At 38.4% G+C, this 127,804-nt stretch overlaps 11 protein-coding genes and 2 long non-coding RNA genes across 16 annotated transcripts; 5 read left to right on the plus strand and 8 right to left on the minus strand.

Moving 5' to 3' along the window:
- Nucleotides 1-6,990: 6,990 nt before the first annotated feature.
- LOC133745937 (nudix hydrolase 18, mitochondrial-like) lies at nucleotides 6,991-9,193 on the minus strand. 2 transcript variants are annotated; one of them, XR_009863869.1, is made up of 6 exons: nucleotides 8,677-9,193; nucleotides 8,375-8,483; nucleotides 8,196-8,279; nucleotides 7,981-8,109; nucleotides 7,539-7,862; nucleotides 6,991-7,414 (listed from the first exon to the last, which is right to left on the minus strand). XR_009863869.1 is itself a non-coding variant. In XM_062174098.1 (5 exons), the coding sequence occupies exons 1-5, from the start codon at nucleotides 8,847-8,849 to the stop codon at nucleotides 7,722-7,724; spliced, it is 636 nt and encodes a 211-aa protein (XP_062030082.1). In that variant the 5' UTR covers nucleotides 8,850-9,193; the 3' UTR covers nucleotides 7,443-7,721. The 2 variants fall into 2 exon arrangements, 1 of the variants encoding a protein (XP_062030082.1); XM_062174098.1 differs by lacking the exon at nucleotides 6,991-7,414 and having other exon boundaries at nucleotides 7,443-7,862.
- Nucleotides 9,194-31,427: 22,234 nt separating this feature from the next.
- LOC133745718 (glutamine synthetase cytosolic isozyme 2-like) lies at nucleotides 31,428-33,821 on the minus strand. Its single transcript, XM_062173838.1, has 9 exons — nucleotides 33,641-33,821; nucleotides 33,455-33,494; nucleotides 33,259-33,362; nucleotides 33,117-33,165; nucleotides 32,910-33,016; nucleotides 32,701-32,788; nucleotides 32,429-32,557; nucleotides 32,017-32,343; nucleotides 31,428-31,925 (listed from the first exon to the last, which is right to left on the minus strand). The coding sequence occupies exons 1-9, from the start codon at nucleotides 33,712-33,714 to the stop codon at nucleotides 31,773-31,775; spliced, it is 1,071 nt and encodes a 356-aa protein (XP_062029822.1). The 5' UTR covers nucleotides 33,715-33,821; the 3' UTR covers nucleotides 31,428-31,772.
- Nucleotides 33,822-35,107: 1,286 nt separating this feature from the next.
- Nucleotides 35,108-44,746, plus strand: LOC133745122 (NF-X1-type zinc finger protein NFXL1). 2 transcript variants are annotated; one of them, XM_062173114.1, is made up of 11 exons: nucleotides 35,594-39,264; nucleotides 40,299-40,355; nucleotides 40,868-41,054; nucleotides 41,139-41,381; nucleotides 41,484-41,537; nucleotides 41,642-41,692; nucleotides 42,000-42,260; nucleotides 42,375-42,427; nucleotides 42,515-42,632; nucleotides 42,722-42,976; nucleotides 43,153-44,746. In XM_062173114.1, exons 1-11 carry the CDS (start codon nucleotides 35,617-35,619, stop codon nucleotides 44,223-44,225), a joined length of 6,000 nt encoding a protein of 1,999 aa, XP_062029098.1. In that variant the 5' UTR covers nucleotides 35,594-35,616; the 3' UTR covers nucleotides 44,226-44,746. The 2 variants fall into 2 exon arrangements, with proteins under 2 accessions (XP_062029097.1, XP_062029098.1); XM_062173113.1 differs by lacking the exons at nucleotides 40,299-40,355; nucleotides 40,868-41,054; nucleotides 41,139-41,381; ... (5 more) ...; nucleotides 42,722-42,976; nucleotides 43,153-44,746 and adding an exon at nucleotides 35,108-35,334 and having other exon boundaries at nucleotides 35,528-39,657.
- A 5,431-nt stretch (nucleotides 44,747-50,177) lies between these two features.
- Nucleotides 50,178-51,264, minus strand: LOC133706617 (uncharacterized). Its single transcript, XR_009844634.1, has 2 exons — nucleotides 50,906-51,264; nucleotides 50,178-50,785 (listed from the first exon to the last, which is right to left on the minus strand). It is a non-coding gene; the product is annotated as an uncharacterized LOC133706617 (long non-coding RNA).
- Nucleotides 51,265-55,401: 4,137 nt separating this feature from the next.
- Nucleotides 55,402-57,452, plus strand: LOC133706953 (homeobox protein knotted-1-like 1). Its single transcript, XM_062132502.1, has 4 exons — nucleotides 55,402-55,783; nucleotides 56,174-56,287; nucleotides 56,839-57,013; nucleotides 57,136-57,452. The coding sequence occupies exons 1-4, from the start codon at nucleotides 55,640-55,642 to the stop codon at nucleotides 57,180-57,182; spliced, it is 480 nt and encodes a 159-aa protein (XP_061988486.1). The 5' UTR covers nucleotides 55,402-55,639; the 3' UTR covers nucleotides 57,183-57,452.
- An 8,455-nt stretch (nucleotides 57,453-65,907) lies between these two features.
- Nucleotides 65,908-69,214, minus strand: LOC133746420 (dihydropyrimidine dehydrogenase (NADP(+)), chloroplastic). The gene is made up of 7 exons (XM_062174608.1): nucleotides 68,701-69,214; nucleotides 67,829-68,092; nucleotides 67,585-67,755; nucleotides 67,338-67,450; nucleotides 67,065-67,251; nucleotides 66,320-66,429; nucleotides 65,908-66,225 (listed from the first exon to the last, which is right to left on the minus strand). The coding sequence occupies exons 1-7, from the start codon at nucleotides 68,980-68,982 to the stop codon at nucleotides 66,069-66,071; spliced, it is 1,284 nt and encodes a 427-aa protein (XP_062030592.1). The 5' UTR covers nucleotides 68,983-69,214; the 3' UTR covers nucleotides 65,908-66,068.
- A 7,222-nt stretch (nucleotides 69,215-76,436) lies between these two features.
- On the minus strand, nucleotides 76,437-77,645 carry LOC133743197 (mitogen-activated protein kinase kinase 9). The gene has a single exon (XM_062171048.1). The coding sequence runs from the start codon at nucleotides 77,583-77,585 to the stop codon at nucleotides 76,620-76,622; it is 966 nt and encodes a 321-aa protein (XP_062027032.1). The 5' UTR covers nucleotides 77,586-77,645; the 3' UTR covers nucleotides 76,437-76,619.
- A 1,851-nt stretch (nucleotides 77,646-79,496) lies between these two features.
- Nucleotides 79,497-81,716, plus strand: LOC133746134 (uncharacterized). The gene is made up of 3 exons (XR_009863972.1): nucleotides 79,497-80,331; nucleotides 80,798-80,837; nucleotides 81,190-81,716. It is a non-coding gene; the product is annotated as an uncharacterized LOC133746134 (long non-coding RNA).
- A 1,995-nt stretch (nucleotides 81,717-83,711) lies between these two features.
- On the plus strand, nucleotides 83,712-88,755 carry LOC133745853 (potassium channel SKOR-like). The gene is made up of 11 exons (XM_062174019.1): nucleotides 83,712-84,147; nucleotides 84,527-84,815; nucleotides 85,222-85,561; nucleotides 85,644-85,939; nucleotides 86,178-86,258; nucleotides 86,398-86,496; nucleotides 86,847-87,071; nucleotides 87,166-87,354; nucleotides 87,444-87,519; nucleotides 87,641-87,935; nucleotides 88,260-88,755. Exons 1-11 carry the CDS (start codon nucleotides 83,873-83,875, stop codon nucleotides 88,381-88,383), a joined length of 2,289 nt encoding a protein of 762 aa, XP_062030003.1. The 5' UTR covers nucleotides 83,712-83,872; the 3' UTR covers nucleotides 88,384-88,755.
- A 974-nt stretch (nucleotides 88,756-89,729) lies between these two features.
- LOC133707220 (transcription factor bHLH19-like) lies at nucleotides 89,730-92,761 on the minus strand. The gene is made up of 4 exons (XM_062132773.1): nucleotides 92,626-92,761; nucleotides 90,737-91,291; nucleotides 90,137-90,514; nucleotides 89,730-90,041 (listed from the first exon to the last, which is right to left on the minus strand). Exons 2-4 carry the CDS (start codon nucleotides 91,286-91,288, stop codon nucleotides 89,967-89,969), a joined length of 1,005 nt encoding a protein of 334 aa, XP_061988757.1. The 5' UTR covers nucleotides 91,289-91,291; nucleotides 92,626-92,761; the 3' UTR covers nucleotides 89,730-89,966.
- Nucleotides 92,762-108,074: 15,313 nt separating this feature from the next.
- On the plus strand, nucleotides 108,075-109,953 carry LOC133742314 (uncharacterized). Its single transcript, XM_062169981.1, has 4 exons — nucleotides 108,075-108,330; nucleotides 108,468-108,550; nucleotides 109,477-109,532; nucleotides 109,642-109,953. The coding sequence occupies exons 1-4, from the start codon at nucleotides 108,159-108,161 to the stop codon at nucleotides 109,718-109,720; spliced, it is 390 nt and encodes a 129-aa protein (XP_062025965.1). The 5' UTR covers nucleotides 108,075-108,158; the 3' UTR covers nucleotides 109,721-109,953.
- LOC133742313 (uncharacterized) lies at nucleotides 109,638-111,440 on the minus strand. The gene is made up of 4 exons (XM_062169980.1): nucleotides 111,387-111,440; nucleotides 111,092-111,193; nucleotides 110,647-111,017; nucleotides 109,638-110,562 (listed from the first exon to the last, which is right to left on the minus strand). Exons 2-4 carry the CDS (start codon nucleotides 111,147-111,149, stop codon nucleotides 110,398-110,400), a joined length of 594 nt encoding a protein of 197 aa, XP_062025964.1. The 5' UTR covers nucleotides 111,150-111,193; nucleotides 111,387-111,440; the 3' UTR covers nucleotides 109,638-110,397.
- Nucleotides 111,441-114,267: 2,827 nt separating this feature from the next.
- LOC133742312 (separase-like) lies at nucleotides 114,268-121,697 on the minus strand. Of its 2 annotated transcripts, none has more exons than XM_062169978.1 (13): nucleotides 121,063-121,697; nucleotides 120,824-120,950; nucleotides 120,200-120,729; nucleotides 119,699-119,964; nucleotides 119,030-119,132; nucleotides 117,468-117,653; nucleotides 117,114-117,151; nucleotides 116,798-117,024; nucleotides 116,481-116,709; nucleotides 115,937-116,315; nucleotides 115,405-115,596; nucleotides 115,164-115,251; nucleotides 114,268-115,044 (listed from the first exon to the last, which is right to left on the minus strand). In XM_062169978.1, exons 4-13 carry the CDS (start codon nucleotides 119,848-119,850, stop codon nucleotides 114,785-114,787), a joined length of 1,854 nt encoding a protein of 617 aa, XP_062025962.1. In that variant the 5' UTR covers nucleotides 119,851-119,964; nucleotides 120,200-120,729; nucleotides 120,824-120,950; nucleotides 121,063-121,697; the 3' UTR covers nucleotides 114,268-114,784. The 2 variants fall into 2 exon arrangements, with proteins under 2 accessions (XP_062025962.1, XP_062025963.1); XM_062169979.1 differs by having other exon boundaries at nucleotides 116,481-116,703; nucleotides 121,063-121,690.
- Between the last annotated feature and the right edge of the window lie 6,107 nt (nucleotides 121,698-127,804).

Genomic DNA, 127,804 nt, shown 5'->3' on the forward strand with positions numbered 1-127,804 from the left:
CCTTGCTTGGCTGGTTCCGTAACCGTTGTGGTCGCGGTACTACAGTCGGCTCCTGAGGAGACTAGGACCGAAGCACTTTGACAGAGGGTTTGGTGGCACTGAAAGTCGGCTTCCGAGAAGACTAGGACTAGGAGTGTGATCACCGATAAGAGAAAGAGAATGAGAGGAGTTGCTCTTAGAGAGGTTTGCTCTAGAGAGAACTTAGATCATCTTAGAGATGTTTTGATGTATGAATTGGTCTTTTGTGGTGTTTTTTGGTCGTGGTACTACAATCGGCTCCCAAGGAGACTAGGACCGAAGTACGTTGACAGAGGGTTTGGTGGTACTAATAGTCGGCTCCAAAGGAGACTAGGACTTAGAGTGTGATCACCAATAAGAGAAGGAGAAAGAGAGGAGTTGCTCTTAGAGAGGTTTGCTCTAGAGAGAACTTAGATCATCTTAGAGATGTTTTGATGTATGAATTGGTCTTTTGTGATGTTTTTTGGTCGTGGTACTACAATCGGCTCCCAAGGAGACTAGGACCGAAGTACGTTGACAGAGGGTTTGGTGGCACTAATAGTCGGCTCCAAAGGAGACTAGGACTTAGAGTGTGATCACCGATAAGAGAAGGAGAAAGAGAGGAGTTGCTCTTAGAGAGGTTTGCTCTAGAGAGAACTTAGATCATCTTAGAGATGTTTTGATGGATGAATTGGTCTTTTGTGGTGTTTTTGGTCGTGGTACTACAATCGGCTCCCAAGGAGACTAGGACCGAAGTACGTTGACAGAGGGTTTGGTGGCACTAATAGTCGGCTCCAAAGGAGACTAGGACTTAGAGTGTGATCACCGATAAGAGAAGGAGAAAGAGAGGAGTTGCTCTTAGAAAGGTTGCTCTAGAGAGAACTTAGATCATCTTAGAGATGTTTGTTGAATTGTGTTGTTGTTTTTTGGTCGCGGCACTACCGTCGGCTCCCGAGGAGACTAGGACCGAAGCACGTTGACAGAGGGTTTGGTGGCACTGAAAGTCGGCTTCTGAGAAGACTAGGACTAGGAGTGTGATCACCGGTAAGAGAAAGAGAAGAAGAGGAGTTGCTCTTAGAGAGGTTTGCTCTAGAGAGAACTTAGATCATCTTAGAGATGTTTGTAGAGTGAATTGTGTTGTTTTGTTCTATGTTGTAGCCTCTATTTATAGGCTACCAAGCAACACTATTTGGCCTTAAACAACTCATAATGGGTTAGGTTTTAGCACTTAAACATTAATGGAATGTTAGGTTTGAATACTTAAACACTTAATGGAATTTGTTAGGTTTAAGTCATTTTCTGCTCCCTTATCCCTCAATTTTTATCTCCACTAAGAACTCAGATTCAACCTTCTATTTCTTCATATGAAATGATCCACCCTGAATGTAGATTATTGTGGTAAAATTTCAGAATTTATTTCCATGTGGTTGGGCCAGAAATGCTGCTGGACCTCTTACAGGTCCAGTTTCCAAGTTTTGCTTCTGCAGAAAATTGGACTGTTTGTTTGAAGGTTTTCCACTCCGAACGAGCTTTGGCACTCTTCATAAGAAACGATCAATGGGATGTCTAGAATTAATCTGGAAAGTTTCAACTCATTTGGAGTTCTGATGGTTAGTCCGCCATCCCTCATTTCTTGTCTAGCTCGTTTTCTCCTAGCCGAAGTAGGAAAATGTGCTAAAGTTAATTTTTCATTTCCATGTTTGGTAGGCCTTATTTAGCCTCTTAATAATATATTTTTGAACTTATCGAAAATATATATGTGAGCCACTGATATTGGCTCAATTTCTCCAAGACACGCTTTGTCAAACCAAAATGCTCATTTTGGGTCCAAACATTGCCCCCCAGACCTCGAAGTCAAAGGTCTTCATCTTGACTGAAGAGGTCTTGAATCAGCACTGCTCTTATAATGTTGTTGCTCCAAAAGCCACTTGTATTGGCTTGACTATTTCCATATAGGCCTCTAAATAGGCCATAAAGCTTGAATGCCACAATCTGGATTGTCTTTGTCATGCCCCGTGGCACCTCTTCCATCTCCTACATCTACAGAGCATCTGCAAGGTCCTATCATTCTAATAACGATCTCTGATGACGACTCCTCGGAGGATGAACTGACGCATCCTTTGCCAACTTTATTGCCCCCCATGGATCTGGCGAAACTTGGGCAGGTTGTAGGAGATCAGAACTTTAGCGTGCCCCCCATGCGAATGAGACTGCTTTTGATCGCGAATGAGGATCCTTCTCTTCCTTGGTGGTAGCTTCGCCATGTGTATAGCAACAAGTATCTGCCTTGTTCGCTAGCTCTCTGTTGAGAATGCGACTGCTGCAGAAGAAGTCCAACTCGATGAACATTTGGCTGCTTTTGAAGAAATGGGCCGCAACCTGGCCCGTGTCAGAGAACGGGCCACTCAGGCCGAAGCTGGTGCCATTGTGGCGGACCTCCGCGTGGAGGAACTTTGCTTGAAATTGAGCTTTGTGAGCCAATCTCTGTAGGCCCCCTCGAAAAAACCGTTCGGTCTCCTCACATGCTATTAATCCTCTCTTTTCCGAGATTTAAGACATTAATCACTCGTTGAAAAACAACGGTCATGAAAAAATAATCTCGTGAATAGAACAGTTACCTCCTCGAAAACCGTTCGGTCTCCTCACATGCTACCTCTCTTTTCCGAGATTTAAGGCATTAATCACTCGTTGAAAAACAACGGTCGTGAAAAAATAATCTCGTGAATAGAATAGTTACCTTCTTGGAAACCGTTCTCGATTTACTGACATCGGTTTTGAAATTGAGCTTCATCCAAGGGTAGGGATTTGTCTGAAGTCCCTATAAATAGTTGTATTTAGGGAAGGGAATACTCACAACAACTTTTCTGGAATATTCAAGAAATGGTCTTTCAGTCCATGCTTCTTTTTCTCCTTCTTCACAAATCTTCCCCTCATGAAATGACCTTTAGCCTCTAAATTTTAGGCTTTATGGCGTAATCTTAAGCCTGGGTTAGGCCTTATGGCGTAATCTTAGGCAACCCCTTGTTTCTCCTTCTGGAATCCTGCAACAACAATGCCAGGCTTCAGATTGGTTTAGGAACGCGAGGGGGCTCCGAGTGTGGGATCCACGATCATGCGAGATCATCTTTGTCATAATCCTACACGCGGAGTGAAACGGAGAAAGGGAGGATGGCCACTCTGAGGTTCGTCTTTCCTCCTCTGTTTTCTTCCTTCTGGACCCGGCCCGTGTTGTGCCCTCCAGATGGAAGGGGCTTTGGTTCTCACCTCCTTCTCCCCCTTTCTCTTCTTGATAGAATCTTGGAGGGATGAGAAGGGATGGACTCTTTGAAGGAATGGGTTCAAGCCACAGAATGGCTGTTCCTATACTTCACGTCCAACTAATGGTGATTACCATGGCTAGAGGGGGTGCAGAGACTCAAGTTGATATTCGGTTCCTTCACTCTCTGCCCCTCCAGGAGATAATGGCGCGGCTTAACCCGGCGTTGGATTCCATAGTTGCTTCCAATTGAGGGGGCTCAGGGGCTTCATTTTCTTTCACTGGAGTCTCCCCTTCTCATGGATAATGGCGTTGGCCAAGCCTATGTTGTATTCCTCTACCGCTTCCATGTAAATGGGCCCGGGGGCTCCGTTACTCCTCTTTTTCCTTCCCTGAAGTCTGCTCCTCCTTGAGATAATGGCGCGGCTCAACCCGACATTGGATTCCATAGCTGCTTCCACTTGAGAAAAGATTCAGAAGATATCCAAAGATTTCTGTTTTGTATTGTAGCCACTTTTGGCTTTGTAATGAATGTACTGCTTTTGGCCGCAAAGCCACTTTATGAATACAATAATATTTTCTTATCCAAATATCCGTGAGAAGCCAATAATTGTGTCTCGCAAGGCCCCAAATATAGGCCCCTATAGTTGTATATTGAAAATAATATGAACTTTTTTAAAATATGTTCCGCGTCAAAAAGAGCCTCGCGGTGAGGGTTTTGAGAAAATATGTTTTTTTTTTTTTAATATAGTAGCTGAATTCAATAAGACAAGGTGAATCAATGTTTAGACATGTGGCCCAAGTATAGTCGCCTAGACACAAATTTTCTTTCAAATCCTTTGGGCAACCTTACTGAAATGGCCAGGTGGGGGAGGGCGAACAAGAGAGGCAGAATCCATTTTGGCATGAGCTACTCCCACATAGTGGTTTAGGCCCATTTGTACGCACTTCTGGATTCAAGAACCTGTCATGAACGTTGTCCCCTTTCTAGACACCATTTCACATAGGCTATACTTACTAAGATGAGAAATGTCATAAGTGTGAAGACAGTTCAACAAGTGTTAATAAAAGCCGCCCTTAACCTTAAGAGACCTGAACTAGGCATCAATAAGGAGTTTAGGCCAATATTAACAAAAGAGACTTCACCTATTCCGTTATGATTCACAACCCCTTACCAAATTCAACTTTTTTTTTTTTTTTTATTTATAAATGACGAAAATAAAAGTAAAAAACTGAAAATTGACAAGAAATTAAAAAAAACAAAGAAAGGAGCTAGCAGCACCTTGTTTGGCTAACTTCTAGAAGACCACGGGGGAGGCCATCTATGCTTCACTCCAAGCTCCGATGTATCAAAATTTGTAGGGTAAAAATCCCTCCTGTGAGAGCTTGTAGGAAAAGAACAAAGATACTTTGCGTCGAAGAATTGGAAGCAATTTGGCTCGTAGGAGGAGTAATCTTGCCCCCCAAGTATCTTTGTTGGTTGACGAAGCATGATCTTCATTTGCAATTCGGGAGATGACGGTGTCCCAAGATCGGCTTTGTCGCCAACTATCGCCATCTTCTCTTGATCAAAGGGATGATCATGGGTCATATCTTGCCCCCCATGCATCTGATCAGTAGCCACGTATTTGGCTTGATCAGTGGAGAAATTAGATATTTGTTCAAAGACAATTGTATTGTCAGAAGAACAACCTTGTTGATGACCTTTTCCATGCACAGCCTCTGTGTAAGGCTGTGACTCACCAGTGAGACCCTTAGGTTGATTGCCACCTATAGGCAAGTTAGTCTCAGAAACAACCTCTTCGCGTGCAGATTTTTGACGTTCGAATTCGCCTTGATGCGAATTAGCCAAGGTAGAACCTTCCTCGCGTAAGGTCGTGAACTCAGATGTGATGTTCGCGGCAGGTTGGGCAGTCTGTTTGTCGCTGCTCAAGAAAGGCTTATGGAATTGTTCTCTAGCTTCTTGAGCGTTCTGCTCCATTCGCTGCTCCAACTCGCGAATTCGTTGTTCCCTTTTCGCGATCGAAGCTGCCAGATGCTTCCCATAATTTTCACTATGCACTGTAAGGATGCGAAGCCTCTCATCCAGGCTAGCATCTGGTGGAATGATGAGTGGTTCAAACTCGTCATCAATGTCAATATTGCCAATGGTGGCAACATTGGCCATCTTGTCACTTTAGGAATTTCTTTTGGTAAAGATTTTCCCCTGGCATCCCAATGATGGCGAACACAAAAAGACTCTAGTGTTGTCCCACTGGGTGTGCCAAAATGTTTGGCTCCAGTTTTTTTGCAGCTCGCATAATCTTCCATAGTAGGCTTTATTTAGCCTCTAAATAATATATTTCGAACTTGTCGACAATATATAGCTTGAGCCACTGACTTTGGCTCAATTTCTCCAAGACACGCTTTGTCAAGCCAAAATGCTCATTTTGGGTCCAAACAGTTCCAATGCGATATGTTTACGCTATTTATTTGCAGATCCAATATGTTTTCTCCGTCGTCTCTCTCTATCAAACTTAAGGAATTATGAATTAATTTATATTTAATCTTTCATTCAGCAACTATAACAAAGGCAATCCAATGGGTTAATAAATCTGATGAGCAACAGAGGCAACGAAAATCAGTATTCTACAATCCTTTATTAAAGAAATATAATTTATATTATCATTATCAACATGCAAGCTTTGTTCTGCAACCAAAAAATTAACTCAAACCAATTCCTGCTCATTTGTTTTTGGGCTGGCGCCGCCGGCCAAATCGCGGAAGCTTTGTAGTCAACCTTAATTGGTACTCGGCAACTGTACCTACATGTACATTTGCAAGCATAATTAGCTATAATGAGCTACGCTCATTGTACCACCAGAAGTACCAACTCCCACCAAAGCAATGTCCTACGGATAGACAGCCAGGCGGGCTACGGCCTGAGCACAGGATCGTCCCCAAATCACCGCCGACGCGCCGCCACGCGCTGCGCCAAGACAGCGTCAGAAGCTACTGAAACCAGATAATTTTGACAAATACATTTTGGCAAGTAGTACATTTCTGATTCAAATCGTACTAATAACCAGATAATTTCGATTTAGTTTATTTATGTGAATTATTTAATGCATAAAAAAAGTTTATTTTGTAAGAATTTATGTACAATATGAATACTACAACATTACGACATGAGCTAAACAATGAACATTCTCAAAAAAAAAAAAAGCTAAACAATGAAGAAAATTGTTTAAAAAGTTGCTAGCATTCGTCTTTTATTCTAATAAACATCATGAAAGCATTTTTCAGGATATAAATTTAGTACAAACTAGAAACTGCAAACAAACCATATGAATAGTGTGTGAATTATGTGCATATATTCAGACCTCCCAATTTTTTTAGCTCATGTAGTAATACATTGATTCCAAAATATGTATGAGATGCAGCAACAATATATGCACATAATTTAGGCCTCCCAATATGCAAACAAACCATATGAATAGTGTGTGAAGTATTGTTCTATATATTCAGACCTCCCAATTTGTTTAGCTCATGTAGTAATACATTGATTCCAAAATATGTATGAGATGCAGCAACAATTCAAAGCAAAAGCAGTTTCCAAGAGGGTGTTGGCTGGCTTTGATTGAGCAGAGTTGGATCTGTTTATAGTTTCTTTTGGTTCTTTGTTTAGGGTAGAATACATCAGCAGAGGTGTTTCAAATTGAAGAATTCTGTTTTGTGCTCTGTTTCTACTATGATCGTTTTCCCAGAAAACAGAATATCGGATAAAAGAAAAATATTGAAGGAGACTTTTCAGCAAACTGATTGCAACCGCTATGGATGCACATAGCATCATTTCTACATGGGTCACAGATTAAATAACAATCGATCACCATCATCTTTTCTCTGGTTCTTCTAATGTCTCAAAACAATTATTGCACTTAACCACCCCACCAATAATGTCTATTGCCCATCAGTGTCATTTTAAATACCCTTAAAATTTTAATCTGCTTTAGTGGTTTTCATGATGACAAAAGCAATCCTATCTTCCACTTCAAATGAAGCATATCCACCCACGTTCTGAGATATACCAAGCTTTATGCCACACTTGGTCTCTGTGGTCCAGAACCTGTAATTTGAACTAAGCCAAGCCCTTCCAATGAAAGAAACAGGAGCCAAATATACCTAAAATTGAGAAAGGAAACCCGAAAAATTATCAACTAGAGTTGGCTAAAACGTTCATTATTCCACGGTGAGTTCATATACAAAAGAATCAAAATGAATTGAATTGAAAGAATGGAGTTTGTACATCTAACAGGCGTTCTGTTTCTAGATCTTCGACTACATTGTACAGCGACAGAACTGTAAAGGAAACAACTCTTCAGTTTTCTCTTTTAACTAGCTCATTTCTAATGAGTATTGGAAAGTTACTTCTCCCCCTACATCCGTTTGGTCGTCCAAATAATTGAACAAAAACCAAATTATGGCTCTCTCACTCTGTTATGTACAAAGTACAAACAGGCTCATCTTGTTCTTCTTTCTTTTGGTGCTGCGTTTGTCGACGAACAAATTCATCCAAAGCTTCCTTCATCCACCAATTTTGGCATGCTTCTTTAGCTTCAACAAGAGTCATCTACATCATATAAAACACCATATATTTAGAACTAGAATCTTCACAAACCATTGGACAAGGCAAGTAAGAAATGTCAAATTAATGGGATACAGATTAAGCAGGTTGGAATTTAACTCACCCATTCTCGTTTCCTGACAGTCTTCTCAGGCCAAGACTCGAACTGCTTGTTGACAAGCAAAGGGAACATGTACCCCTCATGAAAAGTGCCCTGGCTTTTGCTCTTGTAACGCCATTTGCCCAATTTAGGCTGCAAGAATATCAAAAACTGATGAGTAAATGAACACAATTTAATGAAAAACTAAACAAAAGATCGGTGTTTTTGCAGATACTGACCTCAAGATGGCCAGTCACACCAGCCTCCTCTAGCGTTTCTCTGTAAGCCGCTTCTTCAATAGACTCATCAAGTTCCCAACCTCCCTGTAATCACATTGCAATAATACAAATGTCAATCATAATCTCAAATGGCAATCACAGCCATAAAGACATAAAATTCATGAGGAAAATGGTAATACCTTTGGGAACAACACTCCTTGACCCTTTTGTGAACTAATCACAAGAACTTCTATTTCCTCCGTAGATAAAGATTCTTGTTTTGTTTGCCTATATCTGTAGGGTATGCATCTGCAAAATCAAAACCCCCAACAAACATTAGATTACAAGACCCTAAACTTTGTGCCATTCAATTCATTTAACAAAGAAAGACCCAATTGAGGATTTCTCAATTACATGATTCCAAGAAAGGCCCAAAAAAAAAAACCTCCAAAAACATAAGGGTTATAGTATCTATAAAATTGAACCGGAGAGAAGGACATACCCTACAACTTGGCGGCAGCCTTTATCGTAGCGCTGCAAATGCCTTCCGGTCCGGGAAACCAAGGAGACCATGTTCTCTAATTGCATGGGAATGGGAATACCACCATTTTTCTTGGAGAAGAGGGGAGAGGAGAAAATGAAACTTGCTATATTTCTGGATAGAGAGATGCCCATCTCTCTCTCTCTCACACTTCCTAATCAACACGAAACAGAAAGGAGGTGCAATATTCTTGAGGAAATATAGACACAAAGGAGGTGCAGTATTTCTTGAGGAAAAGTAGACGCACCAATTTGGTGTCTTGGAGAAACCAACAAATTCGGAAAATCAGGAAACGGAAAACTCTAAAATTGGAGTGCCGTATTTGGTTGAGCCTTGTGTAAAGATTGTAACTTGTAAACTTGTTTCTTCCAGAGCCAAAAAGGTTGAGGCTTTTTTTCCAAATGGTGATGGGAATCTAAGTGAAGAGGAGGGGAGGATAAACAAACTAGAGCTTCTCAGTTTGTATTAATTATCTCAGAACCGTTTCTGGATTATATATAAAGGATCTGGACACAGGAGGACACGGCTGCTTGCCTCATGATGACAACCAACGCGCCATGTGGTGGCGGTTGACAAAAACTGACCTTCTACATATTAACTGTTCTTTTTTTTTTCCTCATTAAACTGGCTAACTTTTTATTTATTTTATTTTTTAATTTTGTCAAGGAAAATCTAAAGGCTTCATAGGCCCAAGATAAACTGGCTAATAAGGTTTGTTGAGATCAAGTAACTGGCAAAAGAAAAAAAATTACTGTTTTTGTTCAGTATCCATTTAATTAACTTCTATCTGTCTTTGCGTATTTATTTTACTATTAATTATTCGGATTTACTCAAAAAAGATAGACTAAGAAATAAATAGTAACATGTTCGCATAGAATTTGGTATCAATAACAAAGGGTTTCATTCAAAAGTTAGTTACCAACGTTTTACTTGTTACATATTATAATATAATAAATAAGTATATATTATTATACTTTTAGATGCTGAAAATCTTATGTCTGCATGATCAAGATAGTTTGATTCAAAACATTGTTAATTAGAGTAAGATGTCGTAAAACTACTATTCATCTTCACTCTGATTAATGCTTCTAATTTAATATAATTCAGTGATCGAAATTATTTTTTTTCAATTTTATATATACTAACTAACTAAGCATTGACAACATTTTTGGTGTATTAGCCAACGCGGTAAGAAATGTCCTTTTTTTGGTGCCTAAAACAGAGTTGAAAAGAATGAACAATGACAATAGTGAGGTTGGTGAGTGAGGGAAGAGAGGACTGGAAAAGGCTTGGTAGTATATTTAGGACTAAGATTGACATATATATTTATATATATATTTTTTTAAAATAATATATTAATAAAAAATAATATTTTATTATTACAAAAACGGGCCGGATCATTAACGGATCGGATCGACCTAAATCCGTATTTGATCCGTTAAATAAACGGGTTAACGGATTCGGATCATTAACGGATCAACGGATCAAAATTTTCGATCCAAACCCGTCCAATAGCCACGGATTTGGAGCGGGTCTGGATCAAAATCCGATCCATTTACAGCTCTATTGGTGAGTGAGGGAAGAGAGGACTGGAAAAGGCTTGGTAGTATATTTAGGACTAAGATTGACATATATATTTATACGTGGGAGTGTCAAGTCAACGCGCTTGAGGGAGAGTACGGAGATTTTTCAACTCAAAGCATTTTCTATTTTTGAATAAAGAATTGTGCATGATTGGAGATTAGAACAAGTTATCCACGTACGTGTACCTGACGCGTTTAAGACTGGAGAGATAACAACACAGTGAAGTGAGTGAGTCATCACCCTCTCGTCTCGGATCGCCCTCCGGTTTTATTAAGTGTGGCGCTGAATGATATGACCTCACCCACGCGCTTTCAAATATTTTTAGTAAAACCCAGCAGCAACATTAGTGCCTCCCTCCTAATGAGGACGTTCGTCGCTTCTTTAACTATTAGCTGTCTTCTACTACTTGTGCTTGATTTGTTGCTTTGCGCTCTAGATATTTTTTATGCAAAAAAGACCAAGAGACCCACAAACCCAAAACTCTTTGGAATGTTAAAATGATCAAGATTAAAAGCGATAAGTACAATTAACGAAAGACCTTTGTGTAAAGTTCGATCATGTCTCAGATTTGAACTTGGATTACGCCAAAACATATGCAGTGAAATTCGCAAGTACTTCATTGCTTTGCGTCTAGATTTCCTTAATCTAATGGATATGTACTTTAATTGCAACAGATCCCAACTGTAAAATCAAGCAAAAGGAATAAACATATATATGCGTGTATGACCGAACCTCTCTTCTCGTCTTGAAGCTGTTTCAAGTGGAAATTATTCTATGCACCGACGGTGCAAGTGACCCAACCCTTATAAAATAATCTCAACCTTTGATATTTATTATCAACTTTATTTTTAATAAACAAAAAGTGTATTTAATGCAATCTAACCATTCATTTATGTTGGTGCAAGTGCACGGCGGTGCTCTGAATAATCTCTCTGTTTCAAGCTGTTTTGTTTATGCTAGCTTGCTGGTATACAATGGGAAACCTTCCGTTATTGGGAAGGAAATGAGACTTTCAAAGGTCAAGGCCTGCATTTTGTATTTGTAATAACCCCATATTGGGCATCCCAAGTTCATGAACTTACTTAATCTAAGTATTGTTCATGAACTTGATTTAATTATTCAATTTATTTGCATAGAACATACGCATTATATATGTTTGATCATAAAAACATATATAACTTATTTACTTATTTAATTATTTAGTTGATTTGTGTCAATTCATTGAATATTTGGTCATGCACTTTTACATGAAGAAAGATGTGATGCCCCGGAATTTCGTATTTACTTTCCGAGGATTTTCCGGAATTTAAATTGTGGGTATCGGACGGTTTCGTGGCTCGTGGAAGGAGCGGAAGTGTTTCGGACGAATTTTATTCGTAAAGTGTGGAATTAGGGGGGTTTCAAGGTTGACTTTTGATACGTTGAGATTCTCCGAAAACTTCCTTCACGAAAGTTGTAGAGCACGTCGATACGAGTTCGTGGACATGCGGAACGCGAGTTCGTCGATACGACTTTTGATACACGGATGATGTGTGATGAATAATATGCATGATGGGTTCATATTATTGTTGAATGCGACTTTTCATTGAAACAATATTGTGGAAAAAGATGTTTTCTATTGTTTGAAAAGTATTGAGTTTGATGTTACATTTTGGAGTCAAGCGTGACTCATTTTAAATGTATTGGTCCTTGTACCAAGAGTCACAGATGGTGAGCAGGGATGGGGAAAGCCGGAACTAGATGGTCGTAACGTTTTTAGGTCAGGTATGGCTTGCTTAACGTTGACTTGAGACCAGATGGGGTCTGAAAAGCATGGGTCGCAGATGGTGACCAACGGTTGGTTCTAAGACCAGACGGGGTATGAAGACCAAGAGTCACAGAAGGTGATAGGTTGCAGATGGTGACCAATGATTATCTGCGTTGATGTGTTGTGAGTCTAGGTTAGACTGATTTGTTGTTGGTGCCTCATGGGGTTAGTGGGGAGCTATCTGATGCTCATGAGTACGTGTTTTTAAAAGAGAGTTTCGGGGATTCTTTCTTTTAAATGTCCTGGGAGGACTTGTGAATCATATTCTATATGTCACAGATGGTGACAGGTCGCAGATGGTGACCAATGGTTGATTCTGAGATTTGATGGGGTCTGAAGATCATATGTCACAGATGGTGACAGGTCGCTGATGGTGACCAAGGCAAGAGATAAGGAATCGCGCAGTTAGCCGGGCGAGTGGTTACGATAAGCTAGAGCGCTAGTATGTCTGCTATGGTACCTCATGGATCTAAGTAGATTACTTATGACTCCTGGGTACGTATTTTGTCCAGGTTGGACTAAGAATCATATTTGAATTGTTAGGTTAACGATAGGTATGATTGATGTGCTTATGTGTTTCATCCAGTCTGGATCGATTAATCATATTTGAATTGTTAGGTTAACGATTTATATGATTTTGTCACGGTGTGACTTTTGTGATTTCCTTTTTGGGAAAAGAGCATTGTTTTGGGAAGCATGGTATGTTTCCTTATTCTCGAGTCGAAAGATGTTCCTCGTGTTTTTGGCGTGAGTTGTGCGGGCTTTTATCCCGTAATGTGGTGTGAGTTGTTTTGGGTTACTCATACGGGCTTGCAAAAGCTTACCGGGTTTGTTGTGTGACAACCCGGTGCACTATTCAAACGGTGTAGGGGTTAATCTTGCAGGTCAGGGAAATCGTGGCTGAAGCTGAGGTAGCTTGTTGGCAGCTGAACTGGTAGGAAGCAAATTTGATTGGCTTTGCCATTGTTATGACTTCCGCTTTGTAGTGAACTCTGAGGAGTATTTACGTTTTATTTTGTGATGGCAATTTAATTCGTAAACTTATGTAATATATAACTCATGTTAAGCGAGTGTATATTAACTTGGATTGGTTCAGGGCATCAGTATGTACTTGTTTTAAGGGAAAGATGTTCCAGGTATTTGTATTGATGACTGAACGTTCACGCATATATAATTATGGGGTTATATATATCGATTTTTATTTGCGTAAAAATCAGGGACGTGACAGATTGGTATCAGAGCGTAAGGTGCATATTTGGTGACAATCAATACTCCTCGAGTGATGGCCCGTCTGCAGCGGATCCCCATCTGATGCTCTTCGGTATTGATATAGTCATTGGGTATGCAGTGAGAGTTGGAATGTGAGTCTTCAGGGTAGTGTTGGCTCAGTGAACAAAGTGTAGGAGCTTAGAGTAGCTTCTAGGAGTTATAATCTTTTGAGGAGTGAGGGCCTTTAGATGTAACTCTTGTTTATGTAGGGGATAGAATTGTATCTTCTGACGTAGTGATGTGGTTGATTTAGTCAAGACGTTGACTCATACTTGTAGTTGGAAGTTGTACAAGTGTTAACCACATGTTGCTATGCTCTTTGGGTGATGGATTCACAAGGAAGCAAAGCTAGGGGTCGAGGTAGACCCAGAGGTAGGGGCAGGATTCTTCCTCATGTTGAGGAGATGTTTGAGAATGATGTTGAGGCATCGAATGTGGAGCTGCCTGTTCCACCTGTTGTGGAATCTGTTAATGTTGTAGATCCCGCTCGTTTGTCGAAGTTGGCAAAGGAGATATTGAGGTTGGGAGGAGTCCCATTTCAGGGAGGTACGGATCACATGTTGGCAGATCAATGGATCGAGAATATTTCTAAGACTGCTTTTAGGACCAGGTATGGACACTTTGAGTTTGTTGTCATGCCTTTTGGTCTAACCAATGCACCTGCTGCATTTATGGACTTGATGAACCGTATGTTCAGTCCGTACTTGGATAAGTTCGTGGTAGTGTTCGTGGATGATATTTTGGTTTATTCCAAGACGTTGGAAGATCATGATAGGCATCTGCGGATTGTGCTACAGATTTTGAGAAAAAAGGAGTTGTTTGCGAAATTCGAGAAGTGCGAATTTTGGCAAAGAGAAGTCAAGTTCCTTGGTCATGTAGTTTCGAAGGATGGAGTCTCTGTGGATCCTTATAAGGTGGAAGCAGTGATAAACTGGGGCCAACCCACTACAGTTACTGAGGTACGTAGTTTTCTGGGTTTGGCAGGTTATTATCGGAGATTCATTGAGGGATTTGCTAGTATTGCTTCGGTTTTGACCAAGTTGACCAGGAAGGATGTCCAGTTTGTGTGGACGGAGGAATGTGAGCGAGCATTCAAAGAGTTAACGACTAGATTTACCACAGCCCCAGTGTTGACTATTCCCACGAGCTATGGTGGTTTAGCCATTCATAGTGATGCGTCTCATCTGGGTTTGGGGTGTGTGTTGATACAGCACGGCGGTGTTGTCGCTTATGGCTCTAGACAGTTGAAGGTGCATGAGCGTAATTATCCCACTCATGATGGGAGTTGGCTGCGGTTGTGGTTGCCTTGAAAATTTGAAGGCATAGATCACAGATGGTGATCAATGGTGAAGGATCACAGATGGTGATCGATATTGAGTTACAGATGGTAACGGATCACAAATGGTGATCGATATTTAGTCACTGATGGTGACAAATCCAGGTAGGTGATTGGGATTAGGTCACAGATGGTGATCGTAATCAGTGCAACATTTTGAGTCTAGTATGTTTGTCTTAGTGTGACTTCTTGAACTAAATTGCACGCAGGAGTTACTATGAATTGTTTTGCTTGTTTTGCTGTGACTTCCTGAACTAAATTGCACGCAGGAGTTACTATGAATTGTTTTGCTTGTTTTGCTGTGACTTCCTGAACTAAATTGCACGCAGGGGTTACTATGAATTGTTTTGCTTGTTTTGCTGTGACTTCCTGAACTAAATTGCACGCAGGGGTTACTATGAATTGTTTTGCTTGTTTTGCTGTGACTTCCTGAACTAAATTGCACGCAGGGGTTACTATGAATTGTTTTGCTTGTTTTGCTGTGGCTTCCTTAACTAAATTGCACGTAGGGGTTACTATAATTTTCGTTTTGATTGATCTTTAAGGTTATAGTGATGACGATTGTACTCTGTGTGAGGATAGGAAGGTGATTTATTGTTTTCACCTTTGATGTCATGTTGATGACAAAGGCTCTTAGTGGGGAGGAAATGAGCATGGTTTGGGATTCTCCGTAGGGCGTTAGAATGGCATCAAACATTGCTTGAGGAAGTCTTGTTTGATTTAATTTGTGTAATGGAACGCTAGTTGAGAATCTAAGCATGAGGCTGTAGTCACCAGTCGACTTATGTAGGCACGATATGGAAGATTATGGAATTGATGGCCGTAGGTGTGAGCTATGTGTATATCGTGTCTAGGTTGAGGTGACTGATCACAGATGGTGATATATTGAGTCACAGATAGTGACTGATCACAGATGGTGACTGATCACAGATGGTGATGTATTGAGTCACAGACGGTGACTGATCACAGATGGTGATATATTGAGTCACAGACGGTGACTGATCACAGATGGTGATATATTGAGTCACAGACGGTGACTGATCACAGATGGTGATATATTGAGTCACATACGGTGACTGATCACAGATGGTGATATATTGAGTCACAGAGGGTGACTGATCACAGATGGTGATATATTGAGTCACATATAGTGACTGATCACAGATTGTGATATATTGAGTCACATATAGTGACTGATCACAGATGGTGATATATTGAGTCACAGATGGTGACTGATCACAGATTGTGATATATTGAGTCACATATAGTGACTGATCACAGATGGTGATATATTGAGTCACAGATGGTGACTGATCACAGATGGTGATATATTGAGTCACAGATAGTGACTGATCACAGATGGTGATATATTGAGTCACAGATGGTGACTGATCACAGATGGTGATATATTGAGTCACAGATGGTGACTGATCACAGATGGTGATATATTGAGTCACAGACGGTGACTGATCACAGATGGTGATATATTGAGTCACAGACGGTGACTGATCACAGATGGTGATATATTGAGTCACAGACGGTGACTGATCACAGATGGTGATATATTGAGTCACAGAGGATGACTGATCACAGATGGTGATATATTGAGTCACATACGGTGACTGATCACAGATTGTGATATATTGAGTCACATATAGTGACTGATCACAGATGGTGATATATTGAGTCACATATAGTGACTGATCGCAGATAGTGATATATTGAGTCATAGACGGTGACTGATCTCAGATGGTGATCGAGATTGAATCACAGATGGTCACAAATGGTGACAAAGGCATGTTATCGGTAATCACGTCCTTGGCCGGACGAGTGGTTACAATGTCAGTCAGAGTTCTAGTCTGTCTGTCATGATAGCTTATGGGAGTAACGGTCGAGGTTGCTGGAGACTCATAGGTATGTAGTTTTAAAGGAGAGTTCCGATGGTATTCTTCTTTAATTGTCTAGATGAGGCTTGACTTGCTACTTGATGGTTAAGTTAGCAAATAGAACATTGTCACAGCGGTGACTTATGTTGTCCTTTCGGTGGAAAGGATATGGAGGGTTAGAAGGTACCTTATCTATTTCTACTTGGGTTGCTAGAATGATGTGTGATAGTTGTGTACTTCTTTCCTTGTGTTGGGTTTTCCCTGTTGTCTAGAGTTAGACTTTGAGTGTGGCTTGTGGTGTGATGCATCCTTCATTGTTGTGGTAGTAAGGGGTCTATACCACTTTGATTGTGATTACAATGACAGGTGATGATTTATGTGTGGGTCAGGCGGGGCTAGACCTTAGCTTGATTTTGTGTCCCCAGGTTGGGTAGACACTTATTAAGTTGTGATATGTAGGCTCGATTAGAGTTGAAATGAAGGTTTCATTTTCAATTCTTGTAATGCAAGGTTTGCATTATTGATGATATGATGCAGATACTGTTGTGATAACAGGATTCTGGACTCTTGTGTGATCTGTGCGTAGTGCTACAGTCACAGAGTCTTTATTGGATAGTGTACGAGGATGAGATCTATGAAATGATTGGGTTACCACCGAGTGGTGTGGTAAAGATTCCTAGAATTGTGATACTAGGTAGGGTACCTGTATCTATTGTTGATCTAGGTATGTTGAACAATGAGGCAAGAACAGGTTGCTGAGGAATGAGAATTGGATCTTTGGGGATGAGTTTATTCGTACTTGTGGGTGTGGTACGTTTAAATTTCGGGACGAAATTTCTTTAAGGGGGGTGGAATGTGATGCCCCGGAATTTCGTATTTACTTTCCGAGGATTTTTCGGAATTTAAATTGTGGGTATCGGACGGTTTCGTGGCTCGTGGAAGGAGCGGAAGTGTTTCGGACGAATTTTATTCGTAAAGTGTGGAATTAGGGGGGTTTCAAGGTTGACATTTGATACGTTGAGATTCTCCGAAAACTTCCTTCACGAAAGTTGTAGAGCACGTCGATACGAGTTCGTGGACATGCGGAACGCGAGAATCGGAGTTTGTATGAAGAAGTTATGGGCTTCGGAAAAACTTTCCATTTTGGTATAAAAGGACAAAAAAATCCGGAAATTGCAAAAGAGCCCAGATTTCCCAAAATGGAAACCCGAGCTCGGTCACTTCTCTCCCGAGCCTGCGTCGCACCCTCCACTTCGCCGGCTTCGTTCTTCCTCCTCCGGCCACCATAGGACTCGATCCAAGGCGGGTTGCGTTCGCCTTGCTGCCCTCTACACGTCTGTGGAAGCAATCGAGGGTGGGTCGAGCTGCAGCTCATGCTACAACGTCGAGAAAAACCCGAGTAGAGGTCGAAATCGCCTCTATTCGCCGATCTTCGTTCTCCCAGCTCCGGCCACCTTTGGCGGTGGTTCCAAAAGGGATTCTGCACTTCAAGGGACGTAGATCATTTCCCCCAAGGTGGCTTGCATCGATTTCATTTGTGGAGATCGAATTGGAGCGAATTCAAAACTAGGGTTCATCGGATCCGTCGGCTTCTAAGGTACTTGACGAAGTATTTGGACGGTTATTTGGCGGATTGGCCGCTTTGTTCCTTGTTGAAGACGCAGCGGGAATTTGAGGTGAGTAATCTCACAAGGTTCATTATGAACGGAATTACCATTATTGTTTTGGCGTTAATTATTTAACTGCAAACTATAGTTGGTATTAGTAGGCATTCATGAGCGAATGACTACGTATATATATATTTACGTGAAATATATATATTCTTGTGGATGATGTGTGATGAATAATATGCATGATGGGTTCATATTATTGTTGAATGCGACTTTTCATTGAAACAATATTGTGGAAAAAGATGTTTTCTATTGTTTGAAAAGTATTGAGTTTGATGTTACATTTTGGAGTCAAGCGTGACTCATTTTAAATGTATTGGTCCTTGTACCAAGAGTCACAGATGGTGAGCAGGGATGGGGAAAGCCGGAACTAGATGGTCGTAACGTTTTTAGGTCAGGTATGGCTTGCTTAACGTTGACTTGAGACCAGATGGGGTCTGAAAAGCATGGGTCGCAGATGGTGACCAACGGTTGGTTCTAAGACCAGACGGGGTATGAAGACCAAGAGTCACAGAAGGTGATAGGTTGCAGATGGTGACCAATGATTATCTGCGTTGATGTGTTGTGAGTCTAGGTTAGACTGATTTGTTGTTGGTGCCTCATGGGGTTAGTGGGGAGCTATCTGATGCTCATGAGTACGTGTTTTTAAAAGAGAGTTTCGGGGATTCTTTCTTTTAAATGTCCTGGGAGGACTTGTGAATCATATTCTATATGTCACAGATGGTGACAGGTCGCAGATGGTGACCAATGGTTGATTCTGAGATTTGATGGGGTCTGAAGATCATATGTCACAGATGGTGACAGGTCGCTGATGGTGACCAAGGCAAGAGATAAGGAATCGCGCAGTTAGCCGGGCGAGTGGTTACGATAAGCTAGAGCGCTAGTATGTCTGCTATGGTACCTCATGGATCTAAGTAGATTACTTATGACTCCTGGGTACGTATTTTGTCCAGGTTGGACTAAGAATCATATTTGAATTGTTAGGTTAACGATAGGTATGATTGATGTGCTTATGTGTTTCATCCAGTCTGGATCGATTAATCATATTTGAATTGTTAGGTTAACGATTTATATGATTTTGTCACGGTGTGACTTTTGTGATTTCCTTTTTGGGAAAAGAGCATTGTTTTGGGAAGCATGGTATGTTTCCTTATTCTCGAGTCGAAAGATGTTCCTCGTGTTTTTGGCGTGAGTTGTGCGGGCTTTTATCCCGTAATGTGGTGTGAGTTGTTTTGGGTTACTCATACGGGCTTGCAAAAGCTTACCGGGTTTGTTGTGTGACAACCCGGTGCACTATTCAAACGGTGTAGGGGTTAATCTTGCAGGTCAGGGAAATCGTGGCTGAAGCTGAGGTAGCTTGTTGGCAGCTGAACTGGTAGGAAGCAAATTTGATTGGCTTTGCCATTGTTATGACTTCCGCTTTGTAGTGAACTCTGAGGAGTATTTACGTTTTATTTTGTGATGGCAATTTAATTCGTAAACTTATGTAATATATAACTCATGTTAAGCGAGTGTATATTAACTTGGATTGGTTCAGGGCATCAGTATGTACTTGTTTTAAGGGAAAGATGTTCCAGGTATTTGTATTGATGACTGAACGTTCACGCATATATAATTATGGGGTTATATATATCGATTTTTATTTGCGTAAAAATCAGGGACGTGACAAAAGAACAATGTGAAATTGTTGAGTGCTAATTCTATTATATATGAACACATGTCGGAGTAGGTGTATTATCTTCACTGACACCCATAAACTAGTCTATGATGAACAGAGTTACCAAACAATTAGTTTAGGTATTTAGGCCACGGGAATTTGCTATCACCTCATTAGCCGATTCGATCAAATGCACAACTGAATCCGAATCCATTTCTATTGCGTGAACTAGAAATGCATCTTGATCGATCCCATGTCTTCACTGGTCGATCATTAATCAATTGTTTCACAAATTCTAAGTATGTGTCATCTTTAATAGTAATTGCATGTGCAAATATATAGTATGAGAGCATTTTGATAATCTTTTCTCAGAAACTGCAAATGATGTGACCACAGAATTAGTATTCATTTTTAGGCACGTTAAAAAGGTGCCTAATATTTGCACACATATATAGAAATTGTAGGCGAGAGTTTGATTCCTTTCAACTTTGAACACATGCAGAGGCGCATCTAGCGCTAGATTGCTCTACCATTTGTCTCATTTTGTTAACTCAATTATATATTTGTCTCTCTTAATTCCATGCATGATGAGACGAAAGGCACAAATTGTAGTTTCTCTCTAATTAGTTAATAGTTAAGGACTAAATTAACTAGGGGACCAAATGAACCATGTGATCTGTATCTAAATTAATTAGTTGAATTAGTCGCGCATAGTGTGGTTCGATTGGTTTGTCAATCACACATTCACTATCCGTCTATTAATCCCTACCTTTCAGCCAAAATCAAATTCCTCCACACATTTATTCTTTTTTTCACTTTGTCAAGGGGAACCCAAAGGCTTCTTAGACCCAAGATAAACCTCTTCGACTCATGTGAAATGTCAAATTCCTCCACACATTTATTCTAATTTCCCCTAGTGAGGAGAGAAACTAGCTAGCTATGAAATCTGAATTTATATTATTGAGAAATATACATAAAAGATCCGGTACATAGTAAATACGTAAACCTAGCTTATAACTTACACTTATAATTAAAACTACGTTTCATTATGTTATAAAAATAAAATTAAAATAAAACACATTATTATGATCTTTTAAACAAAAAATATGTACGTATGCGGCTTAACGTACTTATTTTTGTTCGAGTTTAATTTATATGAAATAACCAAGCATCAAATTGTTGAAAATTGACTTCCATGGATATGGATTGATCAATTTCGTGAAGCCCCCCGTTTAGTTGACCGGAATGTTATGGTGGATAATTTTCCTTTCAAGGATGGAATAGAATGGACATGTTTGGAAAGGAGGGGAATGCTAGATAGTAGATACACACGCAGGGTGCGTCTGGGTCTAACACCACACTGCCATGTGTCATGTGGCAGCAGAAAAGAAATCCTTAATTAATAAATTATTCTGTCATTTTTGCCCTTCGCTCCATTCTCTTTCTTCTTCTTCCTCTTCTGCGAATTCTTCCTCTCTCATCAAACCCATTAAAGCACCAGAGACCTGTAAAACTTAATTTGGAGACAATCACAAAATAGTAGGTTCTTGCCTTTAGATGCCCAAATCCTGGATTTGATGATTTTTCAATTTCACATCTTTATGTCATAACTTCAGCAGGATTCCACAAAATAAAGCAAAGATTCATGTCCTATTTCGTCATGTACCCATGATCCATATCCTAATTCGACACCGGTCGTCGGACGTCATGGAGGCTGGGCTGGACTCTTCGAAGGCAGTTGAGCACAGTGTTGGTGTAAGTGTTGCCGGTAGAGCTCCGGTTGACCGACAGAGAAATCAGATCCCATATCTGTTTCTCTCTCTCTCCTTAATGAATTTGATGAACCCAGAGCATGATTGTTATTTTTCCAGAAGAGGAGATGAAGAAGAAAGAAAATAAAAACACGTCTGTAACCAAAAAGAGAAGAAGAGAGAGAATAGCAGAAGGGTAAAAGTGACAAGAAAAAAAAATGCATTAATAAGCTACTCTATTTCTGCTGCCACATGACATGTGGCAGTGTGATGTTAGACCCAAACGCAGGATAAGTGTGTAGCTAGCATTCCCTTTAAAAGGATTCAAGACTTGAGATTAGAAAATGGTTTGAGAGAATTAATTTGTTAATGAATTTCTAATAATGCCCAATCGAATTAAATATGAAAGATTAAAAGTGATTGAGTGAAGATAGAAATTATTAATTGACCAAATTTTATGAGGGGCTAAACAAATAAATTTTCAATTTCAATTTCATTCTGCCTCTTTTATGGAATTGAACTCCGGTCAACTCATTTATTTTACTTTCCTTTCCAGACTTATGACTTAACACGACAATTTAATTGAATAGGAAACTATTTCACATTCCAGATTTGATTTCCTGGCTAACAAACGGGGCCTAATTCTAAACGATAATTTCTTAAGTACTAATTTTCTGCCAATTTATTAATATTGACCTAAATTTCTCTATTTGGTATCGAGTCGAATGCATCAAACTCGTTTTCATTTATCTCTTGAGTCCATTATATATGTCTATATTTTTTCCCAATCAGAAGGGATGATCTGGAATTATTGGTCTATTTCCTGGATGTCACTAGCAACTTGAACTAATCACAAGACCAATATCATTAGCCAATTACACTTTCGAGAGTATCTACCACTCTACCAGAAGTTCAAAACAACTTTTAGGTAAGCGATGTGAGTGTTTCTCAAATCTCAACTCCAATTATTATCCCCAGCAAGTTTAGCTCCACACAATCAATAATTTTTGCAGCACTACTGCTTTAAGGAAGGGACCGCATGGACAGCATGCCATGCTCCACTGAGTACCAGATGCCATTTATGTGGTGCTCGATAAGTTCTTTCTTTCACAACTAAAAGAATTCATAGACTCCTGTAACCAACAAAAAAAAAATTCATAGACTCTAGCTTAGTTATCTATGGTGCAAATTAAACTGCAAAATATCTGTACGTGTGTTACGTACTGATTTGATTACTGACCCGGCCTAGCTTTCTTTTTAATCTAACTGGTGGTGAATTGATTCAAATAGTTACAAGGCACTAACTTGGTGATCGATCGCTGCTCTGCAATCTGCATGCACAGTGGGACTAGCTGATTCAGATATCATATTAATTCCAGTAGAAGATATTTCTCAACAGTTCATATCTGAGACTAAAGCTATAGCTCAGGTCGAATCTACGAAAAGTTAAACACACCAATAATTTTAGGGAAAATTTCGCAAACAGTACACAAAGTAAAGACAACTAATAATTCTTATACATAAAGTTCCAAACCAAACATTTCGGTACACGAAATCTGAAACTCGACCCACTATCAGTACACGACGTCAATTTTTGACACCAAAATATCCATTATGCCCTCAGTTCTTTTTTTTTTATTAAATTTTTTTTTTCTGTTATTTTTTTTTTCCTTCGTTTTTTCTGTTATTTTTTTTTTCCTTCGTTTTTATCTCTTTCTTCTTCCTTCTTCCGGGCTCACTCCCTCGCTTCCAACGCCGCCTTCCTCACCTCCACGCTCACTCCCTCGCTTCCAACGCCGCCCTTGCCCTCTAATTGGTGAGATTTATGGTCCTACAGGCTACAGCTTATATTTGTAACTCAGCCAATATTTAGTCATGTGAAAAGAAAGAAAGAGATAAAAACGAAGGAAGAAAAAAAAATAACAGAAAAAACAAAGGAAAAAAAATAACATAAAAAACGAAGGAAAAAAAAATAACAGAAAAAAAAAATTATTAAAAAAAAAAAAGAACTGAGGGCATAATGGACATTTTGGTGTCAAAAATTGACGTCGTGTACTGATAGTGGGTCGAGTTTTAGATTTCGTGTACCGAAATATTTGGTTTGGAACTTTATGTATAAGAATTATTAGTGGCCTTTAGTTGGTGTACTGTTTACAAAATTTTCCCATAATTTTATATAAGTTTGACGATCGAGGAAGAAGACTCGAAAAGATAACGACGAAGCAAGTTGCGGGAGAAATGTATACAACTTCAAACTTTGTAAGAGATGGAACCATGGAGACCAGAGAGGTAGCTAATTTTTTTTTGTCTCCAAACCGAATTGTCTGCATAAAAAAGAAAAAAAAGGGGTCCCGAATTGTCTCACAAAACAAGTGGCTTTCTCCAACATGTTGGCCTACGTACGCAATTAGAGCTATGCCCTGTAGTTTTCCTCCATTTGGCTTTGCGTCCTTGTAACATTGTCATGTCTGGTTCATCACAAACAAAAGCAAGCTCTCTCTCTCTCTCTCTCTCATGTATGATTATCTCACGTTAATGCGGCGACTTTGGATTATAATCCAACATCATTTGGCTTGAGCTTCTTGTCATTACCTCCTAATTTAGATGTCATTGTCTCTGTTATTCAAGTAACTGAGAAGGGTTTAAGGAGGAGGATCAATCGTATCAGATAAAGGAGCTAGGACGATCAAAAATCATTTTTCGGTTTTGCCAATAGGAGAACCAAATCTCTAATGGGCCATGTTCCCCATTAGGTTTATGAGCCCAATGGAGTTCAATGTGTACCAGAAGGTCAGCCATCGTAACCAAGGTTTAAGGTTTACGCCCTAAATCAATTATTCAAAACTCAAATTTTATCAGTCTTTTGCTTCCCTGTTTTTTCTTTTGAAGAAAGGAAACCCTTCATTATATGGGACATGAAAGAACAAAATTTTTATTTTATGGGACACAAAAAAATAACATATAAAAGCAGCAAAAGCACATAACACCGGCCACATTGTAACCTTAACTGCTCAAAGTTGAACGCAACTGAATCCACACAAAAATTTGCTTCATCATATACATATTTGAAGCCGATCATTTCAACCTAAGAAGCCAAGCATCTAATGTCGTAGACAGTGGCGGATTCAGAAATTTTAGTCCGATTGGGCACAATTAAGACAAAAAAAAATTTCAACGAAAATTCATAGATGGTAATCAAAATCATATATAAATATTTTATCTATAATATATAACGAATATTATAAGTTTTAATCATCTATGAGAATACAAGACAGTAATTATCACGAAAGGTAACTCAAAAGAAGAAGGATTATAGATTTTAGTTTTTATTTTTTATTTTTTTTAAACAAAATAAGTTGCGATATTGCTGAAGATTAAATTGAATGCATGATTGACCAGAAAAGAAAAGAATTGAATCCATCTAAAAGGTCGCGGGATTCAAATTACAATAAATAATAAACAAGGGGTTAGTTGAACCCTATAGAAAGGCCAAATACTCAAAATATAAAGACAAACGTCGATGTAATATTGCATTCATACAATATAATCGAAGTACTTACATGTTTAGGGCAACAAAAGAGAAGAATATCATGCCCTAAGGAAATATTGAAAGAGGAAAGGGACGTGTGTCTTCACACGTTATTTTATTTTATTTTTTCTGATAGTTTCTACCCAACGTCCCAGCCAAGTCATTTAAAAAGTTATAATGCCCAGCATGTCCCTTTCTTTCTATTTGCAATCTGCCCCTTTTAAACTAGAAAAACAAAAAAGATTTTGCCCTTTTCTTCAGCATCTTTTGAAGAGCAGAAGTTCCCAGCAACTATGGCTCACCTTCATCTATGGCTATCCAGAAAAGCTGAGGTTGGGCAATTGCACAACCTCGCCCTAACATGAATCCGCCCCTACTCGTAGACAGGGTACCAATTCTTTATGACATCTAATCGAGGTCGACTTGCTTAACTAAGAACCTCTTTAGAGCTTGGCCTTTTGCAATCAGAGCATTAGCAACGCCAATTTTCTTTAGAACCGGTAACACTAACAGAGGATCTTCCGTTTGAATCCGACAATCACCATCAATCATTTAGAAGGGCATTTAAATACTTAGAGCGGTTGGCCATCATTCTATTTAAGGCTTGGAAACGACACTATAATATTGAGGAAATGAAATTAATTAGGTCAGTTTCAGTCAGTGATGTTTGTTTGAGGATCGATGACCTAACACTCTTTGGCACCTTCAGTGATGTTTCTTCACGTCAAGTTTTGGATTCGGATCACCCTAAATTGCTTTCTACCTACTGTGAAGAAAAAAGTTATCACCTGGTTACCTCATTAATTGAGGACAATTAATTAAAATTCCCATCATCTATATATAGGGAATTAGGGTAGGGCTAGAGATGCAATGCAAACGCGGCATTTTCTAGGATTAAGTTATATTCTTAACTTTTTTTTTTTTAATCAATCCATAAATGATTGTTGTTAAATCTCAAGTCAGAATGACTATTGCATATCCCTCCGTTGTTAATGGCTAGACAGACAAGAGGTTATGGGGGTATCAAGGTGATACATAGCGATAGATCACTCATTATATAACCTGTGCTCATAGGTCCCTAAAAGAAAGATGAAATTATTAGACAGAAAAACTAACTAAACAGTGGCCCAAATGACTCTAGAGAAAGACAGCCTTAAGCCCAGCTATAGCTCCATCTCCACACCCTTGCACCACACTGCTCAGCCCCTCAGCTGGACACCACGGCCACGATGCCTTACAAACCTTCCGCCAGTCCGACGTGCCTTGCAGCCTCAGCCGCCATGACACTCCGCGCAACAGCCGCCGTCACAAATGCCACCACCAAGAGGACAAAACAACGGCCCTGGAAAGCAGAAGATACAGATCCTTGCATTCGAGCTGCCATCTGACTCTATCAGGATGCTCTCGTTGCCTCCATTGTCTGGAAACAAAAACCAGATCTCGTCGACTCCGCCAGCAGTGACCCCAAGCACCCCATCTATAACGACGCTTCAACTAGAACACAGCCAACACCACCACCGTGCAACCATCAAACCAACTATCTCAAGAAACCAGGGTTAGAACTTCCTCCCGTTCGGCAGCAACACCGGCGCGAAGCCGGCCGCCGCCTGACGGGGACGTTTGGAAACCAGAAAGAGTGTTTTTGCGGCGAGGGAGGTTTTCCTCTCTTTAGGGTTTTGAAGAAGATTCCATGTAATGGAATTATTTTCTTAACATGTTCTAACCCGTTGGAGAGAACATGTGTAATTAAATAGTGATTAAATTAGAGACAGTTTGATTGATGTACAAATAAATGATTTGGGAATAAGAAAATAATTTATAATTCTTTCTCCAATCATGACATGCCTAAAAGCCCTCTTTTCAAATGAGAAGAAGACAATTAAATAGATAGAAAATGAAATAATAATATGCTTTAAATGGTGATATATATGCCCAAAACACCCGATTTCAACTTCATTTTACGTAACATAAACATCATGCATGTTAATCATTTTTGTAGCTAGAATATACTAATGAGATGATAGGACATATGATTATTAGACGCGAAGAATTCACCATATCTCAATTCTAATGCTTAGATCTCACTCGATAAAGTTAAAAGTAACAATAAAAGTAAAGGAAAACATGCGATTAGTACTATATATAATACGGAAAAGTTTGTGATGCTTAAGTTTCACTCTTATGCTTCCTAATCCAATCCTTGTGTAGTTGCAATTATATCTGACTAAGTGTTGGAATAAACTAGGATTAACATAGTAGCAATGTAGCATGAAAAACTTCAATCCTACTCCAGCGGGAAAGAACAAAAAGAAATCTATCTTATTACAATCATGTAATTAACCAATTATAGATATCAACCACATATTGTAGGATGGGCACGTGTCAGCATCTTGTGCTATTTCAGAAGTTAATAGAAGAAAATGATGGGCCTATTGCGTAATGGATGAGTATTATGACCCCACGTGGCACAATTTGCCATGTCACGCTTACGATTGCCGGCTGTCCCCATTAACAAACTTAACCGCCTCAACCCACCCAAACGCCACGTCGACCTTCCACGTTGCCGGAAGTTGAATGTTACGTACCCCTGACTTTTATCTTATTTAGAGTTACGGACATGCCACGAGACCAATAGAATTTGACCTTTAATCGTAGAATAAACGGAGATGGCCAGGGCCAAGTGCTGAAGCGTGGCCGTTGAACGTTGACTTGGACTTATTGGTACAACAAAACTCGGCTTGACTCGCTTTTTTGTAACGTTTCTAATTATAGACAAAAACCATGGGAAATATTTGATAGTAATTTAACAAGATTTTTAATTTTAATTTTATTGATAATGAATTAACAAACTTAAGCACCAGTCAAATTATAGAATCTCTGGCCCTAAAAAGAAGGTTTGGTATTCATTTGGTAAACCTCTAGGTACCATAATCTTGAGTTTTGACTATAAAATATGCATTCTCACCCCCCGATACTTCTATGTTCACACCCAAAACCTACTACCATAGACCCCAAAAGGAAATAATCTGGTACGCCCAGATCTTGCACCACAAATACAATATTTTTCATTGATTGGGTGTAGATATGATGGGGATCCTAATCATAAATTTGATTGTAACATGTCATAATTCCAAAATCGGAGAACCAACAAATTTTTGGTTATGAGAATTTAACACCTAGATAAAGGTTAAAAAACCAGTTTAAGTGTAAGATTACCTACAAAGAACTTGATCATTTGGTTATGCATATGCACTTTTGCACCGTTTGATTAGTAATAGCTCAAATAGTGAAATTTTGATATTGAAATCAAGTAGTTGTTATGTATGATTATGGTGGGAAGGGATACATAGGATAAAAACTTGAAATTTCAACCAGGTCCAAAAGGGTCGACTCGGTCTCAAGCTGATCCAGAGGTAGATCTTTTTCCACCAAACTTCTCTCTTCCTTACGTCTCAAACTTGTCTATATAAACCCACGTAATTCCCAGCATCCCCTTAGGATTTACATTCATACATAGATACACATATAGATATACATACAAGACAGAGAAGAATAGGGTATAGTTAGAACAAGAGGGCATATACTATGAAGATGGAGAAGAGGAACAGCAACAGCAACAGCAACAACAAGAGGGATACGGAAGGGTTTGAGGAGAAGGGTGTTCCAGTTCACAGCCAAGTGAGGAAGATCAAGCAAGAATCGGAGAAAGTCATCGACTGGTTGCCGGGAAAGCCGGAGATGAGACCTGTGCTCAGAGAGATCACCGTCACGACGACCAGGCAGCTCTCTCGATCTCCTTTGGGGATTTCTCGCAGGCCAATCTCCGTCGGTGACTCTTAGAAGAGAGAGAGAAACAGCCTTGGATTTATGGGAACTGAGAGAGAGGGTTTGGGGGATACGATGGTTTTAGAAATCTGTCTTATCTTTCTAGTTTTGAGAAGCAGAGGGTTTTGTTCTGTTTTATTTTGTGTTCTAGATCTTCTGTTTTTTTCTCTTGAATACTTCCCTGTTCCCTAGCCTTTGTATATAATATATGGTTTAGTTTATGGTATGGTGGTTTTGGTCCTTTTGGAATCTAGTACTTCTGGTCTTGACTCTGGAATCAAAGATCGAACATTTTGATTGAACTTAATTTTCATATTATCTTCTTGTCTGAAAAAGAGAGATTGATTCTAATTCAGTGTAATCCAACGTGTTAGGTCATGTGATCGATGACAAAGATAACAACAACTAGTGATCGATAATGAAAATTCTCTAGCTCCTATAAAAATTCTGACTTTCTAAGAATCAAAACGAAAACTCATGGTGATATTCCCTTTAGCGATGAAAAGCTGCAAGCTTTCTGTGTTTGGTGATGTCCTCGAACAAAGTCATGTGCAATGTCCGGTTAGTACTTTCGGAAAATGCCAATCTTTGGACGTTCACGGTTATTGTTTGTTCTGTCTTTGAAAGAAAGATACGTTGGCAAACGTGAAAAGTAAGTTTGCCAAAAACGAAAGGCAAACGTTTCTGTTAGATGAGTGTTTTGGAAGCCATTGTGTCATTTCGTACGATGTGGGATATGAGAGATTGAAAGAATGGAGATTGCAAGAGAGTGAGAGACAATGGTTTCATCTAATATTTTCCTCGATATGAAACCCAATCAGGAACCTTTATTTCTCTCTATTAGTGACCCAAAAGCCATTAGAATGTTTTCCACTCACAGCAATGGAGAAATGATGATCTTTGTAGTTGGTCTCTAACCATAGCTATTAGATCTGGTAAAAACAGAGACTCCCTAGTCATAGCCAAAAGTCCGAAGCCCTAATGACTCATGTCTCTAGAGTTTCAATACTAAACTCCGGAACACTGATAAATTTTCTCTTGAATAAAATTCTGAAAAGAAAAATGCTGCAAAGCTGCTAATGGTGCTATAGCCGCTGCCATCTACTTGCAGCATTGGGACACTTAAAACGCAACTTGGCCACCTGCAATTACAAATCAGTAAAAGTCACCATATACTTTGATGTTTGATCTTATGCTACTTTTTCTTTGTGGATGCTGTAGTACCCTGCAAAGATGTCATCCGTAGAAATTAGAATAGGGGGAAAGGCAAAAAGTAGTTCCTTGCTTTTCTTTAATGGCCAGTCAATTGCAGACCAGCATTTGCAACCCCCAATCCACTGAACTAAAGTTCGCATGTGAGATTTTGATACATTTGGTTTTGGGATTGGATTGAATATGTAAACTTGTTAAATGTAAAATGGTACTGAATGAAACCTCCAACTTCTGTCCAAATTAACAACTAGGGTGATTAGATAAGTCCATCATGTGCTTCGATTCATTTTCTTCCTTCGGACCGTACAAAAGTTAAAAGTAGCCTCTATTTCTTCATCTTCGGACCAAACCATATATTTAGGTTAAGAGATAACGCCCGACCTAGAAGAAATGAAGATAACATTTCATGTGACATGCACCACATCCATCTCTCTCTCGATTCCATTTTCTGAGCAAATGATAAGTGATGACTTTGGCAATAATTTCTTTCACCGGCCAGATGCTAATGTTATCAGTAGTTACAAGTGGGTTAGGGTTGGTGACTGTGGCTTGAGAATTACGGCATCCATGTGGCTACGGATACTGTTAGCAGCTACCTATTTTTATATATTACTTGTGCAAATTAAGGCAATAGAGCCCCTCTACGGCTTTCCCCAAAAATCAGGATACATATGATAAGTTGATAACAGATCAGCGCAGTGCTCGGACCACATTTCAAGCATCACAGTTTGTGCTGCCATTAAATTCGTTTTCGGGAACAAACGAAATTGCTTTGTTTCTGGGACCAATTTCAGCAGCAAATAATTCTTGACTGGCTGTGTTCAAGTACCAGTCGTCATCCCGTGGATTCTCTCTGATCCGCACCACATGGATTGCACCCATTTCAATGCTCACCGCCCCTCTTATCACCTACGAGCCTACGATTTTTCCTCAGCTTTCATTTTCAACTACTACCTGAAATTCTCTTTCTTCTGTTCTTGGACTGATACACATATATTCACATGTATACGATATTTCTCAATTAATCTGAGGTATGGACTTACATATGTATTTGTCGTTAACATTTAGACTTGTGATCGATGCATTTTTCTCGTAAAAATGTTGATAGAGGTCCAAAGTTCATCTCTCGCGCTTCCGATGATTAAAAGAGAGGTGTAGCTGTAAATTTCTGGTACATTATCAGATATAATTTCATCCATGAGGTTATTCATGGTAATCATAATTTCATTGTCATAAATTTATTAAAGTTATCCGACGCCACAGACCTTCTTCATCCATAACAAGGGCTACTCTGTTACTGAAACAGAGCTCACTCTGCTACTAATGCAGGGCCTACTCTGGTTTACAGGGCTGACTCTGCTACTAAGGCCGAGATACAATTTATTCAGACCCTTAAAATCTATTTAATAAGTAACAACATAAATCCACAACCACCCATGGTAATGTTCAGCTACTAGATAGAGATGACAGACAAGTCATTGCCCCTCTAATAATGGTTATGGGTTGGTGGTAACTTGGTAATGTTATTCTTCTATGGTTTCCAGAGCAGTGTAGTTTCAGCAATCATGGAGGTGACAACATAAGGATCCATGTTAGAAGCCGGCCTCCGGTCCTCAAAATAGCCCTTTCCTTCTTTCTCAGTGTCCCTCCCAACTCTTATCGAAGCTCCACGGTTCGCCACACCCTGTCAAAACAAAAGAAACAATTAATTAGCCCAAATCCAATCTGTGTTCTTCTTCACAATCTTGTGATGTGTTATTTTGTTTACTACGCACCCATACGAATGTGTCAATGTCTGCTGTTTCATGTCGTCCGGTGAGGCGGCGCTCATTGCCTTCGCCATAAGCGGCAATGTGTTCCTTGTGCCTCAATCCAAGCTTCTCAATTGCCTTCTTGATCACCTCATAGCCTCCTTCCTTTCTCATGGACTTGGTGCTAAAATTAGTGTGTGCACCAGCACCGTTCCAGTCACCAGGAATTGGTTTCGGATCAAATGAAACCACCACTCCAGATATCTCAGTGATCCTCTCCAAAATGTAACGCGCTGCCCATAATTGATCTCCGGCAGCAATGCCTACTGTTGGTCCAACTTGGAATTCCCACTACAAAACACAAGCAACATTGCTCATAGATGGATACAAAAACAGTTGGTTGCATCCACATATGCAATGGAGTAAGGTTGTTTACCTGACCAGGCATAACTTCACCATTGATGCCACTGATGTCAATACCGGCATAAAGACAAGCTTTGTAGTGAGAATCTACAATGTCACGGCCAAAAGCCTTATCAGCGCCAACACCACAGTAGTACGGTCCCTGTTGAACCCAAAAAAAAAAAAATCTCGATCAGTTACATTACAGGTTTAGTTAATTGATTACAGCTAGTGCATCAAAATAAGGAAAGAGTTGGCTCATAGTAAATTTTCTAAAAAAGAAAAATGTGATGTTTGATTTGTGACCTGTGCTCCAGGATATCCACCCAGAGGCCACCCAATTGGCCATTGTACATCCTTCTGCAATAGAGTGTACTCTTGCTCTAACCCATACCTGTATAATTATAATTATAATTATAATTATAATCATAATCAAGCAGGCATTTCATATTTTACATAAGAATTGACACCCAAAAAATTAAAAACAAAAATTGAGAATTTTAGAACTAAATTACCAGGGCTCTTCAGCAACAACATCAGGATGGCTGAAGATCTTTGCAGCCTTAGCCCTCTTGTTGGTTGGAATTGGCTCTCCAGCTGGTGTGTAAGTATCACATATCACCTATAGTAATCAAAGTTATTAATAAAAGGAAATAACAATAGGCCGGCTGTTAATGAAAGGTGTTGAAGAAAGCAAATGAAATTAGAATTGAGGCACTTACAAGGATGTTGTTGCCCCTCCTAAATGGGTCCTTGTAGATTGCTTGTGGGCTATATATAACACCAACAGAATAAAATTTTCATTAATAAACAAGTTTTAAAATGAAAATCAGGTGAAAAAGTTCCTAGAGAAACAGAGCATACTATAAGATGATTTCACTATCTTCTCCAGGAGCTTGGCCAGTGCTAGAACCATCAAAGTTCCATTTGGGTAGTTTTGAAGGATCATTCACTGGTGCAGGAAGAGTCTGTTTCATACAAAATGTAAACAAGCAGATTAACTATCAAAGAATTTAATCAGGAAAAAAAAGACAAAACAGATAAGGAGGAGCAATTTTACCCTGGCTTTGCTTCTAACGTCCATTCCAGATCCGCCGACCCTGTTATATGATTATACAGATTACAGAGTGCAAAACATATCAGAACCAACAACAAAAATAGAGCTTTCGAAATATTAAAACCGTTTGGCAAGAAAAACCATGAATCCTGAAGCAGAAACACAGAGATATTATCAAATAAAGCTGACCATATGTATTCCGCGATAATCTTGTTAGTGATATCTGAGAGGTTGAGGTTGATAAGATCAGTAAGCAGAGACATTTCTACACAAACCAAAACAAGTGAGAGGAAGAGTGATAGGATGAAGAGGAGCTTGAGGCTTTTAGGCTCTGGTTTTTGGGGTTTGATAGGTTATTATGAATATGATATATAAGCCCTCAACCTCATCGAAATTTATGCGAAGAGTCCAAGCCGTGGAAGTTGTACTGTTGTACTTTTCCCGAGTGCGGTCTTGCTGTTTCACAAAAAATCAATTTTTTTTACAAACGTTTTTCCTTTTTGCGAAACGGTAAAACTTAAATCACAAGGTGATAGAAAACGACACGGTTTTGGTGATACCAGAATTATAATACTGACAACACTTTTTTTATAACTAAAGCTGCATCTTCTTTAAACTATGGACTGCAGGTGTTGCTCGCTTCTCACTAGAATGTTGTGAAAACAACTCACCTGGTCACAGACTCCTAGACATCAGGTTTTTTTCTTTTTACGGTAAAAATATTAATCAGTACTCTACATAATTAACATACCCTTCAATGGTTCAATGTATTTTTAAAAGTTTTACTGTTGTGAAAAAGTCTGATATCATGTAGCCGAGCTAATAAATTGATTCAATCGTGAATCATATGTCGTTATGTAGATGAAAGAATAATTTTATATTTAAATACTTTCATATCTAACAAGTGACGGTATTATAGCGATCTATGGAACAAATCTTAAACATTCTCACTATAGTCATTTTCCTCAACGGCACATCTCACATATCTTGCATTTATAGGTATCATATAGCCAACTTTCTTTTTCCCTGTGTTCAAACAAAAACCAAGTCTCAAATTCTTGTTCAATAATTCACTTGGAATATTGGGCTACACTGACGCCATCATGTTTTAGTTGTTCAAACTCAACCCTAGAGATAGACTAAGCCTATAGTAAATGGAGGCGCTTACCAATTCATATCCAATGGAGTTCTCTTCGATGTGGTTTCTAGTTTTGTGCCAAATGCTGAGCAAGTCTTCATGTATATCTCGATGTGTAGCAAATCGGTGTAAATTTTGGTATTTGAAAATGCTAACCGACAACGATCGATGAGGTAAATTAATTTATCAGTGCAACCCTGTATAGGTTCAGAGCTAGCGTACCAACTTTACAATGCTAACCGACAACGATCGATGAGGTAAACACACCTCTGCTAAATAGTAAATAGACAAAGCTTCTATTATTTTCTTTCCAATATTTAGAGTAATAAAAGGTTGGATAAACTCTATCCTGTTTAGCGCGCCAAAGTTGGGAGTTTCGTCCAAGTCGATCACTTGAACAAATTGTTTGCGGCCCAATGATGACATCAGAGGGAGAAGGCCCAAAAGAAAAAGAGAGTGGTCATGCTTGGCGCCCAAGGGGCCTGACGGCGTCATAGGCGTGGTGACCACGAAAATACTTGGAGAAGACCAGAAACAAATGGCAATAAAAGAAAGAGTAAGAGCACGCGATTAACTCTCACCGCCTTCACCAGCACGCCACCCTCCGTCGCCCCCGCCCTTTCCTCTCGCCTCTCCCTCCTATCCGGGTCGGTTTATTCTCCCGGGTTATCACTCTCAGTAATATCAGCCATTTTCAATTCAATCTCTAATCAACACAATCTTCATCCGCCCACTTTCCGATCAGGTACTTCACTCTTTCTTTCTTTTTTTTTATATCTAAATTATTGAATCTGGACACCTAGCCTAGGGTTTCCAGAAATTAGGATTTTTTTATTTATTTATTTTTTTAAATGGAATGGAATTAGGGGAGGAAATAGGATTTAGATTAAGCTTAAATCGTCGATTGTGGGATTGATTTGTTGGATTTGTTACTGCAGTTTCTATTTGTGTGTGGAGGTTTTGGATCAATTTGAGTTGGAGGAGCAAACTGTGTTGTTGGGGGATAGGAGTCAGGGTTTCGCAGAACATGGCTTCTCAGGTCCGAAGTGAGCGTAGGGAGAATAATAATAGGTCCAGGAATCCTGCTCAGCCTCGCTGGGTGCCCAGAGGATCCAACCCTACCGCCGCCGCTGCCGTGAACCCGCCGAGCTTTGGTTCGAACCTACCCGATGGGAATGCAGGGATGCCCAACTACAGCTCTGAAGCAGGAGAGGGCCGGCAGCATAGAGGAGGAGGACATGGTGGAAATGGAAATGGAAATGGAGGGCAGCAGAGCCACATTTCGGCACCAGCAGAGAGTCGGCAGCAGCATAGAGGAGGATATAGTGGAAATGGTGGGCAGCTCAATTATGTGTTGGCGGCACCGTCAGAGAGTCGGCAGCAGCATAGAGGGGGACATAATGGAAATGGAGGCCAGTCCAACTACAGCTTCACAGCATCGGATGGTCGGCAGCAGCAGAGAGGAGGACATAATGGAACTGTGGGGCAGTTCAGTCACAGCTCTGCGACCTCAGAGAGTCGGCTGCATAGAGGAGGACACAATGGGAATGGAGGGCAGTCCAATCACAGCTCTACATTATCAGAGAATCGGCAGCACAGAGGAGGACATAATGGTTCCAGGGGTAATGTGGTTCGGCCAATGAATCATAGAAGGGAGAGGGAAAGGAGTGAGAGTCAGGAGGGGATGGGCATGAAGGACTCTAGTTTGCCGCAGCTTGTGCAAGAAATTCAGGATAAACTGACTAAGGGCACTGTTGAGTGCATGATTTGTTATGATATGGTGAGGAGGTCTGCACCTGTATGGTCCTGCTCAAGCTGTTTCTCGATTTTCCATCTGAATTGCATCAAGAAATGGGCTCGAGCTCCCACTTCTATTGATATGTCTGCAGGGAAGAATCAGGGATTTAATTGGCGGTGTCCAGGATGTCAGTCTGTACAGCTCACATCGTCAAAGGAGATTCGCTACATGTGTTTTTGTGGTAAGCGGACAGACCCACCTTCGGATTTGTATTTGACACCACATTCATGTGGAGAACATTGTGGGAAGCCACTCGAGAAGGAGGTCCCAGGAAATGGAATGAGTAAGGATGATCTTTGCCCTCATATGTGTGTCTTGCAGTGCCACCCAGGTCCATGCCCTCCTTGTAAAGCATTCGCACCGCCACGGTTATGCCCTTGTGGAAAGAAAACAATAACTACAAGATGCTCAGATCGGACTTCTGTTCTGACTTGTGGCAATCTTTGTAGCAAGCTTCTTGATTGTGGGCGTCACCGCTGTGAGCGGAAGTGCCATGTGGGTCCTTGTGATCCTTGTCAGGTTCCATTCAATGCTTCTTGCTTCTGCCTGAAAAAGCTGGAAGTCGTTCTTTGTGGAGAGATGATAGTAAAGGGAGAGGTGAAAGCAGAAGATGGTGTTTTCTCTTGCAGTTCTAGTTGTGGAAAGAAGCTTAGCTGTGGCAATCATGTTTGCAGTGAAATTTGTCATCCAGGCCCTTGTGGAGAGTGCATTTTAATGCCACGGAATATCAAGACATGCCACTGTGGGAAAACAAGCTTGCAGGAGGAACGCCAGAGTTGTTTGGATCCGATTCCGACTTGTTCACAAATATGTGACAAGACTCTCCCTTGTGGGGTGCACCAGTGTCAACAGGTGTGCCATACTGGTGATTGCCCCCCTTGTTTGGTTAAAGTAACCCAAAAATGTCGCTGTGAATCAACTTCTCGGAATGTGGAGTGCTGTAAAACAACAATGGAGAATGAGAAATTTACTTGTGATAAGCCTTGTGGACGGAAGAAGAATTGTGGAAGGCACCGCTGCAGTGAAAGGTGCTGTCCTCTTTCTAATTCAAATAATCATCTTTCAGGGGATTGGGATCCTCACTTGTGCTCCATGCCCTGTGGGAAGAAATTAAGGTGCGGGCAGCATTCTTGTGAATCGCTGTGTCACAGTGGCCACTGTCCTCCCTGCCTTGATACAATCTTTACTGACTTGACATGTGCATGTGGGAGAACTTCAATCCCTCCTCCATTGCCCTGTGGTACACCTCCTCCATCATGTCAGCTCCCTTGTTCGGTGCCTCAGCCTTGTGGACATTCATCTTCTCACAGCTGCCACTTTGGAGACTGCCCGCCTTGTTCAGTGCCTGTAGCAAAGGAGTGCATCGGTGGACATGTGGTCCTCAGGAACATTCCTTGTGGGTCGAGGGACATTAAATGTAACAAGCTCTGTGGGAAGATGAGGCAATGCGGTATGCATGCTTGCGGCAGAACATGTCACCCACCGCCTTGTGAGTGTTCCTCGTCAGCAGAAGCCGGCTCAAAATCTTCTTGTGGACAGAAATGTGGAGCTCCTAGGAGAGATTGCAGGCATACATGTACTGCACCTTGTCACCCTTATGCTTCCTGTCCAGATGCGAGATGTGATTTCCTTGTCACAATTACTTGTTCTTGTGGCCGGATAACAGCAAATGTTCCTTGCGATTCTGGTGGCAGCTCTGCTAGTTTTAATGCTGATACTGTGTTTGAAGCTTCCATTATCCAAAAGTTGCCAGTACCGCTTCAACCAGTTGAAGCCACCAACAAGAAGATCCCACTTGGACAGAGGAAGCTCATGTGTGATGATGAATGTGCTAAGTTGGAGCGGAAACGTGTTCTTGCAGATGCTTTTGATATAGTTCCTCCAAATTTGGATGCACTCCATTTTGGTGAGACTACTGTTATTTCTGAGTTGCTGTCGGACCTTTTCAGGCGTGATCCAAAATGGGTATTATCGGTGGAGGAGAGATGCAAACAATTGGTTCTTGGGAAGAGCAAAGGTGCTACAAGTGGCCTCCGGGTCCATGTTTTTTGTCCAATGCTGAAGGAAAAGAGAGATGTGGTTAGGGTGATTGCTGACAGGTGGAAGCTTGCAGTTCAAGCTGCTGGCTGGGAGCCCAAGCGTTTTATTGTGGTACATGCTACACCTAAATCCAAAGTCCCAGCCAGGGTGCTTGGGGTTAAGGGTACCACCACAGTGAACGCATCCCAGCCTCCAGCTTTTGATCATTTAGTAGACATGGATCCCAGGCTTGTAGTTTCTTTTCCAGATCTTCCTAGAGATGCAGATATAAGTGCATTGGTCTTGAGGTTTGGTGGTGAATGTGAGCTAGTCTGGTTGAATGACAAGAACGCGTTGGCTGTATTCAATGATCCTGCTCGAGCTGCAACTGCAATGAGGAGGTTGGATAATGGTACACTCTATCATGGGGCTATTGCTGTTCTGTCTGCGGCTTCAGCTGGTTCTAATGCTTGGGGTGGAGGGGGAATAGCCAAGGAAGGAGCCTATACAGCACTGAAGGGTAATGCGTGGAAGAAGGCTGTTATTCGGGAGTCTTCTTGGAGAGAAGATTCATGGGGTGAGGAAGAGTGGTCTGGTGGTTCTGCAGATGTGCAGGCATCCGTGTGGAAAAAAGAAGCTCCAATTGCCGCCTCATTAAACCGCTGGAGTGTACTAGATAGTGAAGTGGCTTTGGGATCATCTTCTGTATCCCCCACAGTAGAGGACTCTGGAAAACAGACTGCTGCTCGTTTAATTTCCATGGTGGAATCAAATGCAAGTGGTTCAACTTCATCAAATGCAAGCGGTTCGACTTCAGCGGGGCAGCTTGGAGGGACTATTACAGAAACATCTGAAGTGGTAGATGACTGGGAGAAGGCTTATGAATAAGATAACGGCGAATCGGTTTATTTGTAGGACTTTGGAAATGGGGGACTGATAGGAATGCCCTGCCCTTTTTTTTTTTGGTATGTGGGTAAATTTTTATTTGAACCCCAAATAATTGTTGAGTTAGCTGCATTACATTTTAGCTTGGCTGCGGTCAAATTTTGTTGTGTTCTAGTTTTTGCTTTGATTTCATATTTACTCCCATTGAGAGTGGGACTCGTTACCTGTAGCTGCTTTCCATATAGTTGTGGAGGCTGCTTGTGTTGTTTCTGCTGTATGGGATAACATGCATCCTGTAAATTCGTGATTGTATCGGAAGTGTACGCCTTCTATAAAAGCAGAGCTATAATTACATTTCATTCTTCACTCAAACATAGACATATTTGCAGATTGATTTCCTTTTGTTATTACATTGACCAGTTTTTATGGTTTTACATTGGTCAGTTTTTCTCTCCTTGATCGGTTTCGATTAGACAAATAATCTAAAACACTAGAAATTATCGCTAGACAGGTTACAAGTCTAGGAAGGATAACATCGAGGTGGCAAATCATTCACGCAGAAGACAAGACATGTGAAGGGGTTCCTACCTCAACCAACTCCAAACGCAAAGTCATGTGAATGAGATTTGCTTTATCACAATTTGTGATTGATCCTTCGTCTTTTATATAAAACAAACTTCAACTTGAAAATCATAGGCGTCGCTGTCAGTCCGGCATTCCCTCCCGACTAGCTATATAAATATACCAACCCCAAAGAAAAAGAAACAGAAAACCTCTGTGTATTTATTGGTATTGAAGACGACCATATATGATATATGTGAGATTTCTCTTGGTTTCATAGTTTGTGTGATCCTCCACGTTGTGAACTCCGTGTGTAATGCATTGTGTAAGTCGCTTGAGAACCCCAGCTGTCCTTTCTTTTTCTGATATATATCTATACTATTCACATTTCTCACTACTCAGTTTATCATCGATTTCTTTCTTGTCAATCTGTCTACTCGTATCAGACAAACATGGATTGGGATTCTCAGCTCAGTCCTGCTACTTCCTCTAATCAGTTCAAGGTAAAATTTCCTGCTTCCTTTCAAGTTTCAGCCACAAAACTCTTGTTATAGTTCTTTTTTATTGCCCTGATATATATGTATATGTATATATGAACTTGTAGGAGCAGTGATCTATGGTAGCTCTCTCTCTCTTTGATTTTTACAGTATTGCTTTGATATTTCTGTAGCTAGTGATCTTTGATGGCCCCTTAGAAGAAAAGAAAAAAAATAAAAAGTTTAGTTTGTTTACCATTTTGTTTTCAATTCAGAGCTAGATATCTGGCATATAGACACACCTAGGGTACGTTGGTGTCCTTGGTTAGAAAAACCTGTTTTAGTTTATCAGCTGGCCGGGTTTCCCTATTCTTCTGTTTCCCTATAGTTGATCATTTGTCAGTCTCGTTGTCTTCCTCTTAGAGCGAATAATTTTAACCAGTTGGCTCTCCCTAGTGAGCATTTATAGTCAGCTTGAGCTTATCATCTTGTGTAATATGCAGGATACATGGAAGCATACACTTCTTTTGTCATTTCAGAGCTTTGGAGTGATATATGGTCAAATGAGTACTGCTCCCTTATATGTCTTTGGGACAATTCATGCACAAGATATCAAATCGGAGGATACAGTTTATGAACTATTCTCCTTCATTTTCTGGACTATGACCATCATTTCTTTACTGAAGTATGCCTGTATAGTATTAAGAGCTGATGATAATGGAGAAGGTAATGGTCTCATATCCTTGTAATTGCAAGCTTATATGTCATTTTTCTGCTCATGGACAATTTTCTTGCGTCCACAACTTGTAGGTGGTACTTTTGCTCTGTACTCACTCTTGTGTAGGCATGCCAAAGTGGGTCTGCTTCCAAATGACAGAAGTGCTGATGAGGTTATGCATTATGAGAGGGAAATTCCTTTCACGATGAAGGTGGAATCGAGGGCTAAAAGAACCATTGAAAAACATAAAAGTAGTCACTATGTCATGTTGGTCCTGGCTCTGTTAGGTTCCTGCATGACAATCGGCGTTGGGGTGCTTACCCCAGCTCTTTCGGGTTTGGCACTCCTCATCAACTTCTTTAAATTATTTACTGCATCAAGTTTCTGTCTAAGTATGATTGAATGATTTGTTTACCTTTCCTGGTCTCATTACCCAGTCTATTCAGCTTCATCAGGTGTTCAAAGATCACTGTCAGGCATGGCCCACCGATGTAAGAGCTAGCTGTGAATTCGATTAGAGAAATGTATTTCTTTGATAATTTGATTTGTACTTTGAGCATTATTCAGCAGCTTAAATTTATTTTGTGGTTACCAGTTTCATCTTCGGAAAGGAAACAAGAGTCAATAGCAAAAGCTTTCAAGGATTGTGAGTATTCTACCTCAACACAGATATTTCAATTGTATTGGTTCTGCCTTCTTTGCTTGTGCTGTTTCCTAGAATCCTATGAACTTGCCTGAGTAAGGGCCGCCATTCCCTCATTTCTTATACTATAATGGTTGCATATGCAAATTGGAGTGCTTTTACTCTCAGTAAGTTAATCGACTGAAAGCTGGCATAAAATTTGCAAACTAGTGTGCTGATTCTGCCAGTTCTTGATATGTTTCTGGAATTTCTATGATTTAGATAGCTTAATTACTGATTTTCCTAATCCCTTGGAATCTTATCATTCCAGATGTACCAGTTCCCTTGGCATCTGCTATATTGGTGTGCCTCTTCATGCTGCAGCATTGTGGGACTCGTAAAATTGGGTTTATGTTTGCTCCGATTATCATTATTTGGCTGATATGTATCGGTGGCGTGGGTATATATAATATTTTCTACTGGGACAAACAAATTGTCCATGCAATCTCTCCTGTATACATGTACAGATTTGTTAGGAACATTAACGTTGACCGTTGGAGGGCATTAGGCAGCATAGTTCTATGTGTAGCAGGTCTGCTTATGCTATAATCACATGAGCTTAATTTTACTATATTTAAATTAACAATGCTTTAATTTTCTTTCAGACAAATTCATTTAATCATGAATATTCTCTTAACATTTTCAGGGTCAGAGGCAATGTTTGCAGATCTAGGTCATTTCAGAAAGAAATCCATCAAGGTTTTTAAAATATCTGATATTCTGTCGATCTAATATCACTGTGTACTTCCAAAGTTCAACTAACTTGTGGATGGTGCTCTGCTGCAGATTATATTTGTATGCTTGATCTATCCTGTTCTTGTTCTATGCTATGCCGGTCAGGCTGCATTTATCTCCAAAAACTTTCATGAGGATGATTACAATCATCTCAGTGAATCCTTTCCTAGTAAGTTGTATGCTTATATTTTGCTTCGCTGATTGCTTCATTTGCAAATTTATGTCTATCTAACACATGTGAACACATGGAAATTCCAGCACCAGTTCGCGACTGGTTCATAGCATTATCCCTACTTGCTTCAGCTGTAGGAAGTCAAGCTACCATAACAGCCAGTTTCTCCATCATAAATCAGTGCCTGGCACTTGGTTGTTTTCCCAGAGTAAAAGTTATTCATACATCAGATAAGATACATGGGCAGGTTTATATTCCCGATATCAACTGGATATTGATGGTTCTATGCCTTACTGTTACAATTGGTTTTCATGATATTGAGAAAATTGGCAATGCCACAGGTACTTATTTCTCAACACTCGATACTGTACTAGTATATAATAGTTTAGCAAACCACTGCCATGTGTTTTTTCTCTACTCTGTACTCTTTACCAGAAAATGATTCGAATGTTGCAACGTTTACATAATTGTGCCATGGTTATCTAATGGATATTAGTTCAATCTTTATCTTCTATAGGTTTGGCCATAATTTCTCCAATGGTTGTCACAACTTGTCTCATGTCACTGGTAATTGCCTTATACTGGGAGAAGAGTTTGTATCAATCTATCTGTTTTCTACTGTTCTTCGGCTTCATTGAGGCGATGTATGTGTCAGCTTGTATGTTGAATGTCCATAAGGGAGCTTGGTATTTGGTTTTCCTATTGGCATTGTCTTTGACTATCATGATTTCATGGCATTATGGAACCAAAAAGAAGCTCGAATTCGATTTAACAAACAAGGTGTCTGCAGAATGGCTCACAGCTATTAGCCCAGCACTAGGAGTTACCAGGGTACCTGGCATTGGTTTCATTTATACTGATATAGTCTCAGGAATTCCGGCTTTCTTCTCACACTTCATTACGAATCTTCCTGCATTTCATCAAGTTTTGATCTTTGTGTCCTTCAAGTCTCTACCAGTTCCATATGTCCCTGCAACTCGGAGGTACCTTGTGGGAAGGATCGGGCCAAAAGATCTTAAAATATATCGTTGTGTGGTGAGATATGGATATTGTGAGCATATTAGGGACACCGATGATTTTGAGGAAGAGATTATTGGTTCCATTGGAGAATTCATTTCCGTGGAAGAAAATGACTTTGATTCCCTGAATTCATCACAAGATAGAATGATCATAGTTGGCAAGCCACCATCAAATGGAAGTGCTTTGATTCCTTTAAATGAGATCACCTCATATGAGGACTCCGTGAGCTTGGTGCACAATGAAACCCGGTTAAGTACATTGGCCGATGCATGTGAGAGTGGTATGGTTTCGGTGCAGAGAAAAAAGGTCCGGTTCATGTTGCCTCCTAATAGTCCTAAGATGCGAGTATCTGTTAGGGAGGAGCTCCAAGAACTGATTGATGCTAGGGAGAGTGGTACTGCATATTTCTTGGGTCAGGTGCATTTGGCAGTTCGCGAAGGCTCAAACATATTCAAGCGGTTACTGATCATGACCTATGTTTTGAGTGAGAAGAATTGCAGAGAGCCTCCAGTTGCACTCAACATTCCTCATGCTGCTCTTGTTGAGGTTGGTATGGTCTGTAGCATATAATTGAACTGTTTTGCACAGGATGAGGAGGGGAAAAGATACACGGAAACAGAAGCAAGATAAAAAAATATAGGGTACGTAGTAGAGAAATGTATATATAACTATATAAGAAGTTACAAGAAAGATAGAGTGAAGTAAAATCTGTTCTAGCATGACAATAACAAGAAAGAACTCGAAGAGTTATATTAGTCATGTTTGTTGGTGGCATGTATTATCGCTTGCACTAGTTTAAATCAGTTTGATAAGTAGAGGAGACCAAGCTCAAGTAGATGAATTACTAGTTAATCATGAAGAGAGTGCTACTGTTGGTGTCAAGTAAGGGGTTGTACCGTTGTGCTTTACTGATGAAGCTCCTAATAACCTTTGAAGTTTTCAATCAACAAGAAGTTTAACACTGAAACAGCTTGATGACATTAAATCGATATAACATTTGAGAGACCGTAAAAGTTTGCAAACGGCAATTGTATTTGAAAGACTTCGACATCCATTATATAAGTATAAAACGTCGAAAATTTTACACCTGATGTATTGATTCTCCAGTTATATGAAATCATTTTAGTCACTGTTATCATCATAAGGCTCTAACTAGAAAAAATAAATACAAAATTTATTTATGTATGCTTGAGGTAAAATTAAAAAAAAAACCTCACCAATACCATGATTTCTACCCAAAATTGTTAATTCACACACAATTTTTGGCCAAAATCGCATGTTTTTATTTTTTCACCAAAATTTTTCTAATCTCAAATAATAATTTTTAAGCACTTTCCTAATTGACGAAAGTTAAAAATCATTTTTACAATCTTTTTTTAATTTAAAAGAAGGAAAAAATATCGTTTTAGTCACTCAATTTTCGCTTGATTGACACTTTGGTCACTCATGTTTATAAAATCTCACTTTAGTCACTCAACTTTAACTCCGACTATCACTTTAGTCCGCCAGTGAATTTGTTTGATAAAAAAAATCACATGGGTCATTTTTTAAGGGTTATTTTCGTCCTATAATTTCAGAAAATTTCAACATATATTCAAACCAAATGTCTCACATCTCTTCAACATCTTAAAATAACCATTGAAAAATGACATGAGAGGCGTCATGTGACTTTTTTTATTGGAAAAATTCACCGGTGGACTAAAGTGATAATCGGAGTTAAATTTGAGTGACTAAAGTGAGATTTTATAAACATGAGTGACCAAAGTGTCAATCAAGTGAAAGTTGAGTGACTAAAACTATATTTTTTCCTTAAAAGAAACCTTTAGCCCACCCCACAGTAAGAATTCAACCCATGACCTTTATAATATTGAAATTATATCTTATCAACAGGTCACAGCTCACCGATAATAAATTTTTTTACGAGATTTTGAAGTCAGATAAAATAAATCGTTAAGATTTCCGTAATCCGTCAATTGGAACACATTCTACAAATTATGCTCTAGAATGATGAGTTTACTATTTAGGAGAATTTCAAGAAAAGATACCTTTCACATGCTTTGGCATGTCATTGCAATCCCAGAATACCTCCATGGCACCTCCCAACATGTCAATCCATGCAAAACTCCATTTCTATTCAAATTGTCATATTTCTTAATCTCACCATTTGTAAAGCATGATCCTCATTAATTGCATTTTATTTTTATTTTTAGTTTAATTTATTACATTTAATAATCTAAATATATATTTTATTTAACTATTTATTTGTTCATCCATTATTATTTTATTTAAATTTAAGTTAGAGGTATAATCAAGACTTAAGGTGATTGGTGGGTCAGTAAATTTTTCTTGATAGGGTGTGGTTGTCTTAATTTATTGACTTCGGTAAAGTCGCACTAAATATGCACATTTTCTCGAAATAGATGGCCCCCCACATGATAAGAGTGGGTAGTGAACCACATGTTAGAGGTGCAATATGCAAGAGACTATCAATTTTGATGCATGGATGCCCATGGAACACTAAGAGTGTGTTTGGATGAGGGAAAAAATGATGGAATTTAATTGAAAGTGAGGATTTCATAATTCCTAAAAGCCAATTCCCTCGTTTGGCATTATCAGATTGGAAATTTTAAATTTCTCTGTGAAAAAAAACGAAGGAATTCGTTATTTAAATTCCTCACTTCAATTTCCACCAAAATAGGTGTCATTTACGAATTCCTTTGCAGTATTCAATTTTTATTTCCAAAACAAGACTTTTTTCTATTTTATCTTTTTATTTTTTTTAAACTTTCTTAATTTATTACACATTTCAAATCCTAAATAGATGCAACCAAACAATAGAAAATGCAATTAATGGAATTTTAGATTGATGGAATTAAAGATTCCATCATTTATAAATTCCTACGGATTTTATAATTTTCTCATCCAAATGCACCGTAAAACTATTCTCATACAACTACCCCTTTTTATGGTTTAAGGTTTTTATTTCGCAGTTTAGAGTTATCTTTTCTAGAGTTAAACACTACAAAAAATAAAATAAAAAAATAACACGTGCTAACAATAAAGTAGAATGTTACACCACATAAACGGTGTACATATGTCTTATGTATATATGTTATATGTATCCTCATATTTCGACTGAAAAATAAAAGAAAAAAAAAACATGATGAGTAGTCTTATACTCTTATACATATACTGCATGTACACAACATATAAAATACCCCAGGTTATTAGTTTTTGACAAAAAATTTAGTCATGCACAAACAATTAATATTTGATGATCCGATATCTCTCTCTCATATATATATTAAGGGTGAGGCTATTTTGTACTTAACATATTTTGTTCCTGTTTATATTTTTTCTCTCTCTGAGAAAACCCTAAGCAGGCTTCAAGACCTTGAGAATTTTCTCGTCCGGCGGCGACCTTGGCCTAGGCTGGCCGTTTGGCTTTGCCGAAGCCACGGGGCTTTGCTGCCGGGCGGGATTGCTATTGCCTCGGTGGCTTCATGTGTGGGAGGTTTGGCTTGCAGGTTGCTGGAATGGGTGGAGGTGGAGTCCGGATGCCTTTTTCTGATTCGAGATCGATCTGGACAGATACAGCGGGTTTGTCATGGGCTTCCAAGACCTGCAGCGGTGTCTTCGTCATGGGATTTCCAGAACTAGAGGCGGCAGTGACTATGGAGGTGTCGGAGTAGATCGTGTTGTGGAGGCGTGGCTTTGGTGATCTGGATGGATTGCTGTGGTGGCGTGGCTATGGAGGGTCTAGCCTGATCGTGATGGCCGACGTGGTTTGGGGGTTTTGGGTGGTTTCGTGGGGTGGTAGCGGTGGTGTGGTTTTGGATGATGGTGGTCGGCGGCCCTGCACCGAGCTGTCCACAGATTTTGGTTGGCGATGGTATTTGGGCTGGGCTTGGTGCACCCTTCCTTGCTGGGCCGCGAGCTAGACTTCCTCTCTCTTGGAGCTGCCCTCTTGGGCTTTTATTTTGGGCTGGGGTGTTTTGCCCTAGGCCCATTTCTATGTTCTTAGTTTATCTATTTACAATAATTTCATTTTTAGGATCCTATGCACTTTTGTGCACCGTATGTACCTCTAGCGCCTCTGGAGTAGTACCAAAGGAGGGTTTTCGCTACCTCTGCGTATTTGAATGTACGTATAATGAGTAGGACTATATGTACGTACCAGTTGTGGGTACTATCACTAGCTTCTTGTCTGTCTATGCCCTTAAATGACAGCGGAAGGGTATGTAACGGCCTATTCTGGTTTTTCAGATGAATATATGTTCCTTTAACTCAAAAAAAAGGGTGAGGCTATTTCCACCCTACCAAATGCTTTGTTCACCCTACAATTAAATTTTTATCATGAAATTTCCAATTTCATCCTCAAATAATTTTAAAAAGAAAAAAAAGATATTACCGTTGAAAATGTGAAATTGGAAAAGCAAAAAGAAAAAGAAAATTAGCACACCATCAACCCCATGCCTTCTAGTTTCTTTTTACTCTTTTTTTTTTCTCTTCTCTATTTTCTCCCTTCATCAACTACTATGACATATAATCAAACACGAGTCACATGAACTAGAACAAAATAAACCAACAATTTTTTTCACTTGTTGCTATAGCTTGAAAATTTCATCTAATTATTTGTTTGGTCGGTTAGCGATGAAGAAGCTATGACAATTATTATTTTTTGGGTGTTTCTATTTGAACCCAGCAAACTTCTTAGTAGACCCAACAGTTAAAAAATATTTTTTATTTTCCAATTTTTCCCTCGATATAATAAACCCAGCAGCATACACAAATCCTTCTTTTGGAGTCGGATCAGAGGCATGCTATGGAGAAAGAAGAAGAAGAAGAAGAGAAATGGCAACGAGTCGTACATATAGTCCTACTCATTTAGGACGAGTTGCCAACGACAGCATAAATGACATCCCCATTTAGGACGCTAAAGTGGGATATGGGGCCGATACCTTCTTATTGTTGCTTTGAGCCTTTGGTTTTTAAATTGAATTTTGTGATTGATTGCAAAGCCATCTACAATGTCAATTCTTTGATTGGGAGACTTCAGTCAATTTTGTTCTTCTTTTCCATTACCTGAAATGAGTTTCTTCATTTCTTCAATTACCTTAAATGGGTTTCTTCATTTCTTCTATAATAGTCTGTTTTAAGATAATCATGTTGGGTAAAATGAAGTGTAGTAGGCTAGAGACTAGTTCCATTCTTGTATTGATATGGGTGAGATGTAATCAAATTATTGATTGATTGGAATTTCTACAATTTTTTAATGTAATCGAATCCAATTAGCCCACATCAAATCTTCTCGAGCTTCTCTGCTTTGATCACGGGAATGCTCCTCGCAATCTCCTCCTTCCAGATCAGTACTCTTTCTAACTGGTCTCAACCTTGAAGATGGTGATGGAGATAATGTTTGCTGGATTGATTTAAACAGGGGTAAAACAGGAAATTTAAGATAATATTTAAAATGTATACTTAGAAATTTGCTGGGTTTAAATAGCAACACCCTATTTTTTTGGTATAGAAAGCTGTTATGATAATTCAGTTCTCATTTTCATTTTTTTATGTTAATAATTGTTGTTAAGGACAATTTTAGGATTTCAAAGAAAAAATTTGGTTATAGGGTGAACAAAGTATTTAGTAGGGTGGAAATAGACGCACCCTATATTAATTAAGAAGATTTTTATTTTTTTTGAGAAATAATTAAGAAGATTGAGATGGCTACTAAATACTATATGCATGTCTATATCCATTGGCCATTTTCTCCATAGTTTCTCATTTTCTGATTTTGACCGCAAGCATGAATGATCGAGATGCATGATTCATAATAGAATCACCATAACGTCTCAACCTCATCATATAATCATTTACATACAAATATATATATGAATAGAAACTCTCAAGATCATATACATATAACATTTTTTTTTTAATGAATAAGGGATTAGGCGACATTAATTAGCTCCTTGAAGGCAAACGATGTAGGGAACAAGTCCCACCCTCTATCCCGAAGGAGAGGGGTTTGCCACACTCTGGGAACCCACCGCCCGTCCCCCTATTTTTATTGTATTAATAACATAAAAAGAAAATACAACCTAAAGAAGGGGGAGACATAAACCTTACCCCAAAAGCTAGAAAGAAAGACAAAAGGAAGTGAAAAAATTGAAGCAGAACCTCAAATTTGCCCAACTTCCAGATAATTAAACAGCTTGCAAAGCAAAACAATGGAAGAAAAAACAAAAATTGCACTATCTGCCAATAGAAGCCATCAACACCCAGCTTCATAATGAAACCAAAAACCCCTGTAACATCATGTCCAAGTAATAGCGACCAGCGTTTGCATTATATATAAGGAATGTAGAAAATATAGTAGCCAATGTTAAAACAAGCCCAACACGAACCCATGCAAGAAAGAGAGTTAAACATGGCGAAGGTAAGGGAATCCCAAATCATCCATACGAAGATAAGGAGATATATTAAGCGACGGAGAAACATGCCATACCAGGGATGGAGAAATTAAGTAAGGCCATGTTTGTCATTCTATCATATAACATATCTATGGTGAACAAGCAACCTTTACATTTATTGGTACATATAAAAGACCAAATAAGAAGCCTTGCAGGCAACATATATGTAAACAGCAGCAATAGCTTTCTCACACGCACGTCACACCCTAACCAGTGAACCCTATTAGATAGGGCTTATTTAGCTAGATAGCTACCTTATGATCCAGAAGCTAGCAAGCTGCTAGCCAAGCACAGAAGAGACATTTACTCGAGAGTTTCAAATATGGAATCTTCAAGTACGTACTTACTGCATGGACCAATATTTGATTTACTAGTTTAATTTATTATGGCGGAGATTGATCGAACCATTCATTCATTAGTTATGAATGGGAGACTTCTTTCTAGTTGGGGTGTAATCCCCGACCAGTAAATCGTCATCTATGCCTTCTGTACCAGTCAGATTCTCTTGTTCGTGCTTTGTTTCAAATGCGTGGCTGCTTCTGCTGCTGCTGATATCACTGCTCTCGATTGGTTCTGCATCTTGAAGCACACTACTTGCAGCAGCACCTTTCTTCACGACGACATCGACCCTTCTGCTGCTGCTGCTGATATCTCGTGCTGTGTCGTGCACGTACGTACAACAAAGTAACCGACCAGAAGAGAAAAATCATCAATTAGTTTTATCTATATCAAAATCGATCATATATACTATCATACATTTTTAAACTACTGATTTACCATGAGCTACGAGTAATAGTGCCGGGACGAGGAAGAGTAGCAGAAATGCGAGCTGAAGAGAGATGTTATTGCGCTTGTTCACCGTTAAGAAAGCCATCATGTAATTGCAACAAAAGTAGTTACTTCACCAGGTAAGTAGCTGGAAATTCTACAAGTTTCTCTCCACACAGTTTGAGTTTCCACTTTCCAATGCCTTATATAGACACACAAATTGATGATGCGATGTTCATGCATAAACATAGATGCATGGATATCGCAGTTGGCTATACCTAGCTAGCTTGTAGTGTCAAGTGTCCATGGCATATGTGGATGAGATTATTGGACATATGGGGACGAGTGTGTTTTTGGAGTAAGTTCACGTAGGCATAAGCAAAGCCAGAAAATTGATCGATATATGTAGCATACATATATATAAGGTCACTTCATTCGATTCAAATCAGCTTCTGTTTGCATATCTTCGTACGGGGATTCACATTCACTAACCGGAAACAGTAGCTAGTGAAGTATGTAGAACATATTGCTATATTTCTCTAGATTGAAGTAATCTCTTAGAATCAATTATACATGCCTATATCTATATATGCATTGAAGTACGTACTGCTGCCCTTGCGTGCACTATTGGGAATGAATATATCAATATATCAATATTATGCATTGAAGTACATGTATTTTTACTTATTTTATATGTTAAGGGTTATATAGTAAAAGTGTTGGTTATTTTTATTTTAATATATAAAAGAGAATTAGAGATAATTTGATTACAATGTAGTCCCAGTTTTATTGGCCTTTATTTTCCTTCCTTTTCTATATTCTTCTACCTCTATATACAGTGCATTATCTCTATACATTGTGATCAATGCAGTGCATAATCTCTATATACATGAAAGTCGACCTCATATACAAATATAAAAACTTGAAAACGATAGCTGAATTACTTGATGATCGAGCTAGCTCGGCCTAAAGAATTGGTTTGAGGCACAAATTAGATTGTGAGATTAGTTTTTTGATAAGTAAGTTTGTACAGATTGGCGGGGACATGATCCATCGGATCGATCGATGTCCATGCAGAGCAGACCATATACGTCAACTCGATCAACCTGAAAACAACAACATATTGCTTAAGGTCCATCCGTCGGTCGATCAAGTAGATCATATGAATAGATCGAAGAAGGTGACAACACATCCACTGGCTAAACTAATCAAACAGTTAACGAAAGCAGTTGGGCACATGACTTCAGGCCAAGCTCCGTGCTCCAACCATCTGCTCCATCAGGACCATCACGTGAACTCTCTCCCCCACAAAGTAGGAGGGAGGGGGAGAGAGAGAGAGAGAGAGAGAGAGTCCTAGATGCCTAATTAATAACCACATCAAAGGCAGGGACATGGTTCGTAATTAATCGTGAACAATTCTTAGGTTCACTTCTGGGTAAACAAACATATTCACCCCTATTATCGATTAACTCACTTTTACTTAATAAATTTATAATCCAACGGTCCATATATTAAATTAGCATTTAAAGATCATCTCTGTAAAAAATCAATCGAATCGGAAATCGTTTAATTATCTAATTGAATCAAATAAATGGACGGTTCTAACAACACTTACTGCTATTATAATAAACCGTCCATGTATTTCATATAAATAAATAATTAAAAGGTCTTCAATTTGATTGATTTTTTACAGAACTAATCTTTGTATTACATTATACAACTTGAATGGTTGGATTAGAAAATTAAAAAGTTATTATGCGTTAATCATAAGAGAGGGTTAATATGCTGCTTCACCCCAAGGGGTGAACCTGAGAATTGTTCTGTTCATTAATTGTCGTATATCTAAACGTACCTCTAGCTAGCTAGGTAGGGTTTAGGTGTTTACCCTTCCCCTCGCTCTCGATCAAACGTCTCAATGAGAAAATTCTCACCGATCAATAGAGTATGGGTCTAGCAGGTAAACTGCGATCATGATCATAATTTTCAGCAAAAGTTTGCTAATTACAGCTCCAGTATGAAAAATTCTTACATACGGCAGCCGCACCACGTGGCCGTGCGGCTGCCCAATCAAAACCCACCAAACTTTACATGTATTCTGAAACTGTCCCTGCTTTTTAAAGTGAAATACCCAAAATACCCCATGCTTAGAACCTAATTGGGCAGCCCTACCACGTGTCCTTTACGCATACCCTACGCAAGACTTTCTCCTCCAGTATTACCAGCAGATAAGAATCTCTGTCATATCATGATGCATGTATATATATAGACCAAACCATGGAATATGTAAGGGTGCAGTGCATACCCCTACAAACCCACATGTATATGTTGGTAGTTATTGGCACCATCTTTTGCAGATAAGATTGAAAAACTTATAAGCATGGCGCATCCGCATGTTGCCAACAACATAAACAGACCGTACCACTAAGTTTGTCTGACCATCTAATCATTTTTCGTCATATATTCAACTTTTTTACATACCAAAGAAAAATGTTTTGAATGTAGAGTTTTATATTTCTAGATTGTGATTATTGGGGCGGCCCAGTGGCTTTCTACTATGATGTAAACATTATTAACTTATATAGAATCAACTCATTTCACTAGCGAAAATCCGAGATGGAGAAACTGCATGTTTCGGACTACTGCCGTTCAAAAGGGAACCAACAAAATTGACATATCTCGATATGATCGAAAACGAAACTGAATTTGGAAGCCAACAGATATCGGGTCAATTACGGGAGAATCCGATCCATGCATCTCTCACATTGCATGGTTTAGTTTGTATAGCATTGGGCTTTAAGTAGAATCATCATGATCTTTCTTTTCCTTTTCTTCCCAGGTTGGATTAAATCTGATCAGATCAGCGCCATAAGTATTATCATATATATAGTGCCACCTCATGGCCCGTTGATTATTAACCTTTGGGTTTACTAGAGCACCTCCTCTCCCTTCTCCAATTTCCAGCCGACCTGCCCTGCTCGCCCATGCATGTCGTCCGTCGATGTTGGCCTGCCTTTTCTAATAAAGTTAGGGTTAAAGCCCCCAGGCCCCCAAGATGTTTTATAGCATTATAAATTAAGCTTAAAAAACTTGTTTCTTCAAGATGAAACGTACATATAGAATGTTGTCATCACCCAATTTGATACTTAGATTAATATTTTCACTAATTTTGTTATAAACTTTTATATCAACTAGAAATGCAAGTGATATTTTTCTCCTTTGATGAGATCAAGAGTTTAATTTTCTACCTTTTGTTGCACAGTCGCAAGTACTATTGAGGCAGTTAGGTATTCGATCACGACCATTTCAGCGGTATCCTTCATATTCATGCGAACCTTATATGTTTGACAAAATCCTTCAAAAAAGGCAAAACCAAGTCTAAACCACTACATTGGTTTTGCTTGGAAAACAATATGAATCGGCCCCCTATTACTGACAACGAGAAAAAGAATGAAAGTAAAGCACTTTTTTTTTTTTTTGGTGAAAAAAAGTTTAGATAAGAGGGAGGTTCCCTACACTACCAGGACCAGGGCAAACCTACGATCTCAACCCAATAGGGCTTACGAAACTGGCCAGTGTCCCAGCCCAGCCCATCCCATACCAATATTATGCAGGACATTTTCTAGATTGCCCACCAAATGAGAGATTGTTGATAGCGGGGATCGAACTTGTGTGGGTTTACACCTCAAGTCCGCCCTTGCCAATTGAACCAACTTTTATTGGCGTAAAGCACATATTTTAACCACCCAAAAATAATTTTTTATTTTATTTTTTTATTTTTATTGGTCGAGTAATTAGTCCACCAGCCAGGTTGGGATTTTCACTTTCATAGACACGGAGCCACCGATGATCTGGTTTGTAGAGTAACTAGTAATTCTAATTGGATCGTTGAGAGAAAAGCGAGCTTAGCTTTAGCTTTGGTGGGGAATATAAGGAATATATGATATTTATCTATCTGGATGATATATCTGTCTGCATACGTACATACATAATCTTTGATACCTTCCCCATATAATCAGAAATCAAAAATTACGCCTTGAATAGTCGTTTTCATATGAGCGTATCAACAGTAGTGGAAACATTCTCTTCCTCAAATTCATGTGGCCAAACATCGATAAAAGCAGGTAACTATTTATGAGTGAACAGTTACGAATTTGGATCTTTGTGCTGCTTCAGAAAGTGAGGTATTGAACTGTTGACCGGTAAAAAAAGAAAGATCGATTTGATGATGACGATGATGCTAGCTGGTGAAATCAATGGTGCTAATTTAGCTAGTACTGGTACTAGTAACAAGGCTCCCATTGTTCGAGAAACTAGCCCTTGATAAGTTCCTTTCTTCATGTAAAAAGACAGAAAAAAGAAAAGAGGGAGATAGCGAAAAGGCCAAGAGACCCACCAGTCTCTCCTTTTCCTCTCCATGAATATGAATTCATTATTAGCTAGCTAGTGTGTTCTCAGTCGACTACTGAGTAGAGTCTGACTGATGTTGTACCATTCGGGCATGCACTCATTCAGATTATTATGCATGCATTAGTCATTCCATTGCTGAACTCCAAAAATGGGAGCGTCAGTAATCTACAGTACAACCCCTCCACGGTGGCCTTTCTATGAGTGAACATATATAGTAAAGACTACTCGATCATATATCTTGTCTTGGTATATTGCCAGCTAACTAGGTTAGCAAAAATTGTTGCTTCAGGCTTTTAGTTCGTCTCCATCATCTCTGTTGTTTAACTTGGAGTATATATGGAGGCTTTCATGGGCAGTTACAAGGAGAAAGAAAACCAAGAAGAAAATCAAGATGATCATCATCATGAGATCCTCAAAACTAGAATCTCTAGCCATCCTTTATATGGGCTCTTGGTTGAAACTCACCTAGACTGTCTGAAGGTAACCTCTCGCTCTCTCTCGCTCTCTCTCTCGGTGGATCGATCGACTGTGTGTGCTTAATTTTGATTCGATATTACAGCGAAGCTGGCAAATCTATTATGAATATACATGAACATCATGATGATTACGATCTGCAAGAGCTAGCTAGCCCTATTTCGATCTGTCAGGAAGCCGATTTTATATAATTGAACAGAACTTGTAACATCTGCTAGCTTTTCTTTAATTTGTCGTAAAAATAGAGGGAGCGATATTATCTTCAATTTGCTGTTTTGATTTCATATATATAGATGCCTTCTAATTAAGTTCTACTATTTGATATAAGCGAATATATAGGGCTGCTGCGTTTTTCTTCTTCGCGATCGATCTTCTTATTCCTTTTCTGATATGCAGGTAGGTGGTAATGAAGATGACCTAGAGGAAAGTGATGCCCTCAGGGATTATATGAAGCAGCTTGACAATCACAAGACCAGTACTTTAGGAGAATCAGAGCTCGATCACTTCATGGTATCACCAAATTAATAATTCTCTGTTGATTATTAACATTACTAAACATTTAAAAGCCGGCCAAATCAATTATGGAAGTTAATATTCTACGAGCTAGCTAGCAGCTAACACTGTTACTAATGTAATTGGTATGAAGCTAGGTGTCCAGTGTGAATTGCGATTTTAATTAAGTTACTTCAGTAGTACTGTGAATGTTACTAAACAAATTTGAGACAAACCTACATTTCCCAGTTTGCTTACTAATTAATTAATGTAATTGGTATGTAGCTAGGTGTCCTGCGTGAATTGTGATTTTCAGTTACTTCAGTAGCGTGAATATTACTAAAGAACTTTGAGACAACCTATATTTCCCAGTTTTCTTTATTGTAGTAGAGATGAGTAGATAAGGCTGATGAAAGTTAAGCTTTACCTTGAAAAGACATACAGGACCAGCTATGCTAGGACGCAGGAAGCATATTAGTTAATTGCTTCATTTACTTCTCTTTAGTACATATATAGTAGCTAGTAATTAACATATTTGTGATCATATAAACTAATGTGTGTGTCATTAGGAAGCATATTGCTTGGCACTTAGGAAGCTGAAGGAAGCAATGGAGGAACCTCACCAAAAGTCCATGACTTTCATAACTAACATGCACCATCAACTCAAGGAGCTAACCGCCACCAGGTCTCATCTTGATCTACCTGAATCACCTGCCAGCTTCCACCACCACCGCCACACTTCTGGTCAGTCTAAAATTGGACCAACTAAATTGAACAGACAAACAAATACAAACTAACAACATTAATTGCAATCTCTAATATCGGTACAGCTTCTAATTAAATTCTTCTTCTGAATCTTGAATTAGGTGAAAGAAAGCCAGAGATGATCGACTGTGCCAGAAGATCGATCTAGAGCACAGGGACAGGATGCAGCTCATGTATGGAACATGATTTTAATTTGCGAAATTAGGCGAATGAAAGTCAGCATTTTGTAGTTGTTATTCAGTAGTGCCATGTGCCAGAAATCCATTGGCTTATGTGCATGGTATAAATAGCCGGCTATGTTATTGCTGTAACTAACTTTAGTTCTTTGCATTTTTCTTCCTCTGTAACGAAACAAACTCCATTTCTCTCTCTAATTCAAGGTTGCATCTCTGCGTTTATCGTCTACAATCAGCTTTTCTAGTTCATAATTTTGCTTGAATTCTGAACAATCATGGTGACTTAGAGCTATGCTATGACTGAATTGCCACCAGTCTATCATATATGAATGTCATGTTAATTGTGACACTACTGTATCGTCTGTACGTCATGGGCAACATGATATATATAGCTAGCTAGCTAGGGACTTTCTAAACATGTATGTCTTATCCTCGGTTAGACTGGTTAGTTAATAAATTATGAGACTCTCTATCTAAAAACATGATCGATATGGACTCTTCCATGATTTTTTATAAGCTAAGAGCCTTGACTGAAAAGCCTTGCAACTGGCCTGTTTTGCATCTCTCCGATCTGATTCTTCTGGGAAATTAAGAGGAAAGGAAAATAACAAAAACGAGAACATGACATTAAGCCAGTTAGATGGTAATTTGTTGCAGTATTTGATCTATGTCAACGAACTTTACCAAGAAATCGCACAACTAGCTAGAGGCGCAATGATTTTTGATTGCTTAGTTTTAAACTAGCTTTGAGCATATATATATATATATATATATATATATATACAGGCCCGTTCCAAAGCAGATGTCCGCACTTTGCTAAAGTGCGGTCGGCGAAGCAGCAGCGGCGTTCCAGGCGGCGACGGCGGCTCGGGGCTTGGCGGGCGGAGGCCGGAGGCATCCCGGACGGTTCTGGGCAGCGTTCGAGGTCGGAGTTGCAGGTTTCTGGGCAGCGTTGCAACCACGTCGCCGGCGACTCCACCGACTGCAAACCGGTCCATCCGACCCTGGCGTCGGTCCGGCAAGCCCCGCCGCTCCGTCGCGCCCCGAGCCGAGCTGCAACGTCGATGTCCGCACTTTAACAACAGTGCAGACGTCCTCTTTGGAACCGCTTCGTATATATATATATATATATATATAAACAGGTTCCAGAGACACAACTTTCTCCTTTGGCTGCACCTTCTCCAAGAGTGCATTAATTCACCAATTCTAGGACCTCCGTCTGTGGGAGGTTTGGCAGGTATTGTAGTTGTACCTACTGTTAATGCTTTTCAGGCCCTCGCAAATGAGTCTGAGACTGATAGCGAGGGAGAGACCACAGAGATACAATCTAGTGATGATGTGCAACGTGGAGCGGATGTTATCATTGAAGATGATACTGTTTCCAAAACTCCTTCCCCTAAGGAGTTACCTAAAGATATGGCTCAGTCAGAATCTGATGTTCATAAAGCTAAGTTCTGTTGGGGTGATTTGGAAAATGAAGAACCTCTTGGTAATCATACATATGCTCAGGCTGAGTTAAGTCCTCTGTGTTCCTGGTTTGATGAGGGTGAAGCAACTGTGGAAGATGAGAATCTTCTTAAGTCTCTCCCAAAATCTCAAAATAAAAAATTGAAGTCCAAAAGAGATTCACGAGACCCTTACCCTACCCGCAATTGGACGCCTGTTGTGCGTCTTGATCTTTGATTCAACCGGCTCTGCTTAATCATGCTTATGTTTTGGTTGTCTTTCCGTTTTGTTATTTCTTCTAAAGGGCATTGGCTTCATGTCCCCCCCCTTCGGTACTATTTTTTTTATTTAATAAATTATTTTAATTGCCAATATATATATATATATAATAAATACCTAGATTAATGGTTCATCGAAAAGCTTAAACTTAATTAACAGCACCTGGAGCAAGATCAACGAGCAGCCAAACAAGCAGGACATATTATATATTATTTTCTTTTTTCAACCATGAAAATGGGGAATCGATACATAAAGCATGATCTTTACTTGTGATTGATTGATCACCACTCATTATAGTGTGTCACCCCTTCAATATATACCATACATTCTGTTGCTGTATATGTATAACTTGAGTATCCAGCAAGTATCAAGCTAGGGCTTGATTCGGCCAAATGGGTAGGGCTGCTAGTACTGGAAAAGAGCCACTTGAATTTGCGAAGCTTCCTATTCCTAAAAGGAATTAGTTAGAGTTACCCACAAAGGTTAGGAAAAGTTTTAACACGCACTATTGTTAAGTCGATGTTTACCCTGATCGAAGAACAAGGAAAAGGAAACTCTACCCCGAAGAACAAGGAAAAATGAAAGTTTACCCGAACCGGGAAAGGAAAGTTTGCCTTTAAATACGTACCCACAGCCACATCTCATTTCACAATAACAAAGAACCAAAACTGATTGATTGTTCTTCTTCAACGACAACCTTTACAAAATATGCAGAAACTTGCTTCCTCATAGAGAAAACTCATCGGAGGAGGAATTGCAAGTCTCCTATAGGAGTTCTCAGATTTGGAGATGACCGGAATGATTCCGGCCTTGTTAATCATGATTCTGGTTCTATGGTTCCTTTACCTACTGAAGCTTCAATCAATTGGGATGTAAATTAATTCAAATGACAGGAGTGGCTGACGTGACGGAAATTTTACATCATCCTCACAAATGGTTGAAGCTTCATTAAGTTTGCTTATAAACGCACATAGTGATGGAAATGAGGAAGAATTGGGTGACTGCAAAGTCGACAGTGTTGACGATGAGGTCTCGACGTCGGCCTTTGCCAAGTGTGCATCTACTTACTTCCCTAGAGATAGAACTAATAGGAGTAGGAGGAATTCCAAACTTCCTAAAGGAGTTCTCACCATTGGCACTGATTTTGAAGATAATGCTACTGCACTACCTTTACCTTTTGAAGCTTCAATCAATTGGCTTCAATGAGGAAATTAGATTTCATAGGCTCATAGCACGGCTGAGGATTCCATTAATTTCTTGGTATAAATATATAGGCTATAGCTGAATGTTTTGTTATATATAGTTTTTAGTCATGGGATTCGGCAAAAGTCACATTGCTAATTGTACTTCTTGTAAGCCTTCAATTTCTCAATTTCAACACGTATAAGTCTAACAATACAGTAGCACCCTCTAGTTCTCATCTTGCATGCAATGAACTAATGAAGTATTATTTCAAGAGATTTTGAGAGAATAAATGCCTACTGATGAATTTTCAAGACTAAGGATGTTAGTTAGAGACAGACGAGTGTACAAAGCCATACTACTGTTTATTTGATCCAATTAGATATGATAAAGTCTATTATTATAGCTCAGTTTCAATAAAATAATTTTCGGCTAAATGTGCACCTGAAATAGTAGTGCTATGTGAACATCATTGTATAGTTTAATTTGAGACCATATATATTCTTAGTCTCTTTGATGAAGTCATGAAACCATCTACCGTCCATTCTTTGTCAGGTTGCAACCCTCCTTTCACAGCTTTTTTTTGTAAGATGCTGCCTGCGTATTAAACAATATCTGTAGTAAAATACTCAAGGGATCAGAGCCCTAAAAAAAACAGAAAAAATGAGTAAAATTCATTTGTAATAGAAATTAGAATTATATCTAAGTTTGATATTCATTTTTAAAGACGGTGTACATATACATTTTAAAGTTTTTTATAGATGAAAAATTGTGCTGTCCTCAGATGAAGATGGCCTGTGAGAGAAAGGTTGAGATTGCCAATAGCGGAGAGGAGGAGAGGGAAAGAGTAGGGCGACTAGTTTTTTTTAATTTTTTTTTTTTTTTAAATAATAGTATAGATAAGATCAAATTAAATAAATAATAAAAGAAGTCGTCTAAAGCCCAAATGGTGAGAGAGAGAGAAGAGAATTGGGTTAGGATCCCTCCAATGTAACCACAGAGTACACTTTTGAATTTTGATTGCGAGCTCGGGCATAGTCTGCTAGTTGGGCCAATGTTTGTAGCCAGACCCATATGTAGATATTGGTCTTTTACAGTGCACGGGCCCATACGGCCCGTTTCTCTTTCGACGAGATCCTACAAAATAAGGCACCCTTGAGGGTGCTGGAAATGGTAATGGCTCCCTTGAGCCTGTGAGTTTCCTTATCCAGTCATATGTCATTATCTGTCGTTTCAAATACTAGGTAAAAGCGGCAAATCCTAATCCCAAACCAATCCAATCTAGTCAACGCTGCCAAACGCGGCCCAAAGGTATAGATAATGATGCTTTCCCTGGGAGTTTCTGTTTGGTTAGTGGGATCTAACTCTTGATATCAACCATAGGAGTTTCTGTTGTGGGAAAGGGTGATGCTTTCGAAGCCCCAAGGAAAGAGGAAGCCCCGCGGCGGAACTATGGTGTATGGTTGTCATGAAGGGAAAATTATGAAGCCTTCTAAGACTGGGACATCACCAGCACCAGAGCAGCTTTTTGACAATGATGACTTTGAAAAAAAAAAAATGATAGGATCCAAACTAAGTGCTGCACAGTTGAAAGCTGCTTCAGAGGCGGTAGATGTTTCAGACCTGGATTTTCCATTCCCATTGGACTTGCACGATCATGAGAAATGTATGGAACATCTTATGCACTACAAAAAAGAATTCCAATGGCTACACTAATTTGCGTCGGCGTATAATTGCCGTCGCTAAAACCTACTATTTTGCGACGACAAAACAGTTGCCGTCGCAATTTTGTGAAATATTTGCGACTGTAATAATTACCGTGGCCACTGGTCGTGGCCAGCCACTGTTGGTCTACTTCAGCGAGAATAGCCGTAGCAAAATTTTAACAGTTTGCGACTGCAAAGTAGCTGCCGTCGTGTTAGGGTGGTTTATATGTTTCTTTTCTCATACGTATACTTTGTATTCTTTTAAGATTTAACAACATCTGAACGATTTTATCTCTTGGAATCCCTATTCTTTCTTTCTCTGCTCCGCCCTTTTTCTTCTTCGAGTCCATGACTCCGTCTCGATCCGATACCGATAAGTACTTTCAGATTTCCTCCTCTCTCCATCACCTCCTTCAGCTATTTTCCACTCTCGATCTGTCAAATTCGCGGCGGAATGCAACGCCCATCAAAGGTGCCAATTTAGGTCAAATCCGGCGAGTTATCATAAGATCTACCAACCAATCGTTCGCCAAAACGTCCTCTATAAAACCCAGCAAAAGTGTGAGAAAAAGGAAAAGGTTGGGGTTTTGATTTGATTGGGTTCGTTTAAAGTTTCTGTTAATTTGATTGGGTTTTCATATTATGTGAACTTTCATATAATCTAATATCAAATTCTGGATAAGATAGGTTAGGTTTTTGTCTAATTTTGCAGATCGAAAGAGCTATGAGTTCCCTTTGTAACTCTGCTTTACTTTTTGCCAATACATGCGGGCTTTACTCTACACCTGCATCCTCATCGCTCTCGACTTCTTCAATCATCAGTATTTCGATTCTTCCCGATTAATTCCAGTTATTTTCTTATTTGAGTTGGAGTTAATCTGAGTATTCTGGATATGCAGGGATTTTGGGCAAGTTGATTTCGATGCCTTGGAGCAGTTTGAGAATCCCGATTTTCATAGACCGACCACACCATCAATCTCGATCTGCAACAGAATCAAGCAAGTCCTGGCCTTAGTCGATTGCCCTCACAATTTTGCCCTGAAAGATCTCCTCAGACCCGAGTGCAATCGCACTGAGTATTTTCTCAGTGCAATTATCAATTACCATCGTTATAGGTAATATTATTTTCTCTAATTCTTCTTCTTCTTCTTCTTCTTCTTCTTCTTCTTCTTCTTCTGTGGGAACTATGGTTTTTCCTCTTTTCAGTTTTAGGGGTAAGTGAACACGTTGATAGATGAGAAACTTGATGTTAACTTTTTACTTTTCATTATCAGAGAAACAAAAGTAAATCTACTCACCGAACTTATGAATCCATTAACAGATATTGAGGAGCGGCACGAATTGTTGCAGGGCTAGGTTTCCCAGGTATATCATATATATCTTGTAATAAACTAAAGGGATCACTATATTCCAGTTACATATTCCATTTAATGTTTGGCGTTTGAAGCTTGGTAATTGTATTTTACCAGGAGAAGAGATTTGTAGATGCAAAATGAGTTTAACGTAATGGTGGTCAGAAGTTGGAGCTGCACGATTTTGTACGACGGTGGGTTGTTTCTTTTTCTGCAATCTATATCTAGAATTGTAATAATATTGGTGCATATATATTTTAGTCAACAATTCATGTTAAAAGTTCAATGTCTGAAGCTTGACAAATGTTTTTTGGTAGAAGCTACAGGCTCTACAGTAAGAGACCTTACATGTCTACTATCAACATATGCATTCCTCCAACCACTAGTCTGTAGGTAAGCTAGTCATCAAATATAGCATATCCATAATTAAATGCAAACAAATTTTTAAAACTTTATGTAATGTCACTTTGGCTTGGCTTGTGTTGGTATACCTTTGGGTTGAGCATGAATTAAATGCAAACAAATTTTTAAAACTTTATGTAATGTCACTTTGGCTTGGCTTGTGTTGGTATACCTTTGGGTTGAGCATGAATTAAATGCAATCAATTTTTAAAGTTTCTGTAAGGTCAGGTTTGCTTGGCTTGTGAATTTTGTGTTTCAAGTTACACATCTGGTAGAGCTCTATAGCGATTCAATTTCTGTGGCTTTAATTTGATTCGAGGTTTTGAGTCTGGATACTAAGGTACAACTATGTCTATTTCTGTTTTAAGAAATTAAATAATAATAGTTATTTCCTTGTAACTTCTTTTCCATTTTTGGCTGGTTATTTTAACTCCCATCACAATAAGAGCATATAGTGTTCCAGACTCCTACTTCAGAACCAGTATTGAATGTTACATGTGATCTAGCTTACCTAAAATTCGGTTGCTTCCAGGATTTGGTCTCTTCTTCTTACTCTGCTAGCACTAGTCTCCATTCGTCTCTTCTTGTTTTTAACATGTTCGCTATAAAAACCATGCTCGGATGATGTGGTACTTAATCAACCATATATTATAAGAATATTGACTATATATCAATGATAGTCACTCATACTGCAGTGGCCAATTTAGTTTGTGTATATCCTGTAATATTGAAAAACCTGCTTAGTTGCCCGGTTGTTCCTGTCTTGCAGGTGCATGTGTACTTCTAGTGGCGTGCGACTAAAAAATGGCCTGAAACTGATTATTTTGTTGAAAAGTGGTGCCCAGAAATACTTGCAGCCAAGGTGATTTCAATACTATGTGTTTCATGGTGTTGTTTTGCTGCCCTTTTACTATCATATAGGAACTACATCCATTTCAATATATGTGTGTGTGTGTACCTTGTATAGAATCTTGTTACTGACCTAAACATACTAGTCTTGTTATGTATTCATGATTTGTTGTACTAGTTTGGCCTTTTACTATCATATAGGAACTACATCCATTTCAATATATGTGTGTGTGTGTACCTTGTATAGAATCTTGTTACTGTCCTAAACATACTAGTCTTGTTATGCATTCATGATTTGTTGTACTAGTTTGCTAATTTCGATTGTTTGGCTTTTTGCTTCTGGTATACTAGGGTGCATTATTGGATGAACATATAGCAGAACAAACATTTTGCAATAAAGGATTGCAAGCTATTGGTCAACCACTAAAGTGTTTCTTGGTAGGAGACTTGTGCAGATTGATTAGCCAACTTGCCACACAATTCACTTTTATTAGCACACTATTTGTTCAACTGTTGCCTATATTTGGGTTATAGGGCGTCTTGAATGTATAGCTTTTCTCCATAAAAAAAAAATAAAAAAAAAATACTACTTTATTTAAAAATACTACTTTTGCGACGGCATTTTTGCCGTAGCAAATTTCTTTTGGCGACGGCAAAATGCTTCAGACGCAATTGGTGGCGTCGCCATTGGTATTTGCGACGGAATAATGCCGTCGCAAAATTCTTAGGACGGCAAATGATTTGCCGTCGCTAATAATCTTGCGACGGCGCATTTGCCGTCGCTAATACTATTGGCGACGCCACCAATTGCGTCTGAAGCATTGCCGTTGCAGAGCCGTCGCCAATGCTCTTTTGCTACGGCAAAAGAGACTTTTGCCACGGCATGGCGCCGTGGCTATTGTAATTTTTTTTTGTAGTGATGGGATACATACAAGAAGCCTACCCCCTGCATGGAAGACAAGCAGCCTTCCTCTCCCCGCCTCTTTGGTTCAACTCCTCCACCAAGACTTGACCATCTGCTTGATTTGGTTAGAGATTTGGAATCACAAAACACATTGTCTCAGCTTTGACTTGGATGCGGCAGCAAAGCAAGGGCAAAGGTTTAGACGGGGCTGGCTCTTTTCAATTGAGCAGACTTCAGTCTGTCTCTAGTTTACTTTGGTTGTTTGTTATAACACACCATTAAGTATAACTGCTTGTTCCAAAACTCTATGACTTTATGGTTGCTGGTAATTCATTGTGTTATGATCATGAATGAGAATATATAGAGCTGAATGTTTTGTTATATAGTTTTTATTCATGGGATTTGCCAAGAGGCTTATTGTACTTCTTGTAACCCTTCAATTTCGATGTGTATAACATTACACTAGCACCCTTCAATTCTAATGTTGCGTCCAATGATGTATTATTTAAAGAGCTTTTGAGAGAGTAAATGCATGATGAGTTTTCCAGACCAAGGATGTTAATCAGAGACACATGAGTATACAAAGCCATACTGTTTATTTGATTCAATTAGATTGATTAGTAAAAAGCATCTGAAACAGTTCATTATTACAGCTCAGTTTGGAATAAAAGGATTTTCGGCTAAACTTTACACCAGAAAAGAGATGAACAGCTCATTTGTTTTCAATCATCGTGTAGTTTAATTAGAGACCATGCTCTCGGTCTCTTTAACGAAACCATCTCCTGTCCAATCTTTGTCGGACTGCAACCCTCTCTTCACAGCTTTTCTTTGTAGGATGGCTTCTTGCTGTCTGCGTACTAAATCAGTATGCGTTGTAAAATACTCGAGGGAAGCCCTGAAAAGTGCAGAGAAAATATGAGTAAAATTCATTTGTAGCAGAAATTAGATTATGTTTCAGTCTGATATTCATTCTCAAAGGAAGTGTGTACCCTCTGAAATCTTCTATAGATGAGAAATTGTGCTGTCTCATGAAATCCTTTAGCTCAGAACAGAGTTTCTTCACAACGCCGTACCCATGCATCATAACCCCAGTACAGACCTGCAGATGAAACCAATGATTCCATTATGCTTGGGTATATCATAATAACACAACTAGCTAAATACTATATTCAACGAGGAAGATACCCAGTTGTTGACAACAGAAGATAAAAGTGATAAAATGTAATCAATTCACAAAAGAAGAAAAAAAAGTCTCAATCTCAAAGACAAGTGTGTGTGTGTGTGTGTGCGTGTAGAATTCAAGCTTCCATACTCGAAGTTTGGCAGAACATACTCCATTGGCTAGTTTATGAGAAGATCAAAAGCTCACCCTGAATTTTCTATGCATACGCTATCAAGCCTATTAGATAAGCAAAACAACTATTCTGAGACTTCAAAAATGAATATATTACTTCTGAAACAAGTATTTTTGTAACTGTTTCGGCTTGTTCTGCCACTTATCAGGTATATTATTTTTCCCAGATAACCATGTGCAGCACAATAAATAAAGTGCCTTCACTGGTTACTTCCTATGTAAACTAGCAATAAGAGAGAGAAAAATATGAAAAGCAAAAACAAAAGAATCACCTCAGAATGTGAAATCATCAGATCAATACATTTTTTTTTTATATCAGTAAAGAAGATAAAATACTGAGAGCCTTCATCCACACTACAACAGTGAGTTTCTCAACCTACCTGAACAGAATTTGCTCCCAGAAGGATAAATTCAGCAGCATCACCACCGGTCTCAACACCACCGATCCCAGAAAGTGAGAGATCTTTATTAGCAAATTCTGATTTCATCATTTTTGCGATACTCATCACTTTTGCAAGTGCAATAGGATGAACTGCCTTGGAAGAATAGCCCCCAGGAGTCGAGTATCTGAAAAATAAAAATTGAGGCATGTTTTCATGAGATGAATGACATATCAACAATATAACACGTATTGCTAGTTTTGGCATGCATACCCCTCCACACAAGGCTCAGGCCGTAAGGTAGTCAGATTGATTCCCATTACACTCATGATCGTGTTAATAGCAGATACTCCCTCACATCCTGAGCTAAGAGCCACTCTAGCTGGCTACAAACAAAAACCTCATTGATATGAGCAATGTTAGAATAAAAATCTTATAATTCGTTATAGTAATTCTATTGTTCAGCACACAAGAGTCAACACATATGAAGTAATGCAAAGGTAAGCGAAAGCAAGTTGACCTGTGTAATGTCAGTGACGTTAGGAGTCATCTTTGCCCAAACCGGAATTGTAGCTTTGGCATTGATCCATCCACAGACTTCTTCCAGCAGTACACAGTCTTGCCCAACAGCAGCACCCATCTTGCGCTCCGGCATACCATGAGGACAGGAGAAGTTGATTTCAAAGGCATCCTGGAGAAAAATGTTAGAAGTGTTAGATGAGAACCTCCAAGCTCAATGAATGAAAACTATGGTAGAAACTTACAACTCCAGTTTGCTCCACACGATCAATAAGTTCCTCCCAGCCAGCTTTGTTATATTCCTCCATGATTGAAGCAATCAGAATCCTGTCCGGATACTCTTCCTTCAATTGCTTGAATTCTTTCAACATTGTTTCAAGAGGTCGATCACTTATAAGTTCTATATTCTCCCACCCAATAATCTGCCCTTTGGCTGAGCCATTTGCATCAGCACGTAGCTTTGCATATCGTGGAGTGACATTCTTCACTTTTGCTGCGTCTAGCGACACCTATTGAATCATAATATCAATTGCAAAGCTCTAAAGAAAAAGGTATCTCCTGGATCATTCCACAATGCAACTTAAAATTAAGGCCTGAAATTAGCTTCCACACACTGCCCATTAGAGAATGACTTTTTGCCTACGTGAGTTTGACAGGCTAACGAGCTAATAGCATCTCTGTACATTCTACCAGACATGTGCAGAGTATCAGACTTCAGAGCACCCATGATCTCTGCTAAAGATCATACATGTCTTTTTTTTTTCATTTCTTAGTGATAAACTACCATCCAAGTCTCAAAGAGCACAACTTTGACAGATTACCACATAACAAAGAATTATGTTCTTTGACCTGTGTGAATTTAACACTTTTAGCTACAAAAACCAATGATCTGAAGATATTAACAGCCTGATACATCTGCTAACTGGCTAGTAGAGTCTCTGTACAGCACTAAATATTCATTTATTTAAGCCTCTTCTTAGGTAGAAAAACGCCAACAACATCTCACATCAAAGATTATAACTTTCATTTTATTCTTTGGCTTTTCTCAGTAGTCTGTACAAGTACAACCTAACAATTTGACAATGAAATGGAAAGATGAGAGGAGCAAAAGACTTACAGTTTTGGCAATCACAGCACCCCAGCCTTCATCAAAGGCCCTTTTCATGACGGTGTAGTTAGTACCGGGTGGACCCGACCCGATAACGAAAGGGTTGGGCATGTGCAACCCATTTACATCAACGCTCAGATCAGGCTCTGGGCCCTTGCTGCTCTCTGACGCAAACACCCGAAACCCAACTCTGCTAGACCGAAGAGGGAAACCCAACTGAGGAGAACGAGTTCTGGCAAACTCGGCAACTGGGTTGTTGCCTCTGATCTGAGTCAAGCTAAGAGACGCCATGGATGATCAAGCAAAGTTTTCTGAGCTCTGAGAACCCAAGAAAAATAGCAAGAAAACGAGGAAAAGGATCAGGATTGAATCTGAGTTATAATATTCAATGGGGGACTTAGACAGCGTGGAATCGAAGGAATTATTGGCGTCATAGTATTTGATTTAATTGAATGGGTGTGAACTTTGAAGGTGGAATGAGAATAATTTAAGGTCATTGCATGTGGACGGTGATTGTTGAAAGATAGATAGATCACTCTATTGTTTTGACCATTTTTGTAAGCAAGTGCTCAACTGTGTTTTAAAAATAAGTGGTACTTTTGATCCTCTTGTAAAAAGAAGGGAAAATTTCACAAACAGTACATCAAGTAAATGCCACTAATAATTCTTATACATAAAGTTCCAAACCAATCATTTCGGTACACGAAATCTGAAACTCGACCCACTATCAGTACACGACGTCAATGACGCCGTTAATTTGACACCAAAATGTCTATTATGCCCTCAGTTTTTTTTTTCTCTTTTTTTTTTTTTCCTTCGTTTTTATCTCTTTCTTCTTCCCTCTTCCAGCTCCACGAAACCCACCTCTGTTCTTCATGTGAGAAGAAGCCCGAGCTCACCCACTTTGAAACCCACCTCTGTTATTTAGTTTTCCTTTCTTTCTTTCTGATTTTTCTTCATCTATTCGATTCCTCCTTCCTCAGATCCCTCTCTCTCTCTCTTTCTTGCTGTGGATCCGGAAGAAGGAAGAAGAAAGAGATAAAAACGAAGGAAAAAAAAAAGAACAGAAAAAAAAAAATTATTAAAAAAAAAAACTGAGGGCATAATAGACATTTTGGTGTCAAATTAACGGCGTCATTGACGTCGTGTACTGATAGTGGGTCGAGTCTTAGATTTCGTGTACCGAAATGATTAGTTTAATACTTTATGTATAAGAATTATTAGTGGCCTTTACTTGGTGTACTGTTTGTGAAATTTTCCCTAAAAAGAAAGAAAGAAAAAAGTAAGTGGTACTCTTCTCTTGGTTCAGAGTTTTGTTTTAATAGATTTTATCCGAACAAGATTTTAATGAGATCATCTTTAGTTTAGATTTAAGGATAAGTGAATATTTTTTTTCACTTCTTCCGAATTCTGGTTATAAATATGTACTTTCATGAAAGTTATAGTCAGAACAACTAGTTAGTAGTAATTTTCCCTAAAAAGAAAGAAAGAAAAAAGTAAGTGGTACTCTTCTCTTGGTTCAGAGTTTTGTTTTAATAGATTTTATCCGAACAAGATTTTAATGAGATCATCTTTAGTTTAGATTTAAGGATAAGTGAAGATTTTTTTCACTTCTTCCGAATTCTGGTTATAAATATGTACTTTCATGAAAGTTATAGTCAGAACTAGTAGATGCGTTTTTGTTTATTAACTTTCTTAGACTGTTATGATCGTGTCTCCTAAAATAATACTTACAGACTTACTGTAGAGCTCCTCTTTTTTACTTGCAAGTGGCAAATCTGTATCCCAATTCTCTTGTTCAGACAAATCAAAAAAAGAAAATCATCTAAAATAAATACATTTCCCTACATTATATCAAGCGATATTAGATTTACATTTAATTGTAAAAATGTAAGCCCGACTATTATTTTCTGAACAAGTTGAGCTTGTTATTGTATCTCCTAAGAGCTGGGTCTCCTAGGTTACGTATTTCGAATCATCTCCCTCAATTTGTTAGTGGTCAATATAGTGAATATGAAATCTAGTAAAAAGTATATATATAGGTCCAGAATGTGTGGCGCCAAGTCACCCTGGACATGCAAAAGAGCGACTTGTATGAGTATGAGAAGAGTCGTCCGACTGCAAAAGAGTGAAAGTGGTAGTGATGGGCCCCGTTGGAGAGAACAAGTTCTTTGTGTGTACGACATATGTAACTCTAAGAAATAATTTATTTCTCCTTCTACATCTTCTTTATACATTTTTGTTGTTCCTCTCATAAGGGATCATCGTCCAAACAGCTTTCTAAACTTTTCATTGATCCATGGAATCACAATTCGCAAGCAAGAGGTTGAGTTGAAGAATGAGCTGAAACACCTGCACAAAATTAAGGACGACAATTACAAAATCCAAATTGGACCCAGAAGCACAAAATTAATCTTGATGCGGGATTCTGCTTTCTCAATCAAACTTCATGGTTGTTCAACATTCTAAGTGATGGAATATTGAGTGCATGGAACTAAAGCCACAAGATTAATGGATTTAAACTCACAGTAAGGATTTTGTTTACTAATCTAATCTTCAACATGGTTGTTCTAGATCCAGATTAGAAAGAAACTCCCATAAAACTCAAGTATAAGGATTCAATCAACACATGTACATCCATTTCAACTCTTCGATCCAAAACCAGTTCTTTCCAACACCATAAATCAACAACAATAACAAATCGATCCTTAACAAATGCTTGTGCGTTTTGCTGAGGAGAAGTCATTGATGATTTGGGAGATGAAAGAGAGAAAAGAGCCAGAGCTTGATGTAGTTCTTCCTCTAAAACCCTTCGCCGACAGGGTTAACGTTTGAGAGCCAGGACCAGGTAAAGGGTTCTCTGTGGAGCTCCGCATCTGATCCAAACCACATGAAGTGCCAGATTTACCCCTCAAAATTTAACGGAGTTGACGACTTTACTGTTACTAGGTACGAAAATTGGGTCGGGGTAAATCTTCAGGTACCATTTTGATATTTTTTTTAAGTATAGGTAAGGTAATTTTTTAAAGAAAATTAATAATCTGAAAAATTTCAGACACTGTTTAGAGCACCCACTACCTAAGATACAGGTCATAGGTTTGAGTCACCATGGAGGTACGAGTGAAATCTTTTGATCATCTTTTAAAAAATTTAAAAAAAAAAAATAATATTTCAGACACTGTTTCGGACAATTTTCCCTTCTCATAATGGGTTAAAAGGAGCGTCCAACCTATACAAACTGACTGGGCCAAAACTATACAAACTATACAAACTAATTGACCAAAAAAAAAACTATACAAACTGACTGGGCCAGACTATAGTAATTGATTTGACATCTTCACTTTCGGCCCATTCGAACAAGCGGTACTATCTTTTGAAGCCTAAGTGGAAAAAATTCCTCTTATTCATTGTTCGAGCTGGATATTCTATATGGATGATTCGATGCATGATATCATGTGCCACAATCCCTAAAATACTGTTATCTGTTATCTTCTTTTATTAATTAAGTAGATTATGATAAGATCAATGCAGGATCAGATCGAATTCTTCGAAAGATTCATTGAGATTTCATATGTGGGGTAATCAAATAATCTTTTCAGAAATATACCCTTTTAAGTTTTCATTCAAATTAATTTAAGATGGCTGATATTATTCCGAATGTAATGTACGTTCGAGGACTGTGATACGTTTTTCTGTCATTTCAGCCTTATGTTCTCCTAATTTAAGATGGTCACTAAACTATGACTCATTCGACACTTTGGTCACTGAAGTTTCAAATATATCACTTTGGTCACTCAACTATTACACTGTCAATCACTTAAGTCACCCAAAGAGTATTTTCTATAATTGTTTTTAATGAAAAAAATTAACAAAGTGACTTAAGTGATTGACAATGTAATAGTTGAGTGACCAAAATGATATATTTGAAACTTCAGTGACCAAAGTGTCGAATGAGTCATAATTGAGTGACCATTTGTGAAATTTTCCCTAATAATAATAATATGAGTGCGGAGTTCAGCTTTTTCCAAACCCTATTTTCAAAACAAAAAAATTCATATGAATCATAAAGCGGCTGGTTTTTGTTTGGCTTTTAATGTCAAATGTTCCCGTTAGAGTGGCCTATACAGCCAACTAACTATTTAGACAGTGACATGAATCACATGATGCGTTAAGATTGATTGATTGATGCATATGGCCCCTCTAATGAGTTAGAGAAATATCGATGAAGTGTTCTGGTTCATGCACGAGACAACCTATTAAAGCTAGCTTGATTTTGACACACACAAACGGAATTATGTATACATAGGTCATCACTTTTAGATCTCGGACGATATATGATTTGTGCTTCACATATATATGATTATGATCATCGAAGCTGTCCCGAAACATCTATCTCAAACTTTCGTGCTACTCTAGCTCATCTTCCACCCAAAACCAACTCTTACTTGGAGACTTTGGACTTTGGAGGCTCGTCAATGGCCAATTACATTTAGAATTGCAACTGGGAGGCTTCGTAGAAGTAGAACCATCTCTTTCAAATTTTAACAAAGCAACAACAAAAGCCCACCTAACGATGGTTAAATTGTTAATATAATTAAACAATAACCTACAATAAGCACGTTTGATTTGGACGGTTGGACCTATATGCAGCAAATCATTTTGTTTCTCTCGATCTCGTTAATAAAATCTAGGACTGATGGTTGAATTGTAAGCAACGTTTATACATTTCTTGCACGGTTTAACCAAACTAGCTACCGGCTACTCTTATTCAATCATGGATAAATTTCAAACCAAGAAAATTTGGCCAGTTGCCTGCTGCCAGATTTTGTTATATACTGCATGCAATTGAAATTTGATTGACTAGACTTAATTAAATGTGTTTATAATTTTCTGCCATTGATTCTGCTAACATATTCTTGCTCATAAAATTATGATTATTGACTTCAATTCTTTCCTAACAAAATCGATCGTAGAATTAATTTAAGAGCTGGTTAGTCACATTTAGTCATGTAGACGGCCACGCAGCAAGACTCATGATAAACTATTCAACTGTGTACAGCCTCTACTCAATTGTAATTGACCATCACAGTACCCAGTAGCGGATCCATGATTTAAATTTGGGGTGGACTATTCTGAGGGGGAAATGCTCATTTACCTAATTTTAGCTTAAAATTTGTCCACTTACCCAATTAACAGTTTTTCAACCTCATTTACTCAAAACACTCTAAGGGATTATTTCCCATTTACCCAATTAATTCTTTTTATTTATTTTTGGGACTTTTTTGCCCTCTCCTTCTTTCTCACTTAGAAAGAAAAGTCATCCTCCACCTTGTTGTGCTCCGGTGACCAGTGGCCGGCCGCAGACTCCGGCGACAGGTGACCGGAATCCGGCAACCGGTCACCGGAATATGGCTACCGGACTGGTGTCGGAATTCAGGCGTTTGAATTTATTGCCCCCCAATAATCATATTATTGCCTCCTAAAAAAAAATTTGTTTATTAAATAGTAGTAGTGTGTGAATAGGGGGTAAAATTGAGGGCTGTTGGTTGGTATACTCGGGGGCAATAGACAGATTATTGCTCCCCAATAATCTATTGACTCTATGTTATTATTTGTGGGAATTATGTTTTGATAGCTGATACGTTTATTTGTGTTTATAGAGTGGAAATGTAGTGTACTATGTTGGTCTATTGGGGAGCAATAGACATATTATTGCCCCCCGGTAATGTGATTTCAAGGCTGACTCGCTCATGAAGTTTCTTCTTCCAAACCAAAAAAAAAAAAAGAACGCTCATCACCGCCTCGGTTGCTGCGACTCACGCGACTCACTGAGTCCACAACTCGTCGCTCGAGTCATCGATCCTTTCCTCCTGAACCACCACTCTCTCGCTCTCGTCTTCTTCAACTGGGCTTCTCAGCAGCCCTCCTTCTCCCACACCTCCACCACCTACCAATCAGTCCTCAAGTCTCTTTCTTTTTTCCGCCATTGATGCTCTGCTCAAGCAAGTCAGAGCCCAGAGAATCAGCCTTGATGCATCGGTCTATCGCTCCGTGATTGCTTCACTCATCATAGGAAAGAAAACCCACAATGCCTTTTTGGTGTTCGGCGAGGTTGGGATTGAAGATATTGGGCATGAGATTTGCAACTCACTCTTGGCTGCTCTGGCTTCTGATGGGTATTTGGAGCATGCCCAGAAGGTGTTTGATGAAATGACTCTGAGAGCTGTGCCTGTGAGCACCGCTGGATTTGGTGTGTTTGGAGTCGGATTTCCGACGTAATTCCAGCGACGGTGGAGAGAGAGAGAGAGAGTCTGGGAGGTGAGAGGCTGAGGGGAGTCGAGTGAGAGAGAGAGGAGGGGAATGAGGACAATTTTGTCAAACACTGTTAGATTGGATAAATGGGGTTAAAAAACTCTTGGTGGAGTAAGTGGGCAATTTTTGGCCAAAAATTGGGTAAGTGGTCACGGCCCCCTATTCTGAGGCTTGTTTATAAGATATTTTTTTTTCCATCAATATTACTTTCAAGGATTTTGACACTAAATTTCAAAGAAATACTATTAGAAATTGTTGTAACTACAGAAAAACATGGAGAAAAAATGTGAAAAGAGGAAAAAACAAGTAAGAAATTTTGAAGAAATAGTAATATAAAATGTGGTAACAAAAGGAAAAAAAAAAAAAGGAGAAAAAAAGTGGAGAAAGAACAAAAAAAAAGAACCGGAACAAGAGAACAAAATGGGGGAGAAGTAAATGATCGAGGAAAAAGCAAAAGAAACAGGCATGAAATGCCTGTAAGAGGATTCAAACCAAGCTCACGAGGGAAATAACATACTACTTTGCCAACTGAACCATTCATGGCTTTGTGAAATTTTTGAACATACAATCGACATATATTAGAAGTTTTATAGCCCAACCAACCACCAACGTGGATACGCCCCCGACCGTACCCACATATATAACAGTATTAATCGATTTCTGAACATATACATTTATAACCCTTGTGGTTTTTACTAGTGTTCCTTAGAGTATCTCCAATAATGGAGTAAAAAACCAAAGTCATTTGCAAAATTTGGCTCTCCTAGTGTCATCCCTATTCATTCATATTTTGCATCTCCAACTATCTTTAGTCAAAAGCCAAGGTCATTTCAGAAATTCATCACATGCTACTGGGGCCTATCTCAATTCATGCCTCACCACACATGGCTTTTGTTCTACAATGTGTAGTCATTTTGACTCCCCTTTTAGCTCAAAAGCCAAAATGACTCTATCTTGGCTATTGTTGGAGATGGTGGATTTTGATTGAGGGAGCCATTTTGGCTTTTGACTCCATGGTTGGAGTTGCTCTTAGCTTCTCAACTTCTAAGTGTAAGTCTCTTGAACTATGATTTTTAGTCACTTGGACAATCAGTTGATCCGTTAGCTAGTTAGCTTGTTTCGTTGCATTTAATAGCTGAAATTAAGAAATTTTGAAAAATGTGACATTAGAAGCTTGATTCTTGATTTTTTTTTTTTTTTTAGAATCTATCCAAGATTAAAAGAAAAATCTTGCTCTAATAATTTTGTGAAAAGCCCAAATATGAAACTCTTTCATTTATATAGCTTCCTAAATATCAAATTGAAGGCGGTTTCTGACATTCATTGAAGATATTTCTATTAAACTAATTAAGAGATGAGAATAGGTGTTTATGGAACCTCAAAAGCTGAGATTGTTATCTTTTTGATTCTTAAACCACGGACAAAATGGAACATGAAGAAGAAACAAGAAGTAAAGATTAAAGAATCCGAATCCGGGCAGTATGTACAATTGTTACTCAGTAGTATCCTACAGCAGTAGTGTCCAAAAAGTTATGTCAAACCCGGCGACCCGAATACTAATTACAATCGGATCCCGCCGCGCGGATATTCGACACCAACAATATGAACAATATCCTTCACCGAATGGCTTTCGGATCTTTACAAACAAACGGGTGCGTCAAAAGCTGAGCCGCCGTCCACCTCTTCCCCGACTCCTTTTGCAAGCAACACTCCATAAAACTCCTAAACTCCTCCGACACCCCCTCCGGCAAGGCCGGTGGCTCCCCGAAACATATGGCGCACATAAGGGTCGCCCAGTCGGGTCTCTGACCCGGAGGCAAGAACGGAAAGTGGCCCATGTAAAGCTCCATGAGGGTCAGACCCAAGCTCCATATATCACTGGCGTATCCATTGTAGTTTCCACCGTAAGTGTCAGGGTCAAATCTCTCCGGGCTCATGTAAGCACAAGTCCCGACGTATGAGTTACAGTTATCGAGAGTTCGGCACATCATTTTGCTGACGCCGAAGTCGGCAATCTTGACTTCCATGTTGCTGTTGACTAACAGATTGGCTGGCTTGATGTCACGGTGGATGATCTTCTGAGTGTGGAGGTAATTGAGACCGTTGAGGACTTGACGAGCTACATGAGCGACCTTGGCCTCGGAGAACGTGCCGTTTTCTTTGAGCGAGGTCTCTAATGTTCCCGAGTCCATGTACTCCATGAGAATCCAGATGTCTCCGGTGGGCTTCTCGATTATGGCGTTGCAGTGAACCACGTGGGGGGAGTCCGTGCGGCGGAGGATTTCTATTTCGCGGTAGAGCTGGCGGCGGACGGTGGGGTCGGAGTCGCCTTTCACTATTTTTAGGGCGTAGTTAGCTCCAGTGCGCTTGTGGCGGACTTTGTAGACTGTGCCGCCGTTACCGTGGCCTAGTACCTCTAGTCTTTCGAGGTCGGAGGCGGCGGCGGCGGAGGAGCAGTTGGTGGTGGTTGCCACGGCGGCGGTGGGAGGGAGAGGTAGAGTGAAACGTGGGCGACGCTCGGAGGGTTCCGGCAAGGGGAGGCTGCAGAGGTTGAGCTGGCGGCGTTCCCGGATGAGAGCCATTGGATTTTCGGAAGGAGGAGTCGAGTTGAGGGGGAGGTTGGGATTAAATTGGAGAGAGTTTTGGTGGTTATATATAAGTGGGAATGAAAAAGCACGTGGGGACGAGTTGAGCAGCCGGCTGCAGTGTAGTGAGGAAGGTGGATGGATATGGGAGGTGTGTGTGGGGTCCAGTTCTCCCATATACAGATAACTGACTCGAGAGCTAGGGTAACGATGGTGGAGGTGACCTGCATTATTATTATTATTAATAGACATGTGATTTAAATGCATGCCCTAGTGGATAGCCCGCCACTTGGTTTTAAAACTATTTCTTGATCATCAAACTTGGTTTTTTTAATCAGATGAGTTCAAGGCAAGGGAGTACGTGCTGTTTCTCTCCCTATCACTATAGCAAGTGGCTTTTTTTGGATCATCGTCTACTCCATCACTGGCTTGATATAATTTTTATTACAGTTTATCTTAAACTAATCTTAATGAATCTCTAATTTTGATCACATGTGGGTTACGATCTTTATCTTATTTTATTTTTTTTGGTCATAACGATCTTATCTTATTTAGGTATTTATTAAGACACAACCGTTGTTAGATGATTCAAGTTTCGATAAATATGGGAATCTTGGTAAGCCATCAGCAGTTTATTAAAAAAATCAAAAATAAAAATGAGGTGCATCTGAAGTTTTGTTTGATTAATAAGCACTGTGCTTTGGGCGGAGATGGGGAGGTCTTTTTCTATTGTTTTTTTTCATATATATTTGTTATTTTTTCATTTTCGTATCATTAATTAGTTTGGTGGGAAGTAGCGATCTATGATATCAAGATTCCATTGTGTGAGGAGTAAACTAATAGGTTCTTTTTCTTTGCAATGCAATATTCGCAAATTAGTTATTACACATTTAATTAGGATATACATGCATGCAACATGAGGATATATATAATTGTACTTAAAAAAAAATTGAAGATATTTGATCGAGTTGGAGCTTGGTTATATTAGATTTCGGTGTTCTGAATTTCTCCATACTTGGATAAATTGATTTCGGGTTGGTTTCTATAGTTACGAATAAGTTTTTTTTTTTTGACGAAAATAGTTACGAATAAGTTTGGGTGATCAAGTTTTGAAGACAGATTGAAGTGACAGATATAGGTGTGCATTGAATTTGGTCGAAAATGTACGAGAGTGACTGTCCTCTATGATGTCATGACATTGGTGGCCCTTTCCTCCGTCTTATTCGACCTCCATGTTGCTCCACTACATGTTAATAAGATAAGAAAATAGCATGGGGCATACTTGCTAATTTAATATCACAATTTTATTTTACTTAATTTTCCTTACTAGGTCTTATATCGCACTACAACGTTGTTACAAACTGACGAACTGTGGGCAGGATACATTTTTGAGAGAAATTAAAATTGCATTTTAGTATCTGATGTGCGTTTTGGGTATTGGTTTTATCATTTTTCATCTAATTAGTTTGTACTCCTCAATGTTTCAATTTCATAACAATCTCATAAGTCGACTATGAAAGAACAAAAATATAATATAAAAATACTTTTTGCCATCTTAAAATATCTTTGGAGAGAGTATAACAGTCGGCAATGTTCTCCAGCAACTTTTATCTCGAAAAAAAGAAAAAAAGAGTTCTCCACCACATTAGAATTTATGTTGTTGTTTTGGCTTTATCATATTTGCCAATCGACAGGGCTAAATGAAGCAACAAATTAAGGTAGTAAAATATTGTGCAGATACAGTATGATTTTATTTTATATTCTGCATTATATTAATGAATTGCAAAGTCCTTTAAAAAAAAAAATTGAATTGCAAAGTAGAGGATGACAATGCAATTATCACTACAAAAAAACAAGCTTTTCGCGACATATATATTGCGACACATTAGCGCGGCCGTCGCAATTATTCATTAAAAGGCATAGATAATTGACAAAAAAAAAAAATTACTCGGAGCCAAACTATTCGCTACAATGGTTTAAGTAATGTCGCAAAAGCACAGCAAAAGTTAAAAGATAACTGCTATTCGCTACATATAGGAACACATCTCGTACTAGAGATCTTTTTAGAATTAACCTAGGTTATTGACCGTGTCTCTGCCAAGAGTCAACTGCTCTTAGTTTCCCCTCTTTCCCTCTCAGAAGGATAGTGATTGAAGCCTCAAAAATTGATACCCATCAAGAAGTTCCTGTAACAGATCATCTTCTTCCTCCTCCAAAAATAGGTCTTCACTTCTTGACACTCTATCTCCTCTTATCTCAGTCACAAAAACCTTAAGACCTCCGAAATCCAAAGGTAAGCTCTTTCTCGCTCCTTTCTTCTCTAACTTGCTATTTTGTGTTTTCGACTGATTCTGGGTTCGTTTTATTTGTATTTGGTTTCGTTAATGCTTGTTTAATTCGGAGGATTAATGGATAAGGGGTCTTGAGAATTAATCCAAGTGCGATAGATTCAGTTTAATTGTGTCTATATTTAATTGATATGATCAATTTTTTGTTCGCTTCACATAGTGCAGGAGACAACCCAAAACAAATTAAGGTCTTCTAGATATTTGGGTGGCCTAGTTCTTCATGTGATCGATGGGTAAACTATATGTTTTCTTTCATTGTGATATTTGCATATTAGTAATCAAAGTCTTTTTTTATATTTGGAATTAGTAATCAAAATCTAATAATTGAATGTCAACAGGAAAAAGCCCCAATTCTTATTTGTCTTGTCTACCCTAATTTGATCTAATAAGCAAAGGTATATCTTTCTTTAGATGTCTTGATCTTTTTTTGTTCATGATGATTTATAGTTAAATTGATTTATACGAGTTTTAGCAAAAACTTAGATTTTAGAAGATGAGAAGTGTAAAATTTGCCGACTTTGGATACCTATATACAAACCAAGTGTCTAGCTACTTATTCAGTGATAATTTTGTATAGTTGGTAATCCTTGCTGTTTGAAAATTTCATAAGTATATATGTATGTGTATGCTTGATTACTCATTTGAGTTCATCCAAAGATTAACACATGTCTCTGTAAGTAGCTCTGTAAGTCTGCATCATAATCAAACTTATTAATAACTGGTTTGATGCAAGATTGTTTAAACCACTTAGTTGGGTCACTTTTGATTTATTTAGAGATATCTTGACCTTTTTTTTTTATATATTTATCTATGTTTCCTCCTCTGATTTGGATAAACTGGGTTTTTCTTTTTCTTTTGCAGGGCTTTGAACTTCTATTTGTGACAAGCACTCTCACTTGAGGTAATGAATCTAGTTTTTGGACTGCATTTATGATTAATTTAGGACAAGCACTTGAGCTTAACTTAGTTATGATTTTATATAACTTTGATTTTGGTTACTATTCATAGTTCTGGGAGTTTTGGCTTTCTTTCTTGTTTTTTTCCTTGTTGTGTGGTTTGATTGGAGAGATAAGTTTTGTTGCAGCTTTGCTTCTTCTTCTTTTTTTTTTTTTTTTTTGAACTTTACATCTTTGCTTTGATTCTATTGTTGAAGCACAACTATATACTGAAATCATAGATAGATAAGCATGTTAGCACAACATTTATCTTTTTTCTCATGGCCATGCTAATTATGTCTAATTGTATATGTGCAGGGTTGGAATCAAGATTACATACCGTACATGCATGTCCATATGATTATTTTGAATAGTAATATTTGTATATGACATTAGAATATTTTTTGTATAAACAGTTAACATCATATATGATGTTTATTTGTTATAAGTGAAAGGCATTTATAATGTAAATGCAAATTGTGTTTACCTCTTTCTGCGACAGCCATCTTGGCTGCTGTAATTTTTTTTTATTTACCTCACCAAGTATTTGCGACGGATAAAAAGCGTCGTAATCTTGTCGCAAAAGGTTTTTACAACGTTTTTTTACGTGTCGCATTTAATGATAATTATTTATGACATAATTTCTTGCGACACTAAAAGAAACGTCGCAAAACCGTCGCAAAAGGTTATTGCGACGCCACTTTATGTGTCGTAAAAAGTGAAAAAGTATTTGCTACGCGTTTTATGCCGACGGTTCACCAAGCGTCGCAAAACCGTCGCAAAAGGTTATTTACGACGCTTTTAGATCTTTTTACGACATTTTTCTTATGTCGCAAAAAACCCCTTTTTTTGTAGTGTATGCAAGATGGAAGAAAGTAACAACCCTCTTAATTGTTAATTATATGATAAGTATTTATTTATCTATAGATACAGAAAAAAACCAACAAATTTATGTATGACAAAGATGGGCCAGCTAGCTGTCCTTTTATGGTTGTCAATTCATAAATTTGGGTATTATGTTGTAAGTTGATGATGTCAATATTCAGTTTTATGGTGGCAAGCCAGGAAGCTCACAACATGCAACTAGCTGCATGTAGCTATCGCAAATCGGTTGATCGCCAAGGAAGACGAAAATCGGATTTCTTTTAAATTTTGCATTATATAAGTAATTATTTTGTCTACTAAAATATCAATAATTAATTTGTCACTTGATGAGCTAGCTGTTGCTTCGTTGTGTACTTCCAATTTTTCATTCATCGATTGTGATTTTGATGCGTCATGCGTGACAACTGACAATGCGGGTTATGTCAACAAGTCCATCTATAATTGTCTTCTTTTCTTGGCTTTTTTGATGACATGTCTTCTTTCTTGGTTAAGACTCGAAGGTAAACCTTTATTTGTCTTAGGCTCTTAGCCACATCGCTTAAAACCAAAAATGCTCTAATCCTATATTCGCATGGACTTGTAATTGTCTATACCTTGGGTCTTCAATCTTAGGTCTAGAGTCCTGATGGTGGACTCTACGTTTTGAAAACCCATCTGCAACAACAACGTGTTGGACCTATTACAATTTTTTTTTAAAGGTCTAACAGCTATAGGTTGATATACATTTAAACCATGTTATAGACCATAAGTGGATGAAGAATGATTGTGTTGGAAAATTAGAATGTAGCTCCAAAAGATTAGAGTTGGGTAAATTATAAACCTTATTATCTGGATTAATAGTACTTTTAAAAGTTCTAAAAATTTAAGAGTTAAATCAGGATCTATCACCATAAATTGGTGGTAACACTCTTTTTTTTTTAAACTCTCTAGTCCACCACAAGCCCATAGGCAAACAATGTTAGCGAGGCCCAAAGTCCCTTACCCAAAAAATCTGCAGTACTACAAGAAAAGTGAAAACTTTTGACAAATCGCCCCACTTGCTGAATGGAAGGTTTAAAAGGAGATTGAGAATGGTCTTTATATCATAGAAGTCTTGAAGTCTTCTTTAAAAAAGAAATTGTAACAGGAGTTAGTATAATTAGTAAATAAAGGATGTTAATAACATGTGAGCTGGGTTTTGGATATAATAACAGAAATGTAGCTAACCAATTAAGATTCAAATAGATTATAGTTCTAACCTCTCCAATTGATGTCCTTATATATGGGTTTTTAACGGGCTACTGAGCTGTACGTGTTTCTTAAGCTCATGGTGTAATTGTAAATATCACTGAATCAAATTTTATCACCGAATTTTGGAACTTATTCTCCTTCGTTAATCAATCAAGAGTTGCTAGCTAGTGCTCTGCACTTTTCCGCAAACTAAGATTGGGGGAAGATCTCTGAATTCTTAGAAGGCATATATGATTCTGCAATAAGATTTATGCGATGCTACTCGATCGATAATCCTCCTGCGACAACAACTAGTGTACGTCCCCTCCAATATTTGAATTTAGGGCTAGTATAAATTCTTTTACATGCGTTAAAAGAATTTATCTAGCTAGTCTCTCATCTTTAACTCTTTGTCTTCCATCTTTTAATTTCTTTTGGGAAGAATCTTATTATTGATTGGATAGGATTGGATGCTCTAATTAAAAAAGAAAAAGATTTGGATTCCTAAAGGTTAAAGCTAGAAAAAGGAAAAATATTAAACGAAGAAAAAACCCTAATCGATCATTTGATAGAGCTAATTATGCACGACGTACTGCATGAATGTACGTCTTAATTAGGCTCCTTAATTATCTGATTGATTAAATCAAGGGTATTAATTAGTACCCCTGGATTCTTTTTGTCACCACAATTAAAAGTAACCTACTATTTAGAAATTCTGGCAGAGACATAAATACAGCTGCTACCTTTAAACATTGGCACGAAACGGCATTAATTAATAATATATCATGTTGGACACGGCACTCATTTCACTTTCTGTCAATTTGTAATTGTTTGCTTCTTCATTATATATAGCTAGGTCTGGACAATACATGATTTTCAGGTGGAGAATCGACCAGAAAGATAAAAAATGCATGGAGCTCAAGAAAGGCGAAGATCATCAGGAGGAGCTGACGATCACCGCCGCGACTCCTCTGACGATGAAGGATTCGATGACGAGCTCATCACCGATTCGAGGTCGTCGTCGAGACAGTTCTGGTGGAAAAGGCGTTTTTCTTTGAAGAGAAGTGAGTCCAGCACTAATGCCATCACTGTTGAGACTACTGCGGCCAATGCAAGCAGAACATCATCATCATCGGCTTCTAATTCGCTTTTCAATAGAATGGTCATTCATCCCGATAACTGGTACGCGAGTATATAAAATCGATCTTTCTAGCTAGTTATAGTACATTATTATTTCTATCTGAGCATGGATCATCACTGTTTGTTCTTGATAGCCTGGGACGAAACATGTGGTCTAGGATTAATTACGATGAATATACTTAATACTTATCATCAAGAAAGTTCTATTATGCACGAGAACGTCCAGGTGTATCGAATTGATCTTCATCAGCTAGCCTGGACGAGGTAGGCCCACATCACCAAAGTTTCTTTGGGTTGGGTTTGCCATATTATGGCCCAAGATATAGCCCATAGATGGACGATATTGTGTAGATGAAAATGGAGGTGAAAGCAGTGAAAATTAAGGAGGGAGTCTAATTGAATTTGATTGTTACGTGCGCAGGTGGTACGTGGGGTGGACGCATTTCATTCTGTTATGGGCAGTCTACTCCTCCTTCTTCACACCTCTGGAGTTCGGCTTCTTCAGAGGTCTGCCGGAGAACCTGTTCATGCTCGACAGCTGCGGCCAGATAGCCTTTCTCATCGATATCATCGTCCGCTTCTTCGTCGCCTATCGCGACTTCCACTCCCACCGCATTGTCTACGATCGCCACCTCATCGCTCTCCGATACCTCAAGTCCCGTTTCCTCGTCGATTTTCTAGGCTGTCTTCCCTGGGATGCCATCTACAAGGTATGTATATATGTATTTGGTAGTACCTTCACGGAAAATTATTACATGGTCCCGGACTATAATACATTATGAATTTTTTTGTATCTGTCAAAATGATACCCTAGGTCCTAGGATTAAAAACGATTAATACCATACCTAGCTAGATTTAAAAATCTGTACCGACGTGCATCTTAGGTTAATGGTATGTTTAATGCATGGAGAGAATGATGGAAATGAAACATCAAGTACATTGTATGGAAGTATGAAGTATGACTTTGATATATGAAATTTCGAGTCTATAAATCGTTTTTAATTGTTTGATATTATTTTAACCGGTGCAAAATAATTTAGACACCTGTGATGAGAAAAACCCTACATATATGACAATGTAGAATTGTACATTTTCATATTTAATAACTATGTGCAGGCTTCTGGGAGAGAAGAGGCGGTGAGGTACTTATTGTGGATACGGCTAAGCCGGGCACGGAGAGTAACGGAGTTTTTTGAGAAATTGGAGAAAGATATCAGAATCAATTACCTGTTTACAAGAATTGCCAAGCTATTTGTTGTTGAACTTTATAGCACACACACAGCTGCTTGCATATTTTATTATCTGGCTACTACTATGCCTCCATCACAGGAAGGTTACACATGGATTGGGAGTTTGAAGATGGGTGACTATAGCTATGCGCATTTCAGGGAGATTGATCTTTGGAAGCGTTACATAACTTCGCTCTATTTTGCAGTTGTTACCATGGCCACCGTCGGTAATTTAAGATTCTTAGTTCACTTGTCATTATTAATAACTTAATATGTATGCTACAAATTACTGATTGTATGCAATTTCAGGTTATGGAGAGATACATGCAGTGAATGTGAGGGAGATGATATTCATCATGTTTTATGTGTCTTTTGATATGATTCTCGGTGCTTATCTGCTTGGTAACATTGCGGCATTGATAGTGAAAGGATCAAAAACAGAGAAGTTTAGGGACAAGATGGCGGACCTTATCAAATACATGAATAGAAACCGTATTGATAGAGGGATAAGTAAGGAAATTAAAAACCATTTGAGATTACAGTATGACCGTAGCTACACCGAAGCTGCTGTTCTTCAGGATATTCCTGCCTCTATTCGCAGTAAGGTATTGATCTCCTTTTAAGTTCTTAAGGCCTAAGGTTACATATACTCAAGCAGGCTAAAACTGTGGCTTTAGCATTTAAGCAAAGAATATGATCCTTATTATTGATTTGCTATTAGTGAGAATTGATACATTACGTTTGCATGGGGTCTTACTTCTGATTAGCTCTCTTTCCCATTCCATAAATGTTAGTACTGTTGATTGTAGAACTCTACTAAAGTTCCTTGTTTCTTTATTGCAGATTTCACAGAAATTGTATGAGCCATACATCAAAGCAGTTCATCTTTTTAAAGGGTGCTCTACGGGATTCATAAAACAGATAGTAAGCCAATGTCTTCAGTAATTTTATCCATCCGGGAAAAAAAATTGCTGTTGTCATTTGATTTTTTCACCACCTTAAATCATTCTCCACTTACCTTATTGTAGAGGAAATAATTTTAATCATGTTACTGGTTTATCAGGCAACCAGAATTCATGAGGAGTTTTTCCTTCCAGCAGAAGTGATTATAGAGCAGGGGGATGTAGTAGATCACCTATATATAGTATGCCATGGTGAACTGGTATGGCTTTCAATCTTAATATCCTTTTTTTAATATTTTTTTTTATGCTTTTGAAATAATACCTACATGCATATAGTGAAACCTAGCTAATAGTTACTCTGGTCCAAACTTAATACCTGCCTTTTGATTACATATAAATATCTGCATAAAACTATGCATACATGCAACCCTGCTCAGACATACCCTCCCCTGTTTGCCTGTGTGCATATCTTTCTGTTTGCATCTACAAAAAAATTCATAGTTTACCTTTTTGTAACAGCTGAAGGTTAGAGGAAAGCTACATGTATTTTATGCTTAGCACATTGATATAGTCTTGAACCTTTGCCTAATAGATTTGAGACTCTCTACAGGAAAAGCTGGGAAGGGGTGAAGATGATGACAGTGACGAGCTCCTTGAGCGTTTGCAAACCTATAGCTCATTTGGAGAGGTTTCTTTTCTTTGCAACACTCCCCAGCCGTATGCTGTTCGGGTTTGTCAACTGTGTAGGGTCTTACGACTTGATAGACAGTCCTTTAGAGAAATACTGGAGATATATTTCTTAGATGGCCGGCTTATCTTGGATAACCTGCTTGAGGTACATATACTTGAAATTGTGGTAGTCTTCATTTTCTCACTTCCACCCATGATCCAAACAGATAATGTAATTGGCTTTGCTTCTCAACCCATAGGGAAAAGACTTGTATACCCGGAATAAGCTTTTGGAATCAGATATCACTCTATATATCGGAAAGCATGAAATGGAGTTAGTTATGAAAGTAAATTGTGCTGCCTATGATGGAGATTTTTATCGAGTAAAACGTTTGATTGGAGCTGGTGTAGATCCAAACAAGGTGGATTATGCTGGAAGGTCCCCTTTGGTATGAATCTGAATGGCTAATATGTGTGTAGTTACTAAACTGCAATACATTCTTGTGAGGCTTTCTTAATGTTTATCTGTTTCCAACAGCATGTTTCTGCATCCAAAGGGTACGAGGATATTGCTCGTTTTCTTATTGAAAAAGGGGGAGACGTCAAGATGTCAGGTGATCTTCTAACAGACTCTGCTAAAAAACTTTCAATTGGATCATGTATGATCTGAAGGAAATCACACTAGTACCAGATTTACCAATGTTGACTAACTTTCCGTATTACTTGCTGTACCAGATAAGTTTGGGAACACTCCATTGCTTGAAGCCATAAAAAATGGGCATGATCAAGTTGCCTCTTTACTTGTTCAGGCAGGGGCATCACTTACTATTGAAGATGCTGGTGATTTTCTCTGTGCTACTGTAGCAAAGAGGGATTTGGACCTCGTGAAAAGGCTTTTAGCCAATGACATGAATCCAAATGCGAAAAATTATGATCAGAGATCACCACTACATGTAGCTGCTTCAGAAGGGTTATATCCAATGGCAGAGTTCCTATTAGAAGCAGGAGCGAGTGTTCTATCAAAGGACAGGTACAATCTGACTATCTGAATGTCCATCTTGTTTGTCAGATTGTTCTAACTGATGTCATGGTCTCTGTGAAACTTCCAAGTATGTGATGAGAATGGGGAGTTGTGATCAACCAACTCTTATTCTTGTCCTACTTCAAATTACTGTGTCCTGAAATGCTGCTTATGGATTGACTGTGGCTTATCCTTATGTTCAGCAAGCTCCTTATATGACATAGAAACCAATAAACGTACTCACAATTTTGTGTGAAGGCACTAAAAGTAAAGTGAATGAGTTTATACAGAAACATGTTCAACCTTTTTATTCTATGTACTTGCTGATTGCAGATGGGGGAAAACTCCACTTGATGAAGCCCGCATAGGTGGAAGTAACAAGCTAATGCAATTGCTCGAATCTACAAGACTTTCTCAGTTGTCAGAGTTCTCTGATGGTTCTCAAGTAGTGAATTAGGTGTGTAAACTGTAGTATAAGTAGACCTTCTAAACTTATCTTCTGCTTACCTGTTGATGTGTATCTTCTGTGATCCAATAACCTCTGATCAAGAAATGATATATATTAGTAAAACTCTAGGTAGTGATCGATTAATTATTACTGTACGTATAGAGCAGAGCATCTCTTCCGCTTCATTACGGAATAAGAGAGGTCAACAAACGTACATTACCAGAGCTAGCTAGTGATAAACTGATAATACCAAGTAATTATTTGAAGAAAAGAGAAGGGAATAAGCCCGATTAGTACTATTGCCGTTGGAATCTTTTCTCTTTTGGCTAAATCTGCAGTTGTACCTGTGACTCATCTTGATTATCATCTTTAATTTCTTTATTATTTTATTATTTAAAAATGGTGACCACTGATCATGATCAGCGACATAACTTGTACAATTGATTAATTCACACTTTGGATTTTCTTTAATCGATCTATCATCTATCATTCCGTCGTAACTAATTATGTGATTGTCTAACATGTATCTTGTCTTTTTCTTAGTGTTGTTTAATTGATCTACATTTATAGCTAGCTGGTCTTAGTTTATTGCAGTAGTGTAGAATGGATCGAGCTAGAGTGTAGGTTAGTTTTCTCTGAAAAATAATCAAGTCGACTTAACATTCAAGTTTGAATGCATCATTCCGCCGAAAGTTTGTGGTGAATTCACAACTAAACAATGGATGTTAGCTTATATATGTTATCAGTCTTGTTATATATTGGCCAGTGTGCAGGACAGATTATATATATATATATATATATATATATATATATATATATATATATCGCCTCTGAATATGAGGCCGGATCTAGAGCAGACGTCCGCACTGTCGCTAAAGTGCGGACGGCAATGCTACAACCGCGTTCAGGCGCCGACGGCTGCTCAAATCTTGCTGGATGGAGGCCAGAGGCATCCCAAACCGCTTCTGGGCAGCGGTCGAGGTCGAAGGAGATCAAGGTTGAAGGTTCTGGGCAGCGACCTCACCTGGAACTTCAAGGTTCTGGGCAGCGCGACAGTGCGGACGTTCGCTCTATATCGCCTCCGTATATATATATATATATATATTATTTTTGATAAGAGATACTTTCATGTTTGACAGCATTGTATATATGAATCACCTTGCCCTGCTTGTGAAACTATACCGATACTCCGATACCCTCTCTTCTTTGAGTAATTATTATTTGGTTCTTGAATACTAGCTATGGTGACACTGGCTAATAAATTTGAGACATTTTAGTGGAACACAGTGCATGGAGTAAAAAAAAAAAATCTATGACCAACCAACAGAAAGTTGTTGCTGAATGAATCAATCACATTAGCTTAGACCACCCAACATGGTGATCCGAGATCATACAATCTTACAACTAGGTCTTCACATACATGTAGCACGATAGTTTCTGGAGAGACGTACGTACTGACGCAAGTACAAAGGGCTTTGCATCCTTCAAAAGGCTGGTCCTCATAACAAACAAGCCATAAGGTAAAAACTAACTAAAAACTCATGCACAAGAAAACTGTCATTAAGGCACAATAGGGACTGATCATTCTGCAGTCACACCAATATGAGCAAAGCCTGTTTTAGAATTCTTACAAGATCCGTCACCGTCATGCTGAACTCGACATCCATCTGTTATTATAAGAAAATATTACTAGTTAGTTTCTTCTGCAAATGGTGGGATATTATATATATATGGAACCTCACTGTAGAAATATTTTATGTACCTGAGAAACGACAGTAATATCAATAGTTGAATTGCCAAAGGGCAAGATACTGCTATTAACAATGGTGAGATCAAGAGTCTCTATTTCACTTAATATGATTGCCAAACATCCTTTCTTTTTCTCACAGTGGATTCGTATGAGAACCTCTCTGTCCAAAAATCTGGCTTCAATTTCAGGGAGTCGCCGGTCAGAGCATCTACCAAAGCTCTCATCAGAGTAAGACTTATCATCATCATCCCCTGATGAGTACTGAGTTCTCCTCACTAACACCACCGATTGCACTGTTTTCTTCGCTGCTTGTTCCTCCAGTATCACCATACGTTCTTGAAGATGTTTCACGTATTTTGTGGCCTCTTCAAGCACTGAAGCTTTATTGATCTAATGATGTATGAAAAATAATAGTACGTCATTGAAAATTTTCGAATATATGAACACTGTAATTGCCAAACTATGTAAAATCACTAACCTCGAGTCTGTTGCATGTGTGTATGTGCAGTACGTGGTTTCACATTTAGGTATGAAACATTTAACACATCACACCATATGACCCCATTAAGCTACTAGCTAGTGTGATTAAATAGTACGTACATACATATGTACCTTTTTTAGGCTTGGTAGAAGGGCTGATAGAGCAATGAACCGCTTGCTGAGATTTTCTCGACGCTTTTTCTCAGCGATTACGTGCTCTTGAGCATGTAAAGGACTTCTAATAGCAGCCCTCTTGATCCCTTGTCTATGTTTTGGCAAACAAGTTTGGGGGTCAACGAAATCATCTTCGGAAATCAAATTTAATTCTCCATAAGAACCCATCTCTGGCTTCACTGGAATAGTGCCGTGCATACCATAATGCTGATCATGAGAAGTGGTTGGCGGTGATGAGTTGGAGTTGTCAAAAGAAATTAGGTGTGAGGAGAAAAAAGAGGAAGCCGTTGGGGCAGTAACTGTAAGGTTAGTATTAGTGCAAGTGTTCAAATTACTGTGGTTGTTCTTGGGCTGTTTTTCTGGCCTTTGGTCAGTGCCATTTTGATGATCAGGAATAAAATTTGGGTGAGATGAGTAGCTCTTAAAAGAAAATGACAGAAAATTGTGATCTTCGATTGAGTAGTCTGGAGAGTTCGTTTCATATTGATTCAGAAAAGTGGGATCTTCCATTTCCTATATTAAAAATTAAAACAATCGGTATTAGTTAAGTCAACTTGAACATTGCTCTTAATTAAAATGTTCAAACTACAAAAATATTGTAATATCAGCAACAACATATAAGAACTAGTTTTATATATTGTGTGTATTAAGCACTGGCAGCAAGCTTTTCAGAACTCAAGATTTTGGTACAATGCAGTTAACTTACATTTGTATATATATGTATATATTAATTGATCGAGTTAATACATATATATTTGTGTGTAGGTATTTATCTGTTAGAAATTAATTCAACAGTATGATGATTAAGACATATTGGATTAGGACAAGTGGTTAGATTGACAGTTCCTTGATGGAAGGAACTGTCATGTAACTGCACAAGTCAGTTTATAAAACTGAGACTTCCAACATTTTGATCCCTGCTAGAACACAGCAACCTTCTCATTCGTTTTGTCCCATCAAGCAAATCTGAGAAGATATAGTGTGCATCTAGGAGAAGACAAAATGGATTCCAACTCAAATCAACCAAGTTAGTTTCCAAACTGCATTTTCATTAATCTACATTTGATCTATTATCTGTGCTAGTTTTCTTTAGATTACAAGTTTCTGTATTATTTTTATCTAACAATTGGTATCAAAGCAGCTATGCTCAGATTTAGATCAATGTATGTTTATTATGATTAGTAGTATTCTGGGACTCAATATGCATATAAGCAAAATTGCGGTTAGATTATAAAATCATGTTGTACATCGATCCTATGTCAAGTTATTGTTGAATATTACATGCTTACAAATAATTGTTTGTTTTGATAATATCTGGATGTTTATGTGTTGATAATGCTTAATACAATATCTACTGCATATTTCATTAAAACACATAATGCTACCACAGTAGCCATGTTCATATTGATGTATGCAATAGATCAATCAATATTCTTTCAAATGTATTCTGCACATATATATTCGATACTAACAAATTAGTTGAAGTATATGCATAGACATACATTTCAGAAAGAATTATCAAGAAAAACCTGAAAATTTAGAATGAGATTTAACTTCCAAAGCAGTTAAACACTCTGAACTAAGTTTTCTGGTTTGACATATATCAGATAATTATGAATCTTTATGCATTTCATTAGAGATAAGTGTATCACAAATGATACCAACATCTTGAAAATGATATATGTGCATTTATCTGCTTATATGACATTCATTAAATGTTTTTCATTGAATTAACATTGGGATATGCATATATATATATAAATTTTCTGGTATAAAGTGAAACTGGAACTATATGTCTATATGCAAATAAAGATATGAGTGACTGACTTAAGTTGAAAACTACATACCAGCAATGCATTTTCCCATGAGCATCAACCAAATTGAATTGCTCAATGGACTGAACTTCAAGAAATGGAAGGGAGATATAGAACTCAACCTGGGCATTCTGGACTTTGACCATGTGCTTAAGGAAGACCCACCCGCTGAGTTGCCTGCAACAGCATCCAAGGAAGCAAGAGACAGGTATCAACAATGGCACAAGCACAACAGAATGGCACTAATTTGCATCAAGAAGAGTATGACTGATGCAGTCAAGGGAGGCATACCAGATTCTGAGTTTGCAAAAGTCTACTTCAATTCAATTGCTGAGAAGTATAGGGTCTCTGACAAGGCTGAAATCAGCACACTCATGAATGCACTGACTGGGATGAAATACAATGGACATGGAAGCATAAGAGAGTACATTATGAAAGGAATTGACATCGCAGGAAAGCTGAAAGGCCTGAATATGAACATTGATGATCCTTTTCTGGTGCATATGTTGCTGAATTCATTCCCTGATCAATATAGCCATCTCAAGAGCCTCTATAACACACAAAAGGAAAAATGGAGTCTTAATGAACTGATTTCCATTTGTGTGCAGGAAGAAGATGAAGTGATCAAAAGGGGAAAGGCAGTAAGCATCAACTACATTGCCAAGCCAAAGTATAAGAAAACCTTTGGCAACAAGAACTTTAAGGCTAGTTCTTCAAAATCTGGTGTGAAGACTGATCTGAACAAAAACAAGTCTCTCAATAAGAATGGTCCAATGAAATGTTTCTTTTGCAAGAAAACAGGTCATTTTAAGAAGGACTGTGAGGGTTTCAAAAACTGGTTGAACAAGAAAGGTACTTTTTTGCTAAAATCAATTTTTGCTTTAGAGTCTCATGCATCTGTTAGTAAAAATTCATGGTGGTTTGACACTGGTTCACCCATACATATTGTTAATTCTTTGCAGGGATTATCAAGCCAAACAATCCCAAAGAAGAATGAAACAAGGGTCTGCACGGCAAGTGGCCAAAGGGTGGCAGTTCAAGCTGTAGGAAGTGTTAAATTAGTATTTAGGAATAAGTATGTTCTAGTATTAGATAATGTGTATTGTATCCCTTCAATAAAGAGAAACCTAATATCTGGTTCTCAATTTGTAATGGATGATGCTTTCAGCTTTTCAAGTAATAATAGATCTATGTATTTCTATGAAAATTCATCTTGTTTTGGCGATGCTACTTTGATAGATGGTTACTGGCATGTGAATTGCATAAATGCAGCTTTTGAAAATCATCAAGTTTTCAATATTTCAAAAACTGTTGGTGTTAAAAGAAAGCACAAACAACATGTATCTTCATTTCTTTGGCACAGAAGGCTAGGACATATTTCAAAACAAAGGCTGCATGAATTAGTGAAACAAGAAATTTTACCTGCATTAGACTTTAGTGATTTTGAAACTTGTGTGAACTGCTTGAAAGGAAAGATGACAAGTCAAAGAAATTTCAGTTCCAAAAGGTCTGCAAACTTGCTTGAACTAATCCACACAGATGTTTGTGGTCCATTTCCTGTTAATACCATTTGTGGAAATTCATATTTTGTGACCTTCATTGATGATTTTTCAAGATATTGCTTTGTGTATTTAATTTCTGAAAAATCACAAGTGCTTGATGTTTTCAAAATCTTCAAAACTGAAGTAGAGAGACAAACAGAAAGACTTATTAAAGTCATAAGGTCAGATCGAGGAGGTGAGTACTATGGAAAATATTCAGAAAAAGGGCAACATAAAGGACCTTTTGCTGCATATCTAGAACAATGCGGCATTGTTGCTCAATATACCACCCCATATACACCACACCAGAATGGTGTATCTGAAAGAAGAAATAGGACATTAATGAACATGGTTAGAAGCATGTTCTGCAGATCAGGATTACCAAGGTTCTTATGGGGAGAGGCTTTGAAAACAGCTAACTATATCTGCAATAGAACACCAAGCAAGGCTGTCAACAACACTCCATTTGAAAATTGGTGTGGATACAAACCAAGCCTCAACCATCTTCATGTTTGGGGCTGCAGGGCAGAAGCAAGAATTTACAATGGAGAAAATGACAAGCTTGAGTCCAAATCAATCAGTGCATACTTCATTGGTTATTCAGAAAAGTCTAAGGGATTCAAGTTTTACTGTCATTCAAGGCACAACAGAATTTTTGAAACACATAGAGCAACATTCTTTGATGAAGTCTTTGATGGAAATGAAGATGAGGTTGCTGTAGAAAATGAGGATCAGCAATATTACAACATGGAAGAATGGTTTGTATTTCCAGAAATAATGCAGACAGAAAATAATCCAAGTGCAGCAGCTATGTTTCAAGAGCCAATCATTGAAAATCAAACTCAAGCAGTCAATGTTGCCGATCCAATCATTGAAGATAATCATCCTCAACAGGCTATAGATGTGCAAGAACCAGTTATTCAAGAACAACAAGTCTTGAGGAGATCAGAAAGAGCAAGGAAGTCTGCAATATCAAGTGATTATCACCTATTTTTTTCTGCAGTTGACTTTGATTTGGGGGAAGAAAATGATCCAACCTCATTAAAAAAGGCTATGCAATATGATAATAGTCACAAATGGAAGCTTGCTATGGAGGATGAACTTAAAAGCATGTCACAAAATGGGGTTTGGACATTAGTCGACAAAACTGCAGATTTAAAGCCAATTGGATGCAAATGGGTTTACAAGACCAAAAGAGATGCAAATGGCAGAATAGAGAGGTACAAGGCTAGACTTGTGGCAAAAGGGTACAATCAGAAAGAAGGGATAGACTACAATGAGACTTTTTCACCAGTCTCAACCAAAGATGCCTTTAGAGTGATAATGGCATTGGTAGCACATTTCGACCTAGAATTGCATCAAATGGATGTTAAAACTGCTTTTCTGAATGGAGATTTGCAGGAGGATATATACATGCTTCAACCAGAAGGCTTTATAGAAGATGAGAAAAAAGTCTGCAAGCTTAACAAGTCAATTTATGGATTGAAGCAAGCATCCAGGCAATGGTATTTAAAATTTGATGCTGTGATTTCAAATTTTGGTTTTGAAGAAAACAAGTTGGATGAATGTGTATACTGCAAGGTTAGTGGGAGTCATTTCATATTTTTAATTTTATATGTAGATGACATCCTATTAGCTAGTAGCAATGTTGGTTTACTTAAAGCAACAAAAGAATTTCTGATGGAAAACTTTGATATGAAGGATATGGGGGAAGCTCACTATGTGCTTGGAATAGAAATTAGCAGAAATAGAAATCAATGCATGCTGGGATTGTCGCAAAAGAATTACATAGATAAAATTATGCAGAGATTTTGCATGGAGAAATGCAGGTCAGGAAATGCACCTATTTCTAAAGGTGATAAACTGCATAAAGGGCAGTGTCCTCGAAATTTGTTAGAAAGAAAAAGTATGGAGAAGGTACCATATGCCAGATTGGTTGGAAGCCTAATGTATGCACAGGTTTGCACTAGGCCAGACATAAGCTTTGCAGTGAATATGTTGTCTAGATATCAATCAAATGCTGGTCATGAGCACTGGGTTGCAGGGAAGAAGGTATTAAGGTACTTGAAAAATACCAGAGATCACATGATGGTGTACAGAAGGATGGAAGATCAAGAATTACAAGTGGAGTGTTATACAGATGCCTCATACAAGCAAGATTTGGATGATTTAAAATCAACATCAGGCTACATTTTCATGCTTGCAGGAGGAGCAGTTTCATGGAAAACCAGTAAGCAATCACTAACTGCTACTTCAACTTTTCAAGCAGAGTATATTGCCATATATGAAGCAACTGCCCATGCTTTGTGGTTAAGGAATTTCATTTCCAGAATGAAAGTAGTAGACTCAATTGAAAGGCCATTGGTGATATACTGTGACAATGCAGCAGCTGTATTTTTCTCCAAGAACAATAGGAGGACTTCTGGCTCAAGGAACATTGATGTAAAATATTTCTCAGTAAGAGAAAGTGTAAGAGACAATGAGATAGAAGTGACTAAAATTGGCACAAGAGATCAACTTGCAGATCCACTTACAAAGGCACTGCCAGTCTCAGTGTTTATTGATCATGTAGGAAACATGGGAGTTTTAAGTAGTTTTGGCAATTAAGTATTCAATATGATATGAAACTGTTATGAATTGCAGTAATTTATCAATGCAATTGTTGTTTATATCAGTCATCGTGAAATATATTCATTTAATCTTAAATGAATTGTTTTGCTTAAGAATGTTACTGCATAATTCATTGTGAATGTACATATATATGCTGCTGATTTCATATCAGTAAATATGCAGTTTCATTAATTCCATCAGGATCATTTAGGCTTGTAAAAGTCGATTAATACATATAGCAAGCATAATCATACTAGTGGTAATCCATGTAATTCAATTTCCTATATTGTGATTATAAAAGACTAATGATTTATTAAATCATTATACTCTTTTATGATTCAATGTAGTTGAACTTAATTGACAGGATTTTGAAGACAGATAGTACATTGAGTTCAAGTGCACACTGAAGGAAAAGAATTGTTACAGTTTGCACATTATATATAATCCTAGTTCAGTGGGAGATTGTAATATCAGCAACAACATATAAGAACTAGTTTTATATATTGTGTGTATTAAGCACTGGCAGCAAGCTTTTCAGAACTCAAGATTTTGGTACAATGCAGTTAACTTACATTTGTATATATATGTATATATTAATTGATCGAGTTAATACATATATATTTGTGTGTAGGTATTTATCTGTTAGAAATTAATTCAACAGTATGATGATTAAGACATATTGGATTAGGACAAGTGGTTAGATTGACAGTTCCTTGATGGAAGGAACTGTCATGTAACTGCACAAGTCAGTTTATAAAACTGAGACTTCCAACATTTTGATCCCTGCTAGAACACAGCAACCTTCTCATTCGTTTTGTCCCATCAAGCAAATCTGAGAAGATATAGTGTGCATCTAGGAGAAGACAAAATGGATTCCAACTCAAATCAACCAAGTTAGTTTCCAAACTGCATTTTCATTAATCTACATTTGATCTATTATCTGTGCTAGTTTTCTTTAGATTACAAGTTTCTGTATTATTTTTATCTAACAAATATATGTATGAGCAAAATAGTAAAACTATGGTGTAACATTCCTATTTGGAAAATGTTTGGCTCCAAAACCAGTATGGGTGCAAACTGTCTCTTTTGAGCATGTGCGCAGGCGTGCCAACACCGTGGGGTGCAGTCATCGGAGAATCTCTTGACCTGACTTCTGAATCAAATTAACGATGTGGACGAGGAGAGCATCAACCTCGTCACAAGGTTCTTTTCTATGCCTTCCGAAAAATGACTTTTTGCCTTACGGGTAAGGACTTTGGTTGTGATCTCTTCGCGTCACCGAATCGATACTTAACGTTGTAGGTTGAGCAGAGCAATCACTGGGAAGTTGAGAGAAAGCACGGGTTTTGCTAAAACGTATCTTTAGCTTCGCTGGGTTGCGAGGGCGTTACCCTTGCTTCGCTGAGTTGCAACTAGGTTGCAGGTAGGTTTGCTCCGGAGAGGCTTTGATAATCGTTGAGATTGATTGATTGAAGAGTTGTCCTTAATTCGCCCTTGAAACCTGGTATTTATACCTAGGGTTTCGACTGTTCCTTGGCATAGAAGGATTATTGATTGAAGTTTCCTATTCAATCTCCGCTACTTGACTCCAATAAGGGCTCGTTTTCCTTATGGATTTCGGAATGGGTGAAGCTGTAACCCAAACCCAAGTAGGTTTATTTTTTGGGCCGCAGGTATCGGCCTGCTGTGCTAAATCCCCTAAAGGGATCTTGCCAAAATTACTTTTGGGTTCAAACAGTGTATTCGGAAAATTATTTTTTCCTTCTAGAAAATTACAAGGAAAAAAAAAACAAACGTAATCAGGCAGCCTAAAAATGCATCACGTTGAGAATCATAATCAGTTAAAATTAGAATAAGAACAACAAAAAGAAACTGAAAATTTCACCCATGAGCATAAAATTAAAAGATAGAAATTAAATGAAAGTAAGTGTTTTAATCTCTATCATTGAATTTAAATCCAATGGTAGCTAGATGACTATTAATTTCTTATTCATCGGGTGAACACTAATCATGCATTAGACAGTGGCAGTGCTGGCGGAGATGGTGCAATCCAAAGGTGGCGTGGCTCAGCTTGGCGGCGTCGGATTGGTGGTCTGGGTGCCCTGAGCACTCTCTTAGGGGACTGGGCCTGGATCCGGGTTCTGGTGTCATGGGCTGCAATAGGGCTCTTGGGTTCTGGGTGGGCTGCAAGGGTTAGACCCGCTCGCTTTTGGGCTCGAAGGGTATTTATTGCTGAAGTACTGGACAAGGAAGAAGGCATGGAAGAGGAGGCTGCTGCTCCTCTTCTGGCAAACATTTAATTTTTGTTAGGTCGCAAAGATCATAATCTCTGAGGGTTTTTTACTCTTGCTTCGGGGATTACTGGTCTTTGTTTGGAATATAAGTGCGTGAACTGTCTAAAAGGTGGGTGTACTGGGGGTATATTGGGTTCTTGTTCTTGTTTTAGAATAGGAGTCTCAGGGTACTCTGAGAAGCGATTCTTTCTGTCGACCCCTTAGGGGTGTTTCGTTTTTGTACTGCTTGCTAAATCAATATAATGGGCTGACCTCTTTCAATCAAAAAAAAAAAAAAAATGCATTATAGTAAAAAACATAAAATAAAAAAGTCAATTGACACACATGTAATATTAAGAGGCTAGTATATATTTAAGCACTAGACAGCCATCTCATTCCATTTTCTTCAAGTTGAGATTTGAGAACAGTAAACCCCCAAACCAAGCTACTGAAGATGAAGAGGCCATAGGCTAAAAATCATCGAAGAACCGCTACGATAGGATGCTGCCACCATGACTATTTGGAACCAATCAGAGAAATAGGGGAGACGAGGAAACCCCTAATTGAGTTGTGCGACATCAAAGGTGCCAAGATAGGTCTTCATCTAACATGGAGATACGTAGGTGCAAACAGGTTGACGACTATAGAGAAACCTTAGCAGTCGCGACTCTCTCATTGTTTTGTAGAAGTCCAACACTCAAGCTAACTACAAGGCTAAAGATTTCCTTTAGTTTCAACCATTCTTTTTATTATTCATTTTTTGAGGTAAAACAAATAATTTCGCTATTTGTCGATAGCCAAAACGTCACATACATTACAATCTTAAGCTCAAACCCAATAGTTTTGAAGGCCATCCAACTAGAAAAACTAATAGGGTTTTTGTCAATTTACCCCATTTTTAGGGATTTTTTTCCCACTTACCCCATTAAGTTTTTTTAATTCCCTCTTACCCAAAACACTCTAAAAGGAGGTCTTCCCTAATACCCCATTAAAGTTTTTTTTTTTTTTTTTTTTTAAATACAATTTTACCCTCATCCCTTTGTTACTTAAAGAGAGAGAGAGAGAGAAAATGGAAGAGAGAAAAACCATAGGAGACTTCGTCGGAGCCGGTCACCGACTGCTGCCCACCGGAATTTTCTAAAAATATCTATTGCCCCTCAATAGAGGGGCAATAAACTTCTATTGCCCCTCAATAGAACTTTCGATAGCCAGAATGTGAACTAATATTCCTAAAATTAGACAAATAAAACTTTGATTAAAGAAAAAAACGAAGAGAAAAAAACGTCTATTGCCCCTCAATAGACATTCAAAACTTTTTTTGCTTTCCTTCTGTCCCATTACTTAAAAAAAAAAAAAAAGTTTGGGCACATATAAGCGCATGCTCTACCCTGTCCACATTCACATCCAATGCAATGTGTATCTACATAGCACAACGCCAACCATGATGACAACAAACAAATAGACAAGAAAGACTCGTAAATGAACCTACGGAAATGCATCGCAAATGGCTTCTCTGCAAAAACCCCAACCACCCGAGAACTATAACAATCAAAACCCATTATGGATGCGCTTCTTCTTTTCTTTCTGCTGCTTTGCGGTGCACCCTTCTTTCCCTGCCCACCCAGCGCAACCCCGAAAGCCCATCTAAGATCCACGCCCTCCTTCAGGCTCAACCTCCAGGATCCGATTGGCGCATGGAACTGCTGGGATTTCTCCACGCCCTCCTCTCCCTGCGACTGGCGCTGCGTCTTTTGCGACGATACTACTCGGGTCTCCGAGCTCCGCTTGCCTCGCCTCCAACTCGGCGGCCGACTCAGTGACTCGCTCGTGAATCTTAGGATGCTGGGGAAGCTGAGCCTCCGGTCAAACTCCTTCAAACAGACAATAAACAAAACTCGCCGATCTCAGGCCTGAGGTGGTGATGATGATGCTTCTCGATCGAAACGCCGACGCCGTCTTCTGCCATGGACGAGTACTTCCGCTTCGAATGGCTCGATCGGAGCAGGAAGACTCGTAAATGAATCCAAGGAATGATTCGGTGAGAGAGAGAGAGAAAAAGAGAGAGAGAGAGCAGATCGGAGAGTGATGAGAGAGAGAGAGACAGAGAGAGAGAGAGAGAGAGGCATAGATGGTACATGTAATTAATTAATTAAGTTAAGGGTAAAACTGTCATTTTACTTTAAACAGAGTAAGTGAGAATAAAATTTGTTGTTGGGGTAAGTGATATATTTTTGTTCAATTTTAGTGATTGGGGTCAATGACCCAAACTAATAAGTACCGCTCATTTAGTTCTAATAATATTCAAACAAACAAGCCTACAAAGATGACAATATACATCAAAAGAAATCCAAGTAACTACAGAGGACCCAGAAACCTAGACAGGCAATTATGATGCAATTAGGACTTCCTAGAAAAATTCTCTCAACAACGATACGTCATCAAAGTAGGCAAACGACTAGCAAGTTTAAAAAGTAGGTGACTGAAGAGAAAGTCAAGGTTCTGTTAGGATTTAGGTTAAAGGTTTGAAAAATTCTCTCCTTTCTGTTAAAGGTTGTAAAGGCTATTTAAACTTTAAAGCCTAAGTTTGTTAAATAAGATTGTGAAGTCATTTCCCATATATAGTTGAGTATTGTTTCATTGTTTTCGATTCTTAATAGCGACACCCTCTTTTTATTATTTTCATTCTCTTAATAAATAGAAATTTATAGGCACCATGTTTTTCTATGTATAATGAAATTAGGCTTGAGGGCAGCCCTTATTTAAAAAAAAAAAAATTATGGTAATTAATTAAGGGATAGGAAAGCTGTACATTGATCATAAATTGCATAATTCATAGACTTACCAATTCAGATACCCATTCTGCAGATGCGATCTTGTCCATTAAAGTACCTGCAGTTATGTATATTTTATAACATTAATTATTCCTTTATCTTGGTGAGTAATTGAAACTTAACATGGACACATGGTACCTAACCCTAAAGATTATTTTTTCCTTGAAAACTTTAGAAAACAAAAAACAAAACAAAATCATTTCACAGAACTGAAGGCAGGCACTGGCAACTGATGAGTATGCCGAACTTCATGAGATTTACATCATAATGAATAGAGCAAATAATATTACATTTTAATCCACACAAATACACAATATCCAGAAATTGAAGCAACCCAACAACAAATAAGCAAAAATGTTCCTATACACGCACTGAAAGAAGCCCAGAAATTGAAGCAACCCAACCACAAGAACTTCCTTAATATCTGGAAAACAAAGAACAAGGAGAGTTGAAGCTTACCTGAAGACTTGATGAGGGAGAAATTTAACGTTTCTTTTCCAATTCACAGGGAAGAGGAGTAGGGCTCTGTTTTATAAGTGTTTGAAAAAAGATTAATTAGACAGACAGCAAATAATTAATTTAATTATATTTCACGTGTTCGAAATAATATTTATTACAAAGTTTAATGGCACGTGTGTAAATATTATCCTGCTTTCTGATTCATGGTTACTGTTCCAGTGTTCATGTCCATCTGTTGGTCAACTCTTTTCTTTGTTTAGAATGGTGAATACATCATAACTAGCTAGGTTAAACTCGGTTAACAATATAAGATTAACAATATATAAGAAATAGGTTAAACTTCGAAGGACTGTCAATGAGTCGTATCGGATCAAAGTATTTGTCGTGCCGTAAGATACTTGTAAAAAAATGCATAAATTGATTAAATTCATTAAAAACTCCACAAGACGAAGAATATAAATAATTATATATATTCATAAATAATTAAATCCAATAATTATAAAGCAAAATATTTCAAATTGTCTAATCCTATGATCAAATACTCCCAACGTCCAAAATTTCAAGAAGAAGTATAGCATAATCGGGTTATACGGGTTCACTTCGTGTTGGCGGGTCGGCAACATTTATTAAATGGGACATGGCGGGTTGACCCACGGCCGACCCGCTTTAATGGTGCGGGTTCAACTCGTTTTATTTCGTGCGAGTTTCGAGTCGTGTTATCGGGTCATGTCGGAATTGACAGCCCTACTTCGAACCGGTACCATAAAAGTGATTTAAAAAATTTAACTTTTGTTCCTAGTAACATTAGAGAATTCACATCTCTATTCCAAGTTGATATATATATATATATATATACTTGTTTACGTAAATCCAGATTGTGTCTGACCCAAACACTAGGTTACTTGATCTAGTGGTAATAAAGTTTTAATTAGAGACAATTTCGGAGAATCTTAGAGATATCCATTCAATGTATGGGGTAAAGCTATGGTATGTTAACATTTCTCATACATCAACTATTTTTACCACTTTAAAGACTCATGTTACCACTTTGAGGACTAATATGACTATTTTGAGGACTCATATGGTAAACTAAGAAAATTTACCACTTTAAGGACTCATGTTACCACTTTGAGGACTAATATTACTATTTTGAGGACTCATGTAGTAACTAAGAAAATTTACCACTTTAAGGACTCATGTTACCACTTTGAGGACTAATATTACTATTTTGAGGACTCATTTTACAACTTTTAAGGCAATTGTATGCATGTCATACGTTAACATATTGTAGAATTTTCCCAATGTATGATTATCTTGCTTTGTACAGCTCTGATTCTATGCATTGTAATCCTTTATATAAAGAGGCCCCTATTATCAATGAAAGTACAGTAATTCTCTCTCAAATATCGTTTCCCTAAAATACATTATCAGCACAAAGCTCTAACCCTGAAACCCTAATTTCATAGCCTTCAAATTCCAGCATCCACCGCCGCACACATAAAAGCCCTTAGTCCCAGGAGCCCAGAACCGGCAGCGAAACCACCGGAACTGGTCGGAATCCACCTGAACCGGCCATCGGAAATTCCAGACTAGCCCCTGTTAGCCTTGCCTGCCCCTGTGCCTGCGGTGCACGTATCTGCCAAAAGCCCCCGCGCGCGCCTATCAAGCACCTGTTGACATCTGCCGACAGATCCCGCAAGCTAGCCTCGCCATCCCTCGACAGCCTTCGCCTGCCCTGGGCGCGCCCCTGCGCTCGACAACTCTCAACAAGCCCTGCAACCCCTGTCGACATCTGCCGACACCTGCGCGCAGCCCTCGCGGAATCTCTCACCTGCCCCTGTGTGCGCCCCTGCGCTTGCTACCGAGACCCTTGCAGCACCTGCCGACAGGTTAGCCTCGCTCCGACCTTCGGCGACTTTTCCGGCCATCAGCTACTTTTTCCGGCCAAACTTTTCCGGCGACCTATTTCAAGGTATTTTTTAACTAAAAGTTCCCGTTTTTGAGTTTTTATTCAATTTCTCTTCTTTTTCTCAGGGACTTGCAAACTCCCTTTCTTCTACCCCCATTTCTTCTTCATAGGGGAGACCTAATTAAGCCGAACTGTGGGGATTCGTGCTCACTCCAAGCTTGGAGCTTGTAGAGTCATCCAAACTTGGAGTTTGTTGAGAAGAAACGATCGACCACAAACATCGTTGTTTCGATCTAATCCAACCCCTCTTGGAATCAAATTTCTTGGAAGCGACTACGCTCGGAAATTCCTAATTTCTTGGAAGCAACTACGCTCAGAAATTTTTATTGTTTTCATGGTAGCATTTTTCGCTCCTAAACTAACCCTACTTTCTTGTTGTTTTTCAAGATGAGTAACCTGAACAAGTTGATCTTCGCTCCACTAGAGACAACAGGCGTAGGATACCACAAGTGGGTCCGTGATGTGCACCAGCATCTTAAGCCTGATGGGTTAAGTCAAGTCAGAATGTGTTTACTCCTCAACAAGCTGCCGCTTTTGAAGCGAATATACCTACAAGAGAGGCGAATGAAGCTAAAGCCATAATTCTCATGACAAGGCACATGAATGACGCGCTCCAGAATGAGTACCTCAATGAGGAAGACCCTAGAAAGCTATGGGTAGAGCTTGAGCAGCGTTTTGGCAACGTTCGTGACTCCCTGCTTCATGATTTAGAAGTGAGATGGCATAGCCTCCGCTTTTGTGATTTCAAGTCTGTACTTGACTACAATTCGGAAGCACTTCGTATCAAGTCTTTGATGGAATTTTGTGAGCCAATAATCAGTGATACGATGTTGATCGAGAAGACTCTCTCTACCTTCCCCGTCTCTGCATTGATGATAGCCAAGAACTATCGGATTGATGTCAATGCCGGACGCATCACAAGATTTCATTAGCTTATTGGAGTGTGGGCTTGGCCAGCTGTCTTGCTGGGCCTAGAGTTTTGGGCTTCTCTTTTTGAGCTGCTGGGCCTTTAACTTGGACTAGGGCTTTGGCCCTTGGTCCAACACTATGTTTTTACCTTTTTGTCTAATTACAATAAATTTCCTTGTATTAGGAACCTAACGAGTGTAGTTTGGCTTGTCTATTCGCTATGTTTTTTCATAGCTTATAGGCTCGCTTTTAAGTGAGCGATAAGTTCAAATACAGTTGGTCTATCCTATGTACCACTGTGGCTCCTCCACGAATCCTTGCTCTGGCCATTGTTATGTGTCAGCGGGTGGGTATGTAATGACTTTATTGACATGTGCTATTATCAATGGAATTACCATTATTTAAAAAAAAAAAAACAGACTACATTTTTTTGCCATAAATATTGGCCCGTCTTATCCAAAACACAAAAGTTTAGGACTTGTAAAATTGAGCTCAACACACACAATTATAAGAGCAATTATTCTCGCACACATACAACGATCGAACAAACATTTTTAAGGTTTGATGAATTGATTTTTGTTTTCACTATCGAATCTAAAGAGGACTGTGATTGAAAGAGGTTTATACGAGGCCGGGGGACAATGATCTAACAAACAAAAGTGGGTAGACATGCAGATATGCATGCATGGTGGTCGGTCTCTTACTCAATACCATTAATTATTGAGAAGGGTGGGCAAAAACAAATTAAACTAGCTAGATATTCAAGGTGTAAGCGATCTGTATTAAAAAATATATTAGTTTTAATTAGAACTCAAGAGATCTAATTAAATAAGTTACCATCTAATTAAATAACTGTAATATAATTATTTGGTTCGAAGATCAAGAGCATATCAAGCAAAATTAACTTCTGTGGGTTTATTATTGGCATGTTGGATATCTTTATAATATTCTCAACTCTTTATAATTATTCTCAACTCTCAACATCAGGCCTATAATACTTTTCTTTCGAGAGAGAAACTCTAAAACCCCCAAAGTTCGGTTTTTCCCCTTCAATATTCGATCTCGTCCGGCGGCGCCCCTACCGGTGCTGGCCTCCAGCCTCGCCGTCCTTGGGGTTTGCTGCCGGACGGGCATTCGTTCCGATTTCACCCGAGGATTGTCCATGGGCGGTGCGCTTCGGAGTTTTCGGACGACTCAGGTTTGGGTTTTTCTGGCCGCATCTTAACAGGCCGCGTGGTGTGCTGATCCAGACCAGCGGGATTTCGGACGGCGTGAGGAGCGCATGAGCTGTGGCAGCGTGATCTGGCGTGAGCTGTGGCAGCCTGTGGCGTGGCGGTTTGGGCTGAAGCGGTGAGAAGTCGCGGCGGTGTAGATCGAAATGGCACGGGTCGTGGCAGAACGGGTCAAGCAGCTGCTGTGGTTTGTGGCGTACGACATGTTGTCAGGAGCGCTTGGATGGTGGTGTACGACATGTCGTCGAGGATGGTGGGCTGGGGCCAGACCAGTTTGATGGGCTCTGGGGTTGGACTATACCTTTGGATGCTTATTGGGCCTGCTATTTTGGGCTAGGGTTGTTGCCCTAGGCCTTTACTATGTTTTTAGCTTGTCTTTTACAATAAATTTCTTGTATTTAGGAACCTAAGCACAAATGTACATCCAATGTCTCTTTAGCGTCTCTGGAGTAGTACCGAAGGAGGATATCCGCTATCTCTACGTATTTGAATATACAATGAGTAGGACTATATGTACGTACCACTTGTGGGTACTATCACTAGCTTCTTGTTTGTCTATAAATGACAGCGGAAGGGTATGTAACGGCCTATTCTGGCTTGTGATGAATATATTGTTCCTCCCCTGTGGCATTACTCAAAAAAAAAAAAAAAAAAAAAAGTAAGAAAATTCGTATTTTTAACGATTTGTATACACCGTCATTTATAAAATTCGATGATCAAAGCCACCAATTTTATAAGTTACTATATATATCAACGGTTAGAGATGAAGACTTTAGGCTAGGTGGTCATACGTCTATATATATCTTTGGTAAACTTTTGATATATGTTATAAATAGAAAATCTAATTTGAGCAACATAAGTGAGTTACTAAAATACGATCGGATTGGTTCAACACTTGAATGATGAGACTTTTGCCTGTACTTTAATCAACCTTTTCCATTTAATTAAATGGGGGAAAAGGTGCAAGATATTCTAACAATAGTATGCGAAAGCACTAAAAATGATACGATATGATTTTGAAATGATACGATATGATTTTGAAAGACATTACATGAGTGCATGACTAAAGAGGGGTTGGTCAAATTATTGATGGAGTTATTTGGCTAAAGGAAAATGTTTGACGTAACGAACAAAAGAGAAAGACTTATTATAAGTAATCTCAAAGTAAAGGTTTTAAATTGTTTTCTCTTATTCTCTTTGTTTTTTTCTCCAAAATGATATGATATGTATATCTAGATGAGGACATCATCTTCCTTCATTTGGAGCCAAATTTGAACATTATTAATAATTAATCACAGTGTGCATCACGACTAATCAGTCAGTTTCATATTTAGGGACAAAAATGATTCACCTAACACAAACACAAACATAAACATAAATATGTTGTTTTGGGAACACGTACTCCATTGCTACTCAACTTGTTATTGAAGATGCTGTTTATTTTCTCTGCGCTACTGTAGCAACGAGGGACTTGGACCTATATAGTGAAAAGGCTTTCAGCCAATTGACATGAACCCAAATGCCTTGGATATAAAATTAGATTGGGGCTTTTGGTGCACCAATTTTGCAAGGCCCCAAAGGTGTTGATATTGGGCCTGCGAGAAATTGATCCAATCCAACCGACATCAGATTGATCGATGCTTTCCTTGGTAATTAAGACAAGTAGCTGCAGAAGCAAAAGAAGAAGCTAAGAAATCCAAAGATACTAAAATCGAATTCGTCAAAGAGGTGTGAATCGGAAAATGGCGTTGCAGTGGATGATACTGACGTACGTGGTGGCGGCAGAGGCGGCCGTAGCCCTTCTGCTAACTCTCCCGGCGCCCAAGCTCTTGAAGAACCGCCTCGTCTCTTTGATCTCTCTCATTCTTCAGCCGGCGCTCTTCGTCGTCCCCTTCGCCGGATTCCAGCTCCTCGGTTCGATCTTTGCTCCCGTTTGTTTTCATTTCCGCAGTTTTTTCCCGACGATCTGCATTTTAGGGATTTCTGATTTCTTAGGCATGAGAGATTTGAATTGGAGATTGATTTTGCTTGCTTTGCTTTGCTTTGTGTAGATATCTACTGGAAGATGGAGCATCGCTTGATGTGCACCTCAGACATCTGCACTGCTGCTGAGCGCGACCGCTTTGAGAAATCCGTCAGTTTCTTCCCAACTACTTTTTTTTTTTTTTTTTTTTTTTTTCTTCAATTTTCTTAGAAATTTGATCTTGATCTTGCTCATGCATATTAGGGAAACCGAAAGGTAGGATATGATAGCATTTACGAAATTCTGTTTGTTTAATTAGTCACTTAATTTCAGTGTTTCTATAGCATTCCTACTTGATGGTGTTAGATTGCTGGGTTTGTATCGAATGTTCTTTATGATTTTTCTGTTAAATGACTTAAATCCTGGAGTCTCATAACTGTTTCTTTCTGAATGGATTTCTGCTTGGCTTATTTTTCTGGACTTGCTTTGTGTATGGGTTATTGAGGATCAGTGCGGACGAAAGGGTTTGCTCATATGGAGTATTCTTGTTGGAAGTATTGGCTGTAGCTTCAATTTAGATGAGTTTCAGAAAGTTTTGTTTTCGTAATCTTATGCACACGGTTAAGCCAAGCTCACTGTTTGGTTGGGTGAACTTTTGTGAAAGACCCAAAGGTTCTTACCTGAGTGCTTTTCTGTCTGTTTAGGTTTTAAGATGTGAACTTGGGGGTTTATGTGGTTAAGTAGGATTTTCTGAGTGATTTGGGCTGGAGCAAGGTTTTAGTCTGTCCGACTATAGTGGCCACCATATGCTGGAGTTAGAAGGCAATGCATTTGTGCGACCTACGTTGTCGTTGTCCTTTGAAAGTGAAACCATTCATGACCGGCAACTGTAGTTACCACCTCCATTCACATAGCTTAATGTAGTTATCGTTTGCCATTTTCTTTGATGATTAAAGAGTTGATCAGCCCACTATTTTCTTCATTATTGTTTGATGCTCTTAGCCCTCTATCAATCATGAATATTGAAATATGTGAGTTCTGATTCTTCCATTCTAAATAACATTATTCTTGATCTGACACAATAATATGTCATGCAGATGTACAAGGCTCAAAAGAATGTAATTCTCTGCTCTGCAGCATGTCTTCTTTACTGGTATGTTGGTTAGCTATCAAATGCCCTTATCTTTTCTCTTAAATGGAACTTCTGAGCCCCTAATTGATTTATTGCGGTTAAAAATGATGTAAAAAAAATCTTTGCACAGGTGCATCTATCGCATCTGTAAGTACTGCAAGGATATTGAAAGGTTGGAGGAAGTGGAGAAGAGGTTCAAGGAAGAGTAGCTGTTCAGCTAGTTCTCATGTATTTGTTCGTCTGAAGTGGATCCAACTGAGTTCATATTTTTCGTCGTAAATGGGAAACCAATATTACCTTTAGTAATACTGTAATATTTTGAATTTGTTTGGTAACCATCCGTAGACATCTCTCGAGTATGTGTTTTAGCCTGTTATCCTGGTAGCTCGATCCACTTCATATGAAAACCATGACAATGATAAAGTGCTTAAAAGTTTGTCCATGACTGGTGTGTTGATGATTCTTGCTTGAACATACAATCCAATTGGCCTTATTTTGGTGACAATTAAACATCACTAAAGAACCTTTATTGAGGCAAAACTCCAACATAACTTGTTCTGTGCCTACTTTAAAGCCATATTTGGACACCCCAAGGACGATGACTTTCAGAAGAACACAAGGTTCCCACAGAACGGGTCCAGATCCTTGCAGTTGGACACTTTCACCAAGCACATATTTCAAAGTACTGCCAAACCATGATTCTTCCAAGTTTCTGGTGCATGAAGATGTAACTAATGAGTGCCAATTGATACATAGTTACCACTTACCAGAGTTGAAAACTTCTTTTTTTTTTTTTTTTTTTTGCTTTTGGATATATATAGAGTTCTACATTCAGATGTCAAGTTAACTAAAAACCAAAAGAAACAATAACCAGATCGAACTCTGCTCAATTAAAAAAGCCAACCCCCTCCCTGAAGGCTGCATCTAGACACTCATATGTTCCATCAACTTCTCCTAATACTTCCAATGAATCTAATATTTCCACCAACTCTGATACATCCATCGGCTTGCTCTCAAATTCCTCCTCCCAGGGCCAATTGAAAAGTGGAGACTGTAGAAGAACCAGTAGAATTGTTAAGAAAGATTCAAGCCAACAAATAACTGTAGAAGTAGAAAAAAGGAAGTGAAAACTCACATCAGCTGGATTCTGAGATGCATACTCCCCCTTCAAAGCCTTTTCCTGTAATTCGATACATCTCTTATGATCGTGCTCGTACGCCATAATCTCCAAGATTTCTTCCTTAGTTGGATCAGACCTCTTCACGACACGTTCATCAAAAAAATCATAATCATAATCAGAATCTTCATCTGCTATATCTTCCTCTGTAACAACCCCTCCTTTCCTTTTGATATTACTTTCATCAATGTCAGAAGGCTGTTGCTTTTGTGATGACTCCTCAGTCATAGCAGGCTTCCCACATTTTGATAAATCACCATACGCTTTACTCCCACCAAAACCCCCCTTCAAAACATCATCCTTTTCCACAACAGAAGCTCCTGTGGTAACTGTTACAGGAGTTAGGCCAAACTAACCCCAACAACAATCTCATAAACAAAAGCATATTGAACTTGAGATGTACCAATAGAGTGATCATTAAGATTTAGATCTTGAATCAAACAACAAACTTCTGATGCCATTCGTGCCTTTTGTAGCTAACTCCCGATTTAATTTGGTACCAACTCTAGAAGGAAAGAAAAAAACAAAAAATACGTGAGATAGCACAGAAATACCTGTTAACCTAAACCCAACATTGCTGCCCATTAGTTGAATACAGAAAATGCACATTGAGATTTCTAAAACTAACTGAATGCTTATAAACTAGAAAGTGAAGTTTTCCAATGAGAATGCAGTTACCATTGGGAGAGGAGACTTACTGTTGGTTACGATCGTCAAAAAACCGAACGCAGAGAGATGGAGGGGATGCTCTCTCTAGGCTTTTTTGGTTGCTGCTGGCTTCGCTATCAATTAGATAAATGCAGTTCCACAAATACCCTTCGAATTGAGTAAAACGCCTTTCTTTGGTGGCCATACGTTGGGCTTGGCCCGTCCGTGTTGGGCTTCCTATACCATAATCGGGCTTTCTGTCTTTGTTCAAACAAAAATGAGAATTTCAGCATAGATTTTTTTTTTTTTCATTTTTCCCTTCAAAAAAAACAAACAAACAAACGAGAAAAACTTACATCAGCACTTGGCTGCCAGAGGTTGTATGACTGATGTTAATCTTAGAGAGAGACAGTTAATCTGCTAGGGAATTGATAGCTTTTTAGCTCGAGAATGTATTACACTGGTGAGATCTCTCACATCGCGAATTTACTGAAATTTGTGTGTTTAGTAAGGTTCATGAATGTTATATGATGATGAAGAATGTTTGTTTTTACACCATTTTAATGACTGCTATTTCATAGTCATTTTAAGGAGTTGCCTTACTATTGCTATTTTAGTAGGAATGTCACATAATAAGATTCACAGATTTAGGAATGTTTTTGTATTATGGTAGTAAGAATGTCCGCTAAGTAACATGATGATTGATTCACACAAGAATCTAAGAGGGGGAAAACATTCTTAAATCCGTGAATCGACATAGCAAAGTCACAATGTGTTCATAAATTTGGGCATGTCCATGGAGAGGTAGAAAATTATGAACTGCAATGTGGATTGAATTGTTGATCAACAAATATGAATTGCAGGACAAATTATATAATTCAACCGCATGCATATTTATCATATTTATTTATATTTTCACAATGTGGTTGAAAATATGAACTGCAATAAATTCACATGAACTGCAATTCAACAAACAAATATGATAATTATGCTTGTGGATTGAAGAAAATTTTATAATATGATTGGAGAAAATATAAACAAATGGGTTGAAAATATGAACTGCAATAAATTCAACCATTATATAAAGTTGATCGACAAATATGATAATTGTGCATGTGGATTGAAGAAAATAAACATTCATCACCATAAACATTTGGAAAACGGAGTTCTCATTCAAATGTCAAGTTAACTAAAAACCAAAAGAACCAATAACCAGATTGAACTAAAAAAAAAGCCACCTCCCTCGTGACGGCTGCTATTTGTACGTTGATGCATCTACACACTCATATCTTCCATTAACTCGTGATACTACTTTAATTGAATCTAATAATTCCTCAAACTCTAATTCATCCATCGACTTGATCTCAAAGTCCTCCTAGGCCCAATCGAAAGGTATAGCATGTAGAAGAACGAGTGGAATAGTTAAGAAAGATTCAAGCCAACAAATAACTGTAGAAATAGAAAAAAGGGAGTGAAAACTCACATCAGCTGGATTCTGAGATGCATATATACTCCCCGCTCAGAGCCTTTTCCTGTAATTCCATACATTTCTTATGATCGTGCATTTCGTGCTTATCCGCCATACATATCTCCAAAATTTCTTCATCGGTTAAATCTATCCTCTACACAACATGTTCGTCGAAAAAATCATCATCAGAGTCTTCATCTGCTCTACCTGCTTCTTCTGTAAAACAACCCCTCCTTTCCTTTTGATATTAAAGTCATCAACAACAAGGCTGTTTTTGTGATGCCTCCTCAGTCATACAAGGCTTCCCACATTTTGATAAATCACAATACACACTACCGTGCATTATGTACCTATGTGGATCTAGAATATTGTTTGATGCTCAGTATTGACCAGCCCAGTATTGACTTCATTATTGTTTGATGCTCTTAGCCCTGTATCAATCATGAATATTGAAATATGTGAGTTCTGATTCTTTCATTCTAAATAACATTATTCTTGACCTGACACAGAATAATATGTCATGCATGCAGATGTCATGCAGAATTATTCTGCTCGACACTACAAATTTTACTGAAGCTGAAACTAACTAAAGGAATGAATGATTAATACAAGGCTCAAAAGAATGTAATTCTCTGCTCTGCAGCATGTCTTCTCTACTGGTATGTTGGTTAGCTATCATATGCCCTTATCTTTTCTCTTAAATGGAACTTCTGAGCCCCTAATTGATTTATTGTGGTTAAAAATGATGTAAAAATCTTTGCACAGGTGCATTGACAAGTACTACAAGGATATTGAAAGGTTGGAGGAAGTGGAGAAGAGGTTCAAGGAAGAGTAACTCTTCAGCCAGTTCTCATGTATGATTGTTCTTTTGCAGTGAAAACATCTGAGTTCATATTTTTCATAGTAAATGGGAAACCAAACATTACCTTTAGTAATACTGTTATGTTTTTAATTTGTTTGGTAACCATCCTTAGACATCTATCTAGTATGTGTTTAGCATGTTTTGACAATGATAAAGTGCTTATAAGTTTGTCCATGACTGGTTTTACTTGCTTGAACATACTGTCCAGTAGGCCTTATTTTGGTGACAATTACCCGTCACTCCCCAAGTTTTTTCAAGGTTTTCTTAAGGTTTGATGTGAACGATATTAAAGAACAGACTGCTCGTGTACACTGTAAGTATGTGGGTGGATATGCTCTATTAGAAGTGGGGGATAGGATTGCTTTTGTCATCATGAAAACCAGATTAAAATTCAAGGGTATCAAAATGACACTGATGGAAAATAAACAATATTGGTGCGGTGGTTAGGTCCAAATAATGGTTGTGAGACATTAGAACAGCCAGAGAAAAGATGACGGTGATGGATTGTCGTTCAATATGTGACCCATGTAGAAGTGATGCTATGTGAATCCATAGCGGTTGCAATCAGTTTGCTGTGTCACCAAATAAAAAAACAAAAATGTTCGTTTGCTGAAAAGTCGGCCTTCAATATTTTTCTTTTATCCGATTTTCTGTTTTTTGGGAAATCTTCAATTTTAAACAGAGCACAACAATTTGAGACACCTCTGCTGATGTATTCTACTTTTTACACTTGGAGGCTAAAAAATAATGTGATGGGTTTGCTTATGATGTTATGTTCTCAGAGTCAATTCTTCCATCAACTACTTTCATTGACTCTAATGCTTCGATTAATTCTGATTCATCCACCGGCTTGATCTCAAAATCCTCCAAGTGGTATAGCCTGCAGAAGAACAATCGGCTTGATCTCATATTCAATCTGAGATGCTACACTCATGTACATCATCTAATTATTTCCCAAGGCAGGTTGTTGGGCTTAGCTCAGTGCTAGGAGTGGCTACTTCCATAGTTCCTTTGAGTTCTGTTGGAACTCCTTAACAGACCGGTGATGCCCCAACCAAGCAAGGAAAATGACTGCACTTATCAGGGGCTCGACTCATGCATGTTCCAATCATTAGCCTCTAATCGCAATCTTTAGGGTAAGACCTATCTTTAAACCAAGAGACAAGCATAGCATGTGTAAATTTATCAATGTCAAGGCCTGTTAATTCCCATAAATTGCCGAAAATGACAGGAGAACCGGCAAGCAGATACGATAGGGGAGGACCTCGTGGGAAATAACACCCATCTAGTTTCAAAGAAGCACTACTGCATCCCATTAGGAAAGCCCCAGCACAGTTTCGGAGTCTCTCGATCCTATCATTAGGAATATATAACGACCCTGTATGAAAGCACATACACATAAAACATTGATGCTTGGGAAACTTGTTATTCAAATAATTAGCCAGAAGTAACTGATAGATAGAACAATCAGACAAGCAATAAGTATATCAAACATACCATCTCCATGGCCTATATATATGAAGAGATCCCTGCTTTCCAAAGCTGCTGCCAGTTCTTCAGTTGGGGGTGCATGTCCAACCTTCCCCTGTACAGTAATTCAAATGAAAATTACTATATAGAACCTTAACCTGTATGTGTGTGTCAGATGCTCATGCATGTAATTTCTGAACAAATTGGTGAGGAATATACAACAAAGATGCAAGTGGTACTATAGTAACAGAAATAGCAACCAGGATACCTTCAACTTATTATCTCTAAACAATTTGTCAAAATCGGGTTTGCAATTCAGGCTATCATCAGGGTTGAACAAATAATAGGCATCCAAAGGATTGATCTTGCGCTCATTTCTATATGCTGCCAATATACTCCAAACTGATGGCATGCGATAAACCTCCTGGTTCTTTAGTACCGGTAAATTCCAAGGAAGCATCTGCAATAATTAACCAGCAATCAACTTGTTTAACTTATGGTTCGAAAAATTGGAAAGGGTATAGGTTCTGAACTTCTGATCCATAAATTTGCCAATGTTTAAACTGACTCGATAGCATGAAGGGAAACAAGCCAAATTAAGGACCATAGATTCAAAAACGTAGATGAAACAACATGGGAGCATACATATCTAAAGGAAAGCCTAATAGGATGTTTAAATACTAATTGATACATTATATAGTCAGCTTTACAATTGAAACAACAAAAACATTTATCTTCAAAACTTTAGAAACTTAATATCTATAAAATATTAGGAAAAAACATATAAACCAAAAACATACCTGGACGTCAAAGTCTGGGACTAAGATTGTCGGCTTTATAATTCTATTAAAGCCTTTGACCTTCTTCACTGCTTCATGTAGTTTGGAAGCAAAGCCACGCAATTCATCAGCACAATGGTCATCCTTGAAATGAACATCACTAAAGAAACAACCTTTCTTAAGGCAAAACTCCAACATAACTTGTTCTGTGCCTCCTTTAAATCCATATTTGGACACCCCTAGGACGATGACTTTCAGAAGACTAGAATCTATGTCCGTGAATTGAGATTTCAATTTCCTCACAAGGTTCTCACATAACGTGTCCAGATCCTTGCAGTTGGACACTTCACCAAGAAGCACATATTTCAAAGTACTACCAAACCATGAATCTTCCAAGTTTCTGGTGCATGAAGATGTAACTAATGAGTGCCAATTGATATATAATTATCAGAATTGAAAACTGTTTAATTTTTTTTTTTGGCAAAACAGAATTTGAACTTGTTAACTAAAAATAAAATATAGTAGAAGACCAAAATTACATAGAGAGGAGGAGAGTATAACACACTTCAGCAATGTACAAAGGCGATCATCAATCCTCCGTCTCGCTTCCCACACATTATATATATGATCTTTCTTTTCAGCAGGACTTGAAGCTAACTCGTAATTTGATAAATTGAAATTCTCCTCCAATAGCATTCTAAAATTCGGAGCTACATCATCAACCACAGTGGAACCCCATGGACAGCGCCACTGACCACCATCATTCCCACCAGAATTTGTAACACCATCTGAATCTCCATTAAGAATAGCAAGTAGAACTCACACATCAGATATTATAATCTACGAGAGCTGTGAATTTCAGAATTCATGTAAACAAATTACCTCCTGGTACTGAATGCACCGGCAGAAGAATATGTATAGGAAGATTCTTAGGGTTTAAGCGAGACACCATAATCCATGCAGGAGCAGATGAACAAGACAATAATTCCTGAAACATACTAGTATATGGGCAGCCAAGTAAACTTAGACAGATGACTGTGGTGCCAGGAAGGCCTTCAAAAAATTCTTTTACAAAGTCTTTAAGGTTTAGAATAGATTCTGGTGCAAGCCTGCATGATGTAAGAACAGAAGGGGAAAAACCATGTGAGAATGGCTTCACCACATGATGAACTTTATTCTCTAAAGTAACACAAATTACCTAGGTAAACTCTGTGCTCCTGATGCCATGTGTGAACCCTGAAATAAAGATTTCATTACATTAATTTATTACAATGCAGTTTTACATAAAAGAAAGTAACATTTGGTTTTCTTAGTAACTATGACATTCTAGATCGGGAATCTACATGCTAATCAGCAGAGTAAAGGATAAACCATTAGAAAACTTGAAACCAATTAAAGACCATACTAGTAAAGGGAACAAACATTGAGAGGAGAGAATCAAATAACTTCAGTATTTCACCCAAGTTCCAAATCTTTTAAGTAATAAGCATGAAGATTGATTAGTTGCTAAGAAAATTAGAGTAATAGACAGAATTGAAGTGTACATACATACCTTAGTGTCTGTACCCTGCTGGACTTCTTTCATGGAAAACTGGTAATTAAACTGAATTCCAAGTGAAGCTTGATGAAAAAAACAAACCCAATGACGTCCACAGAGATCTTTGCAAGAAGTTGACAATGGAGCTTCAAGCACACTTGAGGTAGACAGTGAGAAAATAGCAGCCAGCAATCTCGAAACCTGTTGAAAACAAAATTCAATATATCATTCACCAAGCCATGGCATGGAAAATAAACAGAAGAATATAAAGGGAGGCGATTTTCACAATCCCCTTTGCAACACTAGATCTTTAAAGTATTGCATTCAAATATTTACATTACTTTTTTTTTTTATTGAAAGGAATATTTACATTACTTTATAATAGTAGCTTTGGGAACAAAGTCCATATAAGGAAAGCAATAAAAAAGAAAAAGAAAAAAAAAGTGCAACTGTTGGAAAAGGGGCTACGAAAATCAACTATTAGAAAAAAATCTACAAAGATCAAAACATTGGAAAATAATTTCAGTTGTTACAAGTGTTAAATCCATATAAACTCAACTTTAATGCAGATTTTTTTGACATAGATCATGAACCGATTCCATATGTTTAAACTTTAAAGTTACAAGTAGATTTTTTTGCCTTATATATAAGATGCAGCTTCACCTACAAACTCAAGCAATTCTCCTATACTCAAGTAAAAAAAAATTAATTCATCCAGAAAAACTCCAAATTACTCCTCACAATCTTTAAAGAATTCAAAGTTGGTTTGACCAGAAAATATTTTCAAACGTTAATTATGTATCACTTATATAGCCACAGGAAAGATCAGTCTCAGATTTCTAAGCAGAAAGATAGATATCCCATTAAATCATAATATTGAGTAAAAGAACATAGGATATGTGAAATTAGGCCAGATTCTTATGTTCAATAATTCTGTAGCATTCTTCTATCAAGCACCTTTCTGGACTGCATGATTTGGATGGGATTATAGAAACCCAACATAAAATGCACCTCCATTGATTAAAAGTTATAACAATTATCATAAATTTAATGTGATTCCAGTCAAAGTTGTGGAGAATAAGACTCTCCAGAGTTGTCCTTTATGCATTTGATTACCATACAAACATTACTATTGAGACTATAATCAGGAGTTCAGGACCTGACGTTAAATTCAAGCCATAATGGGCCGTGAGACCCCTAACTGACAGGAAAAGAAAAAAGGCAACTGTAATCTTTAATTTTCAGTTCAAACTTGACGTAATAAAATCAAAAGCTTTTGCTTCTCTCCAGTTTCGTGTAGTGCCACGTAAATGTTAGGTGTGATGCCTAGACCGCTATTGGTATGATGCTAGTAGATGTATCCATTTATTTTCTTGATTCTCTACAGTCCCTCTATAATTCTTAAACAGCTAGACCTCTTGGCTATAAAATCCCAAGATTCTATGGAGAAAACCTTGTTCTATAGAATTCTCCTTATTTGTCCTGCATCAGCATATCAGTGATAATACTACAACTGAAGATGAAAAGATAACAACATGATTTTATAAGAAAAAATCAGAAAGCAAGAAAAGTTTGACCTTCTGAAAAAGTGCAGGAACCTCACGGCAGAGGACGAATAAAAGCATCAACCAAGACACTAGTTTTGATATAGGAATATCAATCAGCACATGGGGATTATTGCTGTTGCATATGTCAGTATGTGTCAGGCAATACTCTGGTAGAAAAATGATATTCAAGACAATAGGAAATTGTGACAACAATAAACTAAGCCAACCAAAACAGAACAGGGTTTTTCATCATAGAACTTGGGTCAGTTTGCATTCTATTCTTCAGAAATCAGAAGTAGCATGGCATATATTTTTTTTTTCCCTCATTTAAAGATACCAACTTCAAGTTAAAATCATAATGCTACTTAAAAGTTACAGCACGACTCTAGCAACCAACACCGATCTTTCACTGTAGTGATTCTACATGGGCACCTTGGGTTCTTGGAATCAATGCTGCTACTAACAGCATCACATCAAAAATCAAGAAAAAAAAAAGGGGGGCAGTACTTATTCCTGTAATCCACCACTGTTGGAAGAAGCATTTGGCCTCTGCTTCAGTGCTTTATCCTTCTTATATATTTTTTTTTTCTGATTCTTATTGCCTAACCAATAAAAGCTACTGAATTTTTCAAAACTACTCTAAAAAGATATATAAAAAAATAATATATAAAAAAACAGCATAAAAATTTCTTTAAGTACCTGGTATCCTTCTTACGGTCCTTCAAAGACAACCAACATAGGTTGTAAAGTATTACAGCACGCTCAACATTGAGCATATCTCCTGGGATTTCCCTTCCCATTAGATGATATAGGTTTATATGTTTCCGCTGAGCACTGATTTCCTTTCCCATCGTATCAGGCAAGAAAGTTGATTTGCTTGCGCGACAAAATGGGTTTGGTCCAACTAATACTGATATGCTTTGAAATATAATTTCACATGCTTCATGAATTTGGCCCTCATATTCCTGGTTGGAAGGATTAGAGAAAACAAAATAAAAAGTGAAGCCCAACGGATTGGATTGCATGATTTACCCCTTCATTCTAATGCTTTACACTAGAATTACCAATAATTGTACTTCAAAAGTAGAAATGCTTTGCAGCTAAAAAGACCAAACCTAGCAGTAAATGTGCCAATGCTTTTCAAACAAATGTCAGTGATTTGCAGTAAAATTGCCAATATGAAAGAATAAATATACAGACCTAATCCTGTGAGCAGCTTGAGTGAAAGACGACGGTGTACTAGTTCCCACTTCAACTTTATAGAGTCAGTCACTAAGCCAGATTTTGTTACTTTCCCTGTAAGACAATGCCAACACCCCATTGCTTTGCATATGCATGGTACATCACCCCCAAATGATACTACACAGTTTTGCAAATCCAAATCCCAGGGAAATTCCTTCTTACACAATGTATTGGGAAAATTGCACTCAATACTGCCTTCAAGTTGTGAATTGCCATCTTTGACTAAAATAGTACCATCTTGTTCTTCAAGACAAGCAATAGACTTTTTCCACTCAGAAGTATGTAGCTTGGCTAGAGTTTCTTTGTAGAGATCAGTAGATAATTTCTCTGCAGATGCACTCTCAATTTCACTGATGGATGGGGCTTTGGTATAAATCAGCAAGATTATGTGTAACAGTTACTTCAAGTATCACTATGCATTTTGAGCCTGGAACTTTGAAGTTCCTTTTTTGCTGAAGCCCAACGCTGCTTCTTATGGTATAGTTCTCCTAAAGACATTTGAAAATGATGGATTAGAAGTGGAAAACAACAAGCTGTTTGTAATAATAATTGCATAAAGAAATAGTAGTTTGTTGTTATTACCCAAAAAAGAAGAAGAAAAACAATGTTAAAAAGAGTCGAGCTATGTGAGCAGGAAAGACTTTTTCCCCGATCCAAAAAAATATTCGGCCTCAGCTCCATTTCCCAGTATTTCATGGATAACCCCTACCTGCAGATTACATGAAAAATCCAAATTCCGTATCAGATTTTAGTGAAAAAAAGGGTCACTCTTGAACTTTCAAATTTTTAAACTTTCGAGTTTAAACAAGGTAAAGAAGAACCTGAAGAATGCATGCTCTCAAGAGTCAAGATAGCACTGAAGTGCATTCCAGGGGCTGATATAGCAGATGTCCAAGTCACATGAATTATTATCAAAGGACCATATATAGTTCACTGGCAACTGATCTACAGACTAGCACGTGATTCCCTTCAAAAGACCATGGAAATTTCTGTTACTCGTAAGCGGTAGTTGCATACGGAAGAGCCTAAATAGTATTAACACATATGAAACACACTCAATAAGCAGAGTTCGGAGCTCAATATAGGGTTTCGTGCAGCAGGGCGGCGGCGTCCTGCCAGAGGACGTCTTACGGCGTCGTTCTCTTCGGGTACGTGGACAGCGGCAGGGATTTCGATCTAGTGCTAGGGTTTGAAGGCACGGGCGACGTTTGGTGGTGCTTTGTGACGTTGATCGGAGGGCATCGAATTGCAGGTGGAGGCGTGAAGAGCTTCACCGGAGGCTTCGTGCGTAGGATCTTGTCTTCTTCTTTCGATTGCAGGTGGTCTCAAGTTAGATCCAAGGGGGGTTTTTTCTGAAAGGCCAGAACCGGTCGATCTGGGGGTTTGGGTAGTGGGCTGTTGGGCCTCTACCGATCTGGGCTGCAGATGCAGGCTGGTGAACTGGGCCTATTTGGTTCAGTTCCCCTTTCCTCCAACACTTGGTTTTGGGATTTCTGGGAAGTGGCCTATCCTGCTCTTTATCCTGTGTATTGTTTCCTCGAATGTTGCTGTGGCTGTGTTGAGTGTTGCGACGTACACCAATTGGGTCTTAGGCGTCAAAATGTTTAGACCAGTGGTTCCATTCTAGGGTAGTGTAGGGTTAGGGAGTTTTTTCAATTATGTATTTTATTTTCAGCAGTTCCTTTAGGATTTTAGTCTTTTTTGGAGTTTCTGGTTTGGATTTTAGTACTCTACTGAGCTTGCATTGTAATATGAGGGGTGCTTGTACCCTTCATGCTTGACCGAGTGAGGTCGTCATGATTTCGATCAATGGATTAGTCTTCCGTTGCCCTAAAAATTAAATAAATAAGCAGAGTTCCCAAAATTAATGCATATTCCAGTAATTAAGGGAAAATGAAGATATTTACATTTAATTAAAAAAACTGAAATCATAACTATGTATACCTCAATTGAACGCCCATTTGAAACCAATTTTTCACACAAATCGTAGCGCATATATCCAGCTAGGTAAGAACCAAATTCATAAACCTACAAGAAGAGTAACAAATAAAATATAGTGATTGCATCATTTTATAAAATTAATGCTTTCCTGCTCCATCCGCGAATGTTCACTAATGTGCGTTCGCGAGATGAGTGCGTTCGCGAGATGAGGTCACTGCGGAGAAAAGTTCGTGAAGTAAGTTCGTCGCAAATGTTCGCTAAAAGTGCGTTCGCGAGGATGACATCACTGCGGGGAAAAGTAGGAAGCGAGTTCGCTGAGAAGTAGTGTTCGCGAATAACAGTTCGCGGAATAACTAAGTCTGTTCGCGAAGGTTGAGTATGTTCGCTATCGCGAAACATGCTACGATGAAAGTCTTAGCTGCGGTTAAAGATATTTTTACAGCTACTTGCATTACTGTTTGCTCCACTCAAATTAAGCTAGATATTTTGTATCTAAAGTACTTTTAATATAGTTTAATATGCTTTCATCTTAGATATTTTGTAGGTTAATATTGTACCCTATATAAGGGAAGTGTTTGTTGATGTAAAAGAGTGAATAAGTTCAGAAACTCAAGTACACAAGTTTGCTGGGTTAAGTTGATATGTTCATGCTTCATTTGCTACTGCAAATTAATCAAATCAACAAGTTGTGGTTTCGATTATATTTTGTTCAAATAATACAAAGTAGAAGCAATCAAAATTTTACAAATATATTCAACATCATTAAGGCAACAACAGGTGGTAGAAACTTGCGACTTACTTACACTTGAAATTAGTGCAAAAGTTACTTCTTCAACATTATGAACTGTTATATTGGATTGAGAAGATGATAAATTGTTATGAAACCCTACTACCAATGGCTGGGATTTACTAAAACACTCTATCCAAAACTCAGTTAATTTTAATTTTTCACCAAAAACATGTGACAGGCTCATAAATGCCTCTTGAACTGGAGAAGGGCAGAGTGCATGACTGATCCTTCTGGATTCCCACAATTTGGCCAACAAATTATTCAACGAGACTCCTCTCTGGGTATAGATCTTAATCATAACCTTGTATATAGTACAGTGAAAGTCTACGCGACCCTGTATATAAAGAACAAAAAACCTATGTCAGTTTTAAAACAATATCTTGTCAAAATACCATTTAGATTATTCCCCAATCTTTCTTTCAAAAGAGAATATATATTCATTCATGTGTTTTCAGGTTCATACCTTGAGGGATAACAAATCAATTACAGAATAAAGTATCTTCATTATATTTTCAGGCACCATGGAGCCATCTGAAGTAGGAATGCTCGACCACACAACAAGGGCAGACTGAATATCTTGAAACACTTTCTGCATATAACAAAATTGTTGAATATAATTGTAAAATTTTGATTGCTTAATTCTACTTTGTATTTGAACAAAATATATTCGAAACCACAACTTGTTGATTTGATTAATTTGCAGTAGCAAATGAAGCATGAACAGATCAACTTAACCCAGCAAACTTGTGTACTTGAGTTTCTGAACTTGTTCATACATCTTTACATCAACCAACACTTTCCTTATATAGGGTACAAGATTAACCTACAAAATATCTAAGAGGAAAGCATATTAAACTAGATTAAAAGTACTTTAGATACAAAATATCTAGCTTAATTTGAGAGGAGCAAACAGTAATGCAAGTGGTTGTAAAATATCTTTCAACACAGTTAAGACTTTCACCGCAGCAAGTTTCGCGACAGCGAACGAACTCAACCCTTTAGCGAACAGACTTAGTTATTCCGCGAACTATTATTCGCGAACACTACTTCTTAGCGAACTTGCGACTTACTTTTCCTAGCAGTGACGTCATCTCGCGAACACACTTTTAGCGAACATTCGCGATGAACTTACTTCGTGAACTTTTCTCCACGGTGACTTTATCTCGTGAACGCACTTTAGCGAACATTCGCGGATGGAGCAGGAAAGCATTAATTCTATCAAAAATACCAATCAGATAGTTAAATATCGTTAATTTCAATTAGATGTGAGCTACAAAATGAAGGTATGAAGCGTTGAAGCAAAAACTGCTTAATTTTGGAAACTAGAATTATACCTCTGAGTTTGGTTCATATTCCTCGGTGCAAAGTGATCGTACACAATATGCCACAGCTAATTGATGGCCAGAAGCAACTTCAAGTGCTTGTGACAAGCATTGAGACATTGAGTGCAGTATTTTGGACCTCTGACTCCACACAGTCTTAAACAGCTTGATTCCTCTAACCAATCAATTAGTGTGCCAAAGCCATCTTTCTCTAGTAAATCCTTAATCATCATTTGCATTCTCTTACAAAAGTTGGGGTTGTCATTTTGCATTTAAACATAAAATAGAAGTTCCTTCAATTTTCAAGATATAAACGTGGGAGAGATAAATATCACTCTCAAACAATGTAACCAATAAAATCTGTAAATAAGCATTTAATGAATTACATGTGAAAAGAAAAGCACAAAATAGTCAGACCTGCTGCAAGATCTTCTTTCTTGATACTTTGCTAGAAGATAGAAACAAATTGCCTAACAAAGTGCCCACATCATCCCCATTTTCATGACCTTTTACGAGTTTTACCTGAATCTGACAGAAAAATGAGGTGCGCATGGTAAGTAAGAAGACACGGCTTTGTAAGTAAACAGAAACAGCAGGGTAAGTAAACAAAATTAGAAAAGTCTCAGGTGCTACCTCCACCCATTGCTCCACCAACGAGATGGGACCTGGCAGTCTATTAGAAAAATGTTCAGCAGCCCACTTTTCAGCCCAGTCTTTTATGAGTAATGCTAGGTGAACCACTTTTTGAGAAACCATCTAGAGCCCACCTTAGGTGGCAGCTTATGTGACGTATCCATATCATTAAAACATAATTTTTTATTTTTATATTTCTATGTTTTCTTAATTACAAAAATTCCTTCTTTTTTTCTTTTTTCTTTTTTACTTTCTTGATTTTATCTCTTAAACCTTTTTTTTTTTCTTTGTGATATTATTTGGGCAAACGTCTTCTCTATCAGACGTTGTTTTCTTTTCTCCTCCTCCTCTCACCCCTCCTCAACCCTCTCACCTCTTCTTCAATTGATCAACGCCTTCTCAATTTGATATCAGTTTCCTCGCAAGTATCGTCAACAAACGCTCTGCCTAAACGTGGTTAGTTCCTTTTTTTTTTTTCCTGAGTATGAAACACGATTAGAATGGGCAAAGGCTCTATTAACAATGCTTGTGAGGAAACTAAAATCAGACTGAGAATGTGTTGATCAAATCCTAATTCAAATCCACTTCCCCCTAAACCCTAATTTTGAACAAGCTATGCTATTTGTGTTTCATACTTAGGAAGAAAAAAAAAAAAAAAAAAAAACTAACCACGTTTAGGCAGAGGGTTTGTTGACGATACTTGTGAGGAAACCGAGATCAAATTGAGAAGGCGTTGATCAATTGAAGAAGAGGTGAGAGGGTTGAGGAGGGGTGAGAGGAGGAGAAAAGAAAACAACGTCTGATAGAGAAGACGTTGCCCAGATAATATCACAAAGAAAAAAAAAAAAGGGTTTAGACAAAATCAAGAAAGTAAAAAAGAAAAAAAAAGGAATTTTTGTAATTAAGAAAACATAGAAATATAAAAATCAGAAATTATGCTTTAATGATATGGATACGACACATAAGTTGCCACCTAAGGTGGGCTCTAGGTGGTTTCCCAAAAGGTGGTTCACCTAACATTACTCTTATAACTCGCACTTCATGAGTACCCTCAGATTGACTAAGAACTTGGAGTAGTAAAGTACTTGCTTCACACCACTTGCCAAATAATTCCAAGCTGTCATAATTTGATAATCTATTTTCTGCCTCCTTTAGTTTTCCTTGGATTATAACCCATGTTGCCTGACAATGCAACTTCAAAGCTTCTGAATTAGCCTGGAGAGACACTGAAACAAATTACTCGAAAAAGGAGAGAAGAAAATTTCTATAAGCAGCCACAAAGAAGTGAAAGAACGATTCAAAAGCACTCTGAATTCCTTCTCACATTGGGACCAATGAATCATCTGGTTTAATTCATTCATGGGTAAGAGAGAGAGAATCAAAACACTGCCTTGCCGATATATCCATCTAACATCCAATTTCCAAGAAAACACAAAAAATAAATTTGCCAATCTTTATTGTTTCCCTTATAGATTGCATTGAAGTTGTGATAGCAGTAACATATAGTCCATTCAGAATAAATTATTAACCATTATATCTGGTTGTATTGCAATAAGTCATTCAAGGAAAATGCACAAGCATTTATGTAGCATGAGTAGATTGAAAAAGAGACTAATCACACAACCTGTTTAAATTCTTTGTTACTATACATTCGCACACCAATTTGATAAAGGGAATCACATAGCTTCGTTAGGTGAGGAGATCCTTGGACTGATGTGGTGATAATCAATGAATTAAAAAGCGCGCCTCAAGGCGCGCCTGAGGCGCAAAAAGCGATTTTCTGGCCTGAAAATGAGTGTGTTTCAGGGGCTAGGCGACGACGCTGGTGAGGCGTTCTCCAAGGCGCGAAAGGCGTCCTCCAAGGCGCGAAAGGCGTACGCGCAGAAAAAATGAGAAGTGACGTCGTTTTGAAACAGAATGGGTTTAAAGGCTGTCTAGGTCGCGACTGCTACCCCAAATTCGATTTCAGCCCCCTGCCCCTCTCTGTTCGCAAATTCGATCCCTAAGTCCCTAACCCAGAGTTCGAGTTAGGAGTTCGGTTTCAGCCCTCTGCCCCTCTCTGCACAGCAGTCAATTTGAGCTTGATTGGAGGTCGATTCGCAACAGGCCATTTGAACTTCTGAAGGTATGATTCCCGATTTCCCGTCTATATTTACTTGGGTTTGAGTTTTTCTTGTCTAGAAAATCATATATGTCCAGCAACCCCATTAATTTGGTTGCAATAGTTTGTGGGTTACTGTCAATTACTCAATTTTGCAGATTTTGATCTTTCAGATATTCTTGTTTGTGGGTTACTGTCAATTTTGCAGATTTTGTTGGATTCAGTTTGAGTTTTGAGTAAAGACTTCATCTTTTTTTATTGGGTGAAGGCTCGGGGAGTGGCTTGAAAATGGGGTTTGAAGGATCCTCTTCAGGAAGGGATTCTTCTCCAGCATCCTTTTTGGGTGCTCTGTTCTCGGTCCTCTTTTGAAGTAGCAGCTGGAAGATATTGAGATGGGCTGAACTGGGTTTACTATATTGAGGCCGAGTAGCTATCTGATTATCTCTTGTGTTAATTGATATTTGATTAGCTATATGATTGTCTGGGTTTACTACTTTACTATATGAGTGTCTCGTGTTAATTGATATGCCATCATTATAATAATAGTTATGTTAATTGAGTGTTAATTGATATGCCATCATTATAATAGTTGTGTTAATTGAGTGATTGTCTCTTGTGTATGAGTCAAGTACTCATTTTGAGCTGCAGGGGAGAGAGATCAAAATAGGAGATTTTTTCTTTTTCTTTTGGTAAGCTGCACATTGGGAATTTGAGTGTTAAACTGTTAATTGATAGCAGCAGGAAGATATTGATTGTCTCTTGTGATGGTGATGATA

Source organism: Rosa rugosa, chromosome 4 (assembly GCF_958449725.1).
Source record: "Rosa rugosa chromosome 4, drRosRugo1.1, whole genome shotgun sequence".
Classification (NCBI taxonomy): Eukaryota; Viridiplantae; Streptophyta; class Magnoliopsida; order Rosales; family Rosaceae; genus Rosa; species Rosa rugosa.

Excerpts from the sequence above, each read along its gene's own strand:
- LOC133745937 (XM_062174098.1), bottom strand. The coding sequence starts at position 8,849 with ATGGGCATCTCTCTATCCAGAAATATAGCAAGTTTCATTTTCTCCTCT. Across the intron at positions 8,484-8,676 it reads GGCTGCCGCCAAGTTGTAGG|ATGCATACCCTACAGATATA; the intron begins GTATGTCCTTCT and ends TTGATTTTGCAG. Across the intron at positions 8,110-8,195 it reads GTGTGACTGGCCATCTTGAG|CCTAAATTGGGCAAATGGCG; the intron begins GTCAGTATCTGC and ends ATATTCTTGCAG.
- LOC133745718 (XM_062173838.1), bottom strand. The coding sequence starts at position 33,714 with ATGTCTCTGCTTACTGATCTTATCAACCTCAACCTCTCAGATATCACT. Across the intron at positions 33,017-33,116 it reads GGAGGGGCAACAACATCCTT|GTGATATGTGATACTTACAC; the intron begins GTAAGTGCCTCA and ends TGATTACTATAG. Across the intron at positions 31,926-32,016 it reads ACATTGACACATTCGTATGG|GGTGTGGCGAACCGTGGAGC; the intron begins GTGCGTAGTAAA and ends TTGTTTTGACAG.
- LOC133745122 (XM_062173114.1), top strand. The coding sequence starts at position 35,617 with ATGGCTTCTCAGGTCCGAAGTGAGCGTAGGGAGAATAATAATAGGTCC. Across the intron at positions 39,265-40,298 it reads TTACAGAAACATCTGAAGTG|ACAAACATGGATTGGGATTC; the intron begins GTAGATGACTGG and ends TACTCGTATCAG. Across the intron at positions 42,633-42,721 it reads TCTCAGTGAATCCTTTCCTA|CACCAGTTCGCGACTGGTTC; the intron begins GTAAGTTGTATG and ends TGGAAATTCCAG.
- LOC133706953 (XM_062132502.1), top strand. The coding sequence starts at position 55,640 with ATGGAGGCTTTCATGGGCAGTTACAAGGAGAAAGAAAACCAAGAAGAA. Across the intron at positions 55,784-56,173 it reads CTCACCTAGACTGTCTGAAG|GTAGGTGGTAATGAAGATGA; the intron begins GTAACCTCTCGC and ends TCTGATATGCAG. Across the intron at positions 57,014-57,135 it reads CCACCACCGCCACACTTCTG|GTGAAAGAAAGCCAGAGATG; the intron begins GTCAGTCTAAAA and ends ATCTTGAATTAG.
- LOC133746420 (XM_062174608.1), bottom strand. The coding sequence starts at position 68,982 with ATGGCGTCTCTTAGCTTGACTCAGATCAGAGGCAACAACCCAGTTGCC. Across the intron at positions 67,252-67,337 it reads CCTGAGCCTTGTGTGGAGGG|ATACTCGACTCCTGGGGGCT; the intron begins GTATGCATGCCA and ends TTTATTTTTCAG. Across the intron at positions 66,430-67,064 it reads TGGGAGCAAATTCTGTTCAG|GTCTGTACTGGGGTTATGAT; the intron begins GTAGGTTGAGAA and ends TTTCATCTGCAG.
- LOC133743197 (XM_062171048.1), bottom strand. The coding sequence starts at position 77,585 with ATGGCTCTCATCCGGGAACGCCGCCAGCTCAACCTCTGCAGCCTCCCC.
- LOC133745853 (XM_062174019.1), top strand. The coding sequence starts at position 83,873 with ATGCATGGAGCTCAAGAAAGGCGAAGATCATCAGGAGGAGCTGACGAT. Across the intron at positions 84,816-85,221 it reads CCTGGGATGCCATCTACAAG|GCTTCTGGGAGAGAAGAGGC; the intron begins GTATGTATATAT and ends AACTATGTGCAG. Across the intron at positions 87,072-87,165 it reads TCTTGGATAACCTGCTTGAG|GGAAAAGACTTGTATACCCG; the intron begins GTACATATACTT and ends CTCAACCCATAG.
- LOC133707220 (XM_062132773.1), bottom strand. The coding sequence starts at position 91,288 with ATGGAAGATCCCACTTTTCTGAATCAATATGAAACGAACTCTCCAGAC. Across the intron at positions 90,515-90,736 it reads TTCTACCAAGCCTAAAAAAG|ATCAATAAAGCTTCAGTGCT; the intron begins GTACATATGTAT and ends ATACATCATTAG. Across the intron at positions 90,042-90,136 it reads ATATTACTGTCGTTTCTCAG|ATGGATGTCGAGTTCAGCAT; the intron begins GTACATAAAATA and ends TTATAATAACAG.
- LOC133742314 (XM_062169981.1), top strand. The coding sequence starts at position 108,159 with ATGGCGTTGCAGTGGATGATACTGACGTACGTGGTGGCGGCAGAGGCG. Across the intron at positions 108,551-109,476 it reads GCGACCGCTTTGAGAAATCC|ATGTACAAGGCTCAAAAGAA; the intron begins GTCAGTTTCTTC and ends TATGTCATGCAG. Across the intron at positions 109,533-109,641 it reads GCAGCATGTCTTCTTTACTG|GTGCATCTATCGCATCTGTA; the intron begins GTATGTTGGTTA and ends ATCTTTGCACAG.
- LOC133742313 (XM_062169980.1), bottom strand. The coding sequence starts at position 111,149 with ATGGCATCAGAAGTTTGTTGTTTGATTCAAGATCTAAATCTTAATGAT. Across the intron at positions 111,018-111,091 it reads TCTTAATGATCACTCTATTG|TTACCACAGGAGCTTCTGTT; the intron begins GTACATCTCAAG and ends CTCCTGTAACAG. Across the intron at positions 110,563-110,646 it reads CATCTCAGAATCCAGCTGAT|TCTCCACTTTTCAATTGGCC; the intron begins GTGAGTTTTCAC and ends GTTCTTCTACAG.
- LOC133742312 (XM_062169978.1), bottom strand. The coding sequence starts at position 119,850 with ATGGGAAAGGAAATCAGTGCTCAGCGGAAACATATAAACCTATATCAT. Across the intron at positions 117,654-119,029 it reads TTCCTGCACTTTTTCAGAAG|GTTTCGAGATTGCTGGCTGC; the intron begins GTCAAACTTTTC and ends TGTTTTCAACAG. Across the intron at positions 115,597-115,936 it reads TCCCAGACTTTGACGTCCAG|ATGCTTCCTTGGAATTTACC; the intron begins GTATGTTTTTGG and ends TAATTATTGCAG.